Source organism: Triturus cristatus, chromosome 12, assembly GCF_964204655.1.
Source record: "Triturus cristatus chromosome 12, aTriCri1.1, whole genome shotgun sequence".
NCBI classification, from domain to species: Eukaryota; Metazoa; Chordata; class Amphibia; order Caudata; family Salamandridae; genus Triturus; species Triturus cristatus.
This window is the reverse complement of record NC_140595.1, coordinates 697509216-697653394: the sequence shown is the minus strand read 5'-3', so window position 1 is coordinate 697653394 and position 144179 is coordinate 697509216. Positions and strand designations below refer to the sequence as shown.

The 144179-nt window shown below is 44.5% G+C and overlaps 1 protein-coding gene across 1 annotated transcript; it reads left to right on the top strand.

Moving 5' to 3' along the window:
* Positions 1 to 41532: 41532 nt before the first annotated feature.
* On the top strand, positions 41533 to 122458 carry LOC146780125 (histidine N-acetyltransferase-like). The gene is made up of 4 exons (XM_085637849.1): positions 41533 to 41660; positions 97676 to 97876; positions 109333 to 109557; positions 120710 to 122458. Exons 2-4 carry the CDS (start codon positions 97685 to 97687, stop codon positions 121256 to 121258), a joined length of 966 nt encoding a protein of 321 aa, XP_085493975.1. The 5' UTR covers positions 41533 to 41660; positions 97676 to 97684; the 3' UTR covers positions 121259 to 122458.
* The last annotated feature ends 21721 nt before the right edge of the window (positions 122459 to 144179 follow it).

The window sequence follows — 144179 nt, the reverse complement described above, 5'->3', positions numbered from 1 at the left end:
CAGTGTTCACAAGCAGCAAATCTTTTTGGTCTCCATAGAAAAGAGCGATGCGACCCGACACCAAAAGACACCTATGCACCTGGCTTCCCTGGGTGAGGTAACTCGTGCACTCCGGGGCCCTAGTGTGTGTTGGCCCTCAAATTACTTACCTTGTAAGTGGCTTGCTTGTAGACTTCCTCTAAGTACCCTAGAACTTTAAAAATCCAACTGCGACTTGCTCCATTGAAATCAATAGGGAACCCGCGGCTGTGCTCTCACATTGTACACGTCTCCCGTGGGTCTTTTACTTACCTGCTTTTGCTACATTAGTGAAGCCCCAGCGATTCTAAAGGGCCTAGGCCGTGTCCCTCTGCAAGTCGACTTTCCGAAACTTCTTTTTTAGTATATGGTCTGGTACGCCCCTAGGGCCCCAGCCATATTTGTGCTTAACTTATTGTGAAACGTTGATATTTGAATGTGTTCCTGGCTTCTAATCTCATAAAGAGATTAGTAGAGTGTGTCTAGAAATAAGTACACATATTTGATATATATACCTGTGTGGTGTCCTTTCATTTGGTAATTCAAGAGATTATAAGGTAAAACAAGCTGCTTTACATTCCTCTGAGACTTAGCCTGAAGGCTGCTCTCCACAGCTACCACTAGGATAGCTTTCTTTAAAAGGTTGTCTTAAACCTATCTACCATAAGAGTCGAATTGGACTGGTGGAAGGTGGCCACTATAACTAGTGACTAGCATATGCCAGGCCAACTTCTCACAAGATCCAATTACAGCATATTTCCCTTCATTTATTTTTTCTGTAACATTTTTTCTAAAACTGTAATGTTGCAGTATTTCATATTGACATATGTTTTCCAGGTATAGACTTCTGTTTGGATAGTATGCGAGGAACAGTAGTTGAGTTATCTGCAACATATTGTATGTCCATATTTGCATTCCACATCTTCAAAATTACTGGATTGTAATCTTTAATGTACTTCGGTTCTTCTGTTCTTTTTATATTATAAGTATTTTTGGATGATTTTCGAGTGATAGTATGCCTCACTGCTGACATAAAACTGCTCACTCTTCCTTGCGATGACTTATGGTGCACTGAGTTAGCAGTACCTTTGGCGCTCAGCGTGTACGTAGCCCGCGATGATGCATTGTCCGGGAGGGCCACACTCGGACCAATGTCTTTTGTCTATTGAATTCTGCCTCAGTAAGGCCAGTGGCGATGACTTGTGGTGCACTGAGTTAGTAGTACCTTTGGCGCTCAAAGTGTACGTACCCTGCAATGATGTGTTCTCCAGGAGGGCCGCACTCGGACCAACGTCTTTTGTCTATTGAATTCTGCCCCAGTAAGGCCACGTGGCGATGAATTGTGGTGCACTGAGTTAGTGGCACCTGAAGTACTCAGCGTGAGCACACCCTGCGATGATGCGTAGTCCAAGAGGGCCGCACTGGGAGCAATGTATGTTGCGTACTGCACTGCGTCATCTGCAATCGCTACTCCATCTGAATTGTGAGGTCTGCTGTCCGTAATGTAGATCGAAGGCAGTAGTCTGTACAGACATAAGTCTGAGGTGCTGTGCCGCTGGGTTCGCAGGGGGCCTGTGTCGAGGAGACCCGCGGTCATGGCGGCAGCCTCGTGGCAGGGTGAGGCCCGCCGCTCTGGCACAGTCGTTGGTCTTCACAGTTCACAAGTGAACCACGCCTAGAGCCCCGGCCTATTTATTCACACTCCTACGCTGTAATGGTGTGCATCGGACCAGCCCACTCCGGTTACGCTTATGCTTACAGGGGGGATGATACAGCTACATGACTGAGATCGTCCCTAGTGTTTGACGTAACATGGTTGGGTCCACTGTTCACAACACTACAAGCACCAGTAGTATTTGTGCACATGGAGAGGTGTGTGTTCTCCATACTGAGATGTGTCCAGCACATCACTGCTACACTTTGCATTGTGTACATTGCTATTCATGGGTGAATTGTTTCCTTCACATATTGCTTGTTCACACCTGTCCCAATATTCAGCTATTGTGTGGCTGAGGGGCCATGCCGTTTTCGGAAAGTTTTCTGTCTTGTTCTGCGCTGCCTCGGTGGTAGAGGGGGGTCCTGGGGGTGGTGGTGGGTGTTGTGGTGTTCTTGGGTGTGGGAGCTGCTTGATCAGTAGGTCTATGACATGCGTTGGTCTTCAGTTGTGGCTCTCGGCTGGGCTCCCTTTCATACTGTATGTAGTTGTTTAATATTTAAAAAACAAGAAGACAATTAAATAATAAATAAAAAAATACAAAATCAATTTTTAGGATATTAAAGTTACAAAATGTCACATTTGTTTTAAAAATTACTGAGAAAAACATAGGTTTTATGAACATTATAATTAGAAATTAGTATTTAAATAACCTTTGAAATTCATTAAAAAACCTAGGTCTCAGGAAAATTAAAGTTAGAAATTAGTATTTAAAATTTTTTCAAATTTACTGAAAAAATGATTGCCACATTTCCCAACATTGAGCTATTATATGGCTAAGGGACCATGCTGTTTTTGGAGGGTTTGCTGTCCTGTCCTGCACTGCCTTGGTGGTAGTAGGGAGAGGGGTTGTACTGGGGGAGGTCCTGAGGGTTGTGACAGTAGGTGTTGTGTCCTTCTTGGGTGTCAGAAAAAACTATAGGCTAAATGAACATTATAATTAGAAGTTAGCATTAAAAAAACATTGAAATTCACTGACAAAACCATAGGTTTCAGGCATATTATAGTTAGAAATTAGCATTTAAAAAACCTTTGAAATTCACTGAAAAAAACATATGTTTCAGGCACGTTATCGTTAAAAATTAGCATTTAAAAAACCTCAGAAATTCACTTAAAAAAACACAGATTTCAGGCACGTTATAGATAGAAATTAGCATCTAAAAAACCTTAGATATTCACTGAAAAAAACATAGGTTTCAGGGACGTTGTAGTTAGTTGAACATTTGACTCATATAAAACCAGAGAAATTCGCCCGTTATAGTTAGTTGAGCTAACTATAACTCGCGTGCCCACAATACACTGGTGATGACGTCACATATTACATCACTCATGACATGGTAGAGATAAACATCAAGCTTAAGTGATTTCTTCTTGAGTGGCTCTAAAAAGAGCCGTTGTGTTCATTGAGAGTTTTTGGTACTTATAAGTAAATACCTATACAGAGTCTAAAGTTGTTGAGGAAGACTCTGTTTCCTTCATCAGTAAAATGTACTCCATCTCTCCTATACATCTCTTGCATATGAAAGCGTGGATTGTTATTGTAAATGGACCCCATTCTATAGTCTCGGAGAAAAGCAGAAACAGATTTATTCACATGTTTCCTAGCTTTCTCAATCTGTGGACAAAAATTATTGTACCAGTTCCATTTCTGCCTTTGGCATATGTTAGAATACACAAAGGCAGTTTTGGGAAAAAGTGAAATCAATTCTGCAAAGGTGCCCTTCACAACCATTTCCAGACCTACCCCAGTCAAAGTTCCTAGGTCATTGCCACCACAGTGCACTATTATGAGGTCAGGGTGTTGGAGATGTATAAAGGATTTAACCAATGGCATCAATTGGTGCCACTTTAACCCTCTCTGTCCAATCCATTTAATGTCTACATTTGGCAAACCTAGGTCTTTGTGAACGCCTTTGTTTTCTACATACCTTTGGCTCCAGAAAATATAGCTGTGTCCCACAACCCACACTCTAAGCATCTTGAAGGGAGGGCTGGATGCACTCAGATGGTCTCTGTAAATGAAATGGCAGTTTGAAAAGTAAGATTTTTCTAAAATAGTGGCTAAGATGCAGTTTTGAAAAAAGACAAGAAATCATTGGTTGTTTGACAACCTTCTACACTGAAAATTAGGGTGCATGTTTCTGTTTTTTAAACGCATGATTCTTATTGGTTAACAAAAACTGATTGAAAGGAACATTATATATGATAAGCTGATATGTTGAAAAGTCAAGCACACTTGCTGTTTTGATTAGTAACATTGTGTGCTGAACTTGTGACCTGTGTGCTTAGTTAAGTGTTCCATGACCTGTTTCTATGGTAACAGGCAGTAGGCAGACTGGGGGTAGGGTTCAAATTTATGTCATTTGGAAAGGGTTGAAATGTTTAATCAATATGTGTGTTAGCTTTTGAATTAATGTGGTAAGGAATGTGATTTGATGTTTACATGTATATGTGTGCAAGATGAGAGGGAAACTTTGCCATTCTTTGGTTTTGCTGACAGGTGCACAGTGCAGAGATTCTGTATAAGAAGATCTGGCGTGTGACTGACATACTTCTTAATCTACAAAACAACTTGAAAGGTGAGTTATTTAATTGTGAGGGAATGTATGTGGTCTATTTTGATTTTAATCAGACTAATGTATTTCGTCTGCTAAAGTGCAGGGAGTACTTGTTTTTGTCTACAATCTTATTGACAGTGTGTCTGCATGTAGAAACCATTCTGTGATAAGCATTTGTGTTTTTCATGTGTTTGCAGACAGATAACTGTGCTGTTTTTATGTTTTGGTAGAATTAGAAACCAGTCATGGTTTATGTATTTGCAAAATGAGTCATGTTTCTACACTAAAATGTAGTATTTCTTCTAGATTAAGAAATGTGTTTTGGTACAGTGCAAGGGATAGTGTTGTTAGTCTAAAATCACACAGTGAGTCTGTGTGCATTTAGGAATCATTTTGAGAGAAACATTTTGGTACTAATGTGTATTAGAACATTTTCTGCAATGTGTGCAGTCACTTTACATCTTGTAGACTAGTGAATGTATTTTGTACAAGGGATAGTTGGCTGTCTACAATCACACTGTGAGTCTGTGTGCATTTGGGCAATTATTGTGAGAAAAGCATTTGGCAACAGCATGTATTTGCTTGCAGATTACTGCTTTACAATTTGGTTTGTTGTCAAGTTTGAGTAGCATTAGAGGCCAGTCATTGCTTATGCAATTGCAAAATGAGTCAGGCTTTCATAGTAGTGTGCAGTATTGAAATATGTAGAATGTGTGCAGTCACCTTACCCCTGCCAGAGTAGTGAATGAGTTTTGGTAAACTCCTAGGATAGTGTTGCTTGTCTAGAATCACACTGTGAGTCTGTGTGCATTTGGGTAAGCATTGTGAGAGAAGCATTTGGTAACATCGTGTATTTGCTGACAGATAACTGTTTTAAAAGCTGTCATGTTGTCACGTTTTAGTAGCATTAGAAGCCAGCCTTTGCTTATGCATTGATAAAATGAGTCCAGCTTTGACACTAGAGTACAGTACTGAAATATGTAGATTGTGTGCAGTCCCCTTACTCCTTCCAGAGTAGTGAATGAGTTTTGGTAAAGTCCAAGGGATAGTGCTGCTTGTCTACAATCACACTGTGAGTCTGTGTGCGTTGGGCCAGCCATTGTGAGAGAAGCATTTGGTTATATTGTGTATTTGCTGACAGATAACTGTTTTAAAACCTGTCATGTTGTCAAGTTTTAGTAGTATTAGAAGCCAGTTATTGCTTATGCATTCATAAAATTAGTCAGGCTTTGACACTAAAGTGCATTACTGAAATATGTAGATTGTATGCAGTCCCCTTACCCCTTCCAGAGTAGTGAATGAGTTTTGGTAAACTCCTAGGGATAGTGTTGCTTGTCTAGAATCAAACTGTGAGTCTGTGTGCATTTGGGTAAGCATTAGAAGCCAGTTATTGCTTATGCATTCATAAAATTTGTCAGGCTTTGACACTAAAGTACAGTACTGAAATATGTAGAATGTGTGCAGTCCCCTAATTCTTTCCAGAATAGTGAATGTGTTTTGGTAATGTCCAAGGGATAGTGTTGCTTGTCTAGAATCACACTGTGAGTCTGTGTGCATTTGGGCCAACCATTGTGAGAGAAGCATTTGGTTATATTGTGTATTTGCTGACATAACTGTTTTAAAACCTGTCATGTTGTGAAGTTTTAGTTGCATTAGAAGCCAGTTATTGCTTATGCAGTCATAAAATAAGTCAGGCTTTGACACTAAAGTGCAGTACTGAAATATGTAGATTGTGTGCAGTCCCCTTCCCCCTTCCAGAGTAGTGAATGAGTTTTGGTAAACTCCTAGGGATAGTGTTGCTTGTCTAGAATCAGACTGTGAGTCTGTGTGCATTTGGGTAAGCATTGTGAGAGAAGCATTTGGTAACATCGTGTATTTGCTGACAGATAACTGTTTTAAAACCTGTCATTTTGTCAAGTTTTAGTAGCATTAGAAGCCTATGCATTGATAAAATGAGTCAGGCTTTGACACTAAAGTGCAGTACTGAAATATGTAGATTGTGTGGAGTCCCCTTACCCCTTCCAGAGTAGTGAATGAGTTTTGGTAAAGTCCAAGGGATAGTGTCGCTTGTCTAGAATCACACTGTGAGTCTGCGTGCATTTGGGAACCACTGTGAGAGAAGCATTTGGGTACTTCATATCTTTGCATACACATAACTGCTTAAATACCTTTCCTGTTCTCAAGTTTTGGTAGAATTAGAAGCCAGTCATTGCTTATGTATTCACCCAGGAACTCTCCTTGCAATACTGTAAACATTCAGTTAATATCCAAGTAGTAATGGAGTGAGGCATGCCTTAGCACATGGATTGATTCAAATGCCTATCCACTATGCATGCAGTCCTCTAACTATCTACACACTTGTCTTTCACACCTTCAATTTCCCAGTCAATATCTATACACTTCCAGGAAACACCCTGTCACTGCCCTTGCACTCCTCTACTGATCCATTCAGCACCATGTACTAATCCATTGACTCCACCAAAACCCAACCACTTATAAATTCACCAAGGCACTCTCCTTGCAGTACTCTAATGATTCAGTCAGTACCCAGGTACTTATGTAGTGAACCCGGACTTAGCACATAGACTACTTCAAACGTCTATCCACTATGCATGCTTGCCTCTAACCACCTACACAATTGTCTTTCACACCTTCAACTGCCCAGTCAGTATCTATATACTCCAATAAACACCCTGTCACTCCCCTTGCACACATCCAGTGATTCATCCAGCACCATGTACTAATCTATTCACTGCGCCAAAACCCAAAAACTTAAAAGATTCATCCAGGCACTCTCCTTGCAGTACTCTAATGATTCAGTCAGTACTCATGCAGTGACGCAGGCCTTAGCTCATGGACTGCTTCAAACATCTGTCCAGTATGCATGCAGGCCTCTAGTCACCTACACACTTGTCTTTCACTTTTTCAATTAACTAGTCAGTATCTATAAACTCCAGTAAACACTCTTTTACTCCACTTGCACACCTCTAGTGACTCATCTGGCACTATGTAGTAATCTATTCACTGCACCAAAACACAAAACCTTAAAAAGATTAACCCAGGCACTCTCCTTGCAGTAGTGTAATGATTCAGTCAGTACCCATTTAATCATGCAGTGTCCGAGGTCTTAGCTCATGGACTGTTTAAACGTCTATACACTATGCATGCAGGCCTCTAGTCATCTACACACTTGTCTTTCACTTCTTCAATTAACTAGTCAGTATCTATATACTTCAATAAACACCCTGTCACACATCTTGCACTCCTCCAGTGACTGATCCAGTACCATGTACTAATCTATTCACTGTGCCAAAACCGGAAAACTTAAAAGTTTCACCTTGGCAGTCTCCTAGCAGTAGTTTAATGATTCAGTCAGTACGCAGGTACTCATGCAGTGAACCATGCATTACCACATGGACTGCTTCAAAGGTCTATCCAGTATGCATGCAGGCTTCTAACCTACTATACACTTGTCTTTAACAGCTTGAATTCCCCAGTCAGTATCCATGTACTTCCAGCAAACACCCTGTCACTCCCCTTGCACTCTTCCAGTGACTTATTCAGCACCATGTAGTAATGGATTCACTGCGCTAAAACTGAAACACTTATAAATTCACCCAGGCACTCTTCTTGCAATAGTCTAATCATTCAGACAGTACCCAAGTACTAATGGAGTGAGGCAGGCCTTAGCACATGGATTGATTCAAACGTGTTTCCACTATGCATGGAGGCCTCTTACTACCAACACAATTGTCTTTCAGACCTTCAAATTCCCAGTCAGTATCTATAAACTCCAATAAACACCCTGTCACTTCAATTGCACACTTCCACTGACTCATTTGGCACTATGTACTAATCTATTCACAGCGCCAAAACCAAAAAACTTAAAAAGATTCACCCAGGCACTCTCCTTGCAGTACTCTAATGATTCAGTCAGTACCCAGGTAGTTTTGCAGTGATCCAGGTGTTACTCCATGGACTGTTTCAAACGTCTATCCACTATGCATGCAGGTCTATAGCCACTTACACACTTGTCTTTCACACCTTCAATACCCCATTCAGTATTCATACAGTTCCCGCAAACACCCTGTCACTCCCCTTATACTTCTCCAGTGACTCATTCAGCACCATGTACTAATGTATTTACTATGCCAAAAAATAAATACTTATAAATTCATCCAGGCACTCTCCTTGCAATATTCAAAACATTCAGTCAGTATCCAAGTACTATTGGAGTGAGGCAGGCCTTAGCACATGGATTGATTCAAACGCCTATCCACTATGCATGTAGGTCTCTAATCACCTAGACACTTGTCTTTCACACCATCAATATCCCAGTCAGTATCCATACACTTCTAGCAAACACCCTATCACTCACCCTCCTTATAGTACTGTAATCATTCAGTCAGTAAGCATGTAGTCTTTCAGTGAGGCAGGCTTTAGGGCATGAACTGCTTCAAAGTAGTATGCACTATGCATGTAGTGTTTTAACCATCGTCACACTTGTGCTTCTGGGCTATAATTTCTTAGTCAGTATTTATATAAAATGTGTTTGTATAGTAATAGAAAAGTATACATTTTAAAGTTATTAATATACATTTATTTGTGATTATTTTTTACAGATACTGTTTTTTACCATTAAAATAGAGAAATCATGCCAGAAAAAAAAGAAAAAGAAAAGAACAGAGAAAGGAGAGTTACTTGAAGAAAAATCAACCACAAGTATTGACTGAACAACATAATGTGGCTAAAATTAAAGAAATATTCTGGTAAGATCACAAAGCAATTTATTAAAAATGTTTGTAGGACCAGACAGAATGTATAGAATGCTGAAACCTCTGAGAATGCTTCAACTAGAAAAAATATTCAAAATAATAGGAAAAGCAAAAAAGCAAATGGACAGTCAAAAGAGACGAAGTATGGTAAAAGAAGGCAAAATCAGTATAAGGAAATACGCAAACAAATATTTTACAAGAGAGTAGTACATAATTTGCTGAAAGATGTGAAGAAATATAAAAAGAGAGCTCTATTTTATAAAAGGAAGAAGCATATTGAAACCATTGTTGAAAAGGCTTTAGAAGTAAAAAGGAAACTATTTATCTTAGTATTAAACGGAATTCGATCACTAGTTAAACCAATCCATTTAATGAAGGCCAAAAGTAGGAGGAAAAGAGTAATTAATAGAACACATTTTTGTGATTTTTTTTGGGAGAATGGAAACACAGTTCCAGTTCAGAACCTTTCTTTAATGACAAGAGTTATTTACAGAGCAATAATTTATTGCATGCAGTTGACACCAGTGGTCGAGGTTATGAGGTTAGAGATGGCTGTCCAATTGACAAAGAGAAAATGGTTGAAAGAAATGCAGAAGAAGTGATAGCTGAAGAAGTTCTAGGGAGACATCCTAAACACCCTGTGTACACTTGGGATTGCAGTAGTATTTGTAGTGTACGACAAGAATCAATTGATAAATTATGTAGTTTTTTACGAGCATATAGTAAAAAAAGTGTTAAACAAAAGATTAAGGTGTTGCAAGGACTAGACCCTTGCAGAGTGAGAACAAATACTGGTTTGCAAGGTCATTCTCTGGATTGTCTTTCTAGGAAAGTGTGTCAAAGTGTTTTTCACCATTTCAGGATGCTGACAGTACATCATACTCAAATGCGGAAGTTAGTGAGTAGATTGTATTATGCAAAAAGTCCAGCACTAAAGTTAAATGAGTTGAACAGTGCTCTTTTGTGTGGGTCAGTATCAGATGTGAAGAAGGTTTGTGATGATATTGAGTTTTGTTACTTTGGTCCTCAGCAAGAGAGTGCAGAAACTGACACATTAGTAGAACAAAATGTTGAAGACAATGTAGAACCCGTGATTAAAACATTTTTTGAAGATCAAATCACAAAGTTTAAGGTACTTTCAGGTGAAAGACCAAATGTTTCTTATATTTGTTGTCGGCGAAGTCACTATAACAATCAGACTAGGAGTGTCAATCTGTATTTAAAAAGTGAAATAGAAAATAATGATAAGTGGAAGGAATTTGCAACCTATTTGTTGGTAGAGGATTGTTTTGATTTGGGATCTGAGCAGCGTATTTGCAAATATTGTTATATCAAATTAGATGAGAACAAAATGCCTGCTAGAGCTGTTCATAATAATCTAGAGTTGGTTGCTATTCCTCCAGAGCTGATAGATTTAAATACGTATGAGTCTATTCTCATTCAATGTATGCACCCGTTTCAGGCTATTGTTTGTATGGAGCCTAAAACAGATAAATTACCTCCATCAGAGTTACAAAGAGGAATGAAAGGAAGAGTTGTGTATTTACCGTTAGATTTAAAGAAAAACATTGAAACTATTGGTGTAGACCATGCAGAAAATGAACCACTAGTCTTTCTAGTTAATGGTGTTCCTACTAAGAATAAGAAAATCGGGCAAGAGTTAGTGGATGTTAGAAAAGTGCAAAAGGCATCATTGTATCTGATAAAAAATAATGAGTTCTATAGAAATGTGTTTGTAGGAGAAGAAGAAATAGATTTAGCAGAAGATACTGAAACATTAAGTGGACAAATTGAAAAAGTGGACATGTCCAGATGTGAAGAAATCTATGAACATTACAGTGTACATCCACTTCATTCCAAAGAGGTGATGGGGAATACGATTGAGTTGCTCCAAATGAAAAAAGCAAGAGGAAGTCCCGTGAGTGTATGGGAAGAGAGCTTGGAAGCTCGTTGTTTCCCGCAGTTGTTTCCAACAGGAAAAGGTGGTCGATATGATGAACGTCCTGTGCAGATTCCTGCATCTGAATATCGGACAACAAGATTATATGCAGAAGATCCAAGATTTCGACAATGTATCCCTTATATATTTAATCTTCTGTTTGAAAGTGAGTTGTCTGGACTTTCATATGCAGTAAATCACATTTTAAAAACTGGAATGCATCTGCAAAATGTAACTGCAAAGGATTTTATGGATAAAGTGCATCAGAGAGATGGTCATATAGAATCTCAGTTGATTAATCTGATGGCATGTCAGCGTGGGACTAATGAATATTGGTACCATCGACATGGAGAACTGAAATGTATGCTACGGAACTTAGGAACTCCTACATGGTTTGTTACACTAAGCTGTGCTGAGTATGCTTGGGATGATTTACTTGAATTTCTTCGAGAGGCAAATTCCAATATAAAAAATATTGAATACAAGACACCTGGAGAATTGTGCTCTTTGGATCCTGTTAATGTATGCAGATATTCAATCATAGATTTGAAGCTATGATGTCCTTCATCTGCAATAAAAAAAATCCTCCTCTTGGAGAAGTTGTGGATTTCTTTTGGAGAAAGGAGTATCAAGCAAGAGGTGCTCCTCATATACATATGTTGTTATGGATCAAGGACGCCCCCAAATTTGGAACAGATTCAGATGATACTGTTTTGTCTTTCATTGAAGATTATGCCACATGTGCCGTACCCAATAGCAGAGAAGATAAAAACTTAAAACAACAAGTCTTATGATTCCAAAGCCATAGGTGTGGAAAATACTGTCGACGAAAGTACAAGTCAAAGGAAAAGTTCTATACCAAATGTCGTTTTGGATTTCCACGTACTATATTATCCAAAGGAAGAGTGAACAGTTTTATGTCAGCTATGCGACATACCATGACAAGAAAGTCTCCGAAAAATACCTACAACTTAAGAAGAAGCGAAGAGTCAAAATACATAAATGACTACAATCCAGTTATTTTATCCATGTGGAACGCTAACATGGATATTCAGTATGTTGCGGACAATTCCATTGCTGTTGCTCGATATGTAACGTCCTACATTACTAAATCAGAAAAGACAGAATTGAAAGAAATGTGGGAAGAGGTTTCTCACGAGAAGACTCTAAGTAAGAAATTATACAGTTTAAGTTTGAAGATGTTATCGCATCGTGAAATTGGAGCATATGAATGCTCAGATCGGTTATCATCTGCAAGTCTATACTCCAAAAGTAGAAGAATCATTTGGGTGAGTCTAGGTCTTGCAGCAATGCGAAATCGGGTACTGAAATCTGTTCAAGAAATTGAATATTTAGCAGAAAAAGAACCAGAAAGTACAGATATTTTGAAAATGAATATGTTGGACACATATTACCCAAACAGAAGTCATCATCTTGAGAACATGTGTCTCTATGAAGTGCTGCAAAACTATACTTTTAAACGGAATACTACATAGAACATCAATGATGGAAAATATGCAGTGATTGATTCTGAAGGATGTTTGGTGAAACAAAGGAAAGAAAATTTAATTAATCACAGGAAACTGAGTTGCGACACTGCTGATAAAAGGGAATTTTACTATTTAGCCCTTTTGCAAATGTTCAAACCATGGCGTTCAGAACTGGAATTACTTGAAGATTTTCAGAGCTATGAAGATTTATTTAATGCTTGTAAAGATAGTATACAAAGCAGTGCTTTTGCAAATTATGTGAAAATGTTGAATGATGAAATTGATCAAGAAGCTACAATTGCAGCTGAGATTGCTAGAGACAGTTCTCAAGACAGTCAAAGTTCTGCTGCACTGAGTCAAGATCCACTAGGACAACCAATTGTTGAAGATGAAGCAGCAATTGCCATGAATGAGGTGGAAACAGCAATGTATCAATCTCAAGAAGATGTAATACTGTTAGGAAACTTGGAAGAACAACTAAATGTTGAACAGAAACAAATATACCAACAAGTGAAAGAGCGGATTGACCATGGATTACTTTATGAAAAGAAAGGGTGCTCTTGTACATCATTTCAACCTATCCAAATGTATGTGAGTGGTCAAGCTGGAACAGAAAAAAGTTTCTTAATTAAAGTAATTACAAGTTATCTGCAGACAACAACTGAGTCGCATTTGTCTTGTGTTGTCACTGCTCCAACTGGGTTGGCAGCACATAACATTAAAGGAATTACTTTACATCGTTTACTAATGCTACCAGTAGAGCATGAGAACAAATTGGAATACCACAAGCTATCTGGAGAAGCTTGTTGTGAAGTTTCAAGAGTCCTGAAGAAAATAAAACTTCTCATTATTGATGAGGTAAGCATGGTCTCAAACTTGATGCTTGCCTTTGTGCATTTAAGAATGCAGCAAATTCTTAAAACAGAGTATGACGTTTTATTTGGAGGAAAACACGTTATAGTTTTTGGAGATCTACTGCAACTGACTCCGGTAAAAAGACAACTGGTATTTAAAACACTTGCACATGAAGATACCAGAAAGTCTCTTGTTAGTGTTGGTAACGTAAACATTTGGACATATTTTGAATACAAAGAACTGACAACAAATATGCGACAGGCAAATGATGCTGAATATGGAAGTATTCTTCAAGAGATAAGAATTAGACTTCTGACAGAACATGGAAAACAAGCTTTGGAGAGTTGATTACTTTCCAATTTGTTTCCAAATGAAAATGTAGTTCCTGAGAAAGTGTACATGAAAATTGCAGAAAATAAATCAGTGATCTGCTTAATGCCAACACTGCGCGAGTGTTCTATATTCAACGAAGAACTATTGAAACTGGAAAATGAAGAAATTATAAAAATGGAAGCCATCGATAAAATAGGGCATGAAGGATTCACTATTATTTTGATGGGAAAATTGAAAACAAAACTGGATTCTTTAGAAAAAAAAATATCTAAAACGGCTGGTTTAGAAAAGACTCTATATGCATGTGTAAACTGTCGGGTAATTTTAAGGCGTAATTTGGATGTAGAAAAAGGTTTAGTTAATGGAGCAATGGGTAAAGTGGTGGATTTTGTTAATTATCAGAAAAAAGAAGGAATTGAATTTTTAAAAATTAAATTTGATCAGATTGAAGAAGTTAAAGAAATTGGTCGTTGTACAGTTCGTTTGTTGCCTGTTAAAGATTTATATGTCCGTAGGAAACAATTTCCATTTTCTCTGGCATATGCAGTGACTATTCATAAATCTCAAGGATTAGGTGTAGACAGTGCATTGGTGAACATTGGATCTACTGTGTTTAAAGAGGGTATGGCATATGTTGCTTTGTCGTGACTCAGAACATTATCTGGTTTGTTTTAGGTCAATATCCTGTATTTGAAAAGCGTGTGGTTGGTCGAAAAAGAAGGTTTGAGAATATCTGTACTGAAGGTGTAGAGAAGGGAAAAGAACAAGATAATTTTGTGATTACAATTTAAAAGAAAAAGGACACTATTAAAGAGATTGTTGGTTATTAGTTTGAAAATAGTTCTGGTGTCAACTGCTATGCTAATGTAGTGGTCAATGTTGTTTTTTATCTTGAAGGTTTGCAAGAACAAATTAGGCAGAATCGGCAAAAAAGATTTTGTTCTTTGTTGCATTCTGTTTATAAAAAATTGACAACAGATACAAGTAAAATACAAACTGTTTCAGATGTTTGTAATCTTTTGGCTGTGTGTTCTGGTTCTACACAATTTACGCAAAATATCCAACAAGATGCTCAGGAATTTTTAGTGTATATGCTTACCATTTTTGAAAATGAAGGTGTAGAAATAGAAAATATTTTTGGCCTTTCTTACAAATGGGAACATCATTGTGAAAATTGCATGTATACATCTACCACTAATGTAGACACTGGAAGATTTCTATAGTTAACATTACCAGACTGTAAATCAGTGTCTTTCAATAAATTAGTTAAAGGTGCAAATCAAAACATGGAGTGTCGCCAATGTAAATCAGAAATGTTATCCACGTTATTTAAAAAACAATATGGACAATATATAATTTTAATGATGCAACGTTGTACAGCTGATGGAAGAAAATTGAATACTTTAATAAAGCAATTTGTAGCAACACAACTATCAATATCAGGAAGGACTTTTGTAGCAATTGCAATAATTTTCCATGATGGTCCTTCCACAACATCTGGACATTACACTGCCTAAAATGTGTCAAAGGCTGGACACTTTGTAATGATGCCCAGTTGGTGTTCAAACAACGTTTGCCTAGTGAATTACAAAATTCCTACCTAATATTTTTAAAGCCAAAGTTTTAGGAAGATAATTCACTCTCTGAGGAATTTATTATTATAGTTTAATAGGATTATCATTTGACAATTTACATAAAAAGGAGTGCAAAAATACTATTTGGCCTCAACTAAAGGTATGTGTTTGAATTATGGACTTTTTCGTGCTCATTGACTCGGTGAATATTTTAAAGCGACATTATTTACAGTTTTTATAAGTTAAAGTTATAAAATTTTGTTAGCCATAAGCATTTCACATATGTGTGATTTGTATTTTCTGGTATTTTACTGAGAATAGCATGTTGTTTTTTTTTAAACAATCTTTTTGATTGTTTTTTTTGCCCGCTGTTATGTGATGAGTGTGATTGAAATCATTATTACTAGTGAAATTCAATATATTCTGAGAACAGCAAAAAAGGCAAACAAATTACTTTGTTTAAATTATGCTGTGTTGTTAAAAATGTATTATTACATGTTATAACTATTTTTTCTTTTCTTTCACAGATCCTAATTCTAAAATAAGCAATTTACCCCAATTTACATTACAAAAAAATCTGAAAAAGATGTGTACCATTTTTTATTTCTATTACTGTGAAGGTAAGTTTAACTAAGTATTAATATGCAGAATGGGCAGATCTGCAAGAAGCTACAAAGTTTGAAAACGTTTTTCAAAACTCCCTGTCAAAGGATATCATGTGACCTGCAAAAAAAACAGATTTGAGTGGTTCATAATATTTCCAATTGTACCTATTGAAGGACCGCAATCATTTCAATCATTCTTCTTTGAGCATCTTTGCAGACAAAACTCTGTGCTTACCTCTCATCATCAACAGAAATATGTCACTTTTTGTAACATAGTTAAAGCGCAAGACACTCTTTCATATTTACAAAGAGAGGAAAAGGCACTCTGTGCACCTTTTCTTCTCTATGTAAATACGACCTTATCATACACACCACTTTGCGTTGAAAGGGCGTTCTATAAGTGTTGCTGTGCATGATTGCCCAGAATACTCATAGAACAATGAGAGGCAGTGTGTGAGTGTCTGTATAGATATGTGACTGGATATGATAATGCTGTAATGATGGCTGACTGTATGTATGAGTGAGTGTATAGGTGAATGAATGGATGTGTGTAGACCTACAAATTAGAGAGTGGATATGCACTAACTGGTATTGGTGTGTTCACGGTTTCGAAAATTATAGTCTGTATTTTAGACTGGGTGAATCTGATTTTCACGTGGTTGATGTCATCAGTGATGTCATTTGAGATGTCATCAGTGATGTCATCAGTGATGTCACTGACCATGTCATGAGTGATGTAATATGTGACGTCATCAGCAGTGCATTGTGGGGGCAAATTTCTAACTATAACGTGCCTGAAACCTATGTTTTTTTCAGTGAATTTCAACGTTTTTAAACGCTAATTTCTATTTATAACGTTCATTAAACCTATCTTTTTTTCTGTGCTTTTTATTTATCATCCCATTCTCAACTTGGTGAAAACTGCAAATCTCACCACTCTTCCATCAATACCTTACACCAACAAAATCGCCACGAACAAGAGCCACATCTAACGCTATTGAAATGCACAGTAGGTGTTCCTGTGCAAAAAAAACACGAAAACACCACTTCCCCATATTTTCAACAACCAGCCACATCTGCAATGCGATCCAAAAAGCAGGCGATAAGCCGAGTTAGCAGTAACAAATTAACATCAACCCTTAACTGGTGTAAGGAGGTCGACTATCTACTCCGTTATTTCGACCCAACTCACAGCCACATCTTAAGACCAACACGTGATACAGCTACTGATCATGCAGCTCCGACACCCAACAATGCCACAACACCCAGCCCCACCACCACCTGAACCCCCCCCCCCCCGGGCCACCCCCCCCTACTACCACAAGGCAGCACAAAATCGAACAACGGACCTTCCCAAAACGCCATGCCCATCAGCCACACAATAGATGAATGTTGGGAGATGAGCAACCAACTATATATGAAGGAGGCAAGTCACCCATCACTGATAAAGCACACAATGCCAAGTGTAACGCTCATGTGCTGCACAAGCCTCACTATGCAAAGCACAAACCTCTCCATGTGGAGATGTACTATTGATACTTGTAGTGTAGTGCACAGTGGACGCAACCATGGTACCTCAGGCAGTGGGGAAGATCTCGGTCATGTAGGTGTGTTGTCTCCCCCTGGAAGCGGAAGCGGAGTGGGCTGCTCCAACGTAGGAGTATGAATAAATAGACCAGGCCCTAGGCGTTGTTCACTTGCGGGAAGACCAACGAGTCTGTCACCCTGGCATGTGGCAGCCGCCATAACCGCGGGCCTCCTCAACACTGGGCCCCTGCAAACCCAGCAGCACAGGACCGCAGACTTATGTCTGTACCGACTACTGCCTTCGATCTACACTACGGACAGCACGGCTCACAATTCAGATGTAGGGGCGATTGCAGATATCGCAGTCCAGTTTGCAAGACATGTTGCTCCCAATGCGGCCCACCCAGAACGCGCATCATCGCAGGGTGCGCACACACTGTGTGCTTCAGGCACTACTAGCTCACTGCACATTAAGTCATCGCCACGTGGCCTTATCAACGCAGAATTCATTAGACAAAACACATTGCTCCCAGTGCGGCCCGCCAGGACCACGTCTCATTGCAGTGTGCGCACACGCTGAGTACTCCAGGTGCCACTAACTGTGCAGCTCAACTCAATGCCACGTGACTGTGCGCCCATCCTGACCGCCGCCTCCGCCCTACACTGGAGTTACATGGTTCACAATTCAACATTAGTAGCGACGCAAATTGTGTAAGAGACTATAATGGGTTAAGAAGACCAAAGGCTCCCAATCTGTGCAGCTCAAGTCAATGTCACCTGCCTGACCGCTGCCTCCGGCCTACACTGTGGAAGACCCGCGACACGGGGTGCCAACTAACTCTGTTCAACACAAGCCGATCCCACATGTGTAACTGTGTCCTGAGTCCTCAATGGCAGCGACCACAGCTCCAGACTCCCTTCGATCACCGAGGGGTATTTCCACATGGAAGACCGGCGACACGTGGTGCCACTGAACCTGTAGTACGCAAGGTTTGTTTGGGTCACCAACGTATGCACGTGGCTGTGGACCCTGTCTCACCGCTACCTCTGCCCTACACTATGGGGGACCGGCGACACATGGTACCACTAACCGTTTTCAACACAAGCCAATCCAACATGTGAACTGTGTCCTGAGTCCTGAATGGCAGTGACCCCAACTTCTTGCCAGAGACCACAGCACCACACTCCCTTAGATTAGTGTGGCATATTTGCATATCGAAGTCATCAATGTGGAAAGTATTGCCGACGAAAAGATAACGCAAAAGATACATTTTACACAAACTGTCGATTTCCCTTTCCACGTCCAGTAATTTCCAAAGGCAATGAGACATACCATCACTTTGAAAATCACCCAAAAATACCTTATAATTTAAAAAGTACAGAAGCATTGAAGTACAATAATGATTGCAATACGGAGATTTTGAAGATGTGAAATGCAAATATGAACATACAATATGATGCACATAACTCAATTGCTGTTTCTCACTATGTCACGTCATGTATTACCAACTCTGAGAAGACAGAATTGAAAGAAATGTGGGAAGAAATTTCACAGGAGAAGACACTTAGGAAACAAATGTACAGCTTCAGTTTGAAGATACTTTCACATTGAGAAATTGGATCCTACCAATGTCTGGATCGATAGACATCTGCAAGTTTATATTCAAAGTCAACAGGAACCATCTGGATAAGTCTAGGTTTTCCTGCGGCACGAAATCGAGTTTTAATATAAATGTTATAAAACAAATTTGTGATGATATAGACTTACGTTTCTTTGCTAGTCAAGAGAACTGTACCGAAAATAACAGTTGGATATGTCTAGGTGTTGATCAACAAATGGAAGATAATACTGTTGTGAAGTTTGAAAAAGAAATAACAAAGTTTAAAGTAGTTTCTGGTGAAAATCCCAACTATGTTTATATTTATTGCCGATGTACTCATTATAAAATTCAAACTAGGAATGTAGATATACTACCACAAACCCTGTTCAACACAAGTCGATCCCACATGTGTAAACACAATTCCAATAGCAGAGCACTGCACGTCTATAAGTTCAAACTGCAAGGCATGCAGTCAAAAGTTTATTTTCCAAATGTAGAAAAGTCCATATATCATAGTCTTAAGTAGATTGGTATGATCAAGACTATGATATATGGACTTTTCTACTTTTGGAAAATAAACTTTTGACTGCATGCCTTGCAGTTTGAACTTATAGACGTGCAGTGCTCTGCTGTTGGAATTGTGTTCATGTTTAATGCGTGGAATTTGAATATCGCGCATAAAATTATATGGAGAGTGGCACGATATCTGATTGAGCACGCTGCATTATACTCGAATTGCTGATAACTGTGCAAACATGACAGAGGTGCTGGCCATGCTTCTATAAACCACTGCCACCTTCTTATTTACGGATCCCACATGTGTATCTGTTTCCTGAGTCCTGAATGGCAGTCACCTCAAGTCCGAGGCAGCGACCACAGCAACACACTCCCCTCGATCACTGAGGCATATTTCGATATGCAAGGCCAGCGACACGTAGTCCCACTAACCCTCTTTAACACAAGCCGATCCCACATGTGTAACTGTGCCCTGAATGACAGTGACCCCAAGTCCGTGGCAGCAACCACAGCAGCATACTCTCTTTGATTAGTTAGACATATTTCCATATGCAACGGCGGGGACACGTGGTGCCAATAACTCTGTTCAACACAAGCCGATCCCACATGTGTAACTGTGTCCAGAGTCCTGAATGGCAGTGACCCCAACTCCGCACCACCAAACTCCCTTTGATCAGTGAGGGGTATTTCCATATGCAAGTACAGACTCCAGTAGGCAAGTAAGTATCACAGTCCTACACCCTACATATTATCCTTTTAGTATCCTTGCTTCAAGAACTTTTTTTTATATCAGTTATAGCTTTACTACAGTGACCAAATTAATCTTCAAATGAAAACTAAAAAGGAATAGCAGTCTACACTGCAGGCAGTACAGCTCGCAATTCCATTTTAAATTCTTATTTCTAACAACAAGATTGTACTCAGAAAATACAACACTTCATCAGTTTATTCTATACTTATTTCATCTTTTCATCATACGCCTACACTGCACTCACTAGGGCTCCCAATGGAAATTGTTTCTTCATTCATTAACTACAGAGTCCACTAGGCAAGTAACTATTACAGGCCTCACATCTACATAATATCCTTTTAGTATCCTTTCTTCTTGAATTTTTTTTATATCAGTTATACCTTTAGTACAATCACCAAATTCATGTTCAAATACAAACAAACACTCAGCAGTCTACACTGCGGGCAGCAGCCCTCGCAATTTGAATTTTGGACACGTGGTGCCAACTAACACTGTCCAACACAAGCCGATCCCACATATGTAACTGTGTCCTGTGTCCTGAATGGCTGTGGCCCCAAGTCCATGGCAGCTACCACAGCAGCAAACTCTCTTTGATCAGTTAGACATATTTCCATATGCAGTGACCCAAAACTTCATGGCAGCGACCACACCACCACACTCCCTTCGATTAGTGAGAAGTATTTTCATATTGAAGGCTGGCGACAAGTGTGCCACTGAACCTGCAGTATGCAGGCCGGTGAGGCCACCAATGTATGCACGTGGCTGTGGGCCCTTGCTCACCTCTACCTCTGGCCTACACTATGATCAGCAGGCCTCACAATTGAGATATAGTCGTAATTCCACATGACGCAGTCCTATAGCCAAGACCCATTGCTCCCAGTGCGGCCCGTCCACACCAAGCATCATCACAGGCTCATACACTCTTAATACTTCTGGTGCCACTAAACCTCTTTAACAGAAGCCGATCCCACATGTGTAACTGTGTCCTGAGTCCTGAATGGCAGTGACCCCAAGTCTAAGGCAGCAACCACACAACATACTCCCTTCGATATGCAAGGCCGGCGACACGTAGTCCCACAAACCCTCTTTAACACAAACCGATCCCACATGTGTAACTGTGTCCTGAATCCTTAATGGCAGTCACCAACTTCATTGCAGCGACCACAGCACCAGACTCCCTTCAGTCTTATTTGTTGTTCTTTTCTTTAAATACTTTTTTATATGTAAATCTATACATGTCTAAGACTCTTCTTTGTCCAACCACACAGGGACATTTCTGGGCCCAAGAAGGTTGTTGGGGGTATGATGGTAATGTGGGAAGAGGGTGCGTTACCTGCTGATGTGGGGAGAGGCAGCGTCAAAGGGGTATCCATCACAGAAAGAACTCCGATATGTTTTCACAAATACCTCAGACAAATGCTAGCTGACGGACTGAATCACAAAATGATTTTTCAATACTTATGTAGTGTGAGTTATGAACAGTTAGCACTCAGGCTCGCAGAGGGACAGCTGCGGCCGGTCCACTTCAATCGCAGATGCAGTACTACGAGCCGTCCGCGCCATTGTAGCTATCCCTGCCCTATTCCGTCATACGCCACGCCACGCCATTCAGATTACGTTCCGACGATGGCCCTCGCAGGTGTACTCGCTGTTCCTGTGCAGGTCAGTGGTTTAGTTCTCCACATCTCCCGCCCACTCCCTGAGGGCAGCTTTACCCACACACCGCACCCGTCCGGCACATGCGTCACAGGCCATGTGACCACGCAAATATAATAGATCGACAACGTCACATCCTTTATTGCCGGTGCTGACTAGATGCCGGACGCTCCATGTGTCTCAACCATAAAGAGTCTTTCAAAACTTGCGCAGAAGGTTACTCGCACCCTAATCTGTATAGTCCTCAGGGGCCTACCACCCCACTTGTCGCGAACTTCAGATGCACAGGGTTAGTGCCACCCGAAGCTCATACGGCCATCAGGGTCCTACCACCACGTGGCGCAAACTTAACTTCCACAGGCTTAGCAGCCCCAAAAACTGATGTGGTCTCCGCCATTGATGACTCAGGACTCAGCAACATGTGTGAGATCTGCCTGGCCATGGAGTAGATGATGTGGTCTCCACCATTCATGACTCAGCGACATCTGTGCAATCCGCCAAGCACCTGATGTGGTCTCCGCCATTAATTACTCAGGACTCAGAGACATATCTGGGATGAGTTTGGACGGGCCCGTGGAGTGCCCACTGCTGCACACTCCAGTGGCACCAGGTAATTATTTGCTCATGGATGCGCAGGGGCGGCAGTGTCTCTCTCTCTCTCTCTCTCTCTCTCTCTCTCTCTCACCTCCCCCTCTCTCTCTCTCTCTCTCTCTCTCTTTCTCTCTCTCTTCCTTCTTTTCCTTCTATCTCTCTAACTCTCTCTCTTCCTTCTCCCTTTCTCACTCCCTTTCTTTCCTTCCCTCTCTATGTCTCTCTCCTTTGATATGCGCATTACACACGTCCTTATTTTGTGCTTTATTTTCCAGGCTCTGTCGTCCACATCCATGGTCCCCACAGCAGTGTTCCACCTTGTTATTTTGTATTTTTTTGATACATTTTGTTTATTACTTTATCGTTGATATAGGTTAATAAAAAAATAAAGTTTGAAACAAAAATAATAACGTTTCCGGTTGTTTTCTTAACTGCTGTGTAACTCTTTCTTGTTCTTATTACTGTTATTTGATGAAGTCCACCATGGTCTTAAATCTTAGAGGAATGCTGGTGATGTCTGCAGTTTCCACCAACTTCTTAACAGTGTGTTAGATTTATCTCAACTTTACTGCCATTAAAGTGCTGATAATGAAATGCAGACTAGCCGTTCCCGTGCAAAAAGACACGAGGTGCACCTTTGCGATTTATTCTGAATACTAAAATCCTGTATTGAATTGCAGTGACGTAGTGGCTGCACTCACAATGTACACAAAAAATCATTTACAAAACCTCATTGTATTTATATTGAATGGGAATAGGGCATCAGGTGCTGTATCTTGGCAAGATACACTGACCAGTTTGTATAAAAATCACATCACAACTTTCACACCAACTGCAATGCAAAACAAATTCCAGCGATAAGCCACGTTAGCACCAGGGATTTTACACCTGCTTTCTAATGGTGTTAAGCAGGACGACTACCTGCACCATGAAAGAGAACATAGCCAAGAGCCACACCAGAACACCTACAGGTGCCATAGAATAAATGAGCATGATACAGGGATACCCATGAGGGCCACAAGACTCTTCGGAACAACTCCGGGATCGCCAACGCCCCCCAAACCTGCATCTGAGAAAGTGTGTCACTCTGGTCATTGTGTTAGCATGATAGGCACCAGCCCTGCAACATCGCAGTGTGCTATCACCTCAGCGTTAGCAGTGAGCCTGGACATGTAGCTACGCATGCATCCTCCTGCATGCACAACCGGCGTGTGCTGGTCCGGAGTACACAGGTCAGCGCAGGGGTGTGCCTATCCGACAACAGGAACGGGGTGTCTCGGACTTCTCCGTGTACAGAAAGTGCGGTAAGTGTGTCTCTGTGTTTTGGTGTGGCCTGCCACAAGGGCCGCAGAGTCGATGTTGTAAAGTGGCATGCACCACCTCCAAATGCAACTGTGATGGTGTAGTTGGAATGCAGCAGCACATGCGCGAATAGGCATTACAATGGTGTGCCGTACAAGTGCACGAGATACAACAGCGCACCGTACAAAAGTGTGGGAGCTCGTGGGAGGGAGGAGCAGCTGTTTGCAACGTAACAGACAGTGAACTAGCCCATGTGTCACGTGCTGGGCATCTCATCCATGATGACCACAGTCATAGACATCCCACAACACCAACGACCCGCCTTTGTACAAATCCTCTATGAATGCGGCGTGGTTTTCACTTCTATGCTCGTTCACTGGTGTGATGTTGGCGAGTTGTGTGACTTGTGCTCCTTGTTGGTGTGTTTCATTTTGGCCATTGTTTGTCTATACTTGTGCTATACTAATATGTGCATGTCTGCCATTCTGCCCATCTCCCCCCGTCCCCCCACTCCCTGCTTCTTCCTCTTCCTGGTGCTGTTCTGTCTATAATTTTGTTGCTCCACACATAAATACATATAAAGAACAAATTAGAATAGTTTGTTGATTCTTTTAGGTTTCAAAACTTCTCTCTTGGTTTCTTTTTAATTTTCCATATAAACAGGTTTTTTAAATATTCCACAACACATAGAAGTCAGAAGTGCAACGTATTCTATCAACACACTTTCTAGAACATTCTACAACACGTGCAGGTTAAAAGTTTATCAATATTTTTAAACTTAACCATATATTTTTGCAACATTTTCACGAACATTTAACGGCACATGCAGGTTAAAAGTTCACAATTGTTTTAAGTTCGAACAGTGCCTTCCAAATGCAAGTAGCAGGTGTGGTTGAGTTGACAACTTTTATCCCATGATATGTACTCCACGTTGAAACTGCTTTTTCTTAACCAATCACAAAGATGCTTTTCCACAATACGAATGCGCACCCTACTTTTAAAAAAGAATGCTTTTCATCTCCCAATCACGTATCGTTTTGTATGGCAATAAAAAGCAGTTCTCCATCTTTAAACATATCTCTTATTCTACCAAGGAACTGCATGAGCTACAGACATCTTTCCATACCTTCCAGCCATACCTTCAAAATGCTAGTGTGGATCGTAGGACATAGCTATATTTTCTGGTGCAAGAGGTATGCAGAACAGAGACGTATTGACTTAGACCTAGGTTTAAAAAATGTGGACATTAAATGGTTTGCACAGAGAGGATTGAAGTGACACCAACTGTTGCCTTTGGTTAACACCTGTTTGCCTCTACAACACCCTGACCTCATGATTGTGCACTGTGGTGGAAACGACCTAGGCACATTGACTGGGGTACATTTGGAAATGCTTATGAAGGACACCTTTGAACAACTTATGTTACTTTTCCCTTAAACTGTCTTTGTCTATTCCAATATATGTCAAAGACAGAAGTGGAAATGGTCAAAACAATTTTGTCCTCAGATTGAAAAATCTAGGAAGAAACTCAACAAAGCTGTTTCTGCATACCTCAGAGACCACAAAATGGGGTCCATCTACAACAACAACATATGTTTTGATATGGCTGATATCTACAGAAGTGATGGAGTATACTTCACAGATCACGGAAATCGAGTTTTCCTGAATAACTTGAAGCTGTGCATCCGCACTTATATGTAGCTCCAACTAATCAACACCATGGCTCTTTTTAGAGCCACCCTATAACTGACAACTTAGGCCCGCTATTTTAGGGCCCGGTAACGGCAACTCCCGGACCCTCGCCAAAATGTATTCTCCACACAGCTGTGACGCAGCAGCCAGACCATCTGACTTTGAAGCACAGAGCTCTCGCTTTGATCACCACCTCGACTTCCCCATAGGGGTGTGTAGTTTGCGCTTTACAAATACCATATTGATTTACCTTCGCACTCCCTGTACAACACCACCTAAGCACCATATACAAGTTGGACAAGTGTGGCACAGCGCCCAAAGCACATCACTTCACAGCATAGCAAACACAGGCTCACGATTTCATATCCAAGTCCAGCAGCAGCTCAATTTAGCAGCATGACACTCTAGGCAATACCTCACTTAAATTCCATACCCAGCACTTTCAGACCAGTAGGGGTCAGTAGTTCACCGGCTTTACCTCGAGTCCGTCAGCAGCTCAGCTTAGGCCCCCAGCGCCATCAGACCCGTAGGAGTGAGCAGTTTGCACTTTACAAATGCCAAATTGATTTGATACGCACAAATTTACCTTCGCACTCCCTGTATAACACCCCCTAAGCACCATACTCAAGTTACAATGTTCGAAATAAAAGTTCCTCCGAGTAGGTATAACTACGTACTGACACTACTTGGACAGATGTGGCACAGCGGCCAGAGCACATGACTTCACAGCAAATGACACACTGTTTGGACTCACGCTTTCATCCCCGAGTCCGGCAGCAGCTCAGCCTAGCACCATGAGACTGTACACAATACCTCACATATTTTCCGTACCCCAGCACTTTCAGACCAGTACGGGTCATTAGTTTGTCCTAATAGGTATAAACACATGCTGACACTACTTCCACAGGTGTAGTGCAGCGGCCACGGCACATGACTTCACAGCACAAGACACACAATTTGGGCACACAATTTAATCCCCGACTCCCGCACCAGCTCACCTTAGCAGCATCAGACTCTAGGCAATACCTCACTTAATTTCCGTAGCCTAGCGCTTTCACACCGCTAGGGGTGAATACTTCACTTCACATCCCGTCTATAGCACACCCTAAACACCACACAGAAGTTACAGTGCTCCTACCCTCCTCTTTCCCACTTTTTTTGCCTTTTTTTCCCCTTACTCGCTTTGACGGAATCACAAAATGGTGGCCAACACTTACTAGTTGCAACTGCTCGCAGCGCTCACAACCAATAAGCAGCAAGCTCGCGCTCGTAACGCCTCAGCCAATCAGATGGCAGAATTCTCAAATATTGATATCTGTAAATTTCGATATTTCTCAAAAACTACTGAACGGATTTACACCAAATAAACAAAAGCGTGCTGTCTTGACCAAGACCCTTCTCGCTGCCAAATTTGGGGTAATTCCGTTCACCCGTTCGACCTGTAGCCTTGTCTAAAGTTTCCTATGGAAATTAACATGAAGAAAACATGTTTTGGGACCCCCCTTTTTTCTCGGCCCCCCCTTGACGAATAACCCCCAAACTTCCCACATAGGAGCTGATATGAACAAAGAATTAGTTTGGAAAATTTCATGAAGATTCATCAAACAACGCCTAAGTTATAAGCAAAACAAAAAATACTCTTCCTATGGAAACTTGGGCCTAACTATAACTACCTACTGGCAACCACCAGTAGGTAATATATACATACATACATACATGTATATATGTATATATATTGTAGCCACATTCCTGAAACGATCCTTATCTTGATTCAAAGCAGGTACGGACCACAATGTGGAGAAAATTTCTTTTTTATTATTGCAGATTTAAATGTGCAAGTGCATATTCCGTTACAAGCAAGTGCCCAGCCTTGATCTCATGACGCGCTGGACCAATCAGTGCATATATATAGTGTCAAACAAAAAGGCACATGATACACATATTTAAATTAACTCAAAACGGAGTTTCAAAACAAACCTAAAACAAACCTATCATAATAGATCCTGCATATTACTAATCACGTTTTTTGTTTGTGCAACCAAATGCAACAATGAGAGCTTAGTGCTCCTAAGTTCATGACTCACAAACAGAAATTATCCAAATACGCATAATCAGATTTAGGATATCTTGAAAATACAACTTCTAGCATAGTGCTAATTTTCGAGTTAAACTAACTAAAATATGCACTGAATACAGGCCTATTAACATCAACATCTTAGCACTCCTAAATTGTATCTGTTGACATCACCAAATGGTATTTTAAAAATGTGCAAATTGTGGAAAAAAGTGCTAGCGTTAAAGTGCTTAGTTACATAAAAAAATATATGCAGTTGAATTCATAGCAGCTTCTAGTAGATGTCTCTTGTATTATCTCATATTCCAATCTCTTGACATGCTTAATAGTTGTATATACACATGTCCCAATCTCCAGATTACTCTATTTGTAGCATCTACTGAGACAAAAAATATACGTGTTTTTTTATATTGGCAAACCATTGATTTTACACTTAGCAGCAAAACGTTTTTTAGGATATCATGTCTTCATGATATAGAAAGAATTGTGGACCAATGTCCAAAAGTTTTTTTATGAAGAACTGGTGCTATAATGCTTAAAAACTGGTAAGAGCCCCGTAATACCCAGTAAAAACAAGGAAAACCCCAAATAACACTAAGTAAAACCAAAACCTCACCAGAAAAAAACATCACCACACCAGTTCATATATATTGTTAAACCACAATAAAAACCATACATTTAGCAGCCATTAGACTAAAGTGCATACAGTTTCATAAATTAATGATGATAAAATAGATAAAATCCCAGAGCTCAAGAACCGGTAATATCCTCCCCTAAAACCAGATAAAACCTATGAAAACCCAGACTAAAACCTAGCTGAAGCAGGAATAAAAACCAATTAAAAAGCAAACCTGAGATTCATCATTATTACCATTCCCACCAACATTCATAGAAAGTTGTGCAAATCATCACTGTTGTTGAGGCCATTCGGCATTTTGGTATTGAGTAACATGATAAATTCTGATTCCACTTGTCTCAATCTTTTCTCTATTACCCCCTCTGATATTTTTGGGTAATGAGCTGATAACATAATAGCTGAGGTCATTAAGATTATTGTTGTGTACTAATTTTAGATGCCGCGCCACAAGATTCAATGTATTGTCATTAATTGCATCTACAAAGTTATTTGCTGACTCAATAGAGCCCTTCCAAATCAGACAAACGCCATCAATAAATCTCTACCAAAGGAGAACATGCTGATCAAAAATAACTTTGTGAGTGATTTTCAGGACATGCTCCTCCCACAAGCCCATGTGTAAACACGCGTAGCTAGGGGAGAAGCATGCCCCCATCGCCACTCCGCGCAGCTGTTGGAAAACTTCCTTGATAAACAGGAAGTAATTGTGGGTCAGACAAATATTTATCATTTTTACAAGCATTTTGTTGTGTTCATACATGTGTATACTCCTTTTATCCAAATAATAGCGAACTGCATTTGTACCATCGCTGTGATTAATACTGGTATACAATGAACTGATGTCCATCACTATTAAATAGCAATCACCCTCCCATTTAACTGTCTTCAATTTGCTCAAAAAGTGTCCGGTATCCCTGATGAAGGATGGCAGACTTTCCACAAATTCATGTAGAAAGTGGTCAACATATTTTGATATAGCTTCCAACAGGCTTTTTTGTGCCGAAATAATTGATCTGCCTGGGACCGGTACTACATTTTTGTGCACTTTAGGAATAAAATATAAAATGGGAGTCATAGGATGGTCATTTTTAAAAAAGCTGTATTCATTTTTAGTTAATAGACCCACACTTTTCCATTGTGCCAGTTCAACGAATACATTTTCTTTGTTCTGTCTTAGTTCTTGGAAGCTAGCTTTTCTGTAGCAACTGATATCATTGAGATGATGCCAGGCTTCTTCCATATATAATGTTCTCGGCCACAGCACAATGTTCCCGCCTTTATCAGCCTTATTAATGATAACTTCCGTATGTTTTTCAGCAAATGTATCCAAGGTTTTGCTTCTCTGTGTGTAAACATGAGTTCATTGTTGCGTAAAGGGTGTGAGTTTGCATGGGACCAGGTTTGTGAGGATGAGTTTTGCCCCCTAAAGGAGTGATTGAATGCTGCACCCAAATTGAGCAGTTTTAACCCCAAAAAGAAGTCCTTCCTGATAATGGATGCCAGTATGAAAGGTCTGGGCGCTGTGTTACTGCAAAAGAACCAAGGACAAGATGACATCATTTTGTTTCATTCAAGGAGTTTGCAGGGGGCAGAAATGCGATACTTTGTTGTTGAAAGAGAGGCACTAACTTGGTCCATACAGAAACTTAAGAATCTATTGTGGGGTAGTGTATTCGAAGTCAGGACTGATCACAAATCGTTGTGTGAAATCTTTAGTAAAAAGGGTATTGATGCTGTGTCAAGTAGAATTACCAGGTGGCTGTATCATTGCAAGATTTTGACATTAAATATTTAGCTGGAATAAACAAGGTTGCTGATGCTTTATCTTGCTTGGTAGATGATGATGGGAAATGCTCTTCTGATGATTATGAGCAAGATGAGGACATGGTATGTTTTACTGAAGCAGGTAACATTGCCAAAGAAAGATGGCTTGATGCTCTGAGTAAGGATGATGCATTGCTTAAAGATTTGGAATGTGTAAGGATAGGGTGGAAAACCAAACCTAAAGGCGAGGATGAATTGGAAAAATGTTGGCATGTTAAGGACCAACTTTCTGAGCAAGGAGATTTACTTCTCAGGGGTTTGAGGTTAATTCCACCGGCTTCCCTTAGAGGGGAACTTGTTTTGTTGGCTTATGCAGGACATCAGAGTACGTAAAAGACTAAGGAGAAGCTTAGATTATTTTACTGGTGGCCTGGTATGGACTTATAGGTAGAACGTAGTATCAGAGATTGCGTACAGTGTGCATTAAGGGAAAGAGTGGCCAAACCTAGGGTTCAACCCATGGTTATAAGAGAACGCCCTGATGGTGCTAGGAAGGAAGTTGGTCTTTATATTGTTGGCCCCATTCGGTCCTCTGGTGCTCACTGGTATGTTCTGGTTTTGGTTGATTTGTTTTCCAGATGGCCAGAGATCACTATTACACGAGGCATACAAACCAAGCATGTGTAAGCGTTTTTGGAAAAACTCATAGCCAGAGAAGGGATATCTAATACAATCTTGACCGACAATGGAGTACAATTAGTTTCTAGAGAAATGGAACAGTTTCTGTTTAGACATGGCATTAAGCATAAGAAGTGTTCATTATATCATCCAGAACCTAATGAAATGGTGGAGCGTTTTAACTGTGTCCTAAAACAGACCATTGAAATGGCAAAATCTGCAGGGTTGAATTGACGTGAAAAAATCTGCAAGAAAGTTGAAATTTACAAATTGTCTCCCCATGCCATAACTAAAAAGACTCCCTTTGATTTATTCAGGGGTAGGCGTGCCAACACATTGGTGGCCCCTACTTGGGTCAATGACATGCAAACTAGTCGTGATGGGTACAATGAGAAGAATGACTCGAGGTTGGTGGAGTCAAGAAGGATTGAAGCTTGTAAAGAGCTTTATGATCAGAGAAAGAGTGTACAGAAGACTGTTGCGAAAGTGGGTAATTGGGTGTTAATTAAAAATCCGTGCAAGAGAGGTTTTTCTTCCACAGCATTTTTAAAACCCATACAGGTTATTAAGATATTTAATAATGCTGTCAAAACTTCAGATCATCGCATTTGGAACTTAAACAGAGTAGTTGTGGTTAGAGGTGATTTGGTTCCGATTCATCCATCTGATTCAGCTAACTACTCTTCAAATGATTCTCCTGGAAGTTCCGAAGCTATTCGGAAGTCTGCGAGAGTGTCCTCTCCTCCAGGGTATTTAAGTGATTATGTCAAGTGAATGTCATGCTGATATTTTGCTTTTGTTACTTTTACTCTTTCTTATTATATTTTGTCTTACTGTTGTTTATAATTCATTTTTGTTTGTAAGGAAGGGAGATGTGTGGCATTTTAGGCTTCAGCTCCTGTTGCCAAGAGCTTCAGAATGCAGTGATGTAAAGAGCTCTTGGGGCAGTTGAAGCTGAGCCTGCTCCCTGGTTGCAGTGCTGTTGTGGATGGGATCCTTATCAGGAATAAACTTAACTTGAACACTTATATGAGTGTGCCACTTTGTTACATTTTACTTTTTTGTATATCGCTTCCAAGTTTTCCACGAGTTATTGGCTAACCGAAATTAACATGGCTCACTGTGAGATCATTTTGTGAAACAAACGGAGGCCTCTGATAGCTATGTTTAGAAACTGCCATTTTTTTTCACCGAGGAAAGAAAAATTGCTGGGCGCATTTTTAAAAGGATAACCGTGTTTGCTTTAATGTTTTGAGCATGTGTTTTATAGCTAGAGTCGTGGCACACACATGCTTCCACCGTCCTTCTGGAAACGCTTACACCTCGATAAGCAATGAAAGTGTAAATTGGGGGTAGTTACCCCTACGCTGGGGTTCTAAAGACAAAGGGCCCTTTCAGAGACAAAGAGACCTTTGCCCTGGGCAGGGGGCTGGGTTGGAATTCAAACTGAGACTGCACTGCAAGTGTATGCCCCAGCAGGCAGTAATTGCCCATGTGAATGGGCTTGGTGTGGGGGTCACAAGGTGAAGGCACTGCCCCCTCCTCTCTCGGCCACAGGCTGCAGGGGGGTTGAGCGCACTGGTCTCCACCCCTCCAGACGTGTGCTCTACTCATGACCATCTTAAACCATGCAGTGCCAACAGTTCATTTCACGTGTGCCCCCAGAGACTGCACCCCAAAAGCTGCTGTACATAGGGGCTTGTGGGGGTTAATCAACACAAATGTATCAGGGGTGAAACTGTAGCTTGGTAGTGACGTCACACACAGAGCTGGTGGCAGGGGGCAAGCTGCTGCTGCGGTTTGAAAACCAATATGCCAACTTTCTTAAGTCTCAGCCAGCACCGTGGCAGTTAACATTTATTGGCCTGGCAAATGAAGTGCGATTAACCGGCCTCATCAGAGGCAATGGGGGTGATGCCTATTTATAGCTCATCCTGCCTGTTGTGTTTATGTATCCGCATTCTGGTGCTCAAAGTCCCGGATTAATCATGGGAAAGGCATACTGTAAGTGACAGACTGCCACAACAACAAGCCATCTGGACTTGGTAGGCTGATGACATAGTCATATTTAAAAAACATTAATTAAAAAAAAGCATACTAAAAGCATAGAATACACAGATAAAAAGAGAAGCTTGTTGCCATCCCAACATTACTGCTATAAGCGTGCCATTAATCATTCACAGAAAAAGTACGTTTGCCTTTGTATTACGGTAACCTGAAGACCTTGTTTAAACACAAAAGGATCACTTTAAAAAACAAGCTGTTGCCATTGCGCAAAGACAGACGCTTGTTTAGCTAAATGAGAAAAATATAGTGCCCACCGATTTATGAAGGAGCCCGTGTAACGCCGCAAGTAAAAGATTCAGGTCCGATGGGCAGTCACAAAAGGAGACAGGGCGGTAACAAGGAGGGACTAAGAAGCCTCATTATCAATCAGAAGCCAGCGTTTACCAAGAACGATAAGGCCAGCAAATGAACAATATGGGTGGAGCTTCCACGGCACTTCCACATCTGTCCCTACTACAATATGCCTTGCAGAGCAAGCAGCGCATGTGCTGCAACGCTAGGCTTGACCTAAACAGAAGCACTGGCACTTAAAACGAACTACCTGTGTGCACATGTGCTCAGTGCTTAATTTGTGCCAGTACTTTTCGGTGCTTAGCACCGGCACTTATTTATCAGGGTCGGGTCTACACTGCCACTGCAAACTCACATCAACTATGTGACTACACTGCAGTCTGTATGTCATGTGTCAAATATAATCGAGACTGATTTACTGCAGTGTTGTTCAGACTCTGTTGCAGTTACCAGAGTCCCTCGGTGAAGGAGAGTGTTGCTGTGCTGCTGAGAGAGCGAGCCCGATAATAAATCCATTGTCCATGCATGTAAATCAATTTGCGTTCAGTTCAGTGTTGCCAGAGGGCGGGCCGCTGATTTGGCTCTATTTGGTTCTATGGGGGTAGGGGGCTGCAGCAGTGTGTGTAACCTTTTTTCATTCCAGGCACCACTCCCAGGCACACACGCATCGCACGAGTCACCACCAGTTAGCACAACATTGAGGCGGGCACTTAGAAGAAGCAGACGGCCTCTTTATAAAGGCAGTGCCACCAGCAGTAACCAGTAATAAAATAAACCAACGCTGCTTTTACTTGCGCGTGGTGACGTTCATGCAGTGACGGCCCGTGTAGGGTGTTTTACCGGGCGGTGACGTGGCGCAGAGGAGGGGCAGGGGGGGGTTGCAAAATGCGGCATACGCCGAGTTCAGTTAAGTTACGAAAAAAAATAATAAAACGAATTTCAATACAAAGAGTACGTTCCATCTTGCAAGAAGCCTTCATGAGAGATAATAGAGTATTATACTTGGAAATGATGAAGAGGGAATCACTCAATAGACAGAAACTCGGTTTTCCGCCAGACGATGAGTTGTGGCTTCGTTTATGAGCGTGTTTGCTTTCATTCACCCTCCTGCAGGCATTCACCTCAGATGGCTTATTAACCGAGATAAACACCCCTTGGGCTCTATTTTCAGAACACCGTAGCATTGCTTCACAGTCCTCATTATGGGAGCTGGGAACACCTTGTACACTTGTATAAATAAATAGTTTATGATGGCTGTTGCACACTGTAGCATGGGTACTGCTTTGAGGCCATAGAACTAGTGCTAAGGCAAGGCCGTGAACCTTTCACTGAGTTTCTATCTATCTTCTGTGACTCCCCAGCTCAACTTTACTTTATTGGGTCACAAAAAGTTTGTAAGGAACAGAGATCTCTCATTCACAACCCTTTCTCATCTACAGGCAGTGCATGTGAAATAATTCTCCAGTTCATAAGAGTTAAAAAAATCCCTCGCCTGCAGCACCTGCAATTCTCGGGAAACAACCATTACAACGCAGTCATTACATCACACTACCTTTACAACGCAGTCATTACAACACAACATCCTTTACAAGGCATGCCATTACAACACAGCCATTACAACGCATTTCACTACAACGCATGCCAATTCAACGCATGCCGCTACAACGCATGCCATTACGACGCATTATAAGATAAGTAAAAGGAAATAGTAATATTTATCCCTACACTATCCAACACTTACCCTACTGTTGCACTCACAGGAGTGGGAATAGTCATTTTTACCTCTACACCATCCAGCACTTACCCTACTGTTGCACTCACTGGAGTGGGAATAGTAATTTTTACCCCTACACTATCCAACACTTACACTACTGTTGCCCCAAAAGTATTATGCGTTGTAATAGTATGCGTTGTAATGGTATGCGTTGTGATTTCATGCGTTGTAAGTGTAGTTTCTAAAAATGCGTTGTGGTTTCATGCATTGTAAAATCATGCGTTGCAATGCATGTTGCGATGTAAAAAAACGCGTTGTAAAGGCATTTGTTATAAAATGTTGTGATGTAACGTATCCTATTCGCAATTCTCATCCTCAGTCGAGGAAACTTTCGAGATTTTATGTTTGATCCTTCCTATTATGTTCTTCTCTCTGGTCCTAATAAAAAATGTTCCATTTCTTTGCTGTTGCCATGGGAAACAGCTCTCATTCTAGGCTAGGCAGCGTCACTCTGGTTTTTGGTGGCCCTCTTGTGTAATTGCTGTTTATTTTCTCTGTGAACCCCAGCCTAAAATTTTGAATAAATACTTCTGGATTTTGAAACATGCCCTCTTAGCCTATCACCCTCACATCTTACTTTTTTAAGCAGTTTTTGTACGCTTCCTTTAGTAATTATCTTTGCATGTGCGTCCCTCGGACAGGCGTGAACTCATTTTATACTTGACAAAAATAAAACCACACCTCCATACACCAATAACGAGAGCTGTCAAAGACTTAATCAAATCCTGTAAATCTCTGTCCTTCTACTCTCATTTTGTCACGATTCATCTCAGCAAAAGCTATATGTGACATTTCCATAGTTTATGGCCTGCATGTTTATGTGTAACATTTTTATGGTTTATGGCCTGGCCCTGGATGCTTATGTGCGACATTTCCATCGATTAAGGCATAGGTGCCTATGTGTGACATTTCCATGGTTTTTGGCCTGGATGCCTATGTGTGACATTTCCACGGTTTATGGCCTGGATGCCTATGTGTGACATTTCCAGGGTTTATGGCCCGGCCCTGATGCTTATGTGTGAAATTTCCACGCATTATGGCATGGGGGCTTATGTGTGACATTTCCATGCTTTCTGGCCTAGCTGCTTTTGTGTGACATTTCCACTGTTTATGGCATGGGTGCTTATGTGTGACATTTCCATGCTTTTTGGCCTGAGGCCTTATGTATGACATTTTTACTGTTTATGGCCTGGGTGCCTATATGCGACATTTCCACGGTTTATGGCCTGGATGCCTATATGTGACATTTCCACGGTTTATGGCCTGGCCCTGATGCTTATGTGTGACATTCCATGCATTAAGGCATGGGTGCTTATGTGTGACATTTCCACGGTTGATGGCCTGGGTGCTTATGTGTGACATTTCCATGGTTTATGGCCTCGGTGCTTATGAGTGACATTTCCACGGTTTATAGCATGGGTGCTTATGTGTGATATTTCCATGCTTTCTGGCCTGGGTGCTTATGTCAGGTCATCATTTACAATTTACTATGCTCTGAAAGGTAATACAGTTAAATATGTAATGAAAAATGTTTTGTGCACCATTTTTGGTATGTCTTTTTACCCATTTTTACTGAGGGAAAATCCCCCCAAAAATCCCTCTAGCAGTCGTTAGGCTCGCTGCGCTCGCTCTGCATCGTATGGGGGCTGGTCTGACAAAACTTGCCAGGGCTGCTTTGCGTTCTCAGTCTGGCCCTTTATTGCATGACTGTATTCATGTTTTCAGTTTAGGATGTTTTCAGAACGTTTTGGTTTATTTTGTCATATAAGATCTGTAAAAGTTGTATCTTTGAACTCATGACACACAATTAGACGCTGTTAAAAATGGCATACCCCAATACTGTCCTTTACCCCAATCGGCACAAAGAGCACTGGAATGTTTCACTTGTCCCTTTTCAATGCATTAGTTATTTTAACTAATTTATTTCAAAATTGTGCTTTAAATGCACTTTTGATTTAATCTTTTCCAAATTTTCACAGGACAGGGTAACCTCCTATCAAAACATTACTTGGAGGAAGGCTGCCTTTCTGAAATTCAGATCTGGTATTACATCTGACTTTCAACAGTGCCAGTTGAGGATGTGGGCAGAGCCAATAGGGTACGTGGGTGTAGCTCGTGGAGGAAGTGGGTGGAGCCAGGGGTAGTGGGCGTGGCCTCCGACAAACATTTGTGCACCTGGGCTTCTTATTTTACAAATTAAGCACTGCATGTGCTCCTTGTGAAAGAGCAAAATGCAAGTACTCAAAGAAGGCTGACCCATTGCACTATGCTGTATGCTATAGTGGATAGTACCAACATTTTAATGACACAGCAACAGGCCAATGGGCGATGATCTAAAAATCTGCAAAGCATTACAAGGTGTTCTACAATGTAAAGGGCACTAATAAGCAATGGCTGAACGAGGCTGACCCAAATAGGCCAATAACTGTGACGATGTGACTCAAAGCCCACTCTCTGTATATTCTTAGTAATACATTTTACTGGACCCAGTACTAAAATGCAGCTGGGGGTTTCCAGTGCTTGGCACCAGCACTTAATTGTCAGCACCAGGACTTATGACAGTCTGCCACATGGAGGCGCTGTATGCCTAATTTAGATATGAGCCCAACCGCAGCTGTTTAATAATTCAGTATACTTTAACAATGACTAATACCTGCCACCCAAGCCATTCTTGCCTTTAGGGGCTTGGAATAGTATGAATTGTGACACTTGTACGAGTGTGATGGTTAGTAGTTGTGTTGGTACTGTCATATGCGACGCTGGCAGAGCAATGGGTGGTGCAGGCTGCAGTGTTGTCCTGACGAGGGCCCTGGCACGTATTTCTTTTTTTACAAATGAAGTACTGGCTGGTCCTGATCTACCAACTGTTTATAAAGCCACTGGTATGTCTTTGTAACTGCCTCTCACATATGCACTCACGGAGCTAAATAAATACAAGCAGATCAACTCACTTATTGACAACCATTCACACAGTATTTCCAATAAGGAGCTTTAGAGGGCAATAATGTGCCAAGACACCCTCCACTCAACAACTATTCTTACAATAAAGACCTGGCACATCCGGGCAATTAATAGAAACATATAAGGGAATGGAAAAAAGGGAAGATATTTTTATCAAAATCCCCAGCCAACTATTGCATGCTGTAATCCAGTCCTATACGCCCAATAGTCTAAAAAAGCTTGAAAAGAAGAAAAGAAAAGAACAGATGGTCAGTCAGTCCTCTCATATTAACACATACCCCCAATTTCAAGTATGTATGTGATAAAAAGTGTAGAGAAAAGAGAAAGTATCTCACGTGCGCACCACCAGAGGAGCTACTGGTAGGTTCTCACCAGCTCGCCCACGTTTGTATCATCATTGATAACTTTCTCAAAGAGAAAATATACTGTGTCCAGTGTAGAAGGCAGTGAAAAAGAAATTATTGTCCCCAGTGAAAGAGAATGAGACAAAAGAAGTCTCTAAAAAATGGACTAAACTCACAGACACTATTCACCTTTTATTCCGACCTGTGACTCTGTACCAAATTAAAAACACAGCGTGTTGTAGACCACTTTAGTGACGGCCAACATGTTTCATTGCCAATTTCATTTGTGGCAAGTTCGTCAGGGCAAACGAGGTCAACGATCACTTCCCTGGACAGACAACATCAAAAAAAGAGAGTGACTAGTAGGAGCTATGGGCCCACATACCAGCTCCCACCACGTCAAGGGGATGTATATCTTATACAATTTTCATCCCTTCAAGAAGCACTTTCGTTGCTAAGTATTTTTATCGCTCCCCAGGGACCTCTGGCAGTAAATCAACCCGGCAGCCGGGTGAGTTTAGTCCATTTTTCTGAGACTTCTTTTGTCTCATTCTCTTTCACTGGGGACAATAATTTCTTTTTCACTTCCTTCTATACTGGACATAGTATATTTTCTCTTTGAGAAAGTTATCAATGATGATACAAACGTGGGCAAGCTGGTGAGAACCTACCAGTAGCTCCTCTGGTGGTGCGCACGTGAGATACTTTCTCTTTTCTCTACACTTTTTATCACATACATACTTGAAATTGGGGGCATGTGGTAATATGAGAGGACTGACTGACCACCTTTTCTTTACTTTTCTTCTTTTCAAGCTTTTTTAGACTATTGGGCGTATAGGACTGGATTACAGCATGCAATAGTTGGCTGGGGATTTTGATAAAAATATCTTCCCTTTTTACCATTCCCTTATATGTTTCTATTAATTGCACGGATGTGCCAGGTCTTTATTGTAAGAATAACCATTCACACAGAACAATACACATACAGGTAGCTTGCAATTTATACAAAGAGACATACAGGGACCCACACACAGAACAAGAAACATGCATGTATCCATGCACAATAACCAGATACATAGGCATATAAAACCACAAGTACACATTCCAATTGGCATAAAGGAACTCTGGTGTGCAAAAGAACAGTCATACACAAAAATGTGCAGCAAGATACATACAGTTATTCATCAGGGGCAAAGAGGAAAATAAATCGTGAGAACATTATGATGTGCAGCTGAGGGCAAAGGCTGCTGTGCAGCAAGGACACAGGCCATGAGACATGTGCCAAGGGGAATACTATAGAAAATGCTATAGGGGGCTCAACAGCATGTGTGCCAGGGCAATTTAACATTACAGAAAGAGGACACAAATGCTTGTGCAGTCCCTTCCGTAATATGAATCTCCCTGGCGCTGGTTGTCTAGCAGCCGATTAGGAAGCAGCCCTTCTATTTGTAAGGGGGTGGCCCCATGCAAATTAAGAGAACACCTTGACATTGTGCCCACATGTATTACTGATGTGATCGCATTGCCAAAGAAGGTGGCAGGAGGTGCACCCGCGGTGTAACACATAAAGGTGGGGCACAAATAGTGGTCCTCCTGGTGGCTCTCATTGGAGTAAGGCAAAGGAGGTCCCAGGAAACCTTAAGGCACATTCTGCAGACAGGTGCAGTCAGTTATTCACTGCATCCACCTGTGGGGGGTTCTGCCCCCCTTATGCATGAGGCCTGCAGTGAAAGGCAGACTGCTGGCACCAAAGAGCTGGTTTGCCTTTCACTAATGTGCTGTTCACACCTAGGTGTGAGTTTGTGCCTTCACTGGGAGCAGTGCATTGACTATAGTAGGCTGCACTCTCCCAGTCTGTGTTTAGTGCACTCAGTTAAGGGCGCCCCATCGTGCAGAGTGGAACAGTGCACTCTATATGTAATACAGTGCCAGTCATTTGCTTCAGTAGTGCACATTAGATGGGCCACGGGGATGTATACCTGGAGAACACATGACAATATGCACTGTGGGAGCACAGAGAGATGTGCACAAGGTGAGCACAGGGTGATGTGCATAGTGCATCGGCGAAGCACTGGAGACTGCATCAGCAAAGCAAACAATGATAGGTAAAAAGATTTACAGGGTGTGTTCTGCCTCATTGCTTCAAGAAGTGTTTAAAGAGAGCTCTTACTGGTCGTCAGCTGAGCCGTGAGTGTTGTGCAGATCACAAAGTCATAAACTGTTAGTGAGAACGCCAAGGACGACTAACACTACTGGACACGAGGACATTTCCTAGGACATCTCATACAGGACCGTGAACTTGTGTCTCGTATCAGTGTGTTTGAAAAGCTGATATGTTTATAACTATTATATTATATGAACTGTGATCCGATAGACCATGGAAATACCCGCCCCGGCGCACGAGTCCTAGCGCCTCGAGGCTTTTAATACTTGGAGCATCTGGGGACTGGCAGCTCGCCGGTACATTTATTGAGTTTCATAGACCCTTCCCCTTGCAGCGCACCTTTGGCACTTGTTATTATTTCATGGACAGAGGAGATGTTGTCACCTCTGTTACCATGGGCGTCAATAGGGGGGGGGGGGGGGGTAGCGGAAGTGGCATCACACGCCCTTCGACCTTACCTTCATTTTCACTCGCACACACATGCTAACACACAAACATTCATGCTAACACATACACATACATGCTAACACACACACACATTCACACTCTCTCACATAAACACACTCTCACCCGCAAGCACACACACAACCTACATTTAAAACCAGTTTTTTTTTACTTACCTCAGCTGCCAAGCAAGGCATTATTCCAGCTAATAAATGGTAATAAAAAGTCATTTAACTACACTAATAGTGAATAATGTAGTATTATTCACTATTAGTATAATAACAAATTGACAGAAAGCAAGGAGAGTGCAGCCAACCGACGTCAATAAGGACGAACTGTCACTGTCCTCCAGTCACTCATTTTCCCACCTCTGAGGCCAAGGGTCGCAAAGACAGTGCCAGGGGTCGCAAGGGGCAATCCAGGGGTCACAGCTGCGACCCCTGGTGACAAGTCAATGACGTCCATGTCTATTACCATCTCGAATCCATCACTCAGATGACCTTGCCAAGCGTATGATTTACCACGGGGGCACCGGAAGATGTCAGAGGGCTTGGGAAGCGCTGCCCGCGCCCACTGTCCTGCGACGGTTTGAGAATCAGAGAGAATCTTTACATTTTGTATCGCTGCCTCTACATGGTATCAGCTGTGAGAACATTGGACAGCGGAGGACGCCAGGAGCACCAGCAGTTGCAGGAATGACTGAATACTAATCAAGACAAAGTCTGTCAACAGGGACGCGATAATCACTGCAGACTTTGGGCTGGGGTGTGACTTCATCTCCCAGCCTGCTGATCGCCCAGTTGAGCGGGCTCTGCAAGCACTCCTGCCGTCGCACTACGAAGGCGCAAGAACTTTCCCCGCTGCGTGGGACGCGCACGAGGCCGGGTCACGCGACCCCCTTGACAGGCCGGCTTCTGCTGAAACTGATCGTAAGTTCCCGCGAGGCTCCACGGCTTGTCTAGAAGGTAAGGAAGAGGTGTCTGATGATGGGGGAAGAGGAAACGGCAAATTCCAGCAACCCGGGGAATGTTAGTCATCCATCACAAACTATCTGACGGCTGAGCTAGGGTAATTAAGTCATAACTTTAGCAACTGCTAACACAATTTAGGTCAACGTCCAAAAACCATGAGGGAATTCGAGCATATCAGCTAGGCCATTTTTAGGTCTCGCGAGCCAAAGGCTCGAAGAGACATTTTATATGTGGGCTTCTCAAAGTGCTGCCGTGGCCTAAAGCTACAGTGCACGTGAACGTGCACGCGCGCAGCGCCATGTGTCTTTCCTCCGTAGCGATCGTAATCACGATCACTTTCACTTTCGCGGGCTCCTCTGTTGCTGGCATTCCCCCCTCCCTTCTCGCCCAGCCCTTCTTGTTCTTCGTGCCTCTACTCTCTCTGCCCCCTTCTCTATCTCTCTTTGTTCTCTCGTCCTCCCGTCTCTCCACCCGCCAATCCGTCTTCTTTCCTGAACTGTGGCGTTTGTCTGAGACTCACCCGACCCCTCCCTCTCTCAGACCCTGTCTTGTTTAGGAAGACATTGAACAGTAAAATAGCAATGCACGAAAAGAAGACTGGCTGCATTTCTCGTGTCTGTCGCAACATATTTTGGAACTATTTCTAGAAATGCACTCTACACTTGCGGTGATTAACTCTGTTCCTGCCACTGCCTAGCCTGGAAAGGCTCTCTTCTGAGGCCTGCTTAGATCGTGCAGCGGCTGCACAGACTGCAGTTCTTCTGAAACACAATGCAGGTAGTGTTGCAGTGGTGTATTGTCCCCCAAAATATAGGCCTACTGCACTGTTTATAGCGGCCATGGATCCATCAGCCAGCTTTCGTTTTTATTCAGTTAGCCCTTTGCATTCTGGGACCTGTAGTCACGCATTTACTAATTAATACTCGATACTAGCTAAAAGTGCCAAGCACGACCCAGGGCTCATTGACGGCTAAAATTAGGTTTTCAATAAAGTGGAACAATCCAACCCCTTACAAGCCCTGGGGTCTCTCACAAAGAAATGCCGATGACCACGGGCTAAATTGCTCCATCCTTGTTGGCGCTGCTGCTCAAATCAATGGCATCCATTTAAGGAGTTCTGAAGGATGAAACACGAGTGGCCCCAACTCGAGTTCGCATTAGGGCCCACATGCTACACGTAAACTGCCGCCGGCCGGTTGTACAGAGGTCAGTTGCAAGAGCTATTCTCGCTTTTCTTTTTAAGCAGTGCTTAATTTGAGTCGGTGGTTTCCGGTGCTCAGCACCAGCACTTAACCATCTACACCGTGCTTTTCCGGATCACCACTTGCAGACACATTCATTTATGGCAGGCACCTGAATTTGAAGTGATTTGCCCAGAATCACAGGATGTTGAACGGACGCAGAGGCTCAAACTTGAGGGCATATTAACAAGCCAGGCGATAAAATTATCGCCGCTTTAGCGGCAGAAAACTGCCGCTAAAGCGGCGATAATAGGCTTGATAATATGCTCTATGGAATTCTAATTGAAGCCCATGTTAGATGTCATTCACATTTAACATAGCCTTCAATTGGAATTCCATAGGGCATATTATCAAGCCCATTATCGCCGTTTTAGCGGCAGTTTTCTGCCGCTAAAGCGGCGATAATTTTATCGCCTGGCTTGTTAATATGCTCCTTAGTTTCTCCGTTCCGAAGTCGGTAACTCTCGCATTTATTATTGAGCAGTGGGAGGAGACGCGGGAGAAGCTGCGAGGCGGGAACAGCTCACTTGTTCATTACTAAACGCTTCCAGGCACTACTCCAGACGGGGCGCGGTCGGCGGACTTCCTGACCTTTGAGACGGCCTCTGCTGTGGGCTTGGCACGGACTGACGCAATGCCAGCAAGGCAAATAATGCAGAGCGCACTCGGGGCACTGCCAGACCAGTGGGCAGCAGCAGGGACCCCGGGCACAGAGCAGCAAATAGAACTTGTTTTCACCATGCGGTGTAACCCTCGAGTGCCCGCGAGCTGCTCTGACGGAAGCTTTTGTGACCAAACTTAGTGCAAAGATCTCGAGTTGTAATACTGGCTTAGCTGTCCCGCAGCCCCACGTCATGCCCGACTCCTTTCATCAGCCATGCCTTATTAGTCAACAGGATGTTGCATTCTGGGGCTGGTAGTTTCCCATTTAACATTGTATGAATCGGTCCAGTATATCAGTACACAAATGTTGCCTAAAGAGCCATGACTGGGCTGGTCTGGCCAAGGGGCCACTTGGGATTATGTACCAGGCCAGGTGTGAATACCTCGTCCAGTCCGACCTTTCCATTCCGACACATATGGTACCAGGAAAAACTACAAGTACCAGAATGCAAGAAATGTAGCCATTTACGTACACGTGGACGGGTTAAAGTAATGTGTCTGCTCAGCAACTCTGATTAAACTGACTCGTACAGTTCTACAACAGGTGCACTAGCCAACCGAGCTTTCTTTAAAAGGCAGATGTGCGCGAGACGCTGTTAATGAATCCCTGTTATGTAACTTTACTGTGTATTTTAAAACTAATTCATGTGCAATTACATGTATATAGATATACACAGGCACATCCAGGAAGGAGGCCCGGGGTAGCGACGGACAGAGCGTTGCCTCACGCCCTGAGTTGTGACCAGGAGTGTGGGACGTTCCCCGATCTCTTGACGGGTGACCCTAATACCCCCAGATGGTGCCGTAGATCAATGACAAGCAGGTACCACTGTTGGTTGTATCGTTCCCCCTCTTTATCCCTTTGCACACTTTATCACTTTGCAGTAGTGTATTACTTTGGTCCTGAAGAAAGCCACGGTCATCTCTCAGAGACGCCAGTTGGCTGAAGCATGTAGACCTACACTCAGAGTACGTGTTCCGTATTGTTTGGTGTACACGCTTTACTCTATTATTTCTGCGTCTTTTTACTGTTGATATCACTGGATATTTAATAAAACAGTTGTCCCGTGATAATCAATTTTAACGCACATTTTTCACACACTGCACTTTATTTCACCACACCATAGGCAGCTTTCCTCCATTTGGGTAGTGTTTTCCCCCCCTGTTGGATAGTTAAAAAAAACATCCCTGAGCTCCTCCTTTTTTAAGTAATTAAAGGAGTAGCAGCTCTTTAACCACACCAGGTGTGGCTAACGGGAGGTCCCAGATGATGAAGCATGCCACCTCGGTGGGTGATGGGACTTGGTTCTTGTAGATAGGATCCTCTACTGGGGTATGCAAACTGGTTTCTAGGTTTTATCGCTAGGTAGATCTCTTTAGACCCACGGGTCCTTGTGTTGTTCTAGTTCTGATTTTTGGGGATTGGCCCGTGTTGGTCTTTAAACTCCCTTAGACCCTCCATCCATTGTGTATTTACCTATAGATATACACATACACACTATATATTGATTCACATAAAAAAGAAAGGTTAAAGTGATGTCATAATTAGATGTCAAAATAAAACTAACATTTAAAAACAAAAAACACTTAAATTCAGCAGTTATAGTTCACTGAGCTAACCAAAACTTGCAGCCCTGCCATGCATTGCTTATTACCTCACATTACATCAATCATTTCGTGTTAAATGACATCTTTGATGGCATCTCCGATGACTTCTCTTTCAACCTCTTAGTCATATACAGCATATAGTTACTGTGTGAACATGGGTGGGCGCGTAGCATGGAAATATAGCAAATCTTGGAGACCAGTGTGGTTGCACGTGGTGAAAGTTACATCACAGAAGTGTGGGATGCAAGTATCACTCCTTGTAATACAAGATAAGGAGAGTGCACCTAATGTAGTTGCAGCGGTATAATTGTAAGCAGGGTTTGGCTTAATGCCAAAGCCAGTTCCCAAATGTGTGTGAGAAAGGCCAGAGTTTATGCTGACATTCGATGATCCCCCAGTGGAAGTATGGAAATGAGGCCCCTTTAAATAGTTGTCACAGAGTGCGATAGACAAATTATGTAGTGAGGGCGTTCTTATGGGAAGGGAAGAGGTGTGGCACCGCGGCCAGGGCGACTGACTCCGGAATCTGGGGATCACGGTTCGATCCCCGGCGGCAGATTAGCCCAGCACCATGTGACTCTGGGCAATAGCTTGCTTCATCTTCCCGACGGCCCCCAGCGCCTAGAAACCCTTACGGGTGATTGTTCATGCTTTACAAATGTGGATTATTATGGTGTGGATGTTCAACTTCAGAACTTTGCTGAAGATTTTGTCAATTTGAAGATTGCAGATGACCACCAAGCAACTGGCCATTCTAGCTCCTTGAGACCCTCACAGGTGATTTGTTGCACTTTATAAATCTTTAATTGAGTGAAAAAAGTAGAACGTGTTGGTGTCCCACTTCGAGTTGGTGTATCTCATTGAACGTTGCTACAAACTTTTGCAAAGGTTGGAAAAAAAGCACATTTGTGCAGACCTAAAAAAAACCACCAAAATCCCAGCTGTAATAAAGATTGCCAACATTGAGGCAATCTACAAACGCGTTGTGACACTGTTTAAATGTTTCTCACGTTGGCACCAACACCACAGGCCTGCAGACAGTAATACCAATGTGCACTCATAACATTATAGTAGGAAAAATAAATATCTACATTCCTCAGCAGACAGAAACACGTTTAAAAGCCCAAAGAGAAATTATATTAAAATCAGTATTTGGGTGATCTCCATTGAGGATGACGTATCTGATGATGTCAATGACAAGGGTGCGTGGGCCGACGATTGTGGATAACTCCAGCAAACAAAGACAAGCATTTGCAATGCAATAGGTCTCGCATTTGCAAAAGTTTAAGCTATTGGCATTGTTCATGACAATGCCTTTTTTTATCTATTTTATAAAACAAACACATAAATAAATGCCATTATCATTTACAATGCCAATAGCTAGTGATGCATTATTATTAGCAATGCCAACTGCTCACACTTTTATAATGCGAGACCTATTGCATTGCAAATGCTTGTTATAAACCTGATTTTGTGCTTGCGACTACAACAACGGTGAGATTATAATGTTCCTGTGAGCTCCCATTGTGACCCAATAAGCAACCTAACCATGATAGATGGACTGTGCCAGCCGGGATTGAATAGCTGGGCTCCCGGGGACAGGGCCCCCTTGCGTCCCCTCAAAGACTTTCCCTCGCAAAACAGGGGGCACTAATTTCAGGGGCTCAAGAGACCCCATTCGTAGCTAAAGTGCCTGTGAAGCACTCTTGGTCATTGAGCTCTGCTGGTACTGGACTCACCTGGAGGACTGCCGTGAGGGGAACGGCTTGACACGGGAGCTAAGGACAGCGGTCTCCTGTTTCGCCCAGTGCCGTGAGGGGAACGGACCTTCGGACTACAATTCCCGGCGTTCTTTGCTCCGGGCGCCAACTGCCGACGTCATTTTGCAGCGCACGGGCTGCATTTAAGCTCCCTGAGTGCCCCGCAGTGCGGGACGCACTCTTGGTCATTTGAGCTCTGCTGGTACTGGACTCACCTGGAGGACTGCCGTGAGGGGAACAGCTTGACATGGGAGCTAAGGACAGCGGTCTCCTGTTTCGCCCAGTGCCGTGAGGGAAACGGACCTTCGGACTACAATACCCGGAGTTCTTTGCTCCGGGCGCCAACTGCCGACGTCATTTTGCAGCGCACGGGCTGCATTTAAGCTCCCTGAGTGCCCCGCAGCGCGGGACGCACTCTTGGTCATTTGAGCTCTGCTGGTACTGGACTCACCTGGAGGACTGCCGTGAGGGGAACGGCTAGACACGGGAGCTAAGGACAGCGGTCTCCTGTTTCGCCCAGTGCCGTGAGGGGAACGGACCTTCGGACTACAATTCCCGGCGTTCTGTGCTCCGGGCGCCAACTGCCGACGTCATTTTGCAGCGCACGGGCTGCATTTAAGCTCCCTGAGTGCCCCGCAGCGCGGGACGCACTCTTGGTCATTTGAGCTCTGCTGGTGCTGGACTCACCTGGAGGACTGCCGTGAGGGGAACGGCTATACACGGGAGCTAAGGACAGCGGTCTCCTGTTTCGCCCAGTGCCGTGAGGGGAACGGACCTTTGGACTACAATTTCCGGCGTTCTTTGCTCTGGGCGCCATCTGCCGACGTTATTTTGCAGTGCACAGGCTGCATTTAAGCTCCCTGAGTGCCCCGCAGCGCGGGACGCACTCTTGGTCATTTGAGCTCTGCTGGTACTGGACTCACCTGGAGGACTGCCGTGAGGGGAACAGCTTGACACGGGAGCTAAGGACAGCGGTCTCCTGTTTCGCCCAGTGCCGTGAGGTGGAACGCACCTTCGGACTACAATACCCGGAGTTCTTTGCTCCGGGCGCCAACTGCCGACGTCATTTTGCAGCGCACGGGCTGCATTTAAGCTCCCTGAGTGCCCCGCAGCGCGGGACGCACTCTTGGTCATTTGAGCTCTGCTGGTACTGGATCCTGTTTCGCCCAGTGCCGTGAGGGGAACGGACCTTCGGACTACAATTCCCGGCGTTCTTTGCTCCGGGCGCCAACTGCCGACGTCATTTTGCAGCGCACGGGCTGCATTTAAGCTCCCTGAGTGCCCCGCAGCGCGGGACGCACTCTTGGTCATTGAGCTCTGCTGGTACTGGACTCACCTGGAGGACTGCCGTGAGGGGAACGGCTTGACACGGGAGCTAAGGACAGCGGTCTCCTGTTTCGCCCAGTGCCGTGAGGGGAACGGACCTTCGGACTACAATTCCCGGCGTTCTTTGCTCCGGGCGCCAACTGCCGACGTCATTTTGCAGCGCACGGGCTGCATTTAAGCTCCCTGAGTGCCCCGCAGCGCGGGACGTGCGCGGGCAGCGCCCGGGCTAAGCCCGGGCCAAGGGCGGGCCCGTCCTTGCCCGTCAGGGTAAAGCCCAATTGACTAGTTCCCCTGCAAACCCCTGTTCTAGCTCTGCTCCCACCTACGACTATCCCCCCGCCAGATCCAAGACCTTACCTGTACCCCCTCAACTACTGGTCAAGACTGTTTTTGACACTATTTTTCCTTTGTCTAGGGACATAGTCACCAAAAGTTTGAAAACACAGAGGGAGGTTACTGAAGTTGTGGAAAAATGTCTAGACAATCAAGCGAAAGTGAACAGAAATACTGATGGAGAGGGGTTCAACACCGCGCTGCCTTGTATAGATCTCCCGCCTGAGTCCCTACCGTATGTTGTTGTGCTCGCTGGTGTCCCCCCTCTATCCCAAGGGAAAAATGAGGACTACCTGGAACTAAAAAATAAATGTATGCACTGGTTTAATTCAAATAGCCCTCTCCCCCTTAACACCTTTGGAGAAATACTGGGTGCAAGGAGAATAGACTGGATTGGCCCTACACCCAAATCTATTGCAGGTAATTGTGTCATTGTCAACTTTAGGCACCCGCATACTGTAGATTATATCTGCAGTAGGACACCCCCCAGGTCAAACACCCAAATCATCCCACTGCACTTGTCTTACTTCTATCCAGTATCTCGGCACAGATCAGGACAGAATAGAGGCACTAGGTGGGTGGGGGGGAAAAACAAATCCTATGATAGATCATGCCGAGAAATGGTAATTCGGGAGGACCGATTCCAGAATATCCCCCTACTGTCACTATTTCCCCAAAATAATAGATTTAGTATGTTGGAGGAGGTTGACTGACCAGTCGTGATCCAGAGCCCTGCTCCTCAGTTAGATAAAACCATGGGTACCCAAATAGTTGTAGATAGGGGCAGTTGTGAGAGTAGTACTTTAGATTATGTATCAACGCCCCGCCCCACGAACATAGATGCGGAAGATTTGGAAGTAAGACAAATTACGGACAATGATGGGGTTTCTCCCCTCGAGGATTTACTGCTGGGAGTGAACCCTGGGGATACCACACTGGAAACCAACACCCAAACTCGAGAAATCCGCCCTAATTTAAACGATGGTGACCTATCGGATAGGAACAGAGCAATAGACGGGGAAATAAAAATTTTGTCATGGAATGTGGCTGGGATAAAAAGTAAGTTATCCAACCCCGAGTGGAGCAATTTCATAGGCAGCCATGATATCTGTCTAATGCAAGAAACTTGGGCTACGGAGGAGAATATGAGGATTGGCTATGCCACTTTTGATATTCTGGCAACCTCAAGTGGAAGAGGGAGGCCCTCGGGTGGTCTCTCAATATGGGTGGGGGCGCATTTGGGCGTTCAGGCAGTTCAGATTCCAACAAACTCCCTCGACGTCCAATGTGTACTCCTAACACTAAAGGATAACTCAACGGTTGCCCTAATAAATGTTTATTCCAGACCAGTAAAGAATGGTCAAGAATCTGGCATCATTGACGCATTAAAGCACTTCATATTGTCCCTTGACCCCCCAGCTCCCCTAATAGTAGGAGGCGATTTCAACTGCCAATTCGAGCCCCTTGAGTCCCCCGACACGGGAGATCTGGACGATGAGGACCAGTTTTGGCATGTCTGGGAACCACAAATTTCTCCTGTTAGGGCTTAGACCCCGTTGGTCCTCCAAATTAAATCTCTATACCTTGCATTGTCCCTAAGGGCCTGCAATGGGAGACTGAAACCCGATCGCCCGGGGCTCCCAACGTTTAACAGACCAGGCCAAAACTCCAATATCGATTATATGCTAATGGAAACAAGACACTGGGATATGCTACAGGAGTTTAAAATCTATCCTAGACAAGACAGTGATCATAATGCCCTTGTTTTAACCCTCAAACCGGGAAGCTTTGGCCTAACAAACCCTTCCCCCAATCCAAACAGCTCATCCCTTCCTGTGTCGCTTTCTAACAATAGGAGGAGGGTTAAATGGCCCTACTTTCAGAATTCCCCCGCTAAACTGGCGATAATATATCAGACAGTTCTACCATTCCTTTCTGCAATGGGGGATGTAAGTGTAGGAAACCCAAGTTATTCCACTGAGATTCACACCCACTTAGTCGATAAGTTGGTGGATTTGCTCAATCCTGTGGGGAAAAAACAGCAGCAGGCTAGGACACATCCCTGGTACGATGACTTTTGCAGAAAAGCAAAAAGGGAATTGCTTTCAGCACTAAAAGATGAAGATAGGGTTAACCTTAAGAAACTCCGCCTAGAATATAAGAAGGCCATTTCCAGGGGAAAGAAGGACTGGGAGGAGCAAAGATGGGAGGAACTTAGGCTAACCCTTTCTCTAAGAGACCCCAAGGCGTTTTGGGCTATTGTGAACTCTGGTGAAAGTAGGGGAGCCTTGACCCCAACTACAAACATAGCCCCACAATTATGGCAAACGCATTTTGGGGAATTGTATGGGGACTTGGGCGACCCTCCAAATTCAGATTCACTGTTGGAGTGCAAACCCACGAGAGGGAGTGACCCTGTCCTTGGTGTTACTAAGATCTGTTCCCCGTCCGCCGCCCCTGAGCCCCAAAAGGAGCGCCAATTGTTTGCATCCCCGGGCGGCGTACGGAACAAGGATTCCCTGGTGGGTATGGGTATTCCCTTCCTAGAATTGTTCGAGGCCATTACCTTTAAAGAAGTAGAGTCTACAATAGTAAGGCTTCTACCCAATAAAGCTCCCGGTTTGGACAAGATGCCCCCGGACTTATTTCGCTCCCAACCAAAAATCTGGGCCCCGTACTTGGTGGTACTATTTAATTCAATCCTCAAGGGGGCTGATCTGCCAGACACCTGGTTGGGTGCGGAGATAGTCCCCATATTCAAGAAAGGCTGTCCGCTAAAACCGGCAAATTACAGACCAATCAGCCTTATTGACACCTCCCAGAAATTAATGGGCAGAATTATCTTAGATAGAATCTTGGGATGGATGGACGAAAAGAAGATATTGACTACACTACAGGCAGGGTTTAGATCTGGGATCTCAACCATAGATCAGATCTTCCGGCTACAGGTTTTATACTGGAAAACGGTGAGAGTGGAGGGTGGCAGCCTCTACCTCATCTTTGTCGATCTACTTGCCGCTTTCGACCTTGTCCCAAGAGGAAAGCTGTGGAAAGTCTTGGCAGATATGGGTCTTTCTCCCTATCTACTGAATATTTTAATCAGACTCCACAACGGCAATTATGCCCAGGTTAGGTGTGGGAGGCATGGCGACTTGTCCGCACGCTTTCCTGTTAGGAAGGGCGTGCGCCAAGGGTGTGTTCTGGCCCCAACTTTGTTCAGTCTCTACATTAACGGTCTCGTCGACCATCTGGTTGACGTAGCTGACAACGATGTCCCCAGGTTGGCTACTGGGAGAGTGCCCGCTCTGATGTTTGCGGATTACACTTTGTTGTTATCCAAAACATTATCGGGCATTCAGCGTATTTTGGATGGTTTTCTCGCATTCTGTACTGCCCGAGGCCTAGAGATCAACTTGGACAAGACCAAGTTCATGATTTTTAATCCCCCAAAGCAAACTCGTCCAAACCCCACCTTAAACGGCTCTCCTCTTGAGAGAGTCGGGACTTTTGTCTATCTTGGGATCACCCTGACAGAGAACCTTGTTTGGGGTCCTCAAATCTCGAAATCAAGGCTTAGGTTGTCCCAAATAGCGGGTGGGATTAGTAAGGTCCAGCGTGCCTCGGTCTTCAAACCTGCAGCCCCGGTAGTAGAGATATACCGTCTGCAAGCCAGAGCTGCTTCACTGTACGGGGTTGAACTATGGGGTCACAAAAATATCTCCAAGCTGACCATGGTTGAGCAGGGCTTTATGAGAAGTCTTGTGGGCTTGCCAATAAGTACTCCACATATCCCTTTACGATTTGACTTGGGAATAGAACCTATTGAAGATTTAGCAACTTTGCGGCCCATGCTCTATTGGAAAAGACTCTGGTCGGTGCCAGAATTGGCACCCTACAGAGAGGAATTCATAGAGGTCTGGGCCTTAATCAAAAACAAGAACATCGCATGGTTATCCCATATCAAGGATCTTAGTTCAAAGATCGGCAGGACCGATCTTTGGGAATCCCCGGAGGTGTCCTGTAAAAGGACATCCAAAATTGAACTCACAAGCCAGCTAAGGCAACAGAGATTACTTACCCTTCATGGTTCAAGCTCTCTGGGGAAACTTACCAAAGAGTTTCTTCTAATAAAAGCCGAAACGCGAGCAGAGGTCTTCCTAGATGTAATTTATCCACCCCTCGCAAGGAAGCTCTACTTGCAGTTAAGGCATGGTAGCTTACTGCTTAGGGCATTTACTTACAAATGGGCAAAATCAGAAAATGTTGCCTGCCCAGCCTGTAATTATAACCAAGAAGATATATGCCATGTTTTGTTCTTTTGCCCTGCATACCAATCAATAAGGAAAAAGTGTCTCATCCCCCTATGTAGGAATCTTGGGTTTAGACACTGCATGCAGGCATGCAGGGTCCTAACATATGATACCCACCCCCCCCCCATCGTCTTTGCAGTGTCCCGCTTTTTATATGGCTCATGGCGAAGAAGGAAAAGCTTTCTGTAAATATTCCCGCCTTTTTATTAACTTCTCTGTTTTGATAACTCCAGTTTAATTCATTCTCAATCATTGTATTAACTTGATTCTATTTATTGTTTTAATGAAATGTGTAATCTTGCATGTAATCTTATTTGTGCTTTTATGGTCTTCGACCGAAATAAAGTTATCTAAATGAATGAATGCTTCTGTTTGCTCTCATGGAACATTGCTGGCACTAGTTCTAAGATAGGAAATCCTGACTGGAAAGGTTTTGTGAACCCCTATGATACCAGTTGTCAAGAGATCTCGGCAACTGCGCCACTTCATATTGATGGGTATAGATCAGCAGTGCCAACCCTTGCATCCCCCTGGGGAGATCCAAGGGTGGCCGTGCCACTTTGGCATTCATCCAACTCGCAGTTATTAAAATTATTTCTGTGGGATCCTCCCCCTTCTTTCTAGCTAGTCTATTAACATTTCCCCTGGAAACGCATATCTTCATCATAACATTTTATTGCAATATCTTTAACTGTAGTATATGTAAAGTGGTTGACAAGTTAGATCGTCTCCTAGAGGATTATATCGCACTGCTTACCCGCAAAGTTCTAATAATGTTGACTGTGGATTTCAATACCTCACTTTGCCATCCTACCCCCAAAGTTATAAAAATGTGGACTGGGGATTTTAATAACTCACTTTGCCATCTTAGTGGGGAAAAGGTGGGTAAGTTCCTGGGAAAGGAAGAAGATCGGTTACACTTTAGACATACAGTCTTTGGAGAAGCACTGAATGCTTGCATTTTGAAATATAATTCAATATTTGCAGCTGATACAGCTGATAGGCCAGAAAACAATGTCCCAACTTTTGTGGGAAATCGTAGTAGTAGCAAGATTGACTTTATTTTATTTTCTGGAGAATACTCATTCTTTCTCTCAGATTTAAAAATTACCCTGAAGTGCAATAGTGACCGCAGTCCACTCACTATTACCCTAAATTGTCATGTTATTAAAACCTCCGGGGGGAAAATAAAGATATAGCCTTTTCAAGAAATAACGGTCTGAGAATTAAGTGGGGAAAAAGTGAACTCTGCCACCTTTAAATAGAGGATTGTGAGAAGCTGGCCTGGAATATGATGTCCATTAATGTAAGTGGGCACCTTGCACCAGTCCAGACAACCCTTGTGGTGATTTAAGTGGTCTCAGACAACCTCAGAAAGCTTTCCTAGTGGTGGCTGTTGAGAGCAGCCTTCAGGCTTAGTCCAGAAAGAGTGTAAAGCAGCTTGAAAATGCAATCTTATAGTATAGATTAAATGAAAAGAAACCACACAAAGTATGTATAAAATATGTATTTATTATATAACACCATCTAGTATGTTACAGTATCTCCTACAGAGGGATAGGCACAAAGCACAGAATGCCTTAGCAAAGAAATCACAGTAAATAGCACTAATACACAGTGGGCCCCAGGGGGGGACCAAATCATATACTAAGAAAGTGGTATAAGAACCGTGACTCGAGTCAGGACAATGTTGAGAGGATGTAGAATTGATGGGACCCCAAGGAATCACCCAAGGTGAGTAGATAGAGACACCACGGAGTGCGTGTGCAGTGTGTGAACACGACCGCGTGATCCACACAAGTCAATGTGCAAGTCACGGTTGGAATTTCAAAGATAAAGGACCCTTCCCAGTGGACTCTGAAGAAACCTAGTGGAAGACAGAAGGTTGGAAAGCCACTCCACCTGTGGATACCATTGTACCCAAATAACCTATCCCAAGGAAGCCGGGTGCATAGTTGTGAAGTGGCGCCGGAAACCGCAGTCGAACCCAATGGAGGACTTCAGGAAAGTGCAGCTGCTGGAAGAGGAGAAAGTGTCCTTTGGAATCCAAATGTGGATTCTTGGTGAAGAGTACCTGAAAGCAGAGGGGACAGGGTCTATGTCACTCGGGAGTGACCAGGAAACTTGGAAGACGAATGCCTTCTGATGTCGGGTGCTCCAGGTGAGATGATGGTGACCTTGACTCTGCAGCTGCAGGGACCAGGTAATGCTGAGGATGACCAGGAGCTGTATACAAGTAGTCCCACAAAGGATGTTGAGTGCTATGCGGTCGGTGTCTGGCAGGAGCACCAACAAGCCTTGGCAAATGCAACTCATGCAGGAAGTCAAGAAAGTTCACGGTTGGGACCAGCAAGGTCCAGGAGACTCACCACAAGCAGAGTAGTCAGGGCGGGCCCCGAGCAATCAGGGGAGCCCAGCGAAATCAAAGGTGACCCTCAAGTGGACCCACAGTCCGTGTGCACAGGAGTCGCAAGAGGACCTCGAACAGCTCACCAATAGGAGCAGACCACGGTGCCCATGAGGTGGTGTGGCTGAAGATCTTGGTGGAAGAAGTTACCAGAGGTTAGGGCTAGTTGGAGCCCAATGCACTTGTTGCAAAGTTGCCAACAAGCATATGCACTTGCAAAAGTACGCGGTGCAAAGGGTTTGGTTAATGCAGCCCCCACAAGGATTTCTGTCCTAAAACTTGGTGAGAGGGCAGCTCGGGCCTCTGGAGCCGTAGATAACCACCACCTGTGTTGTTGAACCCTTCAGAGTCCTCTGGAGTTTGGCATCAGCAGACCGGTCAACATGCTTGAGGTGCCTACAAATGCAGGGGAGTGACTCCTTCACTCAAAGGTTGATTATCTTCAAGTTTCTTGGATGCCCCACAGGTCCTGCATGGATCCTGTATAGTGCACAGGTACAGACGAGGCAGCAGACTGAAAGGGAGACAAAGTCAGGCCCAGACGAAGTCCAGCGAAATCCAGAGTGCCCAGATGGTAGAATTGCAGTGATTTCAGTTCTGAATCTTGTCTGACGAATCTAGGGACCTACACCCAGGTAAGCTCTTAAGTACCCTAAGGAGAGGGTTGGGAAGATTCAGGGGACACTCCCAGGGGAGGGTCTGGACAGGGGGGAGGTTACTCCCATGTACTTTGTCCAGTTTTGCGCCAGAGCTCCCAGAACTGGTTTGGGCTGGACTATGCACAGGGACACCAAATGTGCCCCTCATGCAGTCTTTCAGGCTCTGGCAAGCACACCCACCCAGCCCTAATACACTAAATCCTGTCTGGGAGGTGGTCACGCCTCCCTGTGACAGGATGTCTATTGTTCCACCTTCCTCTGCTCGAGCTTGGCTCAGCAGCAGAAGGGCACAAATGTGTCTCCGGTTGACAGCAACCATTTTGTGCTGTCCAGGACTAGAAGGCTGGTACCGAGAACACTGAGAGCCTAACGGAGGGCTCTCCCGGTGGCTGGAATCATACCTCCCACACTTGTAACTGTGTGGGGGTATGATTCCAACATGTTTGACACCAAACATGATGGGGTTTGTTGCTGCCGTTTTTGAGATGGGCCTCACATAATTATGCGATGCCCCTCTTTATAGTACATGGCTGCTTCCCTGACCACCCAGGAGAATGGACTCCATAGGCTGCAGGGCTGTCCTGCTCATGCAGGGGCACCCTATCACTTAGAACCAAGCACTTTGCCTTCAGGATTGTAACGACCTGCTATAGGGGTGACTTGTAGGTTTTAAGTGCAGTGACTCTTAGATATAGTAAACGTATATATATTTAGTAAGTGGTGCATGCACCAACTTACACAGGCTGCAATGGCAAACCTTTAGTTCTATTTTGAATGGTCTCTAATGGGTGGCATAATACATGCTGCAGCCCATGGGAGACCTCTGGGGTACCTATGCCCTGGGTACATGGGTACTATATACTAGGGCTTGATAAGGGTACCCCAGTATCGAATATGGGATCGTACCTAGGTACTAACAAAACAGTTTAGGGAGAAAGCAGATAGACTGGGGTCCTGATTAGCAGGATCCCAGTCAGACTAGTCAAAAACCATCTTAGAACCAGGCAAAAAGTGGGGGTACTCATGCAGAAGGATCCTACCTTCCCACAAGGATCATAAAAGAATACATGCAGTCCGTTTTAAGTTGTTTAGAAGAGGATATAGACTACCTCCCCATATTAGCAGGGTCTGATAGCCTTTATAGATCGATTTCCAATAAGTTGTCTATTGCCCAGGCCTGATCTTAAACTCCTTATGGCTGGTTTACCAAAGCCTGCACTAGCACACATTAACATTTGAAAAACATTCTGAAAACAAAACCCTGCATAGTGGATCAGGTGAAAGCATTGAGGCATGCTTATAGGATGACACATGAGGCAAGGAAACAAGAAATCAGTAGCAATGCCTGGGACAACCTTTTATGTGCGGCCAACACTAAAGAAAGCTCTACATTTTGGGCAGTTGTAATTCACCCTTTCTTCAATGAAGTAGAGGCTCCAAGGGTGGAGTGTGTGATCATGGCTTATCAATGAGTTTCCCAGTTTATGGAAATGTTCTAGTCAGATGCTAGCCCACCACATAATATAACACTACCAACTGTTAGACCTGATGTGGGATGGAAAAGTGGAAACAATATGCCTTTATCGAATTAAGTGAAGTTGCGCTGGCCAAAACACAATCTGCTCAGGGAAAGACTCAGGGCCGGTGGATTTTTATAAATCAAATATACATCTGTGGGCCCCATTGCTAACCAATGTATTAAGTAGTGCCTTGGCGGGCCCTATTACAACCTTACGGAGAACAGACACCATTGTCCCCATTTTTAAAAAGGGAGATGGAGCCTTACCTACATGTTATAGGCCAATGCCTATACTAGATTCTAGTGTTAAGATTCTGCGGAGCATTATCTTCTCGCGACTTCAATCCTGGACCGTTGACAATAACCTTCTATCAGAGGCTCAGTTTGACTTCAGGCCAGGTATAGACACAGTTGAGTAATCGTTAAACCTATATCTTATGGCAGGGAAGTGTGTATTGGCCAAGAAGGGTACCCTAGATATGGCATTCATAGATTCAACAAGCACTTTTGACATAGTAAATAGGGTAAAGCTATGGCATATCATGGAAAACTTGGAGGTGGTTACCGATTTGCTGGATCTTCTAAAGCAGCTTCATCATGACTTAACCATAACTATATGCTATAGCCCACAGGGAGAAAAGACTACACAGATCGGTTCATTACAGAGCATGAAACAGGAGTGCTTTCTTGCACCCTTCCCATTTCTCTTATACATAAACAGGGTCAGTAACCATCTGATAGAAAGAGGTAAGGATATTCCAAGGAATGGGGAATCACTGCATACCTATTTTGCTGTACGCGGACAATGCGGTCATTCTGTCCTTACAGCAATTGGTTTACAAATAATGCTCGCTTATGTTTTGCCTGGCATGGTCTCCCTAGATCTAAAAGTTAACTGTGCCAAAACATGTCATGCGGGAAACCTAACATGAAAACAAAGGGGGATATTTACAGCAAAATGTTGTAGCGCATTGTTACTCCAAATTTGGCAATGTAGCGCTCCAACATTTTCAAAACAAAAGGATGCACCATATTTACAAAAATACAGCACACCGCTGCATTTCAACTAGCACTGGCTCTAAAAAAGCACCATGTTGCAAGGGTGCCTGCGCTGTAGAGGCGATTGTTTATGTGCATAAACTATCAATAATGGCTATTTGCTCTTTCTATGTGTGGTGCAGAATGCATCACAAATAGACCAAAAAATTAGGAGAAATTAATAATTTCCTCATTTCGCCATTCTAAGGCCAGATATTACCTGGCCTTAGTTTTTGGCACTGCACAGCCTTGCAAATCTGGGGCAGCATCAAAAAGCAATGATTGTTGCGGTGAAAAGCCCACAGCAACACCCATTGCCCTCCCCTTTACTGCAGCAGACTACGGCAGAAAGGGGCACATTTACATGGTGATGTTAAGCGGCTTAGCACCACCTTGTAAATATGAGGAATGGCGTTATGCCACCAGAGTGTCAAAAAAAATGATGCTCCGGTGGAGTAAGGGGCTTGGAATATGCCCCAAGGTTTTTTACGATAGGGGAGGGGGACGTCTGAAGATGGTGAATGCCTTTAATAAATTGGGCATCACCATAAGCTCATCCCTTAACTGGAATGCTCTTATTAATGTAAAAGTTCAGCAATTTGGAAAGAAATTGGATGCAATCTTCAGATTTGCTAGAAAATTTTAAGAGATTCAATTGATAAGGAAGTAAAGGTGTGTCAGCAGGGCTATATGGCGCAGGGGATTCGGGTTATGGGAATGCAGGGCCTATTCAGAGGTTAGAAATGACTTCACTAATAGACAGCTGGCAGTCCCGAAAATCACAGCAACTTTTAATGCCCAAGAGGATCTAATCCTTCCATATATTGAGGAAGCAAGCCTAGTTAGATCATGTTTTGCTGACTGTCTGGCATTAAATGGTGTAAACAAAATACTCTGGGTTGTACACGTGAGGAATACTTGTAATAAATTGGATGTGGCGAAGGTTTTAGCAAACCCACAAGAATGTAACTTAAATTATAAGAAACTACCAAAAATCAATTCCTAGAGAAGTGGAGGGAGACTAGAAAGGAAGGGGCGTTTGAGCTACAAACAGTTTTGGGATTTGCCCCGGTCTCAGCAACGAGGTGTCCGGAGCCATATCTAAGTTGGATAGAATAACCATCCAAGCGCCACATTTCAACCCGTTTTAGACTTAATGTCATTCACTTCAAAGTAGCTTTCCCCATGCAATGGGTTTGGTGCCATGATGGATCCCCTTGTAGATGTATTAATACTACAGAAAAAAGTACCGGTCATCTTCCTATGTTCTACCCCCTATACCGAGTTCCAGGCAAATCCTTTTTGGTTCCGGTGTAATGTAGCTTAAAGACCAGAAAGCATCAACAGGGGTTAGATATGTTGGAAAGACTCCCTACGGTGGATGTTTGTTATGCTGTTTGAAACTTTTTTAAACTGGCTTTTGAAATCTGGGACAGGTACGAAGAGATACTATTTGAAAATGCATTTATGAGTAATGTTGAACGTTTTAGGAATTGCTTTCGTCACTTAATGAATGAAATGCTTGGATTTTACTCTTGTTAGTATTTTATCTATTTTTATAATGGAGTTTTTAATCATTTGTAATTATGAGGATGAGTGTATGCTTTCTAACTGATTTGCTGCTTTTATGGCATAATGCTGAATAAAGTACTTTGAACTGACTAAATTTGCTAAGTTTTAATTATTGTGTACCATACATTTTTGGAATAAAAGGTTGTCTAAAAAGCATGGGTCAGAAGGGAACTCGGGTGTAATTGGCAATTGAACAAAACTTTCCATGCCACATTGGACATAGTAAAAAACAGCCGAAGTGCACAAAGTTAATGAACAGCCTAAATTGCACAATCTTCACCAACTAAAATGGGGGCTAAGTCCAGCACATAAACTCACATTTAATGACTGCATTCACTCATGCAGGAGATCACTCAAACTGAGGAAAACAAAAACATCTCAACTATCTGTACTAATACCGACTTCTGTCTGTTTATCTCTCATCATGATAAACACCTAGCTCTCGCAGAAGAAAATAAGCATTTGTTTGAGGTGTATATGTTCCCTGTTGCAATGGATGTTTGTTATTGTGAAGAAAGAGGATTTTTGCAGGTTTTTCTACCACTTTTTTCTCCCATTTGAACTGCTGCTGCTGTGTTTTTTATGTCGAGCCTGAGCCAGCGTGTAAGCGCTGCTCTGGCGATCTGTTGTAGGTACTGTATGGAGGAGAAGCCCAGCCCGCATTTGTCATTGGCTTGTGTCTTTGTCCTTCGTAACTGCTGGCGTCTAATTCCTTAGTAGGCTTGTTAGTCCCTCCTTAGTAGGGCCATGTCTTTATTTGTATCCTCCAATGGCAACTGGCCCCTTTACTTGGTTGTGACACGGAGCATGTTCTATTTTCTTTATTGAGTTCCTACATTAGGTAAAGCTGCCTGGACAATGGCGGCCACTTGTTTCCAATGCCATAGGTCTCGAAATTAAATGCGAGACCTATTGAATTGCAAATATTTTTTTATTGTTTCCTGCCTCAGCTTGTGTTCTGATGTACGTGCTTTTACCCTTCGTATTCACCCGATGGAAGTTCATTTACAGGCAGTTTCCGAAAGCAACGTGCTTCAATTTGTGGATTTGTATGCAATGAAAGTCCGCCTTCACAGCGTGCTTTTGTAATTTATGATGTTTTTTTCACTCTGAAACAGTTTTTATTTTTTAAACTGAGCCATGTTGGTTAATTGTTTCCAAATTACTTTTCTGTCTGCTAGATTTTAATAAGTTTCTTATTGTCATTGCGCTTATGCTTTTAAAAAATGTATGCTTACTGTTTATTTATGTTTAAATTGAATGTGGAATCGCCATCGTCCACAAATCCACCCTCCGCCTGAGCACACTCCCCGACGAGCCCACAGAACTGATGGAACACCTTCACTTCAAAATACTGGCCAGCCCTACCTCCACCCTCCGAGGAACCCTCATCTACCGACCCCCTGGACCCTGTGGACTTTTCGCCAACTCCATCACGGACATCATCTCCACGCATGCCATCGCGTCCACCAACTACACCCTACTGGGAGACCTCAACTTCCACCTCGACAACCAATTGGACCCCAGCACCACATCCCTCCTGGACAACCTTCACTACATTGGACTCCACCAGATCGTGACCGAACCCACACACTCAGCAGGACACACCCTCGACCCCTCTCTTCACAACAGGAAACTCCATCACCTTCAGCCACACCACCGAACTCCCATGGACTGACCATCGATGCGTCCACTTCACCTTCAGAACACCCACCATCCACAGACACCAGCACCTGCTCCCACAAAGAAACTGGACAAGAATCACCGACGACCAGCCAAACTCATCACTCAGCAACTCCACCCCAACCATCGCCGAAAATGATGACCCCAACACTGCAGCCAGAACCCTGCACAGATGGATCTCGGACAGCGCCAACACCATAGCCCCCCTCAAGAAAAACAACACCCACGCCAAGAAAGCTAGATGGTTCACCACCGAACTTCGAGAGTCCAGACGCACTTGCCGCTGCCTCGAAAAGGCCTGGAGGAACACCAAATCCACAGACGCCCACAGCAACTTAAGAGCTGCCACCAACGCCCACCACCAACCCATCAGTAAAACGAGGAAAAAAGCGATTGAAGACAGAATCTCCACTCATGCACACAACAGCAAAGAACTCTTCAACATCATCAAGGAGTTCGCCCAACCCACCAGCGAGTCCACCAACATCCCTCCCTCACAAGACCTCTGCGACAAACTCAGTACCTTTTTCCACCACAAAATCAAGAGCATCTACGACAAATTCAACGAAGGCAACCAACACACTGAACTCTCACCAACCACCCCCGGCACCCTGAAGCCAGCGATCAACAACTGGACAGCCCTCACCACCGAAGACACACTGAAGACGATTAAGTCAATCCACTCCGGGGCCCCCACGGACCCCTGCCCCTCCACATTTTCAACAGAGCCGCTGACACCATAGCACCCATGCTCTGCTACACCATGAACTGCTCCCTGGCAACCGCCTCATTCCCTGACGACTGGAAACACGCTGAGATCAACCCCCTCCTGAAGAAACCATCGGCGGACCCCACCGACCTCAAAAATTACAGACTCATCTCCATGCTCCCGTTCCCAGCGAAAGTAATCGAGAAAGCCATCAACAGCCAACTCGCCACATTCATCGAAGAGCACAACATCCTTGACTCCTCCCAATCCGGCTTCAGAAAAAACCACAGTACGGAAACCGCCCTCCTCGCCGCAACAGACGACATCCGTATCTTACTGGACAAAGGAGAAAGAGCAGCCCTCATCCTCCTTGACCTCTCAGTGGCGTTCGACATAGTCTCTCACCGCACCACACCAGAACATGGACTTCTATTGGAATTCTCCAGGGCATATTATCAAGCCCATTATCGCCGCTTTAGCGGCAGTTTTCTGCCGCTAAACCGGCGATAATTTTTAACGCCGTTCTTGAAAATACACCCCTTGGTTTCCTTTCTGCCAAGCTCATTCATGAGGACCAGAAGGGTTTCATAAGGGGGAGACAGTTACATGATCTCACTCATCAACTGATTGAAGCCATTAACATCGCAGTTCAGGAAAATGTCCCTCTAGCGATTTTCACCCTTGATGCGGCCAAAGCTTTTGACCGCGTAATTTGGTCATACTTGCAGAAGGTTATTCAACACAACAATCTAGGCCAGAATTGTTTTCAGGATAATCGCTAATATATATTCGACTCCTATAGGGAAAATACTTCTTAATGGAAGTATATCAAAAGGTTTTCAAATTAAAAGAGGCACCAGACAGCGGTGCCCACTCTACCCCCATCTTTTTAACTTATATATAGAACCCCTAGCTAACTTGATCAGGACCTCTAGAGAAATTATCCCCTTTAGCTTCAATGGCTGGAATTTGAAAGTGGCACTATATGCTGACGACATAATGATTTACACGAGCAATCTGAATGAGTCATCTAACTGTATAACCCACTTATTAACAGAATTTGGGAACATCTCCGGTTATCAAATTAATCACCAAAAAACGGAGGTTATGCATTGGAACATGCCTAGGCCACTGATAGAATCTAAAAATAAAATCAAATATCTCGGGATCCAAATCTTAAAAAATATTGATGAAATCGCCCAAGTAAATTTGGAGTTAAAAACCAAAGAGATGAGGAAACTACTAAAATCATAGAGCTGCTTATCGCTCACTTTTACAGGGAGAGCTAACGTGATAAAAATGGCCCTCCTACCAAAGTTTACCTTTGTCTTTAACCCAATTCCTTTGGAGTTTAACTCAGTTTCCATAAAAAAGATCCAAAGTGAAATCAACACTTTTATCTGGGCCTCCAAAGGTGTTAGGATAGCTTGGAAAAAGCTTTGCCAGAAGAAAAACCGAAGAGGGATAGCTAGTCCAGGTCTTATGATGTATTACAAAGCTTTCCACTTCAAGAATGTAAGGCACCTTTTCCGAACTCATGGGTCCTATTCTGCCTACTGGAAAGCAGTACCCAATCATGACCATTGCCTCTACAAATTTGGCCACCAAAAGTACTTAAAAAAGTTCAGGCTGAAGGTACTGAGATCAGCGTTTAAATTATGATCAGAGATTAGGAAAATATGGCAGTTCCCATATTATAGTCCCCAAGCACCAATATGGAACTCTCCCGGAACTCCAGAGTGTATGAAGGATTCACTAGCAGTTCCTCTGAAAAGAGCAGGAATCGACAACTGGGGAGATCTCTTGGAAAATGGTAATTTAAAGCCATGGGACGAACTGGCGGAAAGAACTAACAATGAAATATCTAGGTTTAAATACTAGCAGCTGGTCAGCTGGTCAAGAGAACAAGTGACAATGACAGACCACATTGGGAACCTAGAGCAAGAAATACACAAAGACCCAGCGCAAAAAGAAGTATCAAAGTGGTACTGGTACCTGGTGGAGAGGAATGAGGCCGATTTTGATATCCCGGATCTTATATGGAGGAAGATTTTTCCGGCTCAAGACTTGCAGCAACTCTGGCAAGTATCCTGCACTTTTTTATGGCACATTATAATTTCTGCACCCCTTAGGAAAAATCATTTGTTTACTTTGCACAGATCCTACTGGACGCCTGTAAAACTTTCAAAAATGAATAACCAAGAGATGAAAAAATTTCCCAAATGTGGCGAGAGGAAAGCAAATGATATCCACATGTTTTTTACATGTGCCCACCTTGATGCATTTTGGAACGTAGTTGGTAAGATCGTTGATAAGATTTTAAATACCAGCATCAAGGTAAGCGCCTTTATTATTATCTTTGGCATTTTGAATACAGAAGAATCTAGCATTATCTTATCTAAAAATCAGAAATATCTCTTATTTACATTCATGTTGCTTGCCAGACACGAGGTGTGTATAAATTGGATTCTTCCATCCCCTCCAGTAGCAGAGAACTGGGTTTGGGCAGTAGAAAAGTTTAGGAATTTGGATAAGTCCAGAGGGGAAAGTAAACGTACGAAACACTGGGATCTTTGGGATACCACTTATGCGGTAGGATAGGAAGGGACGTCCAATGATTTAAATTAACACGATCAACAACTCTTGATTCTCTGTATGGTGGCATAGTGACACATAAACTCAAAGAAATTGTTGGTTCTTAAGACATGGTCTTACTTCATCTCCAAGGGTTTCTAAATAAGAGGCGACCCTGTTGCTATAACCACTAAGATCGCATAAATGAGGACAATTTAAAAAAAAACAAAAAAAACCCATCCTCGACTCCTCCCAATCCGGCTTCAGAAAAAAACCACAGTACGGAAACTGCCCGCCTTGCCGCAACAGAAGACATCCGTATCTTACTGGACAAAGGAGAAAGAGCAGCCCTCATCCTCCTCGACCTCTCAGCGGCGTTCGACACAGTCTCTCACCGCACCCTAATACGCAGACTCCACAACGCAGGGATCCATGACCAGGCCCTCGACTGGATCAGCTCCTTCCTCTCCGGCGGAATGCAGCGGATCAGACTAACCCCTTTCCTCTTGGCCCTACACCAACCACCTGCTGAGTCCCCCAGGGGTCCTCCCTCAGCCCTTCGCTCTTCAACATCTACATGGCTCCGCTCGCCCCCATCGTCGGAACCTACGGACTCAACATTGTGTCATACGCAGACGACACCCAACTCATCCTTTCCCTATCCAACGAACCCAACACCGCCAGACACAACGTTCGAGAAGGCATGGAAGCCGTCGCCAAATGGATGCAAAACAGCTGCCTACAACTAAACACCAACAAAATGGAAGTACTCATCATGCGCCCAAACCCCAACACCTGGAATGACACCTGGTGGCCCCGCGCCCTCGGAAGCCTGCCCACGGACCACGCACACAACCTGGGAATCACTTATTGAGCTGAGACTATCGTGCGGAGACGGGTGCATTTACACACCAACATACGGTTATTATTGAAAACTTCTGAGGTGACGCAACTTTACTGCTCAGATAGATTTTCTTTTAAATCAACTGGTCCAAACAAATTGGCAATGGTCCTATGAAATACGCGTCAAGCATATACTGTGAGCCCTGAAGAAGTCCGATTGTGGACGAAAAGCATTGGCGGTTGCAAAAAACGCTTTTAAAAGGAGAAAAATGAATAAAGGAAGAAATCTAAAAACACAAGACGACATCGATTTTTCTTTGGGTAAACAGTTTTTGTCTAAAGCTTACTTTTTGTGTATTTTACACGTTTGATATTTATAAGTGTGCAGGGCTGTCTGTTTGCCACAACCTGGGAGTCATCCTGGACTCGGAGCTCAAAATCAACTCTGTCTCGTCCTCCTGCTTCCACACCCTCTGCCTCCTACCTAAGACCTTCAAATGGATTCCCCTCGAACACAGAAAGACCGTCACTCACGCCCTGGTCACCAGCAGGCTCGACTACGGCAACGCACTTTATGACCGCCCCAGCACGTTGAGACCCTTACGGGTGAGTAGTTGCGCTTAACAAACACCTGATTGATTGATTCAATCAATCAATCATGTCATTTGTATTGCGCACTACTCACCCAGAAGGGTCTCAAGGCACTTGGGGAAGGGGGTCTGCTACTGCTCGAACAGCCAGGTCTTGAGCTGTTTCCTGAAGGCGAGGTGGTCCTGGGTCAGCCGCAGGTGGGTGGGCAGGGAGGTCCATGTCTTGGCCGCAAGGTAGGAGAAGGATCTTCCTCCGGCGGTGGCTTTCCGAATGCGTGGCACGACGGCGAGGGCGAGGTTCGTTGATCGTAGCTGGTGGGTGGGCGCGTAGAAGGTCAGTCGGTCGTTGAGGTACCTTGGGCCCTGGTCGTGGAGGGATTTGTGTGCGTGGGTGAGGAGTCTGAACGTGATCCTCTTGTTGAGAGAGAGCCAGTGTAGGTCTCTCAGGTGGCTCGAGATGTGGCTGCGTCGGGGGACGTCCAGGATGATTCGGGCGGAGGCGTTCTGGATGCGCTGGAGTTTCTTCTGAAGCTTGGCTGTGGTTCCGGCGTAGAGGGTGTTTCCATAGTCCAGTCTGCTGGTGATGAGGGCCTGGGTGACCGTCTTCCTTGTCTCTGTCGGAATCCATTGGAAGATCTTGCGGAGCATGCGTAGTGTGTGGAAGCAAGATGAGGAGACTGCGTTGACTTGTCTGGTCATCGATAGGGAAGAGTCCAGGATGATGCCCAAGTTGCGTGCGTGGTCTGTTGGCTTGGGTGCGGTGCCTAGGGCTGGCGGCCACCAGGAGTCATCCCATGCGGCGGGCGATTGTCCCAGGATGAGGACTTCCGTCTTGTCCGTGTTCAGCTTAAGGCGGCTGTTGTTCATCCAATCGGCGACGTCTTTCATCCCTTCGTGGAGGTTCGCCTTGGCGGTGTCGGGGTCTTTGGTGAGGGAGAGGATCAGCTGAGTGTCATCGGCATAGGAGATGATGTTCAGGTTGTGATTGCGAGCGATGGCAGCGAGGGGTTTCATGTAGATGTTGAAGAGAGTGGGGCTGAGCGATGAGCCTTGCGGGACCCCGCAGATGACTGTGGTGGCCTCCGAGCGGAACGGCGGGAGGCGTACTCTCTGTGTCCTTCCGGAGAGGTATAAAGTGATCCAGTCCAGGGCCTTCCCTTGGATGCCGGTGTCGTTGAGGCGTTGGACTAGGGTGCGGTGGCATACAGTGTCGAATGCAGCGGAGAGGTCTAGGAGGATGAGTGCCGCTGTTTCACCGTTGTCGAGCAGGGCTCGGATGTCATCAGTGGCTGCGATGAGGGCGGTTTCGGTGCTGTGATTGGCTCTGAATCCAGACTGCGATGGGTCGAGGGAACCGTTCGTCTCGAGGAAGGCGGCCAGTTGCTTGTTGACGACCTTTTCGATGACTTTGGCCGGGAAGGGAAGGAGCGAGATGGGGCGGAAGTTCTTGAGTTCGGCCGGATCCGCTGTTGGTTTCTTCAGTAGTGCGCTGAGCTCGGCGTGCTTCCAGCTTTCCGGGAAGTTGGCTGTGTTGAAGGAGGTGTTGATGATGTCTCGGAGGTGGGGTGCGATGGTTGGGGCCACTTTGTTGAAGACGTGGTGGGGGCACGGGTCGGTCGGAGATCCGGAGTGGATGGTGTTCATCGTGCTTGTCGTGTCTACGGTGGTAACCTCGGTCCATGTCTGGAGGATGGCGGCTGGGTGCGTGGGTTCGATCGATGGGTGCGTGGGTTGAGTGCTGAAGCTGTTATGGATGTCGGCGATCTTGCGGTGGAAGTACGAGGCGAGGGAGTCGCAGAGGTCCTGTGAGGGGGTGATGTCGTTGTTGCCTGTGCTGGGGTTGGAGAATTCCTTGACGATGTGGAAGAGCTCCTTGCTGTCATGGGTGTTCTTGTCCAGTCGTTCCTTCAGAGATTTCTTCTTTGTGGTGCGGATGAGCTGGTGATGTCTGCGGGTGGCGAGTTTGAGGGCGGTCATGTTGTCGGCGGTCTTGTCGAGGAGCCAGGCCTTCTCGAGGGTGCGGCAGGCTTTCTTGGAGTCCTTGAGTTCGTCGGTGAACCAGGGAGCCTTCTTGCTTCTGGGCCTGGTGTTTGGGTGCTTCAGTGGGACGAGGGCGTCAGCACTTGTGGTCAGCCACTGCGTGAGGTTGCGGGCTGCTGTGTTGGGGTCCGTTGTCCTGACAGGTGGGTTCTGGCTGAGGGAGGTGGTGAGTTGTTCGGCGGTGATCTTGCTCCAGTTCCTGTGAGGAACCTGCTTTGGGTGGTGGTGGACCGTCTTCTTTGCGAAGCTGAAGTGGACGCAGCTGTGGTCGGTCCAGTGGAGTCCGGTGGAGTGGCTGAAGGAGACGTGCTTGCTGGAGGAGAAGATAGGGTCGAGCGTGTGGCCGGCGTAGTGGGTGGCGGTGTTGACCAGCTGCTTGAGTCCGAGGTTGGCGAGGTTGTCCAGCAGGGCGGTGGTGTTGCGGTCGTTGTTGTTCTCCAGGTGGAAGTTGAGGTCCCCGAGGAGGATGTAGTCGGTGGAGGGGAGGGCGTGTGGGCTGATGAATTCCGTGATGTCGTCGCAGAACTGTGCGCGCGGTCCCGGGGGTCTGTAGATGAGGGTGCCTCTGAGGGTCGTCTTGGGGTCGGTGTGGATCTGGAAGTGGAGGTGTTCGGCGGTGCTGAATGTGTCGATGGAGTCAGTCGAGATGCGAACGGTGCTCTTGTGTACGATGGCGATGCCTCCTCCGATCTGGTTGATGCGGTCCTTCCTGATGATCTTGTAGCCGTCCGGGATGGCAATGGCGACGTCGGGGGCTGAGGAGGCGTTCATCCAGGTTTCTGTGAGGAAGGCGACGTCTGGAGATGCGGTGTCGAGGAGGTTCCAGAGTTCAACGGCGTGGCGGTGGACGGAGCGGGTGTTGAGCATGATGCACTTGAGGTGGTTGTTGCTTCCAGTCCTGGTGGGTGCGGTGCAGGTTCGGAGGCAGGAGAAGCTGCAGGATCTGCAGACGAAGGGTCCATGGGTGCGTTGCGGGGATGCTCGGTAGCATCCGGGGGCTCGGGCGGTGTTAAGTGCGATGAGTGCGGCAAAGTTGTAGGTCCTGCGGGGGGGCTGGCGGGCGCGGGGGCCAGGGGGTCTGGCGCTGGGCGCGGTCCAGGCGCAGACGGGCTTACCTTTGGCGCACCTTCGGCGCTCAATCGGCGCTCCTGCTGCGCGCGTCCGCTGCGCGGTCACTGAGGGGGCGTCATAAATAAGGAGCCGGGAGCGGGGTGGCCAATGGGCAGGGAGGGGAGGCGGGACTGCACGCGGGAGCAGGAAGGAGGAGACCGGGGCAGCAACGGCGGGAAAAGCGGAGGGGGCGTGACCTGGTCAGCGGCGGCGGTCAGCGGGCGTGAAGGGGAAGCTGCGGCAGGCAGAGAGCGGCAGGCGGTACCTGCGAGGTCGCAGGCAGCAGGCTGAAGGCGGCGGCGTGGAGGAGGTGAGTGGTGGTCTCCAACCAGCGCTAGGCGCTAGGCAGCGGTAGGCAGCGCTAGGCGCTAGGCGGCGGTAGGCAGCGCTAGGCGCTAGGCAGCGGCAGGCAGGTAGGCGGCAGAGCAGTGGAGTGGGAGCGACCGGCTGTGGGGGCACAGGGGGTCACACTGACCAGCCCGCCACGGTCCCCTTAAATAAGGAGCCGGGAGGGAGGGTCAGCCAGGAGGCGGGAGCGGGGTGGCCAATGGGCAGGGAGGGGAGGCGGGACTGCACGCGGGAGCAGGAAGGAGGAGACCGGGGCAGCAACGGCAGGAAAAGCGAAGGGGGCGTGACCTGGTCAGCGGCGGCAGTCAGCGGGCGTGAAGGGGAAGCTGCGGCAGGCAGAGAGCGGCAGGCGGTACCTGCGAGGTCGCAGGCAGCAGGCTGAAGGCGGCGGCGTGGAGGAGGTGAGTGGTGGTCTCCAACCAGCGCTAGGCGTTAGGCAGCGGTAGGCAGCGCTAGGCGCTAGGCGGCGGTAGGCAGCGCTAGGCAGCGGCAGGCAGGTAGGCGGCAGAGCAGTGGAGTGGGAGCGACCGGCTGTGGGGGCACAGGGGGTCACACTGACCAGCCCGCCACGGTCCCCTTAAATAAGGAGCCGGGAGGGAGGGTCAGCCAGGAGGCGGGAGCGGGGTGGCCAATGGGCAGGGAGGGGAGGCGGGACTGCACGCGGGAGCAGGAAGGAGGAGACCGGGGCAGCAACGGCGGGAAAAGCGGAGGGGGCGTGACCTGGTCAGCGGGCGTGAAGGGGAAGCTGCGGCAGGCAGAGAGCGGCAGGCGGTACCTGCGAGGTCGCAGGCAGCAGGCTGAAGGCGGCGGCGTGGAGGACGTGACTGGTGGTCTCCAACCAGTGCTAGGCGCTAGGCAGCGGTAGGCAGCGCTAGGCGGCGGTAGGCAGCGCTAGGCGCTAGGCAGCGGCAGGCAGGTAGGCGGCAGAGCAGTGGAGTGGGAGCGACCGGCTGTGGGGGCACAGGGGGTGATTAAGTGCTGGACACAAGCCCCACCTCTCCCACGCCCACAGCTGCAGACGTCACGACCCCTCGCTGCTCGCAGAGAATTGTGTGATAGGCGCGACATTTTTTAAAGATCCATGAGCCTACTAACACTGCCCCATTTGACGACTTGGATGGTCGATCCCTGGATTGGGTACTAATTGATAAATGCTGCTTCTGCGCACGATCATGCACATCCGCTACACTTGGTAAACAGACTGCACTAATGGCCACCCGTCATTGTCCGTGTTGAATACCTCCGTGCTGCCTCCCACCCGTAAAAAAATTTAAGTTGTCTGGAATGCCTAGCACAACTACTTTGTATCAGCCCATGCCGCTGTTATCCATGTTGCCCCCTCGTATGCCCTCTGTTTCCTCCCGCCATCCCTCCCATCACACGAAAAACACAACTTTTCAAACCAAAGGCATCCTACCCATAAATGATTTTGAAAAAGCCAGATAAGAGGCTTCTTACAACTAGCGCTGTCAAGTGCAGAGCCCTTAGTGTCAGTAAATGTCGAAGCTTGCCCATGCTTGTTGAAGCAATTAGAGCGCTTTCACGGAAATAATTATTTAAATATAGTACATTATATGAACATTTCTCAAAATCATTGGAATGTTTACAATCAAACCAAAATACTGTTGCACACAACTGCTGTGCAAGCAGACTGGCATTTATTTCTACAATCTATTTCTTTAAATAACGTTCTTAATGTGCTTGCTCCTTTGTTTAAATTACATACATTATGTACAAAAATGCCCTGGCGAACGTGGTTATGTGCCCACATATGCACATATAAAACATACACTAGGGCACGCAATGTAACAGTGCAAACAACGAGCATGAATCCATTCCTAATTACGAGCTAAACGTGTAGAAGTGAAAGCAGCCAGCACCGTGATGAAGCCAACAGTGCGGAGCTCGATGAATTATTTGGAAACCTTATTAGCTCCTGTGATGTTTTGCACACTCAATTAGTGCTCCACAGTAGTGGCGTAGAAATGGGGGTGCCGTGGGTGCGGGCCGCCCCAGGTGTCATCACTGAGGGGGGGTGACAAAATGGCAAAATATGTGTTTTAAACACACATTTTTGCCATTTTCCGCACCGGATACCACCTGACCTTGCTACGCCACTGCTCCACAGTTTAGTTGCTGCACTTCAAGCCACTAAAGGCAGCTGCTCACCAACAGACCCTACCCACGCAGTACCAGAACATTCCTACAAATTAACAGCTCGTGAATCACACTCCGAGCACTCACTGCGCTGCATTTCGTTCCTCACGGGTAATATCTGTAAGTTTTAAATTAGAAATAGTGGTGCTGAATAACATCGAGGAACTTTTTGTTTTTACAAATGCTGTGTGTGGAAATGGTGTTTTCATGGATCCTAATATCCATTTTAACAAAGCTGCGTGAATGGACAAAGTCAGTTTTAGCTTTTCCTTCTGCAAAGCCTCCGTCCGTCTGAAGCTTGATGGGTGATAACTTTTTAGGTCTCGCTCCGAGATTTAATGACTTGGAGAAGAGGGGCTTGAACCCGCCCCTCTTCTCCCCTGTTCTCCATTGGCTGGCCTCTTGAATGCTGGCCAGCCATTGGAGAAGAGGTCAGTCATTCCAAACAGGCCCGTCCTTTTCAGATCGGGGGGCGTGTTTTTTGCAAGAAGTCTCAAGGAGGAGACAACAGCAAAACACGCCCCCAAATCCGAAAACGACGCTGCCTTTCTCCGAGGCATTTCTGCTCTGCCTCGGAGAAAGGCGGTGGTGTCTTCCGGTGCCCTCTTTACTTGTTCTGGGTCTCCTGCACTCTTTCCGCTCCCACCTGCACGGGGGTCGTGACCCTTGAACATCTGACCAGGTACCCCCTCGGACTCTAAAGTCCCTCACAGTTGCTCGGACTAGACTTTCAGCGCTGAGAAGTATCAGAAAGGTACGCGCAGCGCTTTATGAACCTTCTCTGAATGCATCGATTTCCTTGGGCGTGCGCTACCTCGGGTCGTTGCTTGCTGCCACCCCCACGAGGGCAATCCGTTCGTGGGGCTGGAGAGAAGTGTGGGGGGGGGGTTACCGATTTGCACCCCCGTCTCACTGCGACCTTTAACTTGCTGAAGCGGACTCGTGATGAGGCTTTTATTGTCCGTCGCTTCAAACTTCCCGCGGCTTCCGTCCTCGCGCGACCCCACAGCATCCTCCGGATAATTGGCCCCGGAGATGTTTACCAGACAGATGGTGCATGGCTTCGCCCATCAGGGGCTCTCCAGGCTAGAAGTGGTGGGCGCGCATTATCCTCTCCGCCCCCACCCCCTCCCCGCGCAGAGCTGTAGTGTGAAATGTTGGATGAGATGCCGAACACCGCGAGGTCCGTGACTGCTCCGCCTTTCAACTACTCTGCTGTGGCCAGAATACAGAAGTAGCTGCATGAACCCCGTGGATATCGAGCTGTGCCCACACCGCCTTGAGGATGGTGGCACAGGCCATAGGTGGATGACGTGCCACCACTCGTGCCCGCCCCAGCTCCCAAGCATATCGCCAACCTTTGGTATATCTTCACAGGATTTGTGGGGGGGGAAGGGGGGGGGGGTTCCGGGATAAGTTCAGCCGTGTCCTTCTTGCTGGTGGGGTGGGGTGGGAGGGGGCGCAGGGTGAATGCTCTATTTGACAATAATATTATTAAACTCAAGTGTAGGGTCCCTGGTTTTCCTTGGGAGCCGGTGGACTACCTGGTGTTGCCCCACATCATGCCTCGGACTTCCCCCACCCAACACTTCCAGTCTCCTTATCTCATGAACACCAGGGTAGCATCTCTTGATTCAACATCATACCTCTTTCTTCCACCACCCTACACTTCCTGTCTCTTTACCTCTTTCTTCCACCATCTTACACCTTTAGATTTTACTAAAATTATATGCATTATAGATCTATGTAGGCTTTTAGCCAGCATTTTTATCCATTGTTCTGGTGATGTTGTTCACATTTTTCTTCATACACTGTCGTCCACTGTTCTGCCCACATAAGTCATTGGTTAATTTCACTGTGAGCGCATTATACTCTAACACCAGGGGCACGTGTGCACAATAATTATTCTTTCGGTGGTTGTGGACTACTATGCCATTGTATGCTTTTAGAGACCCAAAAATGTTTGCTTGAACCATTTATTATATTGATAGCACAACAGCGTCCCTAACAAAAAGGTTTTAAAAACCATGATAAAACAAGCTTTGAAAAAACGAAAAATTGATTTAGGAACGCTGCCAATACTAGTTTCAGAGCCGGCCTTTGGTACGATAGCGCCCTGGGCGTGAAAGGAGAGAAATGTGGCGTACTTGTGTGGTGAATTAAATGAGTTAGCAGGGGGTCCCTTTTGTGTTTACAGGTCATTACCCTGAGGAGCAGGGACTGGCCCCTGAACACAAACATCCCGGGACCTCCCCCAGCTCGCTTAAATCACCTGAAAGCTTGGGTGTCCCACGCAGATGTTTGGTTTTGTTTACGTGTCAGCAGGGGTCAGAGGGTGAAGGGAGGGCAAGGAAGGGAGCTAAAAGTGGTGTTAATAACATTGCCCGATATATAATAATGAAGGATAAAGCCACTTTAAACTGACAGAAACTAACAGGCAGGGATATGGTTGAAACAAGATGAGAAGGGCGCTGTTGGCATCACTTTAATGCACACAGCTTCTGCGCCCCTCAGAAGATTGGCGACCTGGGCTTGGGCCCAGCTGGCTCATGCTAAAGGCCGGCCCTGGTCTAGTTTTCCCGTGTGGTGGTTAATAGCTCTCCTTCTGCCAGCCGGCGTGCCCTTTTAAGTCCTCCCACTGCTGAGAGATTTCCCCTTGATGCAACGGTCTCGGCATTGTTAAAGTTAGAGATATTGGAATTGCTCATGACATTATTTTTGTTTATGTTTTTAAAACATGTAAAGAAACGGCATTGTTATTTACAATGTCAATAGCTTAATCTGTGTGTGGGTGCAAATGCAATAGGTCTCGCATTGGAGAGTGATTAAGCTATTGACATTGTAAATAACAATGCCGTTTCTTAAAATGTTTTAAAAACAAAAACATTAACAAAAATAATGTCATGAGCAATGCCAATAGCTCTAACTTTACCAATGCCGAGACCATTGCATTGTAAATGCTTGTTGAAGTTTGCGCTCAAACAGCACAGGGATCTGATTTTACGTTTGAAACCCCCACCCCCAAAATTACAAAAATAATGAGCTGTCGTAGAAATGTAAGTTAATTTCGAGTTATACCACCTTCAAATTTTATGCTACGTTTGTATATTGTTCTGCTAGTACTGCACAGAAGAACGAAAATTGTAATTGTATTTCTTCCAGACCAATGACAGATCACATTGTATCTCATTTCCCAGTATTGTCAAGTTTCAACGAAGGACATATGTTGTTTAAATGACTGAGGACAGAAAGAGCAAGCCAGTCAGCCTGTCAGTTGTAAGTGCTATATAAATACATTTACAGTGGACTCTGACTGACTTGACTTTTCAAAGGAGACTGTAAAAAATCCCAAAACATTCAATTAAGATCAAAAGATAGAGTCTATAATTCATGCAGTCACACGTTTCCAACCTATGGCAATTCAAAACCAAGGACCTGGTTTCATTGAAGTACTTGAATTGATCAGAGACTCTGAAGACTGCTATTCGATCTTGCATACATTTAAAAGGCAAGGTGAGCCGGTGTTCCTCCGATCAAGGGAGTAGCCAGAAAATTAAAATCTACCCCACTTTCAACCAAAGGTCTTATGGCACCAAGCAGACAAAGCAAGTCATTGTGACCCTCCCCAGAAGAAATTGCTTGTCTATTCCACCCAAGCATCTACCCATTCATCTTTTTCATCATTCATCCACCTGCTGATATCCACATTTCATCCTTACATTCTGTCATCCATTCAGTCGTTCATCAAACATTCAGTCTGTCACCTTCTGCCCATCCATATCCAAACCTCTTTATCTATCCATAAACCTATCCATAACACAAACCCTTCCTTTCACTCAGTCATCATCCTTTCACTCATCCATCCACCCTTTCATCCATTCATCAATCCACCCATCCTCTCAGTGATCCACCCATCCTCTCACGCATCCATCCACCCTTTCACTCATCCAACAATCCAGTTCATCCATCCACCCTCCATTTCACTCATCCAACCTTTCACTCAGCCATCCATCGTTTTACTCAGCCATCACCCTTCAACCCATCCATCCATCATCCATTTACCTTTTTACTCATACATCCTTTCACTAACTCATCCATCCACCCTTTCACTTATTTGTCCATCCATTCACCCTTCCACTCATCCATCCATTCCTTCACTCATCCATCCTTATGGCCATTCCTTCACTCATCCATCCATCTGTTTACTCATCCATCCACCAATCCACTCAGTCATCCATTCATTTGCTCATTGATCCTTCCATTTCACTCACTCATCCATCCTTTCTCTTATCCATCCGTTCATCCACTCATACATTCTTTCACTCATCCACCCATCCTTCCTCTTTCATTCATACATCCTTGCATCAATCATTTTGCTCATTCATCCATGCATGTATCCATCCATCTTTTCACTCACCCGCAATCCACCTTTTCAGTCACAGGTCTATCCATCCATTTATCCTTTCACTCATTCATCCACGCTTTCACTCACTCAACCTTCTATTCTTTTACTCTTTCACTCATCCATCCATCCTCTTTCATCCAGCTATCCATCTGTCCTCCCTTTCACTCATTATTTAGTCTTTCACTCATCAGCCCTTACATCATCTTTTCACTCACCCACCCATCCATTATCCATTCATCCACTCATTCAACACGTCCATCACTCCAGCCTTTCACCCATCCTTCCAGTTACTCTTTCACTCATGATCCATCCTTTCACTCATTAATCAATTTTTCCCTCATTCATCCACCCTTTCACTCACCCATTCAGCCATCCATTCATTTATCATTTCACTTATTCATCCATGCATGTATCCATCCACCCCTTCACTCACCCACCCATTCACAATTTCACTCATCCATCCAGCCATCCTTTCACTCACTTACCTTCCCACCCTTTCACGCAGCTATGCAGAAATAAAAATAACACACTTTTTATTAAAAGCAACTTTGCTGATTTCATTAGGGGACAGTGGACACTTGGAAAATGCAGGAGTTAGGTAGAGTGAGAAGTACTAAAAGAACTACTATACATAGGCAACCCGATTATATCATTGTTTGGGAAAGAGTTAAATGTTTCCTGCATCCACACAGTTCCACGCCACACAATTAAACAGCACACCACATAATTGATCCACAATCCAAACAAATTCCACAGTATTACACCCCATAACACACAATCCCACTCTACATAATTCCAGTACTCAAAACCACATAATAACTATACACATCTTTCCACTGCACACCATGCCACAAAATTCCACTACTCAAATCCACAGAATTACACGCCACACAATTCCACAACTAACAGTGCCAATCCACATAATTCCACTACACACCACATACACACACCCCATAACACATAGGTAAAAGACATTGTCATTTACAAAGCATATAGCTCTAACTCAACCAAATGCCATTTCCCCCTTGTGTGTCCAGGTCGGATTAAAATCTGTGATTCGTAGGACTGAGAGTCTCATGTAGAGTATTTTCCTCCCGCCCTGTTCTGTCAGAGCATCGCAAAGGTAAGGTTGAGCTTTTCCCAGGATGTGTGACTTGTCCAGTGGCTCTGTGATGGAGCAGGGGTGAAAGGTTGCAGAGTCTTTTTCAAGCGATGTTGCCAATACTTGCTTGTTCACTGCTTTTTTCTAAGCTAATGGAGGAATATCCGGTGACTGTAGGCTAACTGCTTCAACTCTCACGGTGTTAATTGCCTGGCCAAGACCAAGGTGCCAGGGGCAACCTTCCTCCTTAAAAATGAACCTCAATTGATGTTTGAGGGAGTCTGCTGGTGTTCGCAAAAGTTTTATTAGGTCCCCCCTGGCAACCAGGTCCGGCCTTCCAAGACCGAGCTCCAACCTCGGCCTTGCTTTTCTAGTGTGCAGCGGTGCGAGCAGCACTGACTTGTATTCCTTGGCCTGGACAGTGATTAATGACCTATCCAGGGCTCCAGGGAAGGCTAAATAGCCCTAGCTGATGGCCGATATCCGTTTTGCTTCTAGGACTGTCAGTATTGGCTCTGCGGTTGGACTTAGGAGGCAGTGGCTCTGTTGTTTCATTGTGTGGATGACACTGTTGGCCTTAGTACTAATGTGCTTTGTTGTGTAGTTTCTATAAACCTACATAGGATCTGCTCGTTTAGAGAACATAAACTGTGGGATGGGTGTCCAGACTGATTCCAGACACCCCCACTGGATATGTTTGCCTTTATACCAACTAGCTCACTGTGCCACCATGAACTCCTCTTAACAAGGAGAAAAAAGTTTTGGGCAACTATTGAACATGACAACCCTGACCCCTCAGGGATCGTGGAAACAGTACAGTACTTTTCGCTCAGTCACTCGTGCTCACTTTGTCTCAGAGAGAGACACAGAATAAACTATGGGGACGTTTTCAATAAGCATGTATTTAGAGTGGACTGGTGTAGAGTGCGTTGGTGTAGAGTGCAGTGGCATAGAATTCAGTGGCATACAATGCAAAGACGTAGAATGCAGTGGTATAGATTAAAGTGGTTCAAAATAAGACTGCAGTGGCATAGCATCCAGGGGCTTGGGGTGCATTGGTGCAGAGTACAGTGGCATAAAGTGCAGTGGCGTACAGTGGTGTAGAGTAGAGTGCCATGGAGTGCAGTGGTATAGAGTGGAGTGCTGCAGAGTGCAGTAGAGTAGAGTGGCGGAGAGTGCAGTGCTGCAGAGTAGAGTGTCCTAGTGTGCAGTGGAGTAGAGTACAGCAGCTTAGAGTCGAGGAGCATAGAGAGCGGTGGGGTAGACTACACTGGTGCAGAGTAGAGCTCAGAGATGAGTGCAGTGGCATGGTGTAAAGTGAGTGGTGTAGAGTAGAGTGCAGTGGCATAGAGTGGAATATGCATGGTGTGATAGCACACTTTCATTACAGACAACACATCTTTAATTGAAATCACCATTACATTTGCAGACACACAGTTTCACTGATAAAAGTATAGATCACACAAACGTCAATGTGCGGAAATGTCTTTACCTAGTGTATTGATTCCTTTTCATTGTTTTTAAATATGTTTCCACCACACTTCAGAATTACAAAAAATATGTGCTTCATTTTGGCTTTTCTAATTATAAAATATCTGCTCAGTTCATTTACAGACAAAAAAATACCATTGCATAGCCTTCCTCAAGCACTCCCCCAGAGCCAGCATGATTATCAAATAAAATCTCTCACTCAAAAGTCAAAGAAAGAAAAGTAAACACCAAACTCGCTGGAAGAGAGAGCCTGACGTTTGACGTCTGTCTTTGAAAGCACAGCAAATGTGTCAAGATAAGAACAAGATTTAAAGGCCTGTTTACAGAAATCAAGTAGTAATGAAGGAATACAGTAAATAGGCTTTTGTGAAAGCAAGAGACAAACTCGAGCTGAGCAGCCTAAAACAAATGGAGCCAGTAAATAGAAAGCAAGCAAATGTGAGTTACAAACCACAAAGCCAATAGTAAACAATAGGCAGAATGCATTACCAGGGAAGGTTTCTGAATGCACCCAAGAGGTTGTTAGCATACAAAAGGCCTTCAAAATGGTGGAATAAGATGGTGAGGACTTGGTGTTTTATGAGGATCACTGACAGAATATCAAGAGTCAGAATATCGACCTACACAAATATCGACGCAAGAATATCTATGTCCAGAATATCAAAGTCCTATCTACATAATGGTAAGTACAAAAATATCGATAACAAAATATCGTTGTTCAAAATATAGTTTTTTTAAAAATGTATACAAAATAATGTAAAATAAAGTACATAACACATATAACTAAAATAAACATAGTTAAAAATATTAAAACATGTTTAATATTAAGTAATACATATAATGTAAAAATCAATTAAACAGGTATATATCTATAAAATATAATATATACTTAATATGTAGAAGTAATTATTTTAATAAATTATAAATTGTTAAACATATAAAAAAATTATAAATATATATATATATATTATGCATACACCAATAATATAAATTAAAATTAAACAATATATATAACTAATTAAATTATTACAATATTTTTAAAATACATTTTACACTACATTAGCTAAAACAGTAGAGAAAATATTGGATAGCGGAGGGGATAAAATTACTATTCCCACTCCAGAGAGTGCAACAGTAGGGAAAGTGTTGGATAGCGGAGGGGTTAAAATAACTATTCCCACTCCAGAAAGTGCAACAGTAGGGAAAGTTTTGGATAGCGGAGGGGTACAAATTACTATTCCCACTACAGTGAGTGCAACACTAGGGAAAGTATTAGGTAGCGGAGATGTTCAAATTACTATTCCTACTTCAGAGAGTGCAAGAGTAAGGAAAGAGTTGGATAGCGTAGAGGTGAAATTTACTATTGCCACTCCAAAGAGTGCAACAGTAGGGAAAGTGTTGGATAGCGTAGAGGTAAAAATTACTATTCCCACTCCAGTGAGTGCAACAATAGGGAAAGTATTGAATAGTGTAGGGGTACAATTTACATACATATCAATTGAATAATTATAAAAAATAAATAACTAATTAATAATTAATTATTTAAAAATTGATTATAAATACTAACAAATATTAAGAATTACTTTTTTATAGTTAAATTACTTCCCACCCTATGCCCCTATAAACCAACAACCCACTCATAAAAAACACAGTATAATTATCAATAAATTAATGAATACTAATTAATAACCAAATTTGTAATTAAATAATAATTATTTATAAATGATAAATATTAAGAATTACTTGATTAAAATTAAACTACTTCCCACCCTACTCCCCCGTAAACTCACAACCCTCTCCTTATGTTTTTTACACAGTTTACATAATTATCTATTAATTAATATTATTTACTAACCAATTAATAATTAAGTATAAATAAAAATAAATAAACATTAATAATTACTTTATTATAATTAAATTACTTCCCACCCTATTCCCCTATTAACCCACAACCCGCTACAAAACTAAATGACGCAAAAATTAATTTATATAAAAATATTTACTGCAAAAAATTTAACACATACATAAAACTACACTTATACCAAAAAATTACCTCACATACTTTTAACACACATACTAAAATACAGAACACTAATATAAACATTGATATTATTAACAACGATATTTTACAAACAATATTACTGTCTTTGATATTAAAAGAATATTTCTTACCTTACTTTTGATATTCTGTACCACGATATTCTTGATGTCGATATTCTTGACCTACGATATTAAAACTCGATATTATGGTAGGTCGAAATAAAAAACTCACTATTCTGTCTGTTCACCGTTATATGATTGGTGTTTTTATACTACGTACGCTTACGGCACAGTCATTATGCCACTGGCCTCTGTGGGCTTACAGTTATTACTAGACAAGTCTGTTGCCTTTGTGTCTAGCCTGGAACTTGCAGTAATCTTTACAAAGTCGTATGTGATGGTAGTTGGCCCACAGTCAACTAGTTCAGACTTTTAAGGTAAGAAACCACCCCTTGGCTAAAGTTCTGGTCTGGAAGCCCCTGACTGCCTCTAAGAAAGTGGAGCTTATTAACACACAGGTGCGGTGGCTAGTTTTTGCCCAGAGCCTGGACTCCAGGCTCGGTAGTATTTTAATCGAGGTTTACCAGGCTAAATGTGCCTCTAAGATTTCATATGGCAGCGAGATATGGGGATGCATGAAAGCTGATAATATTCAGACTGAAGAAAAATGTTTTTAAGGCGTATGTTGCAGGTTCCCAAAAGTACTCCAGCTTTTTGTGTCCATGAGGAGGTAGGAGTAAAATATAAAGGAGACGTAACTGCTGTCAGTCCATTGTTATGTTGGATCAAGGTATGAACTAGGGAGAAATCTTAGCTGAACAGGCTGATCCTCTCTGATTGTCTGTCTCTTGACCCGGTGGACAATGTCCCTTGGATCTCATACTTGAAGACCGCCATTAACAGCATGGGTAGGCAGGATGTGTTCCATAGTCCCCAGTCCCAGCGCACTTTGGAGCTGAAATAGGTGAGGGACCAGTTTTAGCATGCAAATCACTACAGAGAGAGCAGATAGAACTAATGAACCCTATGGCCAGGCGACCTATTCTTTTAAAAACATTTCAGTCTATGGATCCGTATTTATTCACTGTCACTAGTGATAGGGAAAAATTCCTGTTGACCAGATATAGATTTAACATGTTGCATCATCTTCTGGCCTCTCCTAGTGGCTTGAACACGCCTGGCACCTTGGGTCCCTGCGGTTGCGACAATGTGTTCCCACAGGGCACCCTACATTTCACGATGTTTTGGAGATGTTTTAGCTCACCTAGAATATTGTTCAATGCGCCACTACCGAAATTCATGAATTTTATGCAAGTTCGATCTGCTCTTACGTTTATTCAGCTTCTATCTGATGAAGACGTTGCAGTCACAGATTCTTGCCTTTTAAGAGCTGTGTTAATATTGATGCATTCTAGACCTGAAGAATTTTGTTTTTGATATTTAAGGATTTTTTTTATATAAGCGATATGGGGGCTGTTATCTTTAAGGGATTTTTATATGTTGTTTTTATCATCTTCTTTTATAGCTTGTGTTCATATTGTGTGGTTGCTGTTCTTATGCTTAATATGGGTGTATTTTGATACTATATTCTTTTATGGCTATGAATATAACCAAATAAAGATTTACTAACTTGCATTATGCAGAGGTGGATAAGGACTGTAGTGGGGTGGTTTAGCATCATGGAGTGGTGGATAAGGAGTGTAGTGCGGTGGTTTACCATCATGCTATGGTGGATAAGGACTATATTGTGGTGGTTTACCATCATGCAGCGGTGGATAAGTAGTGTAGTGTAGTGTGGTGGTTTAGCATCATGCAGTGGTGGATCAGGACTGTAGTGTGGTGGTTTAACATCAAGCAGTGGTGGATCAGGACTGTAGTGTCGTGGCTTACCATCATGCGGTGGATAAGGAGTGCAGTGTGGTGGTTTACCATCTTGCAGTAGTGGATAAGGACTGTAGTGTTGTGATTTAGCATCATGCAGCGGTGGATAAGGAGCGTAGTGTGGTGGTTGAGCATTGTGCAGAGGTGGATAAGGACTGCAGTGTGATGGTTTAGCATCATGCAGCTATGGATAAGAACTGTAGTGTGGTGGCTTACCATCATGCAGTGGTGGATAAGGACTGTAGTGAGGTGGTTTACCATCATGCAGTGGCTTATATGGACTGCAGTGTGGTGATTTAGAATCATGCAATGGTAGATAAACACTGCAGTGTGGTGATTTTGCATCATGCAACTACGGATAAGGAGTGTAATGTGGTGGTTTAGCATCGTGCAGAGGTGGATAAGGACTGCAGTGTGGTGGTTTAACATCGTGGAGGGTAAGGACTGTAGGGTGGTGGTTGGTGGTTTAGCATTGTGCAGAGGGGCTGGTGCTTTAGCATTGTGCAGTAGTGGATGGTGGTTTACCATCATGCATTGACTGATATGGACTGTAGTGTGGTGGTTTCGCATCATGCAGTGGTTAATACGGCCTGTAGTATGGTGGTTTAGCATCGCGCAGAGGTGGATAAACACTGTAGAGAGGGTTTAACAATCTCTATCGAAACATAGGTTTTCAGTGTGATCATTTTGAAGTGTGACAACCTCTATTTAACATTTAAAATTAGAAACCGTTAAATGTGTTCCCACAGGTTTAAATGATTCATTTCTTATATGCTTTATGGTTTTAATATTTTCAAACCATGGCTGCAAGAATTACTGCACCATTGTGTAGTTAACCTTTGCAGCAGTGATGAGTAAGACAGGAAAACCTCTACTTAGATGCCTACTTGATGATCCTTTGCCATAGTTGCGGAACTTCAGCAAACAGAGCCCCTCCCCCACCCCCTCATAATGGATTCAGCTCAGCAAGACTATATATCGGGACTTCAATGAGTTCATCCATTGAGCTCTTTTTAAACATATTTGGAAATGTATTTACCAATGCCAACCTGCTCAGATCTAGTTTGTTAAAGCTGTATTAGTGAGTCTGTTCAGCAAAATAAGAAGGTAGAGTGGACATATCACCTCTAATTACATATGAGAAAATTGCTAATATTCTTTAAGGAACATTTTTCTACCAGTCAGCAGAGCAAGTATTGCTCAAACTGATAATAGCACAGCAATATTGTCCTTTATTACCCGTTAGCTGGTGAATTATTAACTGTTCAATTAGTGGAAACCTCCCAAAGGAAACAGTTGATTCGCTTTCCCTCGGTTTTCGGTGTTGATTGGTGTGTCAGTCCTTCTCTTTTGTTGGACAGATTGAACTGATTCCAGTGCTGACAACTAAAGCCCAGATTTACAGCGGGTTTGTGTTACTTTTATAATGCATCCCGACGCAAAGTCTTCTGCTGGGATTTATCAACCAACACTAATCACAGTTTGTGTTGGTTTGTACCTTAAAGTAGCGCAAGGCAACTCAATGCGCTATCTTGCATTACTTTGCATCAAGGAGATGTTCTATGGGTGGTGCATGGCAGTTCCTGTGCATCCACCGATAGACTCTGATGTAAATCCATATCCACAAAGACTTGTACACCTGGATTTGCACCCAAATCCTGCTCCTCTCTGAGCCTGGTGTAACAAGCATAACTATTTTTATTTCTCTTTCTTTTTTCTGCTTTGCATGCGTGCTGCATTCTGCATTTGGCACAGTTATGCTCTCTCTAGTTGACGCAGTGGAGCCCAGCACCTTTGCTTGCAGCAATGCTTTGTGTCAAAGTTTTCTAAATCTTGGCTTTTATGTGTTTGTTTTCCCACAGCTGTGCGGATACAATATGAGTATGCTGTCGAACACTATGTCCCGGCTTTCATGTGCTAACACACCCACTTGCAGGCATGCACACATTCTGTTTGCATACTTTAAGTCATTAAACCCTAGCTCTGCTGTCTTTGCCAATACTTTTTTTTCCATTTGGTTTTTCAAATTTGGTGCTAGTACTTTATCAGCAAGTTCAGTTGTATCAACACAGATTACTGTTCCAGGCAATAAAAGGATGCAATAGCAACGTAAAGCAGATGTGTGATTAGTCAGCAGAACAGGAACTCTGGTTAAGAAGATGCCATCCTTGTGAGTAGTCAGAACAGAAATTAAACTGTCCCTTTTTGCTCATTTCTGTTCTTCTTGGCAGCCCATGCTGATTCTTTGGAAGGTCCTTGCTACTCCTCAGGAAGAACCCTGCTGATTTTCCAGTGACCACTCATTGGTCTTCTGAATGTCAATTACTACACCGTTACTACTCAGGCTGGCCTCCGTGGAGTTGAAACTTACTCTGGTACTGGTATTTATTTGCCTTGCAGCCTAATTTGGTAAGGTCGCTGTGGCAATTGAAGTGCTTGGCTCAATGAAGACACAAGAGAGCTGAGTAGTTACCAAATTAAGAGGATTTATTCCAGAAAAAGATCCCAACCATCCTGCATTCAGAAGCTCACTCAAGCACACCCATAGGTGCCACGTTAGATAACACAGTTACTACACACCTCCTTCCTTTACTAAATGAACAACATTTAAATACTGTGCATGAAAATACATTTTTTAAGCTACATCTGAATTGCCATATGCCCCGCGAACCAAAGGCTGGTGAAGAAGAAATACATCTCTGTTAAACCCGAAAAACATCAAGGCTACAACAAAGAGTCAGACATAGTCCTTCAACTACTCTGGCTTCTTCACTTCTCTGCTGGAGCTCCTTGTTGCCTTGCTCTCCTCATCATTGTTGTTCTCCAACCTCTTATATACAACCACCCTATTCAGATTCCATATCCAATGACCCTGGATCTTAACTGCATTATTAAAAGACTTGATGACTTGCATAGGTTAAGCAAACTTAGGGACGGCACTCCCCTTCCTAGGACATTTGATTATAATGAAATCACCTACCCACACATCTGTTTTCCTTACGGCCTTCCTAGTATCAAAATCTTTTTTCCTAAATCTCCTCTTCTTTTCACGTTGACGCCACATATCACAACCAACTTTTTTTCCCCAGTTCTGATTCATAACTATTGACCCAGGAAGGTTTCACAAACGTATTGGGAAGTCTTCCTCGAAAAAGTTCAAAGGTAAACTTCCCAGTTGTGTAATGAGGGGTGACCCTGTACATTTCAATCATCCTGACCACCTCTTCCTTCCAATCCAAAGCGTTGGACCTGGCCAAAAGGGTAGTTTCTTTGAGCACTCTATTCAGCCTCTCAATCATTCCATTTTTTGGGGTATGGTACAATGCAAATATTTTGTGCTTTATCCTTCTGTCATTCAAAAATACAACCATTTCTTTGGAGGCGAGTTGCACCCCATTATCCGTCAGCAATGAGTGTGGAAACCCTTACCTAGAGATGAGTTCCTTAAACTATTTTTATAACATCTTTGGTCTCTATGGAACTAGTGAAGAAAACCTCATGACACCTTGAATACATGTCAAGCACCACAATGAGAAACATCTGATGCCCCTGACCATGGATAGGACCTACGATATCCAGTGCTGCTTCTTCCCACGGTCTAACAGGGAGCTCCCTGACAACCATGGGCTGCACTCTAGTTTGCTTGGATTTATCAATTAGAGTACACATAGAACAATCATGCACCATTCTTTCCACATCCTTATCCATACCAGTCCACCAATACGAGCTATGCATATTTTCTTTACTCTTAGACATGCCTTGATGTGCCTCATGGGTGAGATTGATCAACTCTTCTCTAAGACTAAAAGGTTGTACCAGTCTGGTTCCCCTGAACAGCAAATCCCTGCTTGTAGTGTAGTGTAGTTCCTATATCCCTGATAGGCTCTGCACATTGGAATAACATACACTATAGATTTGACATAGGACTAAGGTCAGTATGTCTCTATCGAGTATATTAAACTTAATTACTTGTGTGTGCCAGCTAACCCAGAGGTCACTATAAACTTCTCGAATATACAAGGAGAGATTAGTCTCTGACAACCGCATAAACATGACAACTTTGTTTCCTTTTAGAATCGGAACAGTCTCAGAATCGTGGAAATAATAGATAACAGTTTCACTCAGTCAATCGTTCATGCTTCGTTTCTACAGAGTTTCACAGAAATGGAGAGACGGGCGTTTCAATAAAAGGGTTTATTGAACAGTGTTATTGCTCATGCAAGAGATAGGAATTGCTACAATCGTAAGACAGACTGCAAAGTATAATATGTACGAGGTTAGCAGTAAGATAAAATAATACTGCAATAGCATGGTTTGTAGCTATGACATACATTAATCAAAATACATATATAAATAACTTAAGCTAAAATGTGATACTCATCTGATGCTTCTAAATTGTTCTACCCCAGTGTACCTAACCTAAGTGCAGTACGAGGTTTGAAGTAGGTGCCATTTCTAAAGTATAGCTAGCTATATTTTATTTTAGCCAAGAGTTGCCAAAAGTTTCTCTAAGTTCTAGTCAGCTCCATACCTTAGAATGAGAGAGGTTGAAATCTCTTTTCTGGACTCGATAGTCTAACCCCCCGCAAGGGAAGTCAGAGAGCACTGGAGCTGGATTCTCTGCAAGGAGGATGGCAGTGTCAGGTCAGTGCATCAGGCTGGAACTCGATCTCCTTCCGAACTTGTCGTGGCGAACCGCGTAGTCTGGGTTGGATCGAATCCTCCGGGAACCGCAATTTGCCAGGGCAAGTGCTGGTATATTTATACCTTGAAGGTGTCTAGGAATGCCAGTATTGACGTAAAAGTCGGGCAGAGGAACGTCATGAATGAACCCCTAAGGAATAGATGTTCATGCATACTTAATGAGTTCTTGGAGAAATCAATATTCAAGCTGAGGGAAATTCCTAAAGGCTTATGGGTCTGGTTTTCCAAGAATTCGTTGTGACGTGGATGGACGGATGTAGGTGGCCATGCCTGTATTTGGTTTGTACGGACAATGTCTAAATAAGGGCCGGATTTCTATGTCAAAATAAGGGCAATGTGAATTGTACCTTTATAAGGGCATAAATCGGGAAAGCTATATACGGAATCTAAACCTGCACACAACAGTAGAGAATTCATCTTTTACACATCAATAGTTTCAACAATCTTCAGTCCCCTGTTTTCTGCACTTCCACTCTTGTTGGACCAACACCATCACCTCCTTGAGCACCTCATCCTTGATCAACTCCTCACACCACTGTTCCTCTCTTCTACAGTCTCATCAAGTTCATGTTCTTTACCACCAATAGAAACTTGTCAGGAAAGAGCGTCAGCAATCGTGTTTCATACTCCCGACAAGTATTTAGTAGCAAAGTCAATATCTTGTAAGGTAACTACACACTTTGTTTTGCAGCCCGAAATCAAATCTACCTCTTTTATCTTGAAAACTTCAGGAGTTTGAGATCGGTCTTACCACAAATTGCTATCCCCACAAAAAAATCTTTACATTTTTTCACAGCCCAGTAGACCATTAGAGCCCCCCTCTCAATTACAGAGTATCTAGACTCTGTGTCCTTTAAACCATGTGAGGTGAACATGATTGTGTTCATGCAGTGCTGGTCTTCCTGTTGCAGAACAGCCCCCAGATTTTTGAGACTGGCTTCAGTGGCAACCAATCTTTTCTTTGGATCAAAATTCTTTAATTTTGGGGCTGCACTAAGATGGCTCTCTAGCAACATAAATTCCTTCTCACAGAGATCATCCTAAGAGAACTCCACATCCTGCCTTAGGAAGTGGCACCTCATGTTGGCACTCAGATCAGCAAAATCCTTAATAAAGTTTGTGTAAAATTCAATCATCCACAAAACTTTCTTCCTGGGATGTGGGAGGGCTCATGCATGAAATAGTGTCAACAAGCTCAGCCTTAGGAAACACACCCTCACTTGAAATGGTATGACCTAAATAGTTGATCGACCTAGTCCAAATTTGCACTTTTCGGGCTTTATGGTGAGATTGCTGTCTGCAAGCCTCCTCAAGACCTCTCTCACACAGGTTTCATGTTCTTCAGCATCCTTACCGAAGATGAGGATGTTGTCCTGATAAACACCCCTATAACATCCTGTAAGACCTTTTCCATCACCTGCTGAAAACCCGAGGCTACCAAGACTAACCCAAATGGTTGTCTAACAAACCTAAAAGTACCGACCAGGGTTACAAACGCTGTCAAATCCCTAGAGGACTCCTTAAGTTCAATCTGGGGGTAAGCTGAGGTGAGGTCTATAATACTAAACATGGTGGCTCCCCCCATCGACAAAAAACCTCAGTGATGTTAGGAAGGGGATACCTGTCCACGACCATGCATTTATTGAGATGCCACTGGTCAACACACAAACGTAGGCTACCATTAGCCTTCCTGGCAGCCACAATGGGTGCAAGCCATTCAGTTCCTTCCACCTCCTCAATAACACCCCCTTATGTTTCTTAATTTCTTCCCGCAATTCCTCACGTATAGCAATAAACACATTCCTAACTTTACAGCGCACTGGACATGCTTCAGCAACCAGGCGAATCTCATGCTTCTAAAATTCCAAATACACCAGCTCCTCTCTAAAAACTTCAGGAAAATCATTCTTGCGCTGTTCCAACAATTTTCCTTTGTTAACGGCATCAACACTACAACATGCCATCCTCCCCTTCAAACAAATGGGAGAGGAGATGCTGGGGTCCAACAAAACACCCAAATGACCCTGATGAGCCCAACTAATGATGCTGTCAACCTTCTTAGATAAATAAATCTTACCAGATGTAAGGCATTGCTTATACTTAATCACCCCAGTGAAATAACCATGAGGCTTTATGGGTTCCCCTCCATATGCACATGGTCTGATATCCCATTTGAACAATGTGTTTTTGTTCAACAATTTAGTTTGATAAAAGTGGTTGGAAATAATGTTTATTTTAGCTCCTGAATCAAACAACACATCAATAGATTCACCTTCCATGGAAATTGTATCAACAGGTCTGGCTTTGACTTTTCCTTCACCTCCAACTTGAAGGACTCTTTGCCCATGCACAAAAACCAGACTCATCATCCTCTTGGTCACTCTCAACCCATATTTGTTTAATTTTGGGTTTGGAAATTTTCATTTTCAACACTGCAGAAAAGTGACCCTTTTTCTTACACTTAAAACATGTAACTTTCAGTGCGGGGTACCTTTTGTCATTTGCAAGATGGTCAGTTCTGTCATAAAGGTAACACCTACGTGTAGCAGGTCTGCCTTTATCAACACACTCATCTGAGTTCACATAACTCTTCTAAACTTTTTCCTTAACTACACTCACCCCTGATCCTTTTCCTTCCCCTTCTAAATCACGCCAGTGCACTCCATTGAATGTTCCACACGTTTTGCTACAATCAACAACTCATCCAGAGTGGGCTTATCCTTCAGCCATAGCTCACCTCTAACCCTTTCAATTCCGCAGTCCACAATGAATGGGTCATGAATACGTTCATCTACCATACCCCCAAATGTGCATGAAGAACGAAGTCTGCACAATTCAGCAACATAAACTTGTACTGATTCTCCGTCCTTCTTAAACCTTCCAGCAAAATGATCACGTTCAAGAATAGTGCTGACCTTTAGCAGAAAGTGATCATCAAGTTTCTTAATGCACAACTCATACACATTTAAATCCTCCAAATCAGATTGTGAAAGACACAGAAGATGGTGAAAGGTTTCCTGCCCCTCTGATCCTAAACATTATAATAGTAGGGAAGCTTCTCACCCTCAACTCTGGAGACCACACCGCCTGCCATCAGTCATCACCGAAGAAGACCCATTGACTCTTTGCCTGCCGGACCTGCAACTGCACCTTCATTCACGCCAGCTCCTCTGGACACCCAGCCGACCAATGGCGCACCCGACCGGCTCAACTGCATCCTCCTCAATGCGTGTTCCCTCCATAAACACGCCACAGCAATCTGGGACCTCCTTGACGCCACCTCTCCTGACATTGCTTGCTTCACGGAAACCTGAACTGCTCTAGACTGAACATCGCCATCCCAGACTGCTACAAAATCACCCGCAAGGACTGCCCCTATCACCCAGGAGCATGCATCACCATCATTCACAAGAACCCCTTCCGACTGACCACGCACTCTGACGACCCAAAGAAGCCCATGGAACACCTCCACTTCCAGTTCCTGATCAACCCTAACACCACACTCTGCTGCACCCTCGTGTACAGGCCCCTTGACCCTGACCGCCTTCTCCAACTCCATCGTAGACCTCATCGCATACACAAACTACATCCTACTTGGAGACCTTAACTTCCACATGGACAACCCCAGAGACCAGAACACCACCTCCCTACTGGAGAACATCGCCAACATCATACTCTAGCAGATAGTCACCACATCGGACCACACAGCCGGACACACGCTCTACACAGTCTTCTCTGCCAGCGGGAATATCAGCTACAGCCACACCACCGAACTCTCCTGGACCGACCTCCACTGCGTACATCTCGCCTTCTACACACCCACTGTACACCACCGCCCCACCCGCCGCAGCTGGATCAAGGGCACCAAAGAACTTCACATCTACTCCCTCAGTACAACCGCTCTGCCAATGGATGCCAACACCGCAGCGCACACCCTCCACGGATGGATCTCTAACTGCGTGTACACCCTGGCACCCCTCAAGAAAAAAAACAGGCAAGCAACACTCCAAGAAAGCCAGCTGGTTCACTCCCACACTCCACAAATCCGGATGCACCTGCAGATAACTCGAGAAGAGATGGAGAAATGACAAAACCAGAGAAACCCACGCTACCTTCAAATTCGCCATCAACGCACACCACCTCTTCCTCGAAATCACAAAGAAAACGGCCCTCCTAGACAGACTAAGCGCCAACGCATACAACAGCAAAGTACTCTTCGCCATCGTCAAGGAAATTGCCAAGCCCAACAGCGAGACCACAGACGTTCCTCTCTCCAAAGACCTCTACAACAAACTCTGCACCTTTTTCCACCACAAGATCCGGCAGAGCTATAACCGCTTCGATATCTAGACCCAGCTGCTTCACCCGCCACAACCGCACGCAACCTCGCTGCACCTCAACAGACCGTGCTCTGCTGGACCCCGCTCACACCATAGGACATGCTCAAGACAATGAAGATCATCACATCAGAAGCCCTCTTCGGATCCTTGCCCGCACCACATCTTACACAGAGCCGCCATCTCCCCCCAGCTTCGCCGTACCTTCAACTTCTCCATTTGAAACCGCCACCTTCCCCGAAGACTGGAAACATGCTGAGATCAAACCCCTGCTGAAGAAGCCGTCCTCAAGAACTTCAGACCCATCTCCTTCCTCACCTTACCAGGCAAGGTCATCGAGAGGGCCGTCTATGCCCAACTCTCTGCCTTCCTAGAACTAAACTACGTCCTGGAACCTCCCAATTGGCTTCTGAAGCAGCTACAGCATGGAAACCACACTCCTCATTGCCACCAATGACATCCGCTCCCCCCTCGACCGGGCTGAGAACACAGTCCTCATCCTACTGGACCTCTCGGCCACCTTCAACACCATCTCCCACTGCACCCTAATCAAGAGACTCCACAAAGCCTGCATCTAGGACAAGACACTGGATTGGATTCACTCCTTCCTCACCGGCCAGGCTCAGCAAATCAGATTACCCCTGTCCCTCTCTGTACCTACAGAGATTAGCTGCGGAGTGCCCCAGGGTTCCTCCCTGAGCCCCACCCTCTTCAACATCTACATGGCCCCCTTGCAGCCTTCATTAGAAGCCAGGGACTCAACATCGTCTCTTACTCCGACGACACCCAGCTGATCCTCTCCCTCACCAACAAACCCCAAACCGCCAGAACCAACTTCCATAGCGGAATGAAGGATGTAGCTACCTGGATGGAAGATAGCTGCCTCAAGCTCAGCTAACAAATGACTGAAATACTCATCCTGGGATGCACGCCTTCAGCCTGAGATGACTCTCCCACCCCAACGGACCACACACGCAACCTCAGCATCAGCATTATACTCGACTCATCACTCACACTGAACCACCAAATCAAATCAGCTTCCTCAGCCTGCTTCCACACACTCTCACTGCTCCAAAAGACATTCAGATGGATCCCCACAGAATCCAGAAAGACAGTCACACATGCACTCATCCCCTGCAGACTTGACTACAGCAACACACTCTATGCCGGCATCACCCAGAAACAGCTCAAGAATCTACAGAACGTCCTAAACGCCACAGCCAGAATGGTCTTCAACATTCCCTGCTGCAGTCACATCATGCAACACCTCCAACAACTCCACTGGCACGACGAAGGTCCAGCATACGTGAACCACCATCTCACATCCCACATACCCGCCAGTCAAATCCGTTCCACCCAATTCACCTTAGCCGCTATCCCATATGCACAAGACAAGCACCGTAGGAAGATCCTTCTCCTACCTCGCCACCATGACCTGGAACACCCTGCCCCTCCAACTCGGGCAATATGTGTCACTGACCCAATTCAAGAAGGGCCTCAAGACCTGGTTCTTCAAATGATCCTACACCCAGAATGACCTGCAGCCCTCCTCAACACCCCCCCCACCTCCCTCCAGCGCGTTGAGACCCTCACGGGTGAGTAGCCACGATACAAGCCCCTGATTGATTGATTGAATGGAGAATTGGTAAATATTTTCTTCACACCGAGCACAGCCAGGGTACAGGTTGGATCACTGCAATACTGATTCTGAAACTGAGTACATAGTCACTACCGTCAGCAGCAGTGCAAATTTCTCTCAGTAAACAACAGTCGTAGCTTAAGCACCAGCAGTGCAATCTTCTCTGTAAGACACAGCAGGTGCAGGACACAGAGCAAGTTCCACTCAGACATAGCAGGTACAGTACAGTCAACAGCAATGCAAACTTCACTCAAAATCATGTCAGTTACAGTGAATGAGACAGCTATGCAAACTTCCCAATTGGATGGCTGATCCTGTCCTGTGCATTTGTTTGTTGTGACTGTCCCGTTTTAGTTAAGATTTTTCTAATTGTAAAACTGCAAATAAAAGCATGAACAAATAATACAATGAACTACCATGCCTGACGGGAGCTGTCTTCATATCTCTTTAGAGTGTGCAATCCATCAAAATGGAAACAAGAATTAATAATGGGGGTCTGCGACAATATGATAATGCTCAAAGACCTTCTTTCCCCTGGTATGGCTGGTTCATCAGTATTCCAACAGAATATTGGTAACAGACTGCGATGGAGCAAATATATTTTGGCAAGACTTTTGAGAACCAACATACTTACTGTGAAGGCATGTTTACATAAGTAGTTATAGCAGAACCACATTTCCATAAGGAAAGCATTTATTGGTTTGCTAATAACTTTGGTGCCGTTTGACGCATCTTTATAAAACATTAAAAAAATGTTCACCTACCCCATCTCCTTCCTGGATCTGTCAAGCGGGGGCTCGGAAAAAGAGGGGTGTCCCAAAACGCGTTTTCTATAGGAAAATTGAACAGCGATAACGCAAAATCTGCGGAATGGAAATGCACCAAATGTGGCAGCAAGCTAGATCTTAGTCTGGAAAGCTTGCTTGTTGTGATTTGAGATAAGTCCATTCAGTAGTTTTGAGTAATTAATGTTTAAAATGTATGTATATATCATGCCACAGAGTATCCGTGAATCCAGCAGATCAAAAGTTAGGATCGGATTGCCTCCCATCACATCAACAACGATGGCAGCATGTACATTAGGACTCGGGGACTACCCTGTCCTTCTCCGCCTCATGGGGGGTGGGAGCAGGGGGACCCACTATGGGGACAAAAATGTATTTTTAAAACTGTTTTGGATCCTCTTGTGGACCCGGGCCTGAGATGTTGTTTTGTTTTTTGGAGCCTTTTTAGTCCCCGGGGACGCCATCCCCTGGGGGTTCTTTTTAATGAATGGGAAATGGACATGTGGCTTCCCCTCCCTGAGCCTTCTTAGATGCTGGGCACCCCATTCCTCCGTACTGCTTTTTTAAAAATCGGGACAGGGTGTGCAACACTCCTCCATGAGCCTTTCTAGGCCCTAGGAAACCCCTCCCATAGAGCCGATTTTTTTTTTAGGGGAGGGGATGCAACCCCCTTCACAGAGCCTCTTTGAGGCCCCAGGGATCTCAACCTGTGGGTCGAGTGTGTTTTGGTGGGGGAGTTGTCAGGCCCGCTCCCCTGGTCATATGTCGTCCCTAGGGGCCCCATGTTGGTGCAGTGTCCCAGGTACATTGGTGTTTCCAGCTCGGGAGAGTGCGGGCAGGGAATATAATTTTTATTCCCTGCCCACACTCTGCTGGGCAGGGAACACAACTTTACTCCTGCCTGATTGGTAGCAGAGAAAAATGCTGCCCGCTAGGCCAGGAGCAAAATGAAAGTCCACTGTCTCCAGCAACACAATGGGTGCTGTCTTGGAAGCTGCCGGCGGCCACGGGGGCCTTGGGTTTCCCTAGCCGCTCCCAATGAAGGCTGCTTTTTAGGTGCCCCGGGTGGTCACCGGAGCACCCACTTAAAAAAAACAATGCCGGCTCCTGACTGCACCACAATGGGTGCTGCCTAAGGAGCTGGCTGGGGCAGTGGGGGCCCCTAGTAATGCCATTTGTTGTGCTTGCCCCAGCACCATAACAATGAGTCACCTTGCCTTATTTTTTAAAGCAGCTGGAGCTGTATGCTTTTCAGCTGGAGTGCAGGGACCTCTTGTGGTTAGTACTATGGCTGCAGTTTGTGGCCTGAAAAATGTTTAAAAAAGATTCAAAGACATAAATAATGCTTTATTGAAAATATAGTCACTGTTGGTAAGTATTGCAATTTGTCAATTCATGAAGGGTTCACTTACATAATATCGCCTCTGAAACTATCGCCCTACCAAAATATCATGGTATTCATATTGTTGTCAAAAATCTCGTCATGCTATATTGAAATAAAGGCTAAAAATATCATTGTCACTAATATTGTTGTGCAACATTTCTTTTTTTTAAATACATATAAATATTAAACATTAAATATATTACTAAGTAACTGATATAGAATACAAATTAAAATGTAAATAATTTTAAAATAAATATTACGTGTACTTATTAAAAAGAAAATATATATTAATATTTAGTTACATATATAATTAAAAATATGATTAAACTAATAATATCAATGTATATTATAATATAATAATTAAGTAAATAAAATATAAATATATACACATACACACATGTAACCAGTGACTTAAAAATATTTAAACATTCTCATTTAATTACAAATAAAATATATTAAAGATTAAAAACATTAATTATAAATATTAATTTTAAATACACAAACATAATATAATTTTAGTAAACATAAACTAAACTTTAAAAATCTACAGATAATACATATACTATTCACACTCCAATTTAAACAACAGTATAAAAAGTGTTAGACTCAGTACAGTTAAAATGTAAAATTCCCACTCCACTCATATCAAGAGTAGGGAAAGTGTTGGACTTCGGAGGGGTAACATTTACTAATACCACTCCAGTTAGTGCTAAAGTAGTCAAAGTTTTGGATTGCGGAGGGTTAACATTTACTATTCCTACTCCAGTCAGAGGAAAAGTAAGGAAAGTGTTGGATTGGGGAGGGTTAAAATTTACTATTGCCACTTCTGTGCGAGCGTAGGGAAAGTATTGGCTTGCAGAGGGATATCATTTACTATTCCCACTCCAGTCAGTAGAAAAGTAGGGAAACTGTTTGAATGCAGATGGATAAAATTTACAATTTCCACTTCAGTCAATGAAAAAGTAGGGAAATTGTTGGATCGTAAAGGGGTAACATGTACTACTCCCACTGCACTATTAGAAACAGACTAAATCATTTCAAAAGTATACTTATTTTTTTTTAAGCTGTATAAATATAAAAAGTGTAGATATAATTGTTTGAAAAAAAATAAACCAATGAACTATATTAATACATATCATAAATTAATACAAGTACTATTTTATTTAAAATACCAAACTTTATTCGCTAATTAATAACAAGCAATAAATACAATGTTATTTAGAATTAAAAATAACAGTTTAATTAACACAAACAATGAATTCCATTATTTAATAAAAAATTATTCATTTTTAGATTTGTTATATAATTTCTCCTACACCTCTACAAACTATACAAAACATATTTGCCCTTTGTCACTGTGTTCCTTTATTTTTCTTCCTCCTTGTTTCTCCATTCTCTGGTCTACCTCTCTTGATCTGGTTCAAAGTCTGATGATAAAAACGATGTCCCAGTTTCCAAAAATGAGTGCTGGCACGCACCGCCAGCAACATTCGACGCTAATGAAGCACTGCACTTCAGTACATTCATGCACATGAATTTCCTAATGTCTGCCTCCTGTTTTGTTGGTGTATATTTTCGACTATCAATCCCAGAGCTTGTTAATCATTGCAATTTATTTTATATCGAAGCTCTTTGGTCCAACGTAACTCATTGCACAGATTGTAACGCAACCACAAACTGACGATTCAACTCTCTCATTCCAAACACCAATATCTTATTCCAGCTTTCATATAAATGTTTGGTTAAAACAGGCAGGACTGATGGCTTGTCCAAAGCCACCTGGGATAGACCATCAGCTCGAATTCCATCTTGCAACCGCTGAGGACTTTGAAGGCGTTATGGCCATTTCTGGAGATGTTTATCGAGGAATGGACTACTTACCAGTGAAATACCACAGCTGGCTGAAGGAGACCAACCGGAGGACATTTGTAGCCAAACGCAAAGGGCAGGTGGTGAGTTATCCAAGATGCTGGTCATTCAATCAACTTCTTGCAAGCCTTCCTCTGCCCATCACCAATTCCAAATCTGAGCACCACCTCTCCCAGGGTCAATGTGTCTAAATATTATCCATTTCCGGACACTCTATTGCCTTTGCAGCTTTATTATGTTTTTGGTACCGCCGTGGCCATAGGTCTCTTTTCTCTCTACTAGTGCTGTACATTGTCCTCTTTCACTCGGTATCCCCTCTTCTGCTCTTTCACTGTATATCCCCTCCGCTGCTCACTCTCTGTAGCTCCTCACCCTCTGTCTCTGTATTACCTCTTCCACTCAGCCTCTGTATTCCCTCTGCCTCTCTGTCTCTATATCCTCCCTGCCTCTGCACCCATCTGCTGATCTTTCTCTGTATTCCCTCTGCCGCTCTGTCACATTATCCTCTTTGCCGCTCTGAATCTGTGTCCCATCACCTGCTCTACCTCTGTATCCCCTCTGCTGCTCTGTCTCTGCATCCTCTCTGACTCCACTTTGCCATTCTGTCTCTGTATTCCTTCTCTGCTCTCTCTGCATCCCCTCTGCCACTCTGTTTCTGTATCCCCTCTGCCGCTCTGTCACTGTATTCCGCCACCTGCCATCTTCTTTGTCCCCTCTGCCACTCTGTCTCTGTATTCCTTCACCCACTATATCTCTGTATTCTCTTGCCCACTCAGTCTCAGTGTTCCCTATGCCGTTCGGTCTCTGTATCCCCTCTGACGCTCTGTCTCTGTATCCCCTCTGCCGCTCTCTCTGTATCCCCTCTGCCGCTCTCTCTGTATCCCCTCTCCCGCTCTGTCTCTGTGTCCACTTTACTGCTCTGTGTTCTCTGCAGCTGTGTCCCCTCTGCCATTCACGCTTTGTATCCTCTTTGTCTCTGTGTCCCGTCACCTACTCTGTCTCTATCCTTTGCCCGTTCTGTCTCTGTATGCCCTATTCTTCTCTCTGTGTACCCTCTGTTGCTCTCTCTCTGTATCCCCCCGCCAGCTCTTTCTCTGTACCCCCTCGCCAGCTCTTTCTCTGTACCTCACTCTGTCTTTCCTTCATTGTAATTGTTCCAGAGTCCCTTTTCTCCTCAATAGCTGTCATTGTTTACATTGTGAGTGTACCTAGGTCTCTTCTCCCTCTCTTTCTTCTCATTGCACTGACTCTACCCACATTTCTTATGCCTGTCTCCAGCTTTCTACAGTATCCTTTTTGAATGCACTAAGTCTTCTTTCCTCTCTCTGGTCCTCTCATCCTCACCTGTCTAGGATTGTGTCAGTGTGCTGATCCTGTCTTCACACCTCTTTTTCTTAGTGTGGCTATACTCAGGCAGTGTACCTCCTCACCAGGCCTCAGCTCACTCTTCTTCTACTATGTACAGTCTCTTTTAAAAAGAATCAGATCACATGAATATTCCTCTCCACTCGCCTCTACTCTTTATGCTTGCACACTACAAAACTTTAACTTGCTTTCATTGTGCAAGTTTTTAGGCTCTTCACACTTTGGCAGCATTAAGCAGTTTTGAACTTCTTTTGCAAAGATCTGCTGATGCCCTCTCTATGCTGTTTAGAGTGGATAGGGTTATAAATGTTGTTGCAGCAAAAGAGTCACTCTTGCTACATCTACAGGTCTCTCTCCTCATTGTCCTGAATGCACCTTAGCCTAAATTACACCCTTTCCAGATATACTTCCTGAAGATTGCTTTTACCTAAGTGTGAGTTGACAATACAAGCACTTTGATGCTTTGTCAGGGTAGTAAGCGCTATAGAAATAAAATTACACTATATTACACTAACATTGCCCTGCAAGAAGCTCTGTTACTACCTTAAGTTTCCAGCCTCAAAGTCCAAACTGAACATACCCCTCAGTTTGTAGTGTATTCCAAACTTCAAAGATGTCAGTGCTCCTAATAGATATTCTGCGAAAAGGCCTGATTTGGAGGTGGGCAAGGTGGACAGTAACACAGCAGCCATTAAAAACCGGCAGATGCTCCATCGTCCAACATTTCAATAACACTCTTTCTGGTGGACATTCTTTCCAACCAAAGGTTCCTCACTGCCCTCCTGCCTCTCCTTACTATGGAGAGACCTCTCTTTAACATTTTAAAAAGTCTCAAGTTAGTATACAACAACGTGATGGATGGAATGCTTGAATGAATCTCACCTACTGGCTATAGCTTGGGCTGCATCCCAATCCACTGTTTTTCGCCCACCATGTCACCTCAGTTTGGGCCCAGACATATGCAAATCAGTTTTGACCCTGCTCCAATGGGAACAGTTTAGCTCAAACTGCCAAGCTAGGGCCTCCCGGAACCAGAATACAAGCAACCCAGGATCAGTCCCCGGCCTGATAAGGTCTGTTCAGCGAGGTACAGCTTGGTTCCCGTGGCACAGTGAGCACCGGACCCATGTCTGGGCATACCCATCCCACTTAAGGAGTTAACTTTAACAACAATAGAGAGATGATGAAATGCATGAATTAATCTCAGCCTCTGACAATTGTTTGGGGCAGCATCCCAATCCAAGGTTTTTCACCCACGATGCCGCCTCAGTTCGGACCCAGCCACATACAAATCAATCTGGATCCTGCTCCAATGGGAACAGTCCAGCACGAACTGTCAAGTCAGGTCCTTCCTGAACAGGAATACAAGCAACCTAGGACTGGTTCCACCCTAAGGACTCATCAGCCAGGTGTAGCTTGATTCCAGTGACACAGTGAGCACTGTGCCACTGGAATCAAGATATACTGCAATTACAACAAGGTGATGGATGAAATGCTTGAATTAATCTCAGCCAATGGCAATCGCTCAGGCTCACATCCCAATCTACCCATCACTTTATTTTTTGATGCCCTAAGTGAGACATTTATGCCCAGATGTGGGTGTTCACTGTGCCACTGAAATCAAGCTTCACCTGGCTGATGATCCCAAAAAGTGAGTTAAATCTGTCCTGGGTTGCTTATGTTCTGGTTCAGGGATGAACTGGCCTGGCAGTTCGGCCTGCACTGTTCTCATTGGTGCAGGGTCAAAACTGATATGCACATAGCTTGGTCCAAACTGAGGTGGCATGGTGGGTGAAAAATGAAGGATTGGGATGCGGCCCAATCGATTGCCAGTGACTGAGATTAATTCAAGTATTCCATCCATCACTTTGTTTTTTTGATGCCCTATGTTAGTATGCCTCACACTGGTGCAGACAATTAATCATTCTCTGCTTCTGAGGGCACGGAAAGGGATAAAAGTAAATAGATGTTACCACACGGGATTGTGGTCTATATAAGGCTTCGTGCTGTCACTTCTGGGTGATACTGAGAACCCTGACATTGTACTGCGCCACCTAGCGGCAAACGGAAGCACTGCTGAAGAAAACTTTCTGGGTCAATTTTGGCGGCTGGGGAGTATTCTAAGGTGAGAACTCTGCATCTTGATAAAGTATCCACCAGAAGAAGCACTACCTAAGATAAGTAATGTGTTATTTTGTATTTGGCTACTTTAGGGAAAGCATCACTCATCCATTCCTGCAAAGTTTGCTGTCTCAACCCTTGTGTTTTTTATGGTAATCAAGCAAGTTCAGTTCTTTGTGAGATATTTCAGTTTGATTGGCGAAAGACTGAAGGAAAGCACCAGTAACTGTTCTTTTTCTCTTTTGGATTGACGTATTTGGTTTTTGGGGTGCCTGCTTACATAGCCAGTCTCTAGTAAATAGTGTTTTTTCACTATTTACCTGGCCAAGGCATCGAAATCAGAGAATATGCAGATTTTGGCTGAGAGCCTTGCAAATCAACTTCACGAATATCCATGCTGATGGTCCACAGGCCAGCCAAATAGCAGAGCTTCTGTGCTATTTTACAGGCAGTTGGTCAAATAGCAAAGAAAGCCACTAATTACACAATGGCCAACTAAACAGCAAAGATTCTGCAATATTTGGTTGTAGGCCAAGCACAGAGTAAATCTTTATTTGGTGCTGCAGCCAAGCAATCAGGAAAAAAGTGAAGTTTCTCTATTGTTTAAATGGCCACTAATCAAACATGTATTTTGTACTAACTAGCCACTAGACAAACCAATACAAAAACTTCGCTTTAAACCCGGCTGCTGGCTAAATAACATCTAGACTATAGCCTTTATCCATACACCACGTAATTAAATAAAAAAATCCCAGGAGTTACACTGGTTTTAAGCCAAATGGTACACAATCTCTACTATTTAGAAGGACACCAGACAAATAGCGAAGTTGCTCTGCTGTTTGCCCGTATATTGGCCAAATAGCGCTGGATCTCTTGTTCTCCGCTATTGGCTTAATATTACGAACACTCACCTATTTATTTGTTCACCAGTTAAAATATTCCAGACTTCATATTCATTATCTGGGAGCTAGTTCAGAAGTGATATTCCCCTGCCAGGTAGCCAGCTGTTGTCCAGCTACTTCAGAATATTTTGCTGAATACCTGGCTGCTGGCTAAAAGTGCAGCATCTTTGTTTAATATGAGGCCTCAGATTTTCTGGACTGTTGACCTGCCATGACCCACCTTAAAGAGTTTTGTTGTTTCCACAATTAATGTTGGTTTCATGTTACATTTATAGTGGAAAGAGGACATTTACCCCATAGATGAAGAGCCTTGTTGGCCTTCGCGGATGTCCTGATTCATCGGTTAGTTTCCTCAACAGACTCTGCATAAGTCCAGGTGAGCTGTTGCACGCCAGGAAAAGAATCCATATCATCATTACACACACTTTTCTTTATTTTAATTTTTAATGTGATTTATGCTCCCTCTCCTCTGTAGGCTGCCCCCCCCCCATTTTTTATCGGTTACCCTGTCCTGATGAAGACCCGCTCCTGAGGTCCTAATTGGTCTATAATACAACACTATCATCAATGGGTTTAAATAGATAACCTACAAAGGTAGTAACCAGTGAACCTTTCTAGAAATATGTATCAGTTATAGTCATTAATATTGACATCACAGATAGAAACATTGAAAAAATGGAGCTGAATAAAGGCTTCTGGATGGTAATGAAAAACAGCCTGAGGTAAGCTTCAGCAGGAGACCACTGTCTGTCTGTATGGCAGACGTCATTATCTCCTTCACCCTGAAAGGACTCCCGCCTGCCATATTTAGAGATCACTTCTGGCCCTGTTGTGATCTATTTACATGGGTCATCTCTCTCCTCCCTTCTCTCTGTGTCACCATGCTGGCTCATTGAGTCCCTTCACTGGTTATCTTAAATCCACTGTTAATCCTCTGGTGGGTCTCATGGCCCTTTAGTCTTACTTCTGATAACATTTGATCAGCTCTAAAGGTGTGTTTCCTGAGTGCTCTCTCTGATTCCTTTGCAAACCTTTCCAACATCAGACCTCCAGACCAATGTCTGCTTGCTGTCTGATACTTTCATCTCCAAGCCTTGAAATTCCAAGGCCTTCTACTCCCACCAATATCTGCTGCTCTTCAAGGTTCTGTGAGCCCTTTTTCTAGCCCCCGCAGATTCTAGAACCCCTTTGCCGACTGTTATTCTCACTGATGGCTTTAGAAACCCTTTGCTTCAGACTTTGAGACCGCATATGCTCTGTAAGCTCCCTGATCTCCTTAATGTCCCACTGCAAGTCCTCAGAATCCATACCACCTATTGGTGTCAATCCTCTGGATGTTGAAATAGCCCTCAAACACAACACCAGAATGCTCTTCCTTTTCTTTATTTTTAAAACAGGTCTAATTATTTCTGCCATGTTTTAAAGCCCACTGCTTGCCCTCGTGCCTAACATTTGCAGTGCTTGATTTAATTTTTTCAATCTCACCTCTTGCAGTCCATCCACTACCAATAGGTTAATGCTGATTGCACCTTGATCAATCTTATAGCTCATGCAATGCTCTCTTTAGCTCACCCTTATACACATGCCATCCTTAGAATGCACTTGGTGCAACCTTGCTGAAGCTCAGACCTCTTTTTCTATCCAACGCTCTGTGTTAACTCTGCTGACTCAGTGAATCTGTCAACTCTCTTTGATCCCATTGATGCTAGCCGTCAAAGCCCTTTATCTCCCTCTCTGCTAGTCTCCAACCACCTCCACTGACCTCAACTCTGAGAACTCCCTTCAGCCCCTGTGTGAGTCCTCCCTCTCAGCAGCTTTTATACTCACTAGCTCTCTGAACCCATACACGAATGACCTTCAGATTCACACCTTTGTCAGTCCTATACCCCACTCTGCCCCTCTTGCCCTGCAGGCCTTCAAATGACTGAGCCTGGTTGCAAGTCCTCACAGACTCTTGATATTCTCTTTCAATTCTTAGAGATTTCAGAAGCGTACACCTGGCTCTCATATTCCAACTGTCCACTTCATAATTTCTCTTTTGATCCACTGCTTCCTCTACCAGTTGTTCGAGCTCCTCTGTCAGTCCTCAAGCTCCTTCTACTTGCCCTTTGTAGGACAATAATGACCCTCTGCTAGCCATCAGTGTCCCTCCAATCCCTTCTTCTCACTTAAAACTCCTTTGGGCCTCACTATCCGCTTTCATAGCACTCTGCCAGCCTGCAGAGTTTTGCAAAGTCTCAGTCTTTGAAGAATGTCTGCAAGTTATAACACAGAGAACCTCTCTGTTGGTCTTTGGAGCCAACTTCATCATTCTCATTTTTCTTTATCTCACAGCTCTTTGAATCACTTTTCTGGAGCTCATACCACCACTGCTGGCCACAGCTTTGAGTGCCACTCCTGCTGGTCACGAGAACCCTTTGCTGTTCATCTGAGCTGATCTGCTGATTCTGTATGCTTCATTGATTTATCAGAACCTTTCTTCTGGATATGAGCCCCCTATTTTCTGGTCCCTACTGCTGCTTAGTCCGCTCTTATTATTCCTTGACATCCTCTGTCTATGTAAGCTATTAGAGCAGCTCTAAGCCATAAAATATTTTAACCACATCTTACTTTACCCATGCTCTATACAACTCGATCACCTTTACCAAGTTTCAGAGGCCCTCTCAGGTCTCCTACCCAGTTCTTCTGGCCTCAGGATTTCTGACCAGAATAAGGCAACCTCTCCTATTTCTCACAGTTCCTTTGCTGCCCTAGCAACCCTCCCATATGGTAGCCCTCAATACCCCTCTGTTATCCTTGGAATGGCTGCCAGGTGGCTCTGGATAATACACATCAATGCCAGCCAATCCGTGTCAACTTAGCAGTCATGATCCTTCTCCTTCTGTTTTTCTCAGTTCCGGGTCCTCCTGAACCTTTTCATTCTCTTCCTCTTTCACCAGGTTCTCCGTGGGGGAAGAAATTAGATTATTAATTGGGAAGGGTGAATCCTTAAAGTCACTTAATTAATCTGAGCTCAACCCGCTGGCAGAAAAGGCACAGAACAGACAGGCTTAATTTGGGGCAATGTCTAAAGTATTTATACAGTATCAAAACATAATAAAGTTGAAATGCAACACAATAACAAATCACAAACCAAATTAGAATAATAAAGTAAAAAGTATTTAAAAAAATGAAACCAAAATAAGTAAAATTCAATAAGGGGAACTGGAGATATGGATTTTACATTTTTTAGGTAGGAATAGTGCCAAGAAGCATAAAGCGCTAATGATAGTCAATCATCGCAGCAGACTGGAATCTAGGTGTAATTTGACGCTGACCGTGCGGGAGTGAGGGTTGGATACACAAACCAGGTTTGCCCTGTTCAAATATTTTACTGTTGTACTTGGCCCTTTTTACAGGGTTATCCCCAAACTTTTTGCTTCTTCCCCGTATTTTTTCAGACCAGTTTTTATTGGCATTAGGACTCAGGGCACTTTACCACTGCTAATCAGTGCTAAAGTGCATATGCTGTCTTGTAAATTGTGAACATAATTGGTATATTTGATTATTGGTAAGTCCCTAGCAAAGTGCAGTGAGTGTGCCAGGTCCTGTAAATCAAATGCTACCAGTGGGCCTGCAGCACTGATTGTGCCACTCATATGAGTAGCCCTGACCAGGTATCTCAGACCTGCCACTACAGTGTCTGTGTGCAGTTTTAAACTGCCATGTCAACCTGGCCAGTGCACCCATTTGCTAGGCCCTAACCTTCCCTTTTCTTACATGTAAGGAACCCTTTTTGGTAGGCCCAAGGTACCCCCATGGGCAGGGTGCAGTGTATGTGAAAGGTAGGACATGTACTGGTTTGTGTGACATGTCCTGATAGAGAAAAACATCCTATTTCGTTTTTCATAATTGAAAGGCTATCTGTTCCATAGGATAGAATGGGAGATACTTTGTAACATCTTACAAGTATAACTCTCCATTGAGACAAGATAGAAATATAAGTTTTGGCTCTCTGAACTCAGAATTTAATAGCACAACTTTTTAGTAAAGATGGCTTTTAAATTGTGTGATTGAAAATGCCACTTTTAGTAAGTATGATATGTAATTGGCAACCCAATCGACCCTTGAGGGCTTGGGTAGTAGAGTTGTAAGGTAAAGAGGCCTACAAGAGATTTGATAGAAACCAAAAAAAAGTTTTGTGAAAATTCAAGAAATCTCTTTAAGGAGTGATATCTAATAACACTCAGCAGAACAAATCAAAATTATATTTAACAAATTTGTAAATTAATTACAACCACCAGGTAATGAATTGTAAAAAATGTATTTCAAGAAGCCACAGAATAACAAAAACAATGACAGTGAATGAAACAGAACTGCTATCTGGGGGTACAAAAAATACAATGACACAAAATGAAATCACATTGACAACAGAAAAGATAAAGATTATATACAAACAAATGTCTCTTAATTGTCAATGTATTTATCCATCTCCAGACAGTGAAGTTATGAGTATGTTCTATACGTAGGATCAGATACTCAAAAGTTGATTTTAACAATCACTAAATGGGGGCGTAGCTTAGCAACATGGCCGCATAGATGCTTTTTATTTGAGCTCCTCACGGCGGCCCGCATTTTACCATAATCCTGAAAAATCCTACCCTCAACAACCAACATATTTACAACACAAAGTGGTTCGGACCCATGCCCGAATCCTTCTGGGACAAGGGGAGAGTGGAGCCTGTAGTGTAGCTCCACAGTCGTGAAGGCGAGGTTCGGGGTGCCACCTTGGGCCAGTGACGACTGCTGGAAGAGGAGCGCCAGAGAGGCCCGAGGTTCGATTGGGCAGCCAGAGTTGGGCGAAAACCTTTGCCGACTGCGAAGGGGCGACGGGATGGCGTCCCCACCAGGCCATTGGGGGAGTGTGGAGGGACAAGGAGATCCAATGGGAACTGCGGGCCGGCCCTGTGAGCAAAAGAGGGTGACAGAGGTACGTGACGGCGGCTCACTGGGGAAGACCGGAAAGTGAGGAGGAGTGCCGAGGGCTCGACAGACCCAGACATACTCGGAGGTGTGATTCTTGGTCTCCGGGAAAAGGGCATGACTCTACGCATGCGGCTCCTTTCCCAGGGACTGCTAGTTAGAACTGCAGTCGGCAGGAGGGAGCCCCTGGTTGAGGGCGACTGGGCCGTGTCCAGGAGGCACGAGAGTACTGCATTAAGGACCTTGCATAAGAGACTATTAAAGGAGGTTCCATTGCCCTGCAGAGAAGGTATTTGTTCTATGGAGCGTGGGACTGTCAATGCTTGGCTATTATTTTCTGAGGGAAACGATCAGAGCCGGCAGAGGCACCGGCGGGGTCTGACTATTATGCCTGTATACATATCCTAGCTAAATGCCCCCTGTAGGAGTTACAGTGGTGGTTGCCATCTTAAAACTGTGCGATGTGAGCCGCCAGAGGGACAGAGAGCATGCTCAGGAAGCAACCAGAAAGATAACCTGCTCTCCTGCTCAGATACCACATTTTAAGAGCACCCTACCTTGAGGGTTTTGCCAAGGAAGCAAATGCAGACAAACCCTAAGTCTTTGTTTTTTATATAAATGAAAGTTCTGAGGTCCAGTTTTTTAAATATTACTACTTCTCGGTCCAAACCTTGTATTGGTTGCCTTAAATTACATTCAAAGCGTATCATGCTGCAGGCCTGGTTCTGAGGTGCATTTGTCTTCTAAGTTGGGTCTTCGTTGAGTTGGAGACTCGTGGCCGAACAACACATAGTTTAATGGCCTTTAAGAGTGGACTGGTCAGTTCTGACTTTGGTTAGTCCTTTCCCCCCAGTCTGAAGATTGGGAATCCAATCCATGCTCTTAAAAGGAACGATTTCACATGCATATATACTGTGTTCCCAAGATTCACAAAGCAGATGTGCCTCCTGGTAAGTGGTGTCTCACAAGAGGCCGATCGAATGCCTAATCCAGTTTGAAATAAAGATAGAGAGAAAATGTTGTACGAAAGGTGAAGAGTGTGTAGAGGAAGAGGGGGACAGGAACATAGGTGGACATTGAATAAAAAAATAAAAAAATAAAGAAGAAAGGAATAATGAGTAAGAAAAAGAATGATTATGGATAAGAAAAAATGAAGGGTGAACTGAGTAGAAAGTGACGTGAAAGAGAAATCAAGATAAATACAAATGAAGAGAATGAGGTGAAAATGAGAGATTTACAGAGGAAAGAGGAAGTGGAGAGATAGAGTGTAAGAGGCAGCAGATAACGTAAATAGGTCAAATGCAGACGGAGAAAGACAAATATATGAGAGCAATGAGAAGAACAGAAAGGAGGGTGGGACCAGGGGTAGAAGCAGTAATTGGAGGGTCTCTTGAGAGAAGTTCAATAGTGAGGATAGAAGAAACTGATACATCGAGACAATCAACTATGAGAGAGTGCGAGATGAAAATGAAACTCCGAATTTGGTTTGAAAACGAAACCTGTAGAGATTGGGATGGGCATTCGATCATCAATTATGTCGGCCATGCATCGGGTGGTCCACATGAAATATTTAGTGCACTCTAGGCACTATTGTTCCCTTCTTGAGAATTTGTGGCCATTCTAGTAATGATGGTGGTGCGCGCACACTTTTTACTGCCATTGAATCCTACAACTGATAGGATTCTGCAGTGATCTGAATGCAACCTTCAGATCTCAGGCCTGCAGCTTCCATACAACATTTTGCTGTATAGCACTGGGTCTGTCAACCTCCAGGTCCCGCAGTGTCTTTGCCACCCAAATCTATGTTTATATATATATATATATATATTTAAATAACACGCACACTTTAATATTTGAATTGATTTGGAGGGTTTTTTAAAACTATTCTGATATTTCAGAATATTGTCCTCCCTTCCACAAGTACTCATATCATATGGGAACGATCCAGGTCACCAACACCATATCTCTGCTTTCACCCCCCCTATTTCCACTCACCATGCCACCTCTATTTTTACTTGGCTATGCAGCGATGTTGGTCACGAAATCTAAGACTCCGCTCAAGACATCTCAGACTCACAAACCCTGAATCTCACTGACAAAGCTATGCTGCTGGATTTGTTCTCTCTGCTGTTCCTGTCTGATGGCCTCCATTCTACCTTCTCTGACTGTCGGATTGTGTCTTGTTTTAGGTCGCTCTGGACTCAATCTGCCTGGTGGATGGTGGAAGCACTGCTGTTACAGAAGGCCTGAGGGTGGCGCCCTGGGAGAGGGGGCGAGGCATCACTCGACTGATGCTGGACCATGTCCAGGACTTTTTGAAGTCTGAGTTCCCCGCTGTTAAAGTCATAAGATTAACAAGAATACAAGACCCTCCCCCAAGCATGCTCTTAAAGTACAGACTGCTGCATTCCAAGGTGAGGGGCATTATGGGCCAAGAAATATTAAAGGAAGTTAAAATATAGGGGTTTAAAGCTGAATAGTAAAAGAAATGGCATATGAGAGTTCAAGTTTGAGGGCAGGCAGGTGAGCGTCTGTGTACTAAGTTTCAACTAGTGCTCACCACAGCACCCATGCATGCTTCCCTGAGATTTCCTGTAATGCACAACTGCATTCCGAATCACTCTTGGTTTCCTGGAGTGTCATGTGCACTGAAACTCATACCGAATGTCCGCCTAAAATAAATTAATCCGGACACTTCCAGCGTATTTAGTGGTGGAGAAACACCCAGACCTTTAGAGGATCAGTGGGATGAGTTAGCCAAGCATGTGTGTCTTAAATAATAAATATTATGTTTAGAAAATGCCCTATGGCAGTGGATAGCTGGGAGCTACCCAAGGATCCATAAAGCAGAAAGATATAATTCTTATTTCAGGAAAGAGCAGAAGAAGGCGAAGCAGTAATTCTTTATAGATGTATATGCCATCCGAAAATAATTAACAACCCCCAAACAAAATGGTAAACCAAGAGCGGGGATGGAGAGCCTCTTAATTGAGAGTGGAATCAGGAGGGGAGAAGTAGATGCTTCTTAAAGGGGAAGAGTAGTACTTGAGTACTTGAGAGAAGATGTTCTTATAAGGGTAAGGGGAGATACATACTTGTTGTAGGAAGGTGGAGTATTATGTGGTGTGAGGGGTTAGGCCTCAGCATGCAATACTATCACTGTTGGACCCGGCCTCGTGGCGTGGTCCTTAACCCCCTGGATTGTGGCCGTTCCCCGCCCCGGCCGTCACGGGCCACCCGTCTGAACTGCACCAAGGCCCTTCACCCGGAGCTGCACGTGGTCGCATACTCCTCGTGGCTCCGCCATCTTGTTGGCATCCACGTCACACCGTGCACCAGCCGGCGCGACCCCGCTCAACCCGGCCTCGACCCCAGCGAAGCCCCGACATCGAGGCACCACGACCTAGCCAGGGGGTGCCGCAGGAACCATTCATCGCCCCCGGCGGAGGACAGTATCGATGGGACCCCAAACTGTCCTCCCCTCTCGAGGTGTGATCGCCCTGCAACTCCCATGGGCCTGGCGCCTCTCCTGCTGGGCGTCTGGCCACCTCCACCCGGCCACTCCGCCCCCTCGGGCGCATAGGTCCGGACATCAAAGGGCCCCAGACCTATATCTGGGGCGACCCCACCACAGCTCGGCAGTTGTATCCCGGAGTCGAGAGCCCTGCTGATTGAATCGCGGCTGACCCTACGGAGAAGAACTCTTGTCGGAACCATCACGAGCCCTGCTGACTGCGTCGCGGCTCCTTCTTGTGAACCCTTTCTGAACCACCTGGAACATCGGAGCCCTGCTGACGCTGTCGCGGCCCAACCTCGCTGAAACCTTCCTCGGAGCCCTGCTGACGACGTCGCGGCTCGAGCTGAGCAGAAACCATCTTGAGAGCCCTGCTGATTGAATCGCGGCTCTCCACGAACTGTACGCCAGAGCCCTGCTGACGCCGTCGCGGCTCGACCCATCCGAGATCCGGAGGTCCTCCAGCTTGAGGATAAGAACTGGGCCCCAGGTACCCTTGTACCGCACTCCTGCCAAAGACTGTCCCGCTACCCCTACCCTTCCAAAGAGACACTGAGACTTTTGGTGGATCCCTCGATCCCTTTGTGTAAATATTGACCTCGTAACCTTTTTATTGATGATAAAGAATTGCTTGTCTTGAGACAACCTCCTTGAGTCCGGTGTGGTGGTGTTACTGTGCTAGTACGTGATAGGAGAAGGATCTCTCAGGAGACTTCTCGGCAGCGCTCGGCTACTTCGTGCAGTGAGAGGGCCCCCCTTGGTGGTCTCACCGACTCCTCGGGGTCCGCCTTCCAACATTTGGTGGCCAGCGACGGGATCCGAGCCGAATGCAGTACGTACCAGCCAGTACCCACTAGCTACCCATCCAAACGAATAGCATCATGAGCAGCCAGGAAAACAACGCGACAATGGAGTTCCAGCCCGAACGGCTGGAAGAATATACGCACAAAGAATTAAAACAGTTCTGCAAAGACAAAGGCATTGCAACCACCAGCCTAGGTACCAAAGAAGAGATGCAGAAAGCTCTGAGGGCATGGTTGGAGGCCGGGGCAGGCCCCTCCCAGGAAGAAGGGCCCTTGCCCCTGACGGAGACCACAGCAACCGCACTGACTCCGGCAACCGGAGGAAGAAAGAGCCTAGAAACCGGCCTCTCCGAAGAAGAAATACGAGAGCGGGAAAAGGTCCGGAGCCACGAGCTAGAGCTCGCCCGACTGCGGCTGGACGGCGAACTCCAGCTGGCAGAAAAGAAACTGGCCCTCGAGCAGCTACGCCTTCAAGAAGAGATAGAAGAGAAGAGATGACACCGGGAGTTGGAGGAAAAGAAACTAACTCTTGAGCACGAGCGCAGTCTCAAGGAGCTCGAGATCAAGGCCAAGAACGGAGGGACCGACACCCCCAGTACTAGAGACACTCTACCGCCTCCCGAGGCCAAGGTACATATCCCGAAAGAGGTCATCAAGGAGTATTACAAGAATGACGACATCCAACAATGGTTTAAGGCCTACGAGGTGGCCATGACCTCCCATCAGGTGCCCCGAAAAGACTGGGGCACAGGCCTGTGGGGGCGATTCCTGAGTGAAGGGCGGGACACGCTGCTCCAGCTACCGGAGGAGGTGATGACCTCCTACGATCACATGAAGGAGGCCCTGCTCACCCGCTACGGGCTAACCGCGGAAATGTACCGCCAGCGGTTCAGAGACTGCAAGAAAATCCCGGGTACCACATGGGTGGAATATGTGGACTTTTTCAGTCGGGCCCTAGAAGGGTGGATCAAAGGAAGCAAAGTAACCACCTACGGGCAGCTGGTCGACCTCATCGTGTGGGAACATCTTTCCAACAATTGCTTCGTGGAACTGAGACAGCACCTCCTCGACAGCAAAATGACCGACCCGCGAAAACTTGCCGTCGAGGCCGATCGATGGGTCAACTCCCGGGTCCCCTGGAGCTCAATGGGGGAGTACCAGAGGAACCCCAACGGACCCCCACGCCAGCGCGGCGGGGGGTAGGGCCGAACAGGAACAGAGACCCTCCCGCCGGGGCCCCCAGGAGCCCCCCTCGAGGGCCACCGCAGCCACATCTCTCCCCGAGCCTAGCTCGAAGGGTGGGCCCGGCCCGACCCGGACCACGGCCACCAGTGACCTGCTATGGCTGCCAACAAACCGGACACTTTGCCAGCGATCGGGCCTGCCCTCTGAACCGAAGAAACGGGGCCGGCGGGCCCCCGCCCCGGCAGCTGACAGCCGCCGCCTTGGGGGGTGGAGAAGAGGAAGAGGAGGCCCTCGACCGAGAGAACAATGAGTGGGAGCCGGCAGCCATGTCCCTGGTCTGCCTGGGTAGCCGAGAGATGGTACCCTGCACCCCCATCCCAACCAACACCCAGAAGTACCGGCAGCAGGTCACGGTCAACGGACAACGGGCCGAAGCCCTTCGCGACACAGGCGCCAGTATCACCGCTGTCCGCTGCCACCTGGTGACCCCTGAACAGATTCTACCGAATGTGCTGCGCCCCGTACGGACGGCCGACAACAGTGAAAGCCTATGCCAGATGGCCCTGGTCCTCTTCGAGTGGGGAGGGGTGACGGGCCTGCTGAAGGTGACAGTGCGCGACGACGCCCCGGTCGACTGCCTCCTGGGGAACGACTTGGAAAGTTCCCCCTGGGCTCAAGTAGAACGACGAGAGCACCTCCGAATGTTGGGACTGGCTGATTGGGCCTGCGCCATCACCCGGTCCATGACCGCCCAGGCCCCCCGCTCATCCTCGACCTCCGGGACCGCCCAACCCGAGGGGCTCACACCCCCTCCCACCAGCAGCGAGGAAGAGGCGGACACCGACCCTGGGCCCAGCGAATCCTCCCCCGAAGAGATGGCTTCTCCGAGCGCCCTACCAGAACTGACGCAATGGCAACACGAAGGGGGCCCCACCAGAGAGCAGTTCCAGCAAGAGCAACAGTCCTGTCCCTCTCTCGAAGGGGTCCGACAACAGGCGACCGCGCAAGCCAACGGTGACCAGACCGGCACCCACTGGATCTACTGGGCCGAGGGCCTGTTGTACAGTGAACAGAAAATAGCAGAACTCGGGGCCAGCCGCGTGTTGGTGGTCCCCCTCCGCTTCCGGGAGTTCCTTCTCAACCTGGCCCATGACGTGCCCCTCGCCGGACATTTGGGGCAAGACAAAACGTACAGTCGTCTGGTGACCCACTTCTACTGGCCCCGGATGCGGAGAGATGTGGACAACCACTGCCGGTCCTGCCAGACCTGCCAAACCAGCGGAAAGACGGGGGGTCGGGTCAAGGCCCCCCTCCAGCCCTTTCCCGCCGTCAGCACCCCGTTCGAGCGGGTCGGAATCGATATTGTGGGACCCCTGGACCCCCAAACCGCCCTGGGCCACCGCTTCATCCTGGTCCTCGTGGACCACGCCACCAGGTACCCGGAGGCGGTCCCGCTAAGAACTATAACGGCCCCTGTGGTAGGCCGGGCCTTGATGGGGATCTTCTCCCGAGTGGGATTCCCCCGCGAAGTGGTGAGCAACCGCGGCACGAACTTTATCTCCAGGTACATGCGGTCCCTGTGGCAACAGTGCGGGGTCACATACAAGTTCACGACCCCCTATCACCCTCAGGGGAACGGACTGGTTGAGCGGTTCCACCGAACATTAAAAGGGATGATCCAGGGCCTGGAAGAACCCCTCAGGCGGAAATGGGATGTCCTGCTGCCCTGCCTCCTGTTTGCCTATCGGGAGGTCCCGCAGAAGTCCCTGGGGTTCAGCCCGTTTGAACTATTGTATGGACACCCGGTCCGCGGACCGCTCAGCCTGGTCAAGGAGGGCTGGGAGATGAAGCCCCGAGGCGCCCCTCCTGACGTCTACCGATACCTCCTGACCCTCCGAAACCAGACCCGCAAGTTCCGAGCCATGGCCGAAGCCAACCTCGAGGCCAGCCAGGAGGACATGAAGCGGTGGTACGATCGCAACACCTCTACTGTAGAATTCGAGCCAGGTCAGAAAGTATGGGTCATGGCCCCGGTCGAACCCGGCGCCCTCCAGGACAAGTGGACTGGGCCCTTCAAGGTGGTGGAGAAGAAAAGTCCCGTCACCTACCTGGTCGATCTGGAGTCCCCCCGGAACCCCCTCCGGGTCCTACATGCTAACAGGCTAAAACCCCACTTCGCCCGGACCGAACTGAGCCTGCTGCTGGCGACCGACGAGGGGGGCGAGGACGACTCCGAACCCTTGCCCGACCTCTTGCAATCCGACATTCACGATGGATCGATCGAAGGGGTCCAACTCGCCTCGTCCCTGACCCCGGAACAGCGCAACGACTGCCAGCAATTACTGCGGGACTACGCAGCCCTCTTCTCTCTCACCCCGGGGGTGACTCACTGGTGCGTCCACGACGTCGACACCGGGGAGAGCCCCCCCATACGACACAGAGCCTACCGGGTGCCTGACCGAGTGCGGGCCTGCATCCAGGCCGAAGTAGCGAAGATGCTGGCCCTGGGGATCATCGAGCCTTCCGACAGCCCGTGGGCCAGCCCTGTCGTCCTGGCCGCCCTCCAGCAGGCCGGGCTCACAATCAAGGCCAGCAAATGTCAAATCGGCCACGGATCCGTGACCTACCTGGGCCATCAAGTGGGGAGCGGGCAGGTGGCCCCCCTCCAAGCGAAGATAGATGCCATCAAGACCTGGGAACCCCCCACTACCCAGACCGCTGTCCGGGCCTTCCTGGGCCTCACCGGATACTACCGGCGGTTTATCCGGGACTATGGGAGCATTGTTGGCCCCCTCACAGAGTTAACGTCCAAAAAGCAGCCCAAGAAGGTACACTGGACACCCCGCTGCCAAACAGCCTTCGACACCCTAAAAACAGCCATGTGTACTGCTCCGGTGCTGCAGGCCCCGGACTACCAGAAGGAGTTCGTGGTACAGACGGACGCCTCCGAGTATGGGATCGGGGCCGTCCTATCACAAGCCGACGAAAAGGGGCTCGACCGACCAGTGGCCTTCATCAGCCGACGACTGCTGCCCCGAGAGCAACGCTGGAGCACTATTGAGCGCGAGGCCTTCGCTGTGGTGTGGGCCCTCAAGAAGCTCCGGCCCTACCTCTTTGGCGCCCACTTCCGGGTCCAGACCGACCACCGGCCCTTGCAATGGTCAATGCGAATGCGGGGCGAGAACCCCAAGCTGCTGCGATGGTCCATCTCGCTACAAGGGATGGACTTGGATGTCGAACACCGGCCCGGCAATGACCACGCCAACGCCGACGGCCTGTCCCGCTTCTTCCGCCTTGACGAGGAGAATCCCCAAGGAGATGGGTGACTCTCCATGCCTTCGGCTGGGGGGGACGCCTGTTGGACCCGGCCTCGTGGCGTGGTCCTTAACCCCCTGGATTGTGGCCGTTCCCCGCCCCGGCCGTCACGGGCCACCCGTCTGAACTGCACCAAGGCCCTTCACCCGGAGCTGCACGTGGTCGCATACTCCTCGTGGCTCCGCCATCTTGTTGGCATCCACGTCACACCGTGCACCAGCCGGCGCGACCCCGCTCAACCCGGCCTCGACCCCAGCGAAGCCCCGACATCGAGGCACCACGAACTAGCCAGGGGGTGCCGCAGGAACCATTCATCGCCCCCGGCGGAGGACAGTATCGATGGGACCCCCAACTGTCCTCCCCTCTCGAGGTGTGATCGCCCTGCAACTCCCATGGGCCTGGCGCCTCTCCTGCTGGGCGTCTGGCCACCTCCACCCGGCCACTCCGCCCCCTCGGGCGCATAGGTCCGGACATCAAAGGGCCCCAGACCTATATCTGGGGCGACCCCACCACAGCTCGGCAGTTGTATCCCGAAGTCGAGAGCCCTGCTGATTGAATCGCGGCTGACCCTACGGAGAAGAACTCTTGTCGGAACCATCACGAGCCCTGCTGACTGCGTCGCGGCTCCTTCTTGTGAACCCTTTCTGAACCACCTGGAACATCGGAGCCCTGCTGACGCTGTCGCGGCCCAACCTCGCTGAAACCTTCCTCGGAGCCCTGCTGACGACGTCGCGGCTCGAGCTGAGCAGAAACCATCTTGAGAGCCCTGCTGATTGAATCGCGGCTCTCCACGAACTGTACGCCAGAGCCCTGCTGACGCCGTCGCGGCTCGACCCATCCGAGATCCGGAGGTCCTCCAGCTTGAGGATAAGAACTGGGCCCCAGGTACCCTCGTACCGCACTCCTGCCAAAGACTGTCCCGCTACCCCTACCCTTCCAAAGAGACACTGAGACTTTTGGTGGATCCCTCGATCCCTTCGTGTAAATATTGACCTCGTAACCTTTTTATTGATGATAAAGAATTGCTTGTCTTGAGACAACCTCCTTGAGTCCGGTGTGGTGGTGTTACTGTGCTAGTACGTGATAGGAGAAGGATCTCTCAGGAGACTTCTCGGCAGCGCTCGGCTACTTCGTGCAGTGAGAGGGCCCCCCTTGGTGGTCTCACCGACTCCTCGGGGTCCGCCTTCCAACAATCACAATAACCCTAAAAATGGTCTTTGGATTCGAAATATTAAACCCTTAGCTCTGTCCTAGAGTGGCAAAGAAAAATACACACAGATGATGGACGAAATGCAGAGCAAATCAAACATTCAGCCCCAGCCAATAGATCTGGGTTAAATCCACAGTTCTTTTGCTCACCATGCCACCCCATCCATATGTAAATCAGTCTTGACCGTGTGCCTCATGGGAACAGTCCAGCCCAAACTGCCCAGCCAGTTCCTCACTGGACCAAAAACAAGCATTCTGGGACTGGTTTTGGGGCATCATCCATCATCAGCCAGGCTAGCTTGAATACAGTGGCACAGAGAGCCCAGGACCCACGTTTGGGCCTACCCGGAGCACTTATGGCGAGAAGGCTAAAGACATACAGATGATGGACGGAAAGGAGGGAAAATCAAACATTCACCCCTAGTCAATAGATCTGGGTTAAATCCATTGTTCTTTTGCTCACCATGCCACCCCAGTTTAGACCCATCCATATGCAAAAAAATGATGGATTTAGGCCCAGATCTCTGTACTGGGGTTAATGTATGACATTGTTCTGCATTCTATCCATCAATTGTACTTTTTGCATTTGTCACCCTGAGTGAGGCAGGAATGTCCAGACGTGGATCCTGTGCTCTCTATGCCATTGGAGTCAAGCTATCCTGGCTGATGAGTGGTGAAACCCCGAAACCGATCCTAGGATGCTTGTTTCAAGTCCAGGGAGGGACTGGCCTGGCAGTTCGGGCTGGACTGTTCCCATTGGGCTCACGGTCAAGACTGATTTGCATATGACTGGGTTCAAACTGGAACTGCATGGGGAGCAAAAAAAACTGGTTTAGGCCCAGATCTCTATAGTGGGGTGAGTGTATGACATTGTTCTGCATTCTGTCCATCAATTGTTCTTTTTGCTATAGTGGCAAAGAGCAGTCAGGCTTTACAAGAGGAACATGTTTTAAAAATGTCAGAGGACCAACATGGACGATAAGTAATTGACATGACTCAATAGTGATCCGACACCAATTTATAAAAATAAATTGTATCTTTATCTTAATTTAGACACCAAAACTTACAGAATAGCATACATATAACCAACCTTATAGGTTTTAGAAGACAACATAAATCACACCAATTCAATACTGCCGAATTTTTGCATTGCGGTCAATGAGAAAAAGTGGTAGTGACAATCAGTCAATTGTAGGTCGAGTTGCGTGGAACCCACAGGGGTAAAGGTCATTCCTGGGTGCCAGCCCATGTTATCCTACAGACCATCTAACACTTAGTGTTCTTTAATGGTAAAGGCCACTATAGGGACATATAAGCTAGTACATGCATGTCCACACCTTTGTTATAATGCACCCTATCTCCTGGGCTCTAGGAGACCTTCCTTATGGTTGACAGGCATATATTAAAAATAGTGCATTGGCATTGCCACACATTGTGAGAGCAAAGTCTGGTTCGAGCAGTCTACACTGCTAATGCAGTCTGCAGTGGTAGGCCTGCTGTCAGTAGTTTACTTGGGTCACTCAGGGTTGCAAAAACAGTGCGGCAAGCCCTGGGGACCCTTTTACCACCCATGCCCTGGGTACCACTGGTACCATATACTAGGGACTTATAAGGGGGGTAAAGTCCTTGTCGATTGGGGTTGTCAATTTACATGTAACAGATTTAGAGAGAGAGCACTGGTACTGGAGCCTGATTAGCAGGCTTTAGTGCACTGTCAGTCAAAAACCAGCATCTAGTAGTCCAAATGGGGGCAGCAAGGGAGGAAGTGCATCTGCAAAAAGCCCAGGTTTCTTACACTTGTTACTCAGGAGAATAAGCACAGTAACTGAGAAGATATTTTCCATACGGAAGGCATAAAGCAAAGAGTGGGAGGTGCGTATTATGTGAGATTGTGAATGAATTCTTGTATGTGTGTTCGAACACGAGATGAAAAGTGATGCTCCGCAAATGGGAGGTTGGCAAAGAAAAGAAGGGGTTACTTCATACATTAGGGAGGGTGAGTTCAGAAGTTGCGGTTAAACCCCTTATAGAGGAAGATGAGTGCACTAGAGAATGATTTACAACTTTGAGGGGAGGCTGAGTGCTAAAGAAGAGTTGGATAGGGTGAGAGCAAAGGAGAAGAATACCTCGTACATGTGAGGATGTGCAAAGAAGGGCATACAGTTGATTTACTTAACTGCAAAATTTAATCTGCCTATTTCCCCCTTCAGTACCTTTTAGTGTAGTTTCTTCCTAGTGGACCAATTACAAAACTGTAGACACCTCTGCATTGAATGTGAGGGGAGCTTTTATTTAGCAGGCCACCCAGCTTTTACACACATAATCTTCCTCCACCAAACACAGGAAGGAATAGAAGGACTTAAAACTCAATTTATACTCCCAAAGGAAGTCTGTGAAGAGGTCATGGACAAGATAGATGCCAGGTGCCAACATTATCACTTCAGCAGGATAGCACAGATGAGGATAGTGCTGTTGCCGAAATTTCTTTTTATGCAGCTCAAAACAGTGTCTAATTTGTAAAAGAATGAGTGCAGCTGCCCAAAGCACTGGTCAGAAGCCCATAGCTGGCACAATTAAATGTTACTGCACCAATTACCAAGGCTGCAAAGGCTTCAATTTATCCAATGCCTCTCTAAACCACTTTCAGACATCCCTGCCCTTTTAACTCACTCTTTCAGGTTCATGTTTTTTCCTCTTGAGACTGTGTTTACATATTTTTCTGCTTCCTTCTTCCTCCTCTGTTTGTTTTTCCCTCTCTTGCTCAGGGGGAAAATTAGTGTTGGTGACCCCTCTAACCCCGGCAACCACCAGCTCAAATTAAGCACAATGCCAACAGTTTACCCCACAAGCAGGATGGTTCACCCCCCTTGCCACCGACAAAACAAAGTGAAAATAGAGGTATGGTAGAAGAAAGTGACTTGAAAGATTGACAATGGTTGAAGATGCCCTGGAATAGTCTACCAGTATTTCTTCCCTGACCGCATCCAAGGTCAGGCGTGTAGAGTTCTACTCACACACAAAGATGGTCGCCGAATATCTTGGCACAGGGGCAGTGCAAGAACAGGAGGAAGGCTCCCCACCCCTGAAAGATCTAGTATAGATCTGCAGTTCGTGCTTCCAGTGGCAGCCATGCCAAAATATAACCACCTTAACGAGACACGGTCATCGCTGTCATGAATCCTGAAAATTGGAAGGGGAGATTGCTAAAATGGGAGTTTGAAAACTGTAGAATGAAGATTGAGACTTCTAGTGGAGATGGCAAAATCAAAAAATCAAAGCAGAGACTGTAGAATGGAAAACTGCCCACAAAAGGAGTGTGATGAGAGATACATGCCTGTGGCATGAGCTGTAAAGAGAGGGTCTTTGAATGTCCTGTGAAGTGTAGCGATAAGTTATTTGACTGTGATGCTTGCTGTAGATAGTTGTTTGACTGGAATGTGCTTAGCAGTGGCTCTGACAATGCAGAAATTTATGTAATGAGCCTGTACGGACTGTTCTACTGCAAACAACTTGTACAATGGTCTCTTTACTTTTTGCCAGGCGATATTGTCACTTATGTTCAAGGCTGAGGAAGTACAAGAGAAGGTCCTAGTCCTCATCTCTCGAATGGAGAAGGGCGGGCAGTGTTTCCAGCCACCTATGACTTTGGAGGCAAAGGACGTGATGAGAGTTTGTACGAATCAGACAGTGATTCAAAAAATCCTGCCAGCGAAGATGCTTATCCAAAACTGGCTGTCAGTATTTGCAACGAAACCCAACCTGGAATACCTCCTCACCAAAGGCATCACCTGGATGGTTGACAACCCAGAGGAACCCAACGTCCTGAGCCTGGGAACCCCTGCAATTAGAGTGCCTCTAGAAGGCGGCTGTCACAGAATAGACATTGATCTTTTTGGCATTGACACAAGAATTGTGAAGATGCATTTCCTTGCTCAATTACTGGCAATTTCTAAAGAGTTCGACGAAGGTCTTCTGGTCTGCTTCCTGTTCATGGAGAAAGCTGTATTTCCCACAATTGATGCCTTCTGCGAGGGAATAAATAGGTTTGTTTTTGCAACAGAGCAGCTAGTGATGGAGAAAGATATCTGAAATCTTTCTATATAGAGCAAAGCTTCCACCTGAGCTTCAGTGTTCACATATCTCTCCTTATATTAGATGTTACCCATCACCCTGCAGTTCGGAAAAGAGCTGAGCATGTCTCCATAAGGAGTGTGTTATAAATTACCAAAAGGATCTATACCAACCCATCTGCTCCACCCACAGGCCACCACATATCATCGTAATAAATCTATAGTTAAAGCGTTTTTGTACACAGTACACCCTGATTCCACCTCTGTTGGTTGGTTGGTTGGTTGTACCACTTCCAATTGCTATCAGTATTAGCTCATATAGAAGCATGGAATGATAAATAATTGGTATAAGGATGCTAATGATTGTCTAGAAGGGTGGTGGTGTTTGGAAAAACTGTAGAATATGCCAAGAGATGACAGATTGATGTCTGGTTGCCCAACTTACCAAGTCAAGAAGATTTAAGCTTTTAGAATGGAATTTCAAACTGTTGACATAAAAGTCGATCACAAAGTAATAACAATCTGAGTGTGGACATTCAACATATACAAGTAATGAGATCCAGCCAGGGAACATCTGCCTTCTAGAAGCGGCCTGACACATGGTGAGTCAAGCAGAGGCAGCCCTGTCTATCTTGGATGTGATACCCACAGCTTCTGACTCCCTGGACCCTACTTTAGAGTGACAAGTGGCTGACTTATGTGACTCCCCATTGATGTGGATGCATATTTCTCTTTTTATATCATTAACAAAATAAACAACATTCCCCGTCATAAATATAAGTGTAAAGTTAAGGGTGTATGTCCAGTATCTGAATTGCACAATGTGAATCCAAAATCTTAGACTTAATCCTAGCTTCTCTATGTAACCAAACAGTGTGATCCTAGGCAATTGTTTTATTTTACATCGCACCTCCCTTTTTTTCATTATCACATCTGAGGACCTTGAAATACATGACTTTGAGATGTGTGCTATATAAAACCTTCTCCTGTGTTTGATTTTATTAACTATAATGTTGTTCATGTATAATAGGAACCCAGACAACCCAAAGAGAGCACATAACAACTGACTTGCCTCTTAGTACACTATTGGCATTGTTGTCAGTGTGCGGGATAGAATGAATGTTTCTAAATTCATGTTTGAAAACTATCACTTTAAAAACAAAAATACTACTCAATGCACTGATATAATCTGATGTACTAAGGTGAAACGGCTCTGCATGCTAATTAAATGCACTTTTTGAATTTTTAACCAGCCTTTTCATACTTTTATACTTTTGCTGCAAAATGTCTTAAAAATTAAGTTTCTAAAGTTCAATTAAGTTTAATATTTAGTACATTTCATTTATATATATATATATCTATATCTCTATTAGTATATTTTTAAGGTTTGTTCTGAGTCAAGTAAGCTGCAGCCCAGTTCTGCTGTTAACCAAAGGCAGCCTGTAAGTCAGGAGTGTTATGTTTTGTAATGTACCCCAATATAGGCTTGGGTAGTCACCTAACATTTCACCTACATTTTCCGTGCCATTGTACTACATAACAGTTTTTGGTATTGGCCTTTTACCTAGTTAAGGTGCTGCAGAAATGTTTTGTGGTTTTCCTAGAAAACCAGCCTCATTTATTATGCAAGGGGATTTTCAGACTCACAGCAGGATTAACATCTTCTGCATAACAACTATGTATAAGGGTCAACCCTTCCGTCAGCTTCGGCTGACATGACACAGCAAGGTAGAACCCCTGAGGGTACCTTTTGGTATTAATACACCATATCTTTGCTGGGGCAGGCAGAGGAGAAAGACTTCCATGCTGACACACTGACACGAGACGCTGAGGTTCCTGCATGCAGACGCTCCAGCTCGTTGTGGTCTGACATCCCTTGCGGGGTGTCCATCTCAAGACCAAGACGGGGTCCCTCAGTCTCTCACTTCAGGTAATGGGGTTGGTTTTTGCCTAGGGGGAGTTATGGCTCTATACCTAAATACATGCTAGGTACACTTAGGTACATTTAGTTAGGGTTGCATCATAGGAGTACGCATTATTATTGTCATATATTTATATGCATGCATATATTCATTAATTTTAGCACTTCGGTAGAAATCTACCATCCATTTACTCTGTTGGCACTTTTAATCATTTATTTCTGTTTCTGTCTTATGGTTGCTTCAGCACACCTATTTTACACTAGAATGACGCTGGTTCAATAAATGCTTATTTAAAACGTCCTCACCATTTATTCTGTGTATCTCTCTGAGACAAAGTGAGCATGAGTGCCACAGCAAAAAGTACTGTACTGTTTCCACGATCCCTGATGGGACAGGCATGTTTCGATAGTTACCAACAAGAACTATTCTCTCCTTGGTAAGAGGAGTTTGTAGTGGCACTGTGAGCTAGCTGGTTTACAGGTGAACATACCCGGTAGGGGTGTCTGGAATCAGTCTGGATACCAATCCCACAGTCTATTTTGTCTAAACGCGCAGATCCTATATAGGTTTATAGGAACTATACGACATGGCCGCCAACTTTGGTTTGGCTCTTATTTAACGGTCCAATCTGAGTAGTTCAGTCGTGCTTTTCTCTGAGACCACTACTCACATTCACCCATAGACGTCTGGAGTGAGAAGGGAAAAGTCCGTCGCAGCTGAATAGGCATATCCTTTGTATTGGCGGTAGGTTTATTCAAGCTTGAAGGACAAATAGTTCCTATTGTGCATAAAACCTTATCTCAGTTTCCTTGAAACTTTTTCAACAATGGCTGACGAGGACATCGCTGTGCCAGCACTATATGAGACTATTAAAATCTACCAATCAGAAATAAAGAAAGCCAAAGAACTATATTACGAAGAAAAATTAACTGCATCCGCGAATGCGCCCAGGATATATTCCAAATTACAAAAAAACTCACCAAATACTGCGCTCCGGATCCCCCCTCTGACTCCGCACAGGCACAATGCGATGAACTTGCAGAGTTTTGTAACAATTTTTTTTAGATTTTTATAATTCATTCCCTCAAAGCAGAAGTACTGACAAGATGGATCAGAATAGAGACCTTTCGAGCAGTAGCGCCCCCAGCCTGGAAGTACTCCCAAGTTTGGATATGGCCATGTTATCACAGCTCTTCGCACAGGTCAAATCAGGCTCTTCCCTCGACCCGGCACCCTTCCATAAACTCCACAAGGTGGAAAGAAACGTTTCTCCCAGTTCTGCTGGTGGTATTAAACTCCTCGTTATTGAGTGGACAGGTACCGCTGACATGGATACATTCCATGATAAAGGCTCTCCTGAAAAAGCCCAATCTCGACCCAGAGGTGTGGAGCAATTATCGACCGGTCTCTCTACTTCCCTGGACTAGCAAAATACTGGAAAAATATATAAATAAACTCTTCTCAGAGCACCTAGAGAATCACTCTCTTCTGCATTCCACCCAGACAGGCTTCCACCCGAAACATGAGACGGAGACAGCTTTGTTAGCAGTTGTGGAGGAGTCCAGGAAAATTCTTGATCATGGAGGGACAGTGGCGGTCATCTTACTTAACCTGCGCTCCGCATTTGACACTGTCAATTACAGCATCCTGATTGACAGGCTCAGAATCGTTGGAGTCTCGGGCATGGCCCTGTCTTTGATCAAATCTTTCCTGAAAGATAGAACAGTCCAGGTGTTTGAGGGGGAGTGCACTTCCAAATGTTTGCAGCTCTCGTGCGGAGTCCCCCAGGGCACATCATTGACTCCCACTCTTTTTATTATTTATCTTAAATCACTGGGCGAACTAGTCCTACCTTATGGGATCCAACTTATCACCTATGCAGATGATACGCAATTGGTGGTAGCGCTAAAGCATCCTAAGAAGTCACGGACCAGCATTGAATCATGTATGGAAGCTGTGGCCTTGTGGATGGATCAGTCTTGTCTCAAACTCAATGGAGACAAGACGAAGCTAATGATTTTAGGCAACCATCCCGGAGTAGCTATGGAGTCAGCGGGACTCAGCTGGCCCAAATGCCTTGGTTCACCACCAACCCCCAAAGATCAGATAAAAAGTCTAGGAGTATGGCTAGACAAAGCTCTCAACTTCAACAGCCAAGCAATTAAGCTAGCCGCAACATGCTTTGGAATCATTAGAATGCTGTGGAAAATACTCCCATTGCTCCCAGTTCTGGCACGAAGAGTGATAGTACAAGCATTGGTGCTTTCGCGGCTGGACTATGGGAATTCCCTCTACCTGGGCACCACAAAGGCCACTATAAAGAAAATACAGGTGGTGCAAAATTGTGCAGCTAGGCTGCTCTTTCCTACGCCCCACCATCAGTCAGTGAAGCCTCTGTTAAAAAATCTTCACTGGCTGCCAATAACAGAGCGGATCAAGTTCAAAGCTTTGTGCATAGCCCATAGAACGCTGTGGGGAACAGGTCCCAAGATAAACCAATCCCTGGTGGCCTTCTACCACCCAACAAGATGTCTTCGATCTGCCAACCAGTTTTTAGAACCGTTCTCCCACAATGTGGCCAAGCTCTGAAACGCCCTCCCTTTCCAGTTGCGCTCTATCCCACACCACCTTACCTTTCGGAAACAGTTGAAGACTTGGCTCCTCCAAAATCTGCCATAACCAGCCAGCCTTCCTGCTCTTTTTGTCACTGACAGCGCGGGGATGCCTTAGGGTAGCCAGGCGCTTTATAAATGTTTAATAATTTAATAATGTGCAAATGCAGTGAAGGAAGGAGAACAAGAAGGCGAAATAAACATTTCAGAAAATGTCAGACCTGCACTTACTTTAAAACTAGCAGAGTATGGAGTCACAGCTAGGAGTGGCACAGTAACATTCAGGATTGAGGCACACGAATTATATAGAACAGAGGTATTCTATCTATGGGTTTAATTCCCACAAGCAGATGCACGCACAAATACATTTCACTCTTACACTGAAGATGAAACAGCAGAGGAATATTGTCCATACGAGGACATTGAAGTTCAGCTCACCTACCAGGAGTGCATAAACTGGTTTGAAGGCGCCCTCCCACACACAAAAGAGAAAGTAAGTCTTGGCCACTCAGCCACTCACGTTTCGGTGATTGGAGGAATCACGTTAGAGGTGAAGTTTAAATTTTGGCTTTTGGGGAGGAGAAAGTTGTGTGAGCAGGTACTATGAGGAAAGGAAGTGTTGGAGCGGTTGGGAATGTTTATGGAATAACAGCAGGTATGTTATGTAAAGTGGGATGGGGACGCTGCAAAGCATTACTAATAGGCAACAGTTGGGCACTTTATACATTTTGTTTACAGAGGGGTGAGATGTAGGCACAAGGCATTGATTTGAAATGACAATTTTGGGTTGAGGATTTACGTAATAACGCGGATTAAATGGCAGGTATGAGATCGTGGATTGGAGTGGGGGAGGTTACTGCGTGCTGTAAATTACTTGACAAGGGGGCAGCTCACTGAAGGTTTTTAAACCATTGCGTGTTTATTTAACTTCATCACTTATTTGAGTAGAGAGGGGTTATTATTATTACAATATGCACGTTCGACAACATAGTGAAGTGTCTCGTAATAGAAGATTAATGGTGGTTTTATTTTATTTTATTCAAACAGTTACCCCTGACGAAGGGCTATATAAATGGGCCCGAAATGCATTGGGATTCGTTACATCTCGAACTGTCTTGTGAATTGAGTTGCCCACGTGGGGCAGTAAGAGGCTCGGATGGGCACAACCGCTCCATTTAAAAAAATTAGATTTCTGAACAGCCTTGTTGTGAACAGCAAAGTAAAAGATAAAAGTTGGAACAAAAATTTGAAAAAAGTTTGATGAAATTTGAATAACATTCAATAAACATGGTGTTTGAAACATAAAAAATGCCTTTAAGAATCTAATTCAAGCTGTGCGATTGGACAGGCAGTACAGTTGTGCTGCCATAATTGTTGGAACTTTTACACGTGTCTTGAGGCTTGCCACGGCTACAGTCTGCACGCAAAAAGGAATTAATTGATAAGCAGGAAGAAAAACTGATGAACAGGTGTGCATCTGCTACCCTTTACTGTTTGATATACCGTTTTCGCTGCCATTTATACCAGAACTCATGGTATCCCTTCAATAGCAGTAATACCAGATGTATTAAGACAAATACATAATAAGTATGGAGCAGAACCTGTTTTGAACATAGGCATGAAATTGTTAGAAAAATTTGCCAAGGTATCAACTATTATATTAGCGAACTTAAAAGGGGAGACAGCAGCAGTGGCAATATGCACACGCCTGACAGTTTTCACTCCTTTATAACAGGAGCGTGAATTACCTAAAATGTTTGACAATATATATGCCGAATTAGGTAGAGATAGTTTGGGAGCTAGAGCAACAAAACCTCAACTCATGGGTGGACCTGAAAAGGATAATACCAAGCAAGCACCTGATTCTTCCAAGAAGAAATGGGATAATAAAAAACAAAAGAATATAGAGAATAGATCATAAGCAAGGGGTGGGTCTCCTCAACAGGAGCCCTCCGTAAGGAGGTACAACCTTAGGAATGGTAATAAAATTTAAAAACCTGACGGGTATCAGGATACTGATCCACGTTCCTCTAGTTCCTTTCAGGGTTCATAAAAAAACTCAGAGAGGGAAGGACACTCAAAACACAGACAAAAAGAATGGACAAAGTCCAGAGACACACATCGTACTTCACACTGTAATATCATAAAAGAAGATAAACTAAAATCAAAACGTCAATTTAGAAAGAAGGTAGCAGGTTTTAAAGTTTGAAAATGCCAAGAACACTGAGGACTCTACTTCTTAACGGGGAATGGGCTCTGACAATGCTAGACAGCGCAGCAAAGTAACAATAGATTGCCAGAACCTGATGGAATTTCTGGTGACAGCGGAGTTGAATGAACCTATCACGGTGGAGACACTTGATACAAGGGTAAGTGTCCCACATCGGTTATATCAAATAACACTAAAAATGGATGGGAACAAACCCAGAAAAATTAAAGGTCTCTTTTCCGACCTTGTTCCAGTATACTAAACCATTCATTCGCGCAGGAGTGGACAATAGCACTTGCTCCAGCATTCTATTGTAACCATGTAGGGTGGGATGCTGAGTCACCTCACCATGTAATCCCAGTTAAAACTATTCTAACTCCAGAAAGACAGAACCCTATTAAACAAGCGAAAAAAACAGTCATGGAGATCTTAGAACAACTTGAATACCAAGGAGTTGTAGAAAAACTTGCAAATTATTTGTTTCCTCTAATAAAACCCAATGATTCATATCATCTAGTTTTAGACTACAGACATCTGAACACATGCACAAAGACATTTGCAGTACACAATGCACACAGTGCTGCATTAATGAAAAACACTATGCAGAAAAAAATACAAAACACTGGATATCTCAAATGGATTTTTCTGCCAAAATATAGCACCTGAAAGCACATATTTGACAGCATTTTCAGCTCTAGGCTCTTAAAAACAATTCTGTCGACTTCCCCAAGGATATGAGAATAGCCACGGGTTGTTCTCAGCTAGGGCGATTGTTACTTAAAAATTTGGGTGAAGAGTCATTGAACTATGTAGATGATATTTATCTGGTAGATGATGATTTAATGCATCATTTCACCAGGGTAAGCAACATAATTTTGGGGTTTGAGGGCTACAAAAAAATACCCCACCTCAATGTCCTATTTTTGGGATCTGAGCTTTCAAGAGAAGGGAAAAGCCTAGCATCTAACTTTTTAGAAAAATGCGAGCTGTTCCAACCTCCTAAAACTCTGAAAAATTTACAATCCATATTGGTATTTCTAAATAATTTTGGCAGAACATACATTTTGGATTGCGCAGGAAAAGTGAAACCTTTCTACGACGTAATCAGACCTGGTTTTTCAATTAGACATTGGACACAGGAACACACGGATATCCTTAGTTCCTTACAAGCCGACACGATATCTTCCAAACACCTATACACACGTGTAAATACCACAAATTTGGTGATATGTGTAATCACGCGTCAATCGGGGTGTACTCACCTAACCTTCAATGAAGGCGAAGCAGTACCCAGATCATATAAATCACACTTGTACACAAATGCTGAAATGCGCTTTGCTTCTACAGAGAAAATTCTGACAGCAGTATAGACTGCTGTAGTGAAAGAAAGAGCACTGGCACAGGGGAAACATATAATTGTTGTAACTCCAGTACAGGCCTTAGAAGCTGTTACAAAAGCAAGTGTTCCAAATGCTAAAGCTTTACATCCGAGATGGATACAATGGGCTAATTCTCTCACTGCAACAGATGTAGACTACAAATTTGATTCTACATTAAAAACACAAGCATTCCTGCAATACAAACAAGAATATCCTGTCCTGAATGAAATAATGCCTCTGGATCAGTATGAATACATGTTTTACACTGACGGTTCTGCTCAGCCTGCCATAGGAAGTAAACAGCCATGCAACATACCTTGTGTGATTGTAAAGGGAAGTATGCAGGTTGGCAAGTTCCATCCTAGCAGGACGACGACGCAGTCTCTACGAGACTGCACGGCACAGCTGGCAGAATTAAAAGGCCTATTACAGGCCCTTATACAAACGGATCTGGAAATTCCCACACTTACAGTGTGAGATTTGTTTTCCTGTGTCCAGTCTTACAATGAATATCTTCACTACTGGGTCAGAATGGGTTTAAAGATTTAAAAGTTTGCATAATAAAGCACAAAATGCTTTGGAAACAAGTGACAGAGTTGAAAAAGACTTGCCGAGAGCTCACATGATACACACGCTTGAGTCATCAACGTGATAGCATTCACGTTGAAGGGAATTCATTGGCTGATGAAGCTGTCAAGATGACAGTGAGAACTGCTGCCATAGCTGCAATCACTTGTTCTACACGAGAACAGACGGAGACATAATGGTAGCTGTCATTGCTTCACGCAAAAACAGCTCAGCTGTACTAAAGAGTTTTCCACTCAAGTACTCCTACAAGTTAGATGCAAAACAATTCCGTATGCTCAAATTCCAGGAGTGGGGGATGGAGTAATTCCAAAAATGGATCACAGATTAGGATTAATTCTAGCTGCACTGGGTTCTGCACATGCAGGGATTACCGCAACAGTTTCTCCCCTTGATACCACTTCGCATGGACATGGGCAAATGTTCCATTAGGGACATAGTAAGATTACGCCCATTGCTTTATTGGGTCCGAGATGCACCCCCGAATTGGCCAGCTATGCAGATGCACTGAATGAGATCATTAACTTAAATTCAGGCAATAAGATCAAATGGATCTGTAAATTAAAGCAGCTGGTTACAGATATTGGATATGGGGAGGTATGGTCCAATCAGACCCCACCAACTAAGCAAATTATCAAAAAAGCTTATTGGGATTGGGTGAAGGGAGAGGAAGCTTGCAATTCCAACCGAGGTACCCTCACTAATCAGTTTCTTGAGCATAAACTGGTGGCTAAATCTGAGCAGTATCTGGATTATATACAGTGTCCTCGAGAAAAAACCCTCTATATGAAGCTTAGGTTCGGAACCCTCCCGCTTCACACTCTGGTAGTGAGGTGGAAAAACCAGAATACATTATCTGCAAACTGACCTGGCTGCTCCACCCCTATCGAATCGATTCCCCACTTCCTCTTCGCATGCCCGGTTTATAGGGCGGCAAGGAGGAAGTGGCTCAGCCCTATCTGTAGAAATTTGGGCTTTGTGAACCACAGGGTGGCGTTACGTTGTTTTCTAACTGATGTCTCTTCCTTGGTGGTGGTCTGCGGGCTAGCTACATTTTTGGGTTGTGCCTGGTTGATACGTACCAAAATGCTAAGACCTCACAAGAGCCTGGATATTTGAGGTATATGAGCACTTTGCTTTGTTCATGATGTGTTTTTTATTGTTCCAATTTGTATATATTTTATCCTTTTATTTTCACTTTTTTAACATCATACGTTATATTATGACAAATTTCTTTAGGATGATTTGATAATGTTCATACCTTTATGATATTTTATATCGAATAAAGTGATATTCATTCAGTTTCTCCACTGAAACCACGCTATTAGTGGCCAGGTTTAACAAAACAAACAAAAGCATTTGTTCTTAAGTGCAACATCTGTCAGCAGATGAAGGGTTTCACCATAGCATGTCTGGCACAAACACAATTACTAATATCAGACAGACCTCTTGCATGTGTCTATTTGGACCACTGCGGCCCCTTACAATCTGATGAGGCTTACAAGTACATCTTGGTGGCAGTGGATTCATGTTCTCGATTCCTGTGAATTTCTCCTCAGCGCTCTTCATAGGAACATACGCAGTTGGCACATTACATTCTGACCGTGGCCCCACATTTATCTCTAGGGCTTACAAGGAAGCCATGGGAAGTTTGGGTGTCACTTTGCACTACTCCTCTCCAAACCACAATATGCGTCTGATCCTGAATAGCAGGCCATGTGGGCTCCTGGGTAGCCGCCGCTCTCCTCTCACTACCATACAGGAAGTTCAAACAGAAAGACTGACAACATTTGAAGTGTCTACAATTCGATGTAATGGAGTTTCCAACAATGAAATAGAACTCGTTCCTATTGAAATTGAACAACAAAACACAAATGAAACACAGATATCAATTCGGCCTAACACTAACGTCTACATCAATATTCCTCTACAGGAGAGGTCTGGCAGTTCAACAAAACCTGCTGAGCTACCAAAGATAGATCAAACTGCATCTGGCTACTTCATCGATTTTAACATATTTTCTCTAGATCCAAGTGAACCTGAGACACCAATAGCTCCAGTTTCCTGCAAATAACTACTTCATGGTTTCCAACAATGAAATGGAACTCGTTCCTATTGAAATTGAACAGCAAAACACAAATGAAACACAGATATAAATTTGGCCTAACACTAACATCTACATCAATATGCCTCTACAGGAGAGGTCTGCCAGTTCAACAAAACCTGCTGAGCTACCAAAGATAGATCGAACTGCATCTGGCTACTTCATTGATTTCAACACATTTTCTCTAGATCCAAGTGAACCTGAGACACAGCCAGCTCCCTGCACATAACTACTTTATGGTTTCTAAATTTTTCTGAAAAAGACATATCTTGTTTCACCATGGCCACAGCTCTGGATAATCAATGGAATACTGTTCCTACTCTTCTGGATAGGTTTAGTGACTGTCTTTTCCTTGATCGTGAATGGACACTATTTCCCAGAAAGCTCTGCAGTATCAAAACGTGGTGCTGGAACCTCATATGTTATCTCGTTGTGAACAGAGAGACCTGTCCTATGTGAAAATTACAGCAGTTCCAGTTCCTGACAGAATAGTTTGGGATAGAGTTTCATATGATGTAGTTGGTCCCACTGAACTTTTGAAAATACCATATGAATTCAACATTTCCTGAGATGAAATAGTTACCTCCAGTAAATACTCTGATGATTGAGATTTTGAAACTGTAAAGAATATGTTGTCTGATTTAGAACTGTGAAATGTTTGATAACTCTTCTGACTAATACGCAATGTACTGTTATCAACACTATGGTCATCATTTTTTGCATAAAACAAGTGCATCACTTAATGTTTTCACATACCACCAATGGGAACATTGCCCAACACCACTGAAAGGTAGTACACAGACGTTTGCTTATTTTTCTGGGTTCAATACATCAGATCTGTGCTCATATTAGTATAAGCTTGCACCTACATCTGCAAAGAAAAGTATGCTCACTAACACAAAACAGATACTCTGCATCCTTTATTGCCCAACTGTCTGAACAAGGTTTCGGCTTATGGAGAGAAACTATAGACATTAAATCTAGGGCACTAAAGAATGGCTGGCAGGTTCGGGGAAGCGAGGCACTATTTAGAGCATGCCTCATACCACAACAAATGAATTTCCTGAAAGACACTGTGCAACAGACTTCCTGTCGTGGGTTAGCCAAGATTAAGGACATGAACACACCTCATATTTCCTCCATTTCACACTTGGAGGGATAGCAAAACTATACAGAAAATGTTGAGGGTACACTAGATGGCATCATGCATGGCATTTCACACAATTATTCTACACAAACGAGGCCGCTCCCACTAAAATGACCTAAATAGTGCTCCGGTGTGTTATGTGTGTGTGAGTGTAAGCATCTCACAAAAAGTTTAGGACTGGCCTCACACACCACCTGGTGTCATGCTTCAGTATCGGCCATCCTCGCCCTCTAAAAAATGGTTTGATACAGGGCGGGCATACACCTGACGACAGGGATGCACTTCTAAGCTAAGTGGGGGCCAAAAGTGAGTGAATGAAATTAACAAACCATTACAGTTGCCTCACTAAATTTTTAATGGAATATGTAACTGTGTGGTATTTAAAACAAGTGAACGGCGATATGTGAAAGGTTATTAACCCCTCGACGTGTAGAATTGGGTCGACATGTTTCTGCCTAGTGTCAACAGTGGTACAAGGCATTCATCAGGACCTGTCTTTATATTAATAAAGGGCTCCACTCTTACCAACACTGTGGTTTAGGAAGTCAAAAGTGGGGTGACCTTTGTCGCTCTCCACTACCTGGGGGTCCTCTGTACCCCACAGCTTTCACCCTACGTACTTCATGGGAGGGGGAATAAAGGGAAAGCCCCTGTAGTCAAACTTTCATCAAGGTGCGCTTTCCGCTGCATCTCCTAGTTGTGTCGAGCTCTCCTCCCCAATTGGAAAGAATGAGTAGTTTGGCCTATTAGCACAAATAGGTGTCAGTCAAGGTGCCGAAGGGTTTACTATCCATAGGCCTGACTTATGCTATGTACAACGAGAATATCTGGGAGTGGTGACATCATACAGTGTTGAGAAGTTATGCCTAAACTAGCTAAGAACCTCGACACTGTCTCAGGTGAAACAACACTTCTCTTTACTCTCAGATGACGTGGATCTTAGGGATTTTTTACTAGGTCCCGAAAGCCACATCAGAAACACCTCTAATTTTTTTATTTGATTTATTTATAGAGTTTTATATAGCGTGAACATGACCCATGGATATCGGAGTGCTTCACAGTTACATGAGGTAAATGGTTTAGAATACAATGGGTATAACAGAGGTAATATACATATGGTTCCGGTACGTGCCTTTCGTATCAGTTTAAAAAATAACAAGATTAGGATCAGTTTAGGTATAACAATAGTATGATACATATGATTCCGATGTGTACCTTTCATCTCTTTTACATCAATATTACAAATATATGCTGTTTATATTGGAATTTGGAAAATCTCTCAACAGGAAGCTGTGGAGAGATTGCGAGAAATTGACAGAATTAACTTAAAAAAGGCTTTGGCTGTGGTTGACAATGGCATGACCACACTAACATCTAGGATTTATTCCCTGAGCAACATAGTATCTTCTGCAATAGATATAATGGAATAGGATCTGTCCATCTTACAACACGGACAATCACAGTTATGTTCTATTGTGTTATTAAGCTGGACGCTACAATCATTGCGTTCTGGTTATGTGCACCGGCAATATATCAACAGCCCGTCTCTGTTCTCTGCATATAATCCTACTGAAAAGCAGGCAACAATGGCATAAGGGGATGGAAATATACAATGCTGCACATTGAAAAATTGGCCAAATTACCTTTCACCATGGCAGAGTCACCGTCCATAGAATGGCTAATTCATGGCTATATAACATTGCCAGTAACAACTTCCCATTTTCAATATTGCCTAGAACACCACCAGGTAGGCAGGTATGAAGTAATGGGTATCTTGGGATCTACTGTATAGATTTAGATGCAGGAATGGTTACACTGAAATGTTTCTCAGCGGTACAGACTGCGAGAATTCTTTGAGTGGATCTCTCATTTGCCAGGACATTCTGCTTCATGGGGCCTGTAATTGTTCAGTATCTAACTTATTCTGTCACTTGAAAGGTTACCCAGCTGCCGTGATTAATCTAGTGTTCAGGCTTCTCTCAAATGGGAGTTACTTAATGCTGAAGGATCAGGGCTTTTGTGGGATGCTTCCAGGCATTACATATCTTGTCACTGTAAGTTCCAGGGTTACATGTTGTATGCAAGTATTGTTTCCACCGACCCACGCAGTCAGGGAGGCGTCATTATGGCCTTCATTGAATGTTTCCTTTATACGGTTTGATACTCTGAACCAAATGAAAGCCATGCTTTTACAGAAGGATATGCCCTTAACCTCAGCCCGAGAGACTTTTAATCTCTAGGTTGCAAGGTTGTCCGCTGCGATACAGGCACTGGTATGAGCAAATTGCCCTTTCCGTTTCGGAGAAATGGTACAACATATCTTTAACATGTCTGATACGACGAGTATAGTACACCTATTTAAGACCATAGCTTCTGGACTGTTAAGCACTTTTCAGACAGTCTTCGGAGTGATTCCAGCATTCATACACTCAGTATTGGGAAGCATTTTTGGAGGGCTTCCGCTAATCCTGCTACTGGTAGTGGGTATCCTGATTTAAATTTTTCGGCCACGCAATGCACGTCCCAGTCACCATGGACATGGAAATAGCTCTCTTGGAGTGATGTTACCATGATTGCATGGTACTCCATCTTGGCACACCTCGCCTTCGGGAGCTAAGTGAGTCTTGGGTCTTATCATTCCTACAAGTCTGGATTGACTCTGTTTTGCCTGTTCTCCGCTGCTTGTTCTGCGGACAAGATGCGTGTTGGATCTCTGTCTAACACTTCCATCGGTTGTGCCTCCGGACGTAGATGTATTACTGGACCCGCTAACGGCCCACGCACTGTGGTGTCCCCAGCGTATTCCCATGTTGATGTGGGCATTCTTAGAGCCACCATGGGATGCTTCAGCTCCTGCTGGATTGGATACCGGTCCTACTACAGGCACACAGGCTTTGAATGTTTCAAACTCTTCCTCAGCATCGACTGTGGGAACTGAAGAAGATCATCTTTGCTCAATTGACCTGATCTGTGAGGTGTTACAAGGACGGTCGTCTGCGAAGGCAAGCTGCAGTGATCTTGCGTCTCCCACACAGGACACATAAACATTTGGCTCTCTATGTGCTGGGAAGTATTCATCCTTTTTCCAAAGAACCAAAATTGGAATTTTAAACAAATGTTTTCACTTCTCTACTACAGCATCATGGCTTTCAAAGGCTTTCATTTACTCAAGCCATATATACGAACATATTTTAATGGAATTTTAGAGTTTTTTTTTTAGTAATTTTATAACCTTTTTTAGAAGTTCTTTTAGAAGTTTTTACAGCACAAACTCTTGGAGTTCCTCCTTCTTCAGTGTATATATATAGACACTGCTGTTACCTCACATATTACATCACTCATGACATCTTCTATGACATCATTGATAACATCGCTGCAACATCTGAAATTACATCCTTGATGCATGGCTGGAGCGAGAGTTAACGTACCCTGCTGCTATCAGATAACTATTGGACGACAATAGTTAGGACCAGTTCAAGACCTGTTTCCATACATACTTTGATTGATTCATGAAACTGTGTCATTGCAACTTTCTTTGAAACTGGCCCTCTTCTTTTTATCGTGTACATAAAGATCATTTGTATTCATTTTTGTATATACTATGCACAATTTTGTCACTCATGTCACTTTTTCACTGATTCACAAACTTGTTCTATGGTGTACTACTTTGGTAACCGTGCTTTGTTATAAATGATGTGGGTGCCTATATGAATGATGCAATTTATATATAAAGAACAGCATTTCACCCACTAAATTTGACCTTGACTTTATCGTGATTTGTATGTTGACATGGTATATGTGATTTGTACTTCATATTTTCTGTGGTCACTGTTACAAAGAGAATACTCTCTTCCATAATTGATGTATTCAATTGTGTCTTGATCCATTCGTAGAACAAAGTAATTGTTGGTCTTTGCCCGACAGAACCATTGTTTCTTATAGTGCTATCGGATAACTGCCCTGCTGCCTGCTCTGCTCTCTAATACAGAAGACTGGACCTGCTCCCTTCATCCCAGGCAACCTGAGTCACTCCAAAGGACAGTTGGTCGGCCTCCTCTTTGAGATAGTGGAATAAAACAAGCTCCAGAGACATTCCTGAAACTGCCCAGGTGACCTGCCTCAACTGAAACCTGTCTGGGTTTTTCATGTTTGTTATTTGATTATTGTAATGTATAATCTTTTGATGTTTTTCTTGTCATTACTGTATTGTAATGGACTATGTGTTTAGTGTCTTTGTGTTGTACCAGATGTAATACTTGCATTGTTTGCTCTGTAACGTGGATGCTCACGAACCATATACATTTAAATTATATAACCACATGTACCATTATCTTTGATTTAAAAAAAATTATCTACATACAAATATTTTTGTCCTTAAGATGAATAAACTTAAAAAATTATTTGGTCTGATTCATGGCTTTTCGCATATCATAGACACACTGCTTTTGTTATATGAAGTGTTTTGGAGAAGTCATTGTTTTTGTTTGCCATGTTTAATTTCCCTGCCCTCTTCTCCGAACATTTCCAGTTAAGTCAGGGACCCTCATTGATCTCTTGCATTCTGGCTCAATTGCCAGGGCTGGTTTGTTTTCCCAGTCCGGCCCTGGTTCAGAGCCAACTTCCTTGCTGTAATACTGGAAACAGGCTGTCTAGTTCTTATCCACATGGCTTCCATATGTTGTTTATATATATATTGTTATGTAGCAACAATATAGGAATCAAAGATATGTAAAATCAGCTGTAGAGTGATGTTTATTAAAAACATTCAAACCTGAAATGTCTGTCAGTTTTTTCAAATGAAGTGAGCCCCGCTGGAGAGTCCAGTTCAATGTTGAAGTTAGTATCATCCAAATTATTATATGTTTGGTCGGATCAATTGCCATCAAGTTTCCCTTTCTGAAAAGATGCATCCATAAATATAGACATTTTGTATCCTCAAAGGATATTGTTAACAAAATAAAAACAGCAAATCAAGGGCCCTCTCCCGTCTGTCAAAAAACAACAAAACAATCGTTTTCCTAAAAGGTGAAACACAAAACAAGATTTCCCGCTCAAAAAGAAAAGTCAAAATGGAATATGTTTTTCCTAAACACATCAAACTGAATTTTCCAAACCAAAATGTTAGAGCAAACCTCTGAAAGAAACGTAAAGCAAGCTTTGTCTCATAACAAATATACGCTAGTGGTGGAAAAGCCCATCCCTCTCCCTGCAGCCAAATCAACCCTACAAAGGAAGCAGGAAATTGTTCAGCTACTACTATAAGCCAGCAGTTTGTTTTGTGAAACCCGTATCTTGCATGAAATTAGCACTAGCCAAGTCAAGAATATTTTAATTCGGATTATTTCCCATAAAATGTATAAGCAGTTTTTAAAAAAAAATGTCAATATCCATACATAAACATCTACAGTAAATACAAAAACACAAAATATATGCATTTACAAACCTTTAAAAACAAAAACAATATGGAGAAACATTTCATGATGCATATTCTAGATTCAAAGCTATTAAATGTAACAGACTAAAATTAGTATTTAGTAAAAACATCCATTGCAAAACAATTAAAACATCAATTGTGCTTCCCATACAAAAATAAATGTGACCCTACAAGCAGTCACAAAGCATCACCAACATCAATCCCTCGGAAAGACAGTTTCAGTTGGCAAACCCTGATCTTCCATGGCGATAGCAGATACCAGGAAAAGGAAAAAAACAAGTGTTGCAAGGTATCAGAAATGCAAACTCTAAGGGCAATAAAATACTCTGAAAACCTGTATTTTGCAGAACTATGTGACTCTTACTTGAATACTCAAATATTTATCCTGGTCTATCCCGTCTTGCTTCAACTCATGTGAGGTGCTTGAGAAGCTATTATAACTGAGTCAAATCCACCCAGAAAAGTAGCTGAGCACGACACACTGAACAATTATGTTTAGGGGGTTCTCCTAAAATGACATTCTGAGGAAGCACAGTGACCTCTACCCTTCCAATTGGAGTGTGTCTCTTCCTTAAACTTGATTCATCTTCTTGCACCTCTGTATGCATATTAGGTCAATTTCTAAAAGTCAGGTACTCAGTCCTGATTAGCTCATGATGTCACCTGACCTCCACAGGACTTCCCTAGAACAATCTACTTCACCCTCTCCAGGGCAAAAATGCAACCTACGGCGAGGCCATTTGGGAACAGTCCAAGCAGCCCATCATCCTTGGAAAATGGATGTTGCTGTTCTCACTCACCTTGAAGATATAGAAACATTACTGTTGATCAGCCTACACTGTAAGGGGTTCACCACAATCGAAAGTTGTTATTACTACACCTTCATAAGGGTTGCTCTGAGACAGGCAGGATATATATGCTTGGTCTGGCGCTCAACAAACAGCCCTACAAGGCCAAGCTGCATCCATTTGCAGATCACCCAAAGTGTGCAATACATTTTTTACAGTTTCCTAATGTTTTATCAGCAATGGTCCAAACAGAATCTCCAATCTTCTGAGACATATAGGAAAGGCCATCCATGCTGAGAATGATCTAAAGAGGTCTCATGTACTAGAGTATTTTATAATGACAATGACTGAGAATCAGGCTTTGTGACTGCAAGACGCCTTCGCACAATGTACAAAATATCTTTTACAAGTGGGAAACGTTTTTCCTACTCATGAAAGGGGGTTTGCAACTATAGGCGGAAAAAAAAACCATTCTCCTTTTGTTTGAAAGTCACAAATAAATGTTTCAGTGGTTTGTGGCCTCAATTGCAGTCTCAAACTATTGAAAAGTTACCACCTCCACAGTTGGGCATTTACTGATTCGCAAAGAGGTAGCTATATCTTTATAATTAAATAATTCATCAAGAAACATACTGCCTTCACCTAGATTACATGATCCCCATAACCACTATTAACCCTAAAATAGAGACATTCACACCAATGGCTTTGTGCCATGCTCAGTATATGTATTAGTCTGATACTTGGGTGACCCAAGGAAGACTCATTCAAGGGGTATATTCTTCGCCTTTTACATCTGGCACCCAACAAACCTTTATCATCAATTTAATTAGTACTAGTTGGCAAAGACAACACCGTCCACATGGACATTAGCAAATATTCCCTCACACCTGTGCCCTCAGAAAATTCTAATTCATGTTGCTCTGTAGTACAAAGGTGAAGGCAAGATGTGATTAGTGATCCAATGTGCGCGAGTGTCCCCCCTTTGTTCTAGTGGAGAGCATCCGATTGGGTGCGCAAAGTTGGCCTCCTGATGTGAAGCCTGTGCTTATGATCTGCTAAGTAACAGATCTGGGGTCAATAACATGGCTTTGGACCCATCCCAGTCCTTTCCCCTTTGGATAGTAAGTAGCCCATTTCGTGATCTGAACTATATTAGCCATTTACTGCTGTATTTGCATTCTGGTTAGTTCGTCTTCCAATTTAAGTACCAACCATTGCTGCAGAGATAGGTCAAGAACGGGAGCCTAGGGATATCCATCCTTTGGTGGCTCAGGATTAGTGTCCTGCTAACTGCCTTTAGGTCCTTGACGCGTCCGGGCCTACACAGTCTTACGACCATCTAAAAAAGATGCTTCCGCATCCCTCCACCACCTTCTTTGGCAGCCGAGCTTTAAACTAGTGCCCCGGGTTGTCTGACTTGAAATCCCTGCAGATCTCAACTCAGGCGTTATTCAAGGTCCCTCAAAAATCTCACTTTAAGCACACACAGGAATCACCATGCAGGCACTCAGTCAATCATACACCCCTACACTCTGCTACTGACTAGACTAAACCTATGCACACTGCCTCCCACACATCCTCTTTATGTACTTGCTTTCTCACAGACCAATGCATCTATGAAGACCAGATCTCCACATCACACACTCACTTATATTCATTAATAGGTGGGATACCTACAATTTGCCCTTGTAAACTTTAGTCAACCCCTCAGAACAAAAACAAAGTGTAGCCGTCACACAACCGAAGTCTGTGACCTTACACAACACTCTCCTATTTGTGCACGAGGCTCGGTTAACCCACCTAGGACATTCTTCCAGCTGTGTAAATGCCCCACAAATGTCCAGCACAAATCTGAACCTATTTAAGGCCCCGAAATATGGTGATCTTCTGATTCTGTACTTACCTATATGTACACTTGGGACTGTCTTAGTTTAAACCTCCATTTGCCAGCTACTCGTACGCTTCTGAATCAAATTCCTATTCATTTCTATATAACCCATAAACTCGGATAACTTGCACTTTTCTAGGATCTATCAGGTCAGATACATACATATCATGGAACATGGCCTCATGAAGGCTACAAGGTCACTCTTCTGACATCTTGTGGGTTCTTCTAACCAGACATTAAGAAGCCATCCTCTGGTGTTGCAAATGGGTCCACATAGAGTTCAACAGAGTCCAATGGCATCCTATGTCAATTCCTTTCCTAGATTATATCAAAACAATGGTAGAGTAATCCACAAGCATCAACAGATCTGTAATTTGGAGACACCCCGGGTTTCCCTCCACAGTCTTTCTGGAATCTCACTCACACAAAAGCCTGGGTAGACAAGTAATAGAATGATAGATTCCATTGGATGAGGAAGGTTTAAGCATGTGCACTTACCGTTTCTATGTTTTCATAGCACTGGTTCTATATGAGTGATACCATGTCACAATTTACCTCTTTCAATTAGCTATAATTTTTAACTCAAAGCGGTTAATATGAAAAAGTTTAAAAATATAAACTTGCCATTCCAAAATTGTCAAATTCTAAGAGCAGTCTACAATGGCAGACAAGGAAATTGGATGAGGATAAAATGAAACAGAGAAAAATGGAAAAAAGGAGGTGTTTAAATCCAAATAGGATGTCTCTCCTCCCAACGCTGGTGTCCTTCTGATTAATATTTGGATGATGTTTGATTCCATTTAATACCCTTGTTAATTCCTCGGATCTTTGCAGATGAACCTCACTTTCTCCTGCCAGCAGCTGTTGCTCAATGCTCCATACTTCCCACAAACCTCTGAATCATTTCCCCCTCATCGAACACCCACACTCCCAGGGCATCAAAAGCCACAGCCTCCCCAACCACTCTACTGTCCTCTTTCTCATCTCGGCTCAGATGTCTCCCTCCCCTTCTGTTTTTTAGCTTTGTCTAGAAGGGCTCATAGACCCTCAGCATTGCTGATGGCTGGGATGCTGAATATTCACTTATCAGTAAGTGGCGCACACCCTCTCTGCCTGTCTTCTAGCTTCCAATGTCACTGTCCTCTGATGGGTATTATACTTCTCCATGCCACCAACATGCTCATAATTTCCTCGTGCTGAGACTGGGTAGAGGCTGAGCAGGTCACACATTTGGGACATGGCTCCGCCTTCTGGAATGGCTGTGAAGGTGTGAGAATGATATTGTTTGTTGATAGCTGGGAATTGGAGCCATTTCCCATTGTGGTAGCTACGTTCCAGAGGACTGTTAACGTTCTGATGTCTTCATGTCCTTTGTTGTTGAACTGTTACGCCGACCGGTCCTCAGGAGCGGGTTGATGATTGAGGGGTCCACCTCTTGATCTAACCAAGCCTGATTGCCGTAACGGCACAGGTCAGCGGAAGGATCAAGTGAGGGAAGGAAAGGAAGGGAACGCCAGGGAGGGAGATCTGTGAGGAGAAAGAACAGAACACACACCGGTAAGGATCACCTCAAACATATGTAAGAATCAACACTTGTTTTCTGAACCTGCTAGATCCCCTAGCCCCTATACCTGTAAAGGAAAATAATCATCCATTCTATGATGGCGACAGTAAAATAAAGTTGAGGGTTGGTTGAGAGGTGGGCGAACTTTGCTTGGGGTGGGGGGTTTTCTGTAGCAACGAGAAACAAACAATGATCAACCCCACAACATGATCCTACTCTGGGTAATTAGGCCCTACAGCATGAATCAGCACCTACCCTCCACTTGACTCCACCGTGCATCACAGGGGTAGAGCGTAGCCCTCTACCACTCGGAATAACCCCTGTTAAGATAGAGTCAGAGAAGACACCCTTTAGACAATACGACAAGATGTTGCATCAAAAATACTGCAAGCCCACATCAAGCATTCACCACACTCTTCCCTTTGTGTGCTACTGTCACTGGTAGCTTAATTTTGTGTATTGCATGCAACGCTGGCAGTGTATGGCACTGCTCTATGAGTTTCTTTGGTCTGCGATCTCCGGTCGCACTTGACCGTTAATAGGACTATGGTCTTTTTTCAGGCTATACGCCCCCACCCCGCCGGCCGACAAAGCAGGCCGAACACATCCAAAGTGAGAGCCTCGCTCTCTCCGCCTGCCGACAATTGCAGGCCGATTAAATCCACAATGTTTCTTTCGCACTTTAGAACCCTGAAGGTTCTCCCGCCAGCCTCCGTGTGAGCGTCAGCTCCCACACGGAAAATCCAAAAGACTGTTGGTGCAAGCACCCTTACCGTACCCTTGGTACCGGACCTGGGACAATGATCGGTCGATGAAGACTCCACGAACAAATTTCCGACATCGGGACGCTGCGGACTTCCTGCTTTATGCGTCTTGGTCGCGAAGTCTCACGAGACGCGCTAAGCATCATGGGAGGTGTAGTTCTGGCGGCGCGGCGAGCGAACGACTTCGTTTCTCTGCAAGCGCTCGCCAGCTGGTTCTTGACAGTACATCCCTCCCGCACCGAGAGCGCACCTAAGGGCCGGGTTTCGAAGGATGTGCGCGATGAAAGGCCGCCACCAACCGCGGAGAATGAATGCCCAACGCTGGTTCCCATGAATTTTCCTCAGGACCGTAACCTTTCCATGCCACCAGATACTATAACTTCCCGCGGCGTACCTTCGAATCCAACACCCTCACGACTTCGTATTCCAGTTCGCTCTCCACCAGAACCGGCGGAGGCGGCCTCCGGAGCACAGCGGTAGATGGCTTCAATAAGGAAATGTGGAATACCGGATGGATGCGCATATGCGACGGCAGTCTTAGTTT

Coding starts and splice junctions, on each gene's coding strand:
- LOC146780125 (XM_085637849.1), top strand. CDS start 97,685: ATGGCTTGTCCAAAGCCACCTGGGATAGACCATCAGCTCGAATTCCAT. Junction 97,877..109,332: donor CCAAACGCAAAGGGCAGGTG/GTGAGTTATCCA, acceptor GTCTTGTTTTAG/GTCGCTCTGGACTCAATCTG. Junction 109,558..120,709: donor ACAGACTGCTGCATTCCAAG/GTGAGGGGCATT, acceptor ACTTTTTGCCAG/GCGATATTGTCACTTATGTT.